General features: G+C 44.0%; 4 protein-coding genes, 1 long non-coding RNA gene, 1 other non-coding gene and 1 pseudogene across 8 annotated transcripts; 5 read left to right on the top strand and 2 right to left on the bottom strand.

Moving 5' to 3' along the window:
* Nucleotides 1–5825: 5825 nt before the first annotated feature.
* Nucleotides 5826–57081, top strand: B4GALT1 (beta-1,4-galactosyltransferase 1). 2 transcript variants are annotated; one of them, XM_016222980.2, is made up of 6 exons: nt 5826–6333; nt 33752–33987; nt 48099–48286; nt 51320–51442; nt 53670–53774; nt 53974–57081. In XM_016222980.2, exons 1-6 carry the CDS (start codon nt 5937–5939, stop codon nt 54104–54106), a joined length of 1182 nt encoding a protein of 393 aa, XP_016078466.1. In that variant the 5' UTR covers nt 5826–5936; the 3' UTR covers nt 54107–57081. The 2 variants fall into 2 exon arrangements, with proteins under 2 accessions (XP_016078466.1, XP_016078467.1); XM_016222981.2 differs by lacking the exon at nt 51320–51442.
* A 17109-nt stretch (nt 57082–74190) lies between these two features.
* Nucleotides 74191–93922, top strand: SMU1 (SMU1 DNA replication regulator and spliceosomal factor). Its single transcript, XM_016223009.2, has 12 exons — nt 74191–74285; nt 77773–77983; nt 79304–79456; nt 80754–80864; nt 82846–82974; nt 84653–84772; nt 86843–86959; nt 87583–87710; nt 88207–88333; nt 89975–90142; nt 91786–91938; nt 93408–93922. Exons 1-12 carry the CDS (start codon nt 74260–74262, stop codon nt 93504–93506), a joined length of 1542 nt encoding a protein of 513 aa, XP_016078495.1. The 5' UTR covers nt 74191–74259; the 3' UTR covers nt 93507–93922.
* On the top strand, nt 86466–86568 carry LOC148091836 (U6 spliceosomal RNA). The gene has a single exon (XR_015715473.1). It is a non-coding gene; the product is annotated as a U6 spliceosomal RNA (small nuclear RNA).
* A 4875-nt stretch (nt 93923–98797) lies between the features above and the next one.
* On the bottom strand, nt 98798–110357 carry DNAJA1 (DnaJ heat shock protein family (Hsp40) member A1). The gene is made up of 9 exons (XM_016223026.2): nt 110263–110357; nt 109047–109188; nt 108716–108893; nt 106613–106717; nt 105833–106060; nt 102630–102744; nt 101251–101366; nt 100838–100938; nt 98798–100000 (listed from the first exon to the last, which is right to left on the bottom strand). Exons 2-9 carry the CDS (start codon nt 109176–109178, stop codon nt 99782–99784), a joined length of 1194 nt encoding a protein of 397 aa, XP_016078512.1. The 5' UTR covers nt 109179–109188; nt 110263–110357; the 3' UTR covers nt 98798–99781.
* A 190-nt stretch (nt 110358–110547) lies between these two features.
* On the top strand, nt 110548–122665 carry LOC148091835 (uncharacterized). Of its 2 annotated transcripts, none has more exons than XR_015715408.1 (3): nt 110548–111164; nt 120582–120659; nt 122597–122665. It is a non-coding gene; the product is annotated as an uncharacterized LOC148091835 (long non-coding RNA). The 2 variants fall into 2 exon arrangements; XR_015715409.1 differs by lacking the exon at nt 110548–111164 and adding an exon at nt 116435–116561.
* Nucleotides 122666–122832: 167 nt separating this feature from the next.
* On the bottom strand, nt 122833–125887 carry LOC107544999 (solute carrier family 35 member E1 pseudogene; annotated as a pseudogene).
* Nucleotides 125888–131635: 5748 nt separating this feature from the next.
* On the top strand, nt 131636–140912 carry APTX (aprataxin). Its single transcript, XM_087822742.1, has 7 exons — nt 131636–132972; nt 134311–134357; nt 134592–134894; nt 135510–135569; nt 136603–136829; nt 139782–139885; nt 140646–140912. Exons 1-7 carry the CDS (start codon nt 132759–132761, stop codon nt 140798–140800), a joined length of 1110 nt encoding a protein of 369 aa, XP_087678868.1. The 5' UTR covers nt 131636–132758; the 3' UTR covers nt 140801–140912.
* The last annotated feature ends 1428 nt before the right edge of the window (nt 140913–142340 follow it).

The following is a 142340-nucleotide window of genomic DNA, read 5'->3' as shown; positions in this document are numbered from 1 at the left end:
GGTGAGTACGAGAGGCAACCAATCAATGTTTCTCTCTCACATTAATGTTTCTCTCTCTCCCCTCACTCTCAAATCAATCAATAAAAATTTTTTTAAAAAGACTCCCTTAATAAGACAGAAGGGCAGAAATTAGAAGAAAAATCGAAGTCCACTCAGATCCCTTTCTATTTACCTTCAGATATTTGCAGATATTGTAAAAAATCAGGCCATCATAATTTTAGCATCCTGGAATCCAATCCCCCCACCTTCATATAGTCTTTCTTACATTCCTTCCTTAATTTCAAATATATAAGAGAAGCTGCAAAAATATCCTGGCTGGGTAGCTCAGTTGGTTAGATCATTGTGCCGATGCACCAGAGCGGTGGGTTCCATCTCCTGTTGGTGCACGTGCAGGGATCAACCAATGAATGAATACAGGGATGGGTGAAACAGCAAGTCAGTGTTCCCCCCCCCTCCTCCTCTCTCTCTAAAATCAATCAATCAATCAATTAAAAAAAAAAAGAAGTTGTAAAACTGTTCATCTCAGGAGCATTTGAAATCTTCCCCCCCCCCCCCCCCCCCCCCAGGCATATGTTGTGAGTTTGACTCAAATAAATTCTTATAAAAATTCTCTACAGTTTGGACATTTCTTATGTCGACACAGTAAGTATTTTAGGTTTTGCAGGCAAGATGATCTGTTGCACCACTCAACACTGCTGTTGTAGCATGAAAGTAAACATAAACAATAGGTAAACCTATATGCATGGCTGAGTTCTAATAAAATTTTCTTTTCTTTTTTAATATATCTTTATTGATTTCAGAGAGAGGAAGGGAGAGGAAGAGAGAGAGACAGAAACATCAATGATGAGAGTCATCATTGATCGGCTGCCTCCTACACATCCCCAACCAGGGATTGAGCCCACATCCTAGGCATGTGCCCTGCCCAGGAATCGAACCATGATCTCCTAGATCCTAGGTCGATGTTCAACCGCTGAGCCACACCTGGCCAGGCTAATGAAATTTTCTTCACAAAAACAGGTGGTGGGCTGGTTTTTATTATGGAAGCAACCCACTGCCAGGTGTCAATTTCTGTTTCAATTACCTATTTCTGTGGGTTGCTTCCATAATAAAAACCTAAAACACAGAGTTTTGACTTTGGAACCAGAAAGTTTACAGAGTCCTGAAGATTAGCAAGGAGATTGCAAGTCAATAAGAAAATTGCTACTGGAGGTTGTTAGAGGCCTAAATCACATACTGGCAACATACAGTTAACAAGGATGATACAAAATGTATCCAATAAACTTACAGTTTCGCTCTGGTGATTTCCAGGCAAAATGTTCAAAGTTCCAAACTCTTGCCCTATGCTGGACTGCCATCCTCCCCACTCCTCACCCCACCCTTCCTCTTCATTGGGTTGGACTTTTACACAATCTGTGCTATCTAGACACCTACCAAGTAGCTTTTGGATTGAATTGCTCAGAGAGTGAGAGGAAGAAGGTAATTTGTTTCATGGTTCATAGTTCCCTGAACCTGAGGAACCACACTTAGGCTGATTCAGAACGATGAGACAGATTGTGGACCTGGAGCCTGAGCCAGAAGTCCTAATGGGGTGTGCCTGTGGGGAATCTTTGGCGGAGATTAATGTATTTTAAAAATTTTTTCATTTTTTATTTTTTTTTATTGATTTCAGAGAGAGGAAAGGAGAGTGAGAGAGACATAGAAACGTCAATGATCAGAGTCATTGATTGGCTGCCTCCTGCAGGCCCCCTACTGGGGATCGAGCCTGCGCCCTGGGCATGTGCCCTGACCAGGAATTGAACTGCGACCTCCTGGTTCATACGTCGACGCTCAACCACTGAGCCATGCCAGCTGGGCGAGATTAATGTATTTTACATGTGGAAGGAATATAGATCATTTGTGGCCACTGGGCAAACTACTGTGGATTACAAAAGATGGCTTCCAATTTTTTACCCCCTTTCCCCATGGAGAGGTGGAATCTATTTCTACTCTCCTTGAATCTGGATCACCCTATAACTTGTTTTAACTAAAATCCCCACATAAGTGATGCTTAAGGCTGGGTCTTAAGGAACTTATATCTTCTTGTTGAAGTGCCCCTTCTTGGGTACACCCTCTAGCATGTGATGCAACCCAAGCAAGCATGTGGAGGGGCCTTTGTGGAGAGGTCCATGTGAAGAAGACCAAGGCCCCTGACCTACAACCTGCTCTAACCCAGCCCCCAGCCAGCACCAGCAGCCAGCCATGTGAGTGAGGCCATTCTGGGATTTCCAACTGTGCTAGTGCCCCAGCTGACACCATGTGAAGCAGAATAGCCCAGGAAATGAATGCGAGACATTAAGTTTTGGGGTTGCGTGTTATTTAGCAATGTATAACTGAAATAACTGTCTACCATGAGCTAGGCACTATTCGATGCCCTTCTGATCTACTAGGGTGAAACAGAAATGTAAAGTGACAGGTGCAGATGAGGGTTCTGTGAAAGGGCAGAGGAAATGCTACTAACCAGTTGAAGGCAGCCTGCAGAGAGAAGCACAGAGCTGGGCGGGTCTGGGCAGATCAGCATGGGATGGGCAAACTACCAAATCCAGATCCCAATGTTTGGTCAGTCAGCACAGCAACTTCCTCCTCTAGGCATCTGATGGGATTGTTTCACCTGACAAAGGTGAGTGGAAAGAGCTAGAGAAGGTTACCTTGGGTCTGTCTGTCTCTCTACCACTAGTTTCATGTTGGACAGCTGTACAACGTTGTCCTGAAGGTTTCTGACCTTCTGGACCTTTCTGAAGCAATAAATGTACTGATTCTAGGTATCTCTGGACAGGGGCTGGTGAGGCTGGTGTCCATGCCTCAGTGGACTCTGTATGTTCCTGAGGGATAGAGTAAGTGCTGTTCCCTTTCCCTGCTTCCTGGCCACAGAAAGGGTTCCAGGACAGGTCTTTGACCCCTAACGTCCCCTCATTCTGTCTCCTGGCCATTACCTAGACATATGGAAGACACATCTCCATTTTCCCCTCCCCTCATTTTTCTGATGGGGGCCAATCTGACCCATCCTCATTCATTGGCCGTGCACTTCCCTCTAGGCATACATAGGCTGTCAGGGTCAGCTCCATCTTCACCAACTTCCTGGTGAACAACTCTTGACTTTTGTGTTCTAAAATATAACTTAGCAACAGTTCTTTCCTTCTCCCCTTCCCATGTTATTAAGACAATCATAAACATTAATTTAACGGGCATTTTAACAAATGTTTATTCATTGCCAACTATGTGCCTGGTTCAGTTCTAGGAACTGAGGATACAGTAATGGACAAAAAAGTTCCTGCACTCACGGAGCTGATCTTCTAATGAGAGAGAGACAACAGTAAGTAAATGTCTAACGTTGGGTAGTGATATTTGCTCTGAAAGAAAATCAAGCAGCTTCAGCAGATTTGGGTGGGGAACTATTCTATAAGGGTGGTCTAAGAAGACCTCTTTCATCAGGTGCCATCTGAGTGATCTGAATGAAATATGGGATAAGAGAATTTCGGGCTAAGTGACAAGCCAAGTACAAAGGCCCCGAGGCAAGAAGAAATAGGGCAAGTTTGAGGAACAGCAATTAGGCTAGTGTGGCTACAGCAAGGTAGAGAGTGATAAAAGTAGGGAAGAGAGGTTAAGAACCAGATCAGAGAGGGCTTCTTAGGATTTGAACTTTGTTCTGAATAAAATGGCATGATCTGATTTATACTGACAAAGATCTTCCTGGATGCTGTTTGGAGAACAGACTGGGGAGGGGACATGGCAGGGTGACCAATTAGGTGGTTACTATATAACCCAGGCCAGGCCAAGATGATGGTGGCTTGGTTTGGAATGGTTACAGTAGAGTTAGTGAGTGATGAATTCTGATGATTGGAAGGCTCCACTGACAAGACTTGCTAGGGGTCTGGAAATGGCATTTGAGTATAAGAGAGGCACACTGATAACACCTTTTACATTTGGGACTTGGGGAACTGGATGAACAATGGTGTCATTCTCTGAGGTAGGAAGGAGTGGGAGTGGAGTGCAGGTAGTAGGTTGTTGGGAGCAAGATGTGTTAGTGTGAGATGTCAGAATGATAGGCAGTTGAATATTAGTCTGGGGGTCTGGGCTAGAGACAGAAATTTTGTAGTCATCAGCATACAGATATTATAAATCAACCCTAAGGAGTGAGTATGGACAGAAAAGAGCATCATGGACTATGGCCTGGGGCCTTCAACAACTGGGAAAGAGGAGGAGAAGCCCATCAAAGAGACAGCAGTGGCCAGTGAAGTGAGGAAGATCAGGAAAGCCAGGTGTCAGAGTAGCCAAGTGAAGAAAATGGATTCTGTATGATCACAACTAAGGGTGCTCACAACTCCTCAGCCTCAGTTTTTTCATCTGCTAAATGGAGACAGTAACAACTGCCTACTTTACAGTGTAGCTGGAATTAAATGAGATAAAACATGTAAAGCAGTTAGGCTTGTGTCTGACTGGCATACAATAAACTTTCAATCTATGTTATCATTCCCCCTGCTGCAGAGTGGCTGCCAGAGTCCTCAGCTTCTCCATCCACATAAATGACAGCACCTCCACCAGAGCTTCTCAGGGGTGAGGTTTCCCCGCTCCCTCAGGCACTAGGAAGGCCTGAGGAGCGGCCTCTGCGTCAAATTTGAATCAAGCCTCTTGAGAGCCTAAGTCTTACTCCCACAAAGCCTCCAGCCCTTACTTGCAAGTCAACTAGGAGTAAACTTGTGTTAAATAAAAGTTTTGGAGCCAGAATTTTGCCTCTGCCTCTCAACAGCTGTGGGATCTTATGCAAGCGTAACCTTCCTGAGCCTTGAACATTCTATCTGTAAAATGGGGACAATTCCTACTTCATAGGATTGTGTCCAGGCTCGTGTAGATTGTAAATAAAGCCGGCTGCTTTCCTCCTGCATGCCGGCGTGGGAGTCACTGAGGCTCCTCCTCGCTTCCCTCCCAAAGCGTGTATCCTCGTGGGGTGGCATGAACTAGAAGAGGCGCCCATCCCCCCCCCCCCCCCCCCCCCCCGCACTCTCTGTTTAAACCGAGATGGGCAGGCCTCTGAGCTCCCGTAACCTGGGCTATTCAAGGGAAGCGGACTCGTCCACTTCCTTTTACGCTGGGCTCCCACATGAGTAGAGGGGCCTCGCCGGCCTAAGGCAGGGGACGTGCCAGAGAACCCCCCCGCAGCGGTCCCACCTCCCGCCCGGCGTCGAAGCCCGTCTCCTGGACAACCTCTGTGCACCCCTCTTCCAGACCCCGCAGGCCTACCGCGGCCCACGGGCTCGGAGGCGTCCCTGCTCTGACCCGGGTCTCGACACAAGGACCCGCTCGCTCTCTCCTCCGCCCTCTTCTTGGCCGCCGTGCCGCAGGCCCAGGCCCACATCCCAGCCCTGGAGCACCCCAGGAAGTGGCGGCGCCTCTCGAGGGCGGGTCGGAGGAGACGCGGCTGGCCACCCACCGACGCGCCACCGCGAAGGCTCAAGAGGACGGCGCGTCGCCGCTAGTCGTCGGAGACCGACTCCGAACCTGGGCGCGCACCTCGCCGGGGCGCTGCCCGTCCCCCCTCCAAACAACCCCACCCCTGCAGCCCAACTTCCCAAGTCCCCGCCCCCCAGCTCGGCCCCGCCCCCCCATCCCGCGGCCCAGAAACCCCGCCCCGCGCTCTCACCCTGAAAACTCCGCTCTCGGCCCCGCCCCCACCGGCGACCCCGCCCCACCTCCGCCCGCGCCCCGGGCGCCCTACTCTGCGCTCAGCGGCGGGGCCGGCGCGAGTCCCCGCGCTCCGCTGTGTGCTGGCGGGCGTCGCGCTCCTCGCCTCCCCTCCGGCCCCTCCCCCGATCCCCGTGGTCTGGCAGCGCCTGGCCGGCGGCCCGCGGGCGGGCCGCCCTACCCGTTGTAGCCCACCCGCCTCTTAAAGCGGCGGCGGGAAGATGAGGTTCCGGGAGCCGCTCCTGGGCGGCAGCGCCGCGATGCCGGGCGCGTCCCTGCAGCGGGCCTGCCGCCTGCTCGTGGCCGTCTGCGCGCTGCACCTTGGCGTCACCCTCGTCTACTATCTGACGGGCCGCGACCTGAGCCGCCTGCCCTACCTGGTCGGAGTCTCCACGCCGCTGCAAGCTGGCTCGAACGGCGCCGCTGCCATCGGGCAGCCCTCCAGGGAGCTCCGGCCGCCGCCGCCTTTGGACGCCTCCTCCGAGCCGCGTCGAGGTCGCGATTCCAGCCCGGACGCGGACCCTCGTCCCGGCCTCTCAGGCAACTTGACTTCGGCCCCCGTGTCCCCCACCACAGCACTGTCGCTGCCCGCCTGCCCTGAGGAGTCGCCGCTGCTCGGTAAGGACTCGGAGCCGGGACGCTCCCGGCTTTCCCCAGCAGGGCCCCCGGACGTTCGCCCATGCCCTCCTTCGGGACAGCCAGCCTGCCTATTCCGGATCAGAGTCCCTAATCCCAAACAGAGTTCCGGGCTGGAGGGGGGTGAGCGGCTGGGAGGGGGTCCCTCTGGGTTCATGCTGGACGCCGGGGCGAGGGCTGTCTGGGGAAGCCGCAGGCCCCTCGGACGCCAGAGCCGGAGGAGGCCTTGGAGGCTGCCCTGCTCTGACCCACGCCTCAAGAAGTTCTGGGTTTTGAGTGCTGAGGGCTTGGAGGAGCCTTCGCCTGCTAACTCTGGTGGGGACCGCAAGGCAGCCCAGAGTAACCCACTCCAGTTTGGGGGAGGGACGATGGGCCTCCAGTGGGAGAGTGAGCTGATCTCCCAGTTCAGGGTCTTCCACAGAACCACTCTCAACCTGAGTGTGCCTTAACCTCTTTTCCTGAGCATTCAGCCCACTGACTTTTCCCTTTACTCCTGGTTTATCACCTGCTAAATGGGGATGATAAATGGTATCTATTTCAGGAAGTTGATTTGGAGGGTTAGATAAAGCAATGCAAACAAAAGTTTACCTTAATGAGGGTAAACCCTCAGTAAACTGTCACCATTGTGTTCAGTTCCTTTTCCTGCCCTGAACCCTCCTCCCCTTCTTGCCTTTGTAGGTTCCCCAAACCTCAATGAGTCATGCCCTTCCAGGGGCAGTAGGTGTTCGGGGGGATATAAAGTGTGGACCCTGGAGACTGGAGGGCTGAAATATAACCAGTTAGCACCGAGTTGTCCCTTTCCGGGAGCAGCCTGGAGTCTCGATTATCTTGCCTAGAGGATGTGAACTGTAACCTCCAGCCTCTGTTTCAGCTGGGCTGGGAGCTGGGGCGGGTGGGATTGCATTCTCTACCTCAGGTCCTCCTGAACCTACTCCCGGACCTTTCCTTGACCTGTAATCCACAGGCAGTCAGGCCCAACACAGCCACAGGTTGCTCTCAAGATTACCAGACAGGTGGCTGCTCATTTCTCATGTCAGGGTTTAGGGACTGTTGTTCCGAGTAAGGGGCCCTGGCAAGCAGGCAGGCATCCTGCCAATAGGAACTCTTACACTTTTTCGGAGAACCCTGGCAGAGCAGGCCTCTTACATGCTCTTGCTCAATTTCTCCAATAATTACTTCAGTATTTTTATGTCCAGTTTGGGAGGAAGCTCTAGCAATTGGTCAGACATGAATTGTGGCAATAAGGGGGACTTTTCTTAAAGCAGAAAATTGAATTCTTTTGGACTTGATGATGGTCGGCTGGGAAGCAGACTAGTCCTACAGAATGAAGTCGAATCTTTGCCCTGCTGCTAAGTATATGATCTAGAGTTCCTCAGAGTCTCTCATGTGTAAAATGAAGTTGTCTGTGCTTAACTCACAAGGTTATTTTTAGGACTAAATGAGATTGTGAATGTTAAGTATGTGACACATAGGACTCGGGACTTGAAGTTTTATTTCTCAGACTGCCCTGGAGAGTTTGAGAAAAGAAGGAAGAGAGTGAGTTCCCTTACCCTAGAGAGGCCAGATTTGGCCCTTTTGTTTTTAACAGTTGCCTGGACTTTATGAAGAAAGAAAGAGAAAGTAATTAGTAAATTAAAGTACCCCAAAGTTCATTAGATTGATGTTTGAGGTGTAGGGTCTCCTAGATAAAGCAAGAGAGGCTGTGGTGACTCACCTCTGCTTTGTTTTGTAATAGTGTTGTTAGTAATCTGTGACCAGTTACTGGTGTCTCTGAGTTAACTCTGAATCGGTGGCTCAAAGGGACTTTCTGAGAGATAATATTTGGAGGGCAAGGAGAGAGGCAGGCCCCAAGTCTTCTCTAACTTGGCTGCCTTTGTGTGACAGTCCTGGGACCATGGTATTTAGGCAGTTTGTTGAGGCAGCCCCAGAAAGTGAAGGCAGAGGGGTTTTCTTCATTTTAATTGAGCCCTTAGGTTTAAATGGTTGGGTGCAGCTCTCAGAGGGGAAGTTCCTGGCTGGAAGGAGCCTTAAGAAAGCTGAAAGTCTTCCTGGGAGTGTGTGTGTGTGTTTGGGGGAGGGGTGGCCCATCTGTTTAGCTGGACAGGTGTCTACCACCCTTGTGGGGTGGTTTTGAGGTTGGTGGGAGAAAGCATCCGTGGGGTTTAGAGCTGTGGCCTTTTCACTACTTGCAGTTCCTTCCCACAACTTGGCTCTAGTTTCTGGTGTCCACGGGTCTGGACCAGATGCTTCAATCCCTCCCGGCCGGTAGGTGGTGGGTAACGGGCATGCCCTTCCATGGGGGAGCCATTAGGCTGAGCTTTTAACGGGTCACCATTTGATCTGTCTTGGGTTGTCAGAGCCTTGGGATTGACTTCAGATAGACTTGGTTTGAATCCGTCTCTGTCTACACTATCTGTGTAACACAGGGCAGGGTATACAGTATTTGGACCCATGGTAGGCCCTACCTCAGGCACCCCGATGAGCTAGTGTGGGGCTCCTGAGTTGCCTGGGAGAGGTGGGCCTTTCCTGAGGATTCCTTCCAGATCCCCAGGGAGTTCTCTCAGGGTGATCAGGCTTGTAGGTGGTGTCCTCTCAGCCCTGAGGAGCTCAGCAGCATACACTCCGCTGAACTGTGGTGGTGAGGTTCTCTCTTTTCCTGGCTGCCTGGGTGTTTGCCTTCAATGTAGTCAGCCTGGGAGGATCAGCGACCTTGCATTGTTATCTCTACTCAGATTAGGCGGCAGCTCAATGCGACTGCTGGCGCTGGCACTGGCAGCCCAGAGAGGGGCTGGGTAGGGAGTGGGCAGTACCTCAGGTTGGACTGGTTAGGGGAGGTAGGGCTTACCTGAGGATCCACTGAGGCCTGGGACTGTTGGTACAGTCCCCTCAAGGGTACAGGAGGGGCAGGGGTAGTGGTGAGTATGAGACTGCTTAAACCCCAGAGCTCCCTCTTGCCCAGCTGTGCTATGGGGAAAACTGATCTACAGGTAGGCACCAGAGAGTCATGGGCAACTGGGCCAGCATATAATAGCCGCAGGTAGCTAGGACCCTGGGAGCCACTTGTTTATGAACCAGTTTCCCTGGCTTTTGTGGGGGCTGCCAGCAGGGTCTCTGCCTCAGTTTGTGCCCCTGGGAAGACAAAGCATTTGCTGGGTCTCTGTAGAGCTCTTGGCTCTCAGGTGGTTCTCTATCAGCATGCTGTCTCCTTCCCCCTTTCCCTCATATGCACACATTGGACACAAGTCCGGGACAATGTGTACTTTGAGGACATCTGTCCTGGCCTCTGCTCAGGAAAGGGCTTTCTTACCCCCTTTGGGGTTGAGTCTTGGAACCTCATCACCTTCCAGCTTGGAGTGGAGCCTCATCCTAGGAGTTAGGGGAGGCACAAAGAGCCTCCCCTGTGACCACATCTTTGAGTTTTGGGAGGTAACTAGTTCTTTAAACCAGTTTTGTCCTGTTGCTTTTCTGGGGAAAATATTTATTCACATCCACACAGACATGCTTCTGGTCCAACAGGCTGAGATTGAGAAATACCCTCCATTGATATCTGGCTTTCTGATGGTGCAGGAGTGATTCCTGTCTGTTTTAATTCTTCCCAGACTCTGAGCAAGTGTGGGAGCCTTCAGCTGATGAACAAGGTGGAAGCTCCTTGGGGCACAGGGAGCAAGAGCCAAATGTGGGATTGAACTCAGACTGCAGCATCTTGGAACCATAGCATCTCTGGATGGGGCTATCCAGTCCCCTGGCCCCCATCCCTCATTGTGCTAAAGGGGTGGGGTCCTACCTCACTCAGTACACACACCCAGGGAGTGGCCTATTGGGCCTGGAACCCAATCGCCTGCTTCCCCATCCAGTGTTCTTTCTTTTCTTTTTTAAAAAAAATTATTATTTTTATTTGTTTATTTTGAGAGCATGTTTGTTAAAGCTGGGGACAGTGACACAAAGGAAGGGCAAAGGGCTTAGGGTAGAAGAAACAACAGGAGAGAGCCTAGGTGGTCCTCTTTTTTGGCTTGCTAGAAACACACTAAAGAAGTGAGCCATGCTGGGCTTCATGGACTGAAGGCAGGGCTGCTTTTGGCTCATTGAAAAGTCTTAAGATCAAAGATGCAACAAGAGAGGGCCTAGGCGGTGCTCTGCTTTGGCTCTCCAGAAATGTTATAGGAAAGAAGTGAGCCACAGTGGGGCGGGCTGCTGTCAGCTCACTGGAAAGTCAGAGAAAAAGGGGCTCTTAGAGACAGGTTCAGGCGGTAAGCTCAGGATGAGCTGCTGCTGTCTGATGCTCCCCTGGTTGCAAGTCTCGTGTAGACTCTCAGAGTTTAGGAGAGAAAAGTAAAGATGCACTCTTGAGAGGGAGGAAAGGTGTGGGGATGCTCCAGAGAGAGCCCGCCCAGTGCTCTTTCTTGAGGTTATTGCCCAGTGGGCACCTAGTGCAGAGCCTGATGTGGCCTAGAGTTTGGGAAGGTCCTGCTAGGTGCGTTTGTGGGTCCCTTTGTAAAATCTTATATGATGCCAACTTGCCTTGATGGCTAAAGCATCTGGTAGCTTCATTCAGTTCCAGCATTGTGCCTGTCCTGTGCTGGGCACTAGAGCTACAAAGAGAAAGATGACAAAATGCCTCCTCTTTAGGAGCTCAGTTTAGGCAGAGGAGGCATAATTAACCTGTGCTGATGACATTTAGGGAAACGCGTGTGTGTGTGTGGTCTCTCCCATGCCTTAGCCGTCCTCCTTTCCTTCTTTTCTTCCCTCTTCCTTTCTCTTATTCAGAAATCCAGAGTTGGTATCAAAGTTCTTCAGTCCTGGTTTTATTTGATTGTATAAAAATGTTCCTCTAATTTCTGAAGCTTCACATTAGCTCTGCTGGTGTTTTGGGTTTTTTTAAGACGTGTGTTTTTTTAAATATATCTTTATTGATTTCAGAGAGAGGGAAAGACAGAAACATCAATGATGAGAGAATCATTGACTGGCTGCCTCCTGCAGGCCCCCAACTGGGGATGGAGCCCACAAACCCGGGCATGTGCCCTGACTGGGAATCAAACCGCGATACCCTGGATCCTAGGTTGATGCTCAACCACTGAGCCATGCCTGGCTGGGCTCTGCTAGGTAATCTTTAACTTGTTGCTGTGTAATTACTCTGATGAGACAGTAGCAGCCATATGGCTGGGTGTTATGGTCTTTTGGGTAGCAGTAGGGTAGGGATTCCCAGGCCGGAAATTGGCTAATTAATGGGTTGGGGATGAAGGGACAGTTAATGCCAAGGTAGGTAGTCCCAGCCGTTCCACGGATTCTGCCCTAGGGGCTTTCCAGACTTTGGGGGCTCAGCTGGGTTCTGGGTGTGTGTGAGATGGACCCGGTCATCCTATGGTCAAGTCAAACGTGGTCCTTTCTCCAGCCGCTTACCCAGTGCCTCCTACCTGCTTCCCTACTCAGTGTTCCCTGCCTGTTCCTGACAAGAAGCAGAGACTGGAATTCTGCTTGAATCCACATCCACCTGGAAATTCCAGTTTTTCTTATCCTGTTAAGCACCAATCCAGTCTTAGGACAAATGGTCCACCCTTTCTGCTTAAATCCCTTGAGGGCCTGGCACTGTGACCATTTTACATTTGTCTCTGGCACTGTGCAGTTTGGTCTCTGGGCAGTGAGGTCACTGTGAAGCCTCACCAGCCAGACCCTGCCCCCTGCGGGAGTGAACAAGGCGCGGGGTTAGATTCAGGGACCACCACAGGGCCAGTCCTGTCCCTTGGTGAGGGGTCCTGGGGACCAGACTGTGGCTGTGGTTGTAAAGGCCTCAGCTGTGGAGGCCTCTGTGTTTGCCTGGGCCCACACAGGTCACCAGCTTGGGGAGAGATCTCAAGTCCTGTTCTAAAGGTCAAAGATCTTCAGGCTAAAAGGTTACGGTGGCCTGGGGGTAGGGGACAGGGTGGGGCAGGGAGCTGGTTATGGGTGAATGTGGCCTAAAGGGATTTGTCCTTAGAAGGCAGAAGGGCTGACTCACACCCTCAGTGTTTCAGGTTTTGCTTTCCAACCTGGCCTCAGCCTGCTCCTTTCCTACACAGATGAAGGCCAGTGGCTATATAATTGGCCGTTGCTGAATTATTTGGCAGTGATCTTAATCTCTGGTTTGGATGTGTTTTGTAGCTGCTTCTCTGTGTCCTGCTCCCTCTCCAAAGCCCCTGACAAAGCCCAGAGAGAGAAGAAGGATTTGCCTCACTGGGAGGCTAGGGAGTGGTCATTGGTCATTTGCTTTTTCCTCTTTTTTGTTTTTGGAGGAGCTGGTCATCTCTTCCTCCTTTGTGTAAAAAGTAATGCAGGCTCATTGAAAATAATTTGAAAAGTTAAGAGGTAAAAAAAGCACGCCTGTATTCCTGTCACCCAGACAAAATATGTCGGTCGGTATGTTTTCTGCTATTCTTTTCCCCTTGTACATGGTTAAGACTATAGATGATATTTTTGTAGAAGGACAGATATATTGGTAGAGATATAGATAGCTTGGTGTCTTAGTATTTTTCACTTAAGATCCTGTCACATGCTTGGTTCTTCTGTACCTTAAAAAGCCACAAAGGTTATATTGTTCTGTCAGCTGAATATGCCATAACTTTTATCATTCAACAGCTGTTGAACACACACATACACAGTTTTGGGGTGGGTTTTTTTGTTTGTTTGTTTGTTTGTGGTGGGATTGTGAGACTTGTGCATAAAACCTTATATACTTTTTGGATTGTTTCCATAGCAGAGTTTTCTAAAAAAGAAGATAAAGGAGTGAGTATTTTTTGAGAAGGGCTAGGTTTTTAAACCAGTTTTACTAAAGGATAGGCCCATCGAAAATTACAGGTGTGCTTATTGCAGGCGGAAGAGTATTGTCTATTGCTGAATGAAGGTTGTGTCTAGAGTTCTGATTAAAAGGGAAACTAGGTGCAGGAAATGCCTGGGCAGGGGCAGAGGGCCAGGTTGCAGGCCAGTCAGCAGAATCAGTGGGGGGTGATGCCCCCGAGTCAGCTTTCTCAGTAACTTCTCCATTTGTCTTCTTAGCAGCCAAGTCCCTGGGCTAGGCTTACGTGGACTGTGGGACTGTGGCACTGGGGCCATGGTGCTGGGTGAACAACCTGCTAGCTAACCCAGTGCTGTTGACATGACTGATGACTATTTCCACAGAAGGTGTGGGATCAAGCTAGCCAATTAGACTCTGAAACACATAGCACAGCTCTCCCACCTCCAGGAGGTCCTGAGATCTGGGGAGGGGTCATGAAGTGAGAAACCTGTAGGTTTCAGGAATTCCTTTTATGGTGGGAGAAGCCTCAGGGACCAGGAGAGTCTGGCACGAACTAGGCGCTTGTTCAGGTGGGTTAGAGCAATTCAGCTCAGGCCAGTGCGCCAGGCTCTTCCCAAAGGGTCTGTTTTGAGGTTATTCCACTTCAAGTGTCCTCACTGGAGCTAAATTCTCCTCTTCTGAGAGACACTTTGGGTTTGGGAATCTTCCAGGGGTCATTTGGCCCAGAGCCTGGGGGTCAGGGGGAGGCTGCAGTGAGGGAAGGGGCAGGGTTGTGTCATACCAGCGTGACCAGTACTGTAGGAGATCAGGCTCCTTCCTGCCCTGCTTCTTGGGTCATAGGGAGGGGCCCTGGCCGGGGGTTCAGTCTTTGCCTGGCTCTGTGACAGGGTGCATTCTAAAAATGCCTTAAAATTTTTCTTTAGAAGTTTCTTCCTGTTTTGCATAATATCCTTTTGCCTTTGACATCCTGAAACCATAGAGCTGTTGTTGGTGTTCTAGGAGACCGCCCACTTGAAAAAACAGGAAAGGATTTGGAGGTAAGGGTGCACCTAAGGGAACTTGTATTTGTATTGTAGGAGTTATTAGGTAGCTCCTGGCATTCAAATGAGCTTTTCAGAAAGCCTGAGTAGGGTCTTTGCCTGTCTGGTAGACTTGAGTCTTTACCCCAAAGTTAAGAGGGTCCCCAAGGAAGAGGAGGAATGCGGACTCCTTTGCTTATTCAGCAAACTTCTGGTAACTATACGTCCTATATGGAGTGTGGGCCAACCCCCGTTTTCAGGGACCCCCTCAGTGGACAGACTTGGCAATACCATGTGATTAGAGAGGAGAAGAAGCATGGGTGCTCCTGGGGCCAGAGTGAAAATGAAGGGCCTCTCTTCTAAATACTTTTTTAGCATCCCTGCCTCAGCCTGTTTGAACAGTCACTCGGGTTGGACGGGGCAGGGGTCTACTGCTGAACACAGCCTGTAATTTCCTGTAGTTGCTGCACATGAGAAGAACATCATAGCTGAGGCCCAGCTGTTGCATTAAGTCACCAGCAGGGCAGGAGAAGACAGGAAGTGGAGGCAGAATGAACAGAAGATGATAAAAGAGAGAGGTGGTATAGTCGGGACCATGCTGGGCAAAGGAAGGCTGAGAATAGCTTAGACTGAGGGACTGAAAGAAGAAGGCGAAGGGAGGGAGAGGTACAGAAAGAGGGATTTCATGGCCTGCAAGAGGGTAGGAGCAAGCCTTGAAGACCACTCGAGTGAGGATTCTGAGTTTTGGTTCTTCTAACTTAAGTCATTTTGGGTAAGTCCCAGCTCCACTGGTTCCTCTTCCCATCTCTGAAGTTTGAGCTGGCTGGACTTTTGGTCTTTAGTGCCCTCCTTCTCTTCCTCCTGGAGTCTAGGTTGGTGTGGGGGAGAAATCCTGGTGTATCTGCAACATGAAAGGCTTCTGGCACACACTACCCATTTTAAAGGCTCTTGCAGTGATGCTTCTGCTGAGGATTTTGTCATCTTTGACTAAGCAGACATAAAAATGTTAGTTGATGAATGACCTCTAAAATGGCATGGGGAATGTTTCTATCATTCTGGCTAGCCATGTGTAATAGGAAAGTGTTATACTCTCTGTTCTCACCTATAGATATGAAGTTTAAGTAACAGGCATAAAAGGGCCTAAAACAGTGCCTAACATAGAATACACTCTGAATATATGTTGTCTACTATTGGTAGTACTGATAGTTCTTATTGTGAAGATTTTGGCTTTTGCTTTGTAGGATTTCTTTCCTTTTTTTGTTGAAAATGTCATCACATTAAATGTTTAAAAACATAGTTCTTCTCTCTACCATTGTAACAAAACATGTGCCTAACACTGTAGCAAACTTGAATTTACCTATCATACTCTGTTGCAATTGTAGTGTGAAACTGTTCTGCATTCTGCTATTTTCATTCAATGTTATGTTGTAATGTTTGTAATTATCATAATTATCTTTTTGTAGCAGCCCTCTAAAATTCTTATGGATATTCCCTTAGCATTTAACATTCCAGATTTCACCATCATAGATAATCTTGAACATTTTTGCTGTGTGAGCTAGTTGCTTCATTTGAATTATTTCCTTGGGATAAAGAGCTAGAGAGGAATTTGTAGGCCAGAGGATATTGCTACTTTGTTTTTCAAGGAAGATTGAAATAATCCACAGGCCCTAAACTGTAAATTCCTGGGCCAGGGATATTGGTTTTTAAGGAGTATGGATTCCAAGGGAGGGTCAGGTCTGTTTGGAGTCTCACACTTATGCTCCCGGCCCTTGGGCCTTGTGTGTGTGTGTTAAGGTCCCTGTCTATGGCCTGCGTCCACTCTGGACTTGAAGCTTTTTCTTTAAGCCTTTGCCTCTGCTTCCTGCTGAGCCTTCTCAGTATCCAAAAAGCCTTACTGGTGGCTCTTTCAACATCTTTGCCAAATAGTTCACTTATACAAGACAAGAACTTTCCCTTTTTCCTTTATTTATGGAGCCAAACCTATAGAATGGGGGCAGAGCCTGGCTTAAACATGGTGTTATCTAAAACTTTGTGGGTTGGTTGCTGAAAATACTGCATGCAGCCATCCATAAAAACTGTGTTAGGTGCTGATGGCTAGCCAAGACGGCTGACCATTTAACCCAAGTGGATGAACTCTGATCTGATAGCCCTGGCTTATGGGATCCAGAAAGGGTTCCCAAACAAAGGAAGCCTTTTTTTTGGGGGGGGGGTAAAAATAAGTTGATCAGTACCCCATGGTCTGCAAATATGAATTGCCAGTTTTGTCCCTATAGCCACCCCCCATGCACGCACTCCTTTCATAGGTAAACAGGAGCTTGCTGACTTGCATAAATGGTAGAATGACTTTAGAGCTGGTGATTTTGTTACAGGTGAGGAAAGGGGCTCATCTCCCGTGGGTCGCTTTTGGGAGTGGGGTTCTTGGGGTACCACTGGAATAAGCATTTCTGGAGGCCCCCACAGGAGGATGTAATATGGTGGAAAGCATGTGTTATTTCTGTGGAATTATACCCCTGGGTTTCCAAAGTCCCATTTCCCTTAGCCCAGTCATAGAAGAAGTGTAGCTGGGGTTTCAGTAGAGTAAAATCAGAGCCAATGTCCAGAGTTTCCTTTCCATGTTGGAGCCTGGTCCAGTCCAGCATCAGGTTAGCTTAGCTTGTGCTGTCCATTAGTCCATTGCATGTGGGGTCCACATGGCCATGGGCCATATGAGTGAATGCAAGAGAACCAAGAGAGCACAGCCCCCCCCCCCCCCAACAATAAGAGTCCCAAGAGAGTGAACTTTGTTTAGGGGATTATGTATTCCCAAATGTTCATAAGTTTATAGTGGCCATGTATGATCGACAGGCAAGTACCTTCCCTATGTCATCCCAACTTTCCTGGGCATGTGTCTGGCTCCCCTTGGTTGGACTCCCTCTCCTCCCCCGGTGATCTGCAGGGCCTGGGCTGGTATTCCTTCCTGGTGAAGTCGCCCGAATGGCATGCCTATAATATCTGGCTTCCCTTTTTGCTCCTTTCCTGTTATTAATAACTAGCTAATTACAATGGTATCAATTTCATTGACCAAAGGCTTACAAATTCAGCAGCCTGGGTGGATTCAGCTCGGGACAGCTGCTCCCTCCATCTTGTCGCCACTCCCCAGGTCCTCTCCTCTGCTGCATTCCACGGCAGTCAGCTGTGACTTATTAACGGGGTATTTTCTCTGGGTCCATTTGGAATTAGGCCAGAGCTGCTGTCCAGCATATTGTTCCTGGGGGACCCAGGGCAAGACTTTCTTCCTGTGTAAAATGGGGAGATAATTCTTACCTCAGAGGGTTGGTAAGTGGACTGAACGAGGTGGGGTTTTTGGCAATATCAGTACTCTTTTGATCAATGCCTAACACGTCCCCTAGGGCACAGAAGACTCAGCACAGTAGACTGCGGAGTATAATTTCCTCCAAGTGCAGTTGTGTGTTTTTTCATCTGCCCTAGGGCAGAGTTCACAGGAGGAAGGAAAGGTGTGAGGCTGTAATCACAGTTTAGGGACAGGATTTAAAATGCAACCAGGGTTTAGTGGAGACTGTGGCCTGGATTATACAGGAACATAGTGCCCCAGGCCACAGGGAGAAGGCCTCCCATTTTGTTGAATCCAAAATACTGGGAACTTGGAGGGTGTATTGCCTTGTGTTGGACGGGCCAGGATTCTGTGGTGACCCATAGTCTTCCCTTCTCCGGGCGGACACTGTTTATCAGTGTCCTGGGGAGATACCGTCATAGATTACAGAGAGCTGAGTGGTCAGGAGGAGGAGCTGGAGGGAGCATTGGATATTTGGTGGAGTCTCAGGAAGTGAGAAGGGATGTTAAAAAATGAGGATGTGAATGGTCTTAACCTGGGGTGCCCAGTGGCCTATGCCTGGTGTGTTGTTAGAAAAACTTAGGCACAGGCCTGTAGACATCCTGTCTACTTAGGGGCTTGCTTGGTGTTGGAAGTCAGGATGGCAAGACATTCATTCCAATCTACAGAGTAGTCTGAGAGAAATCACATCTCCCTGGGCCTCAGTGTACCCATCTATAAAATGAGATGAGGGGTTGGCTGGGATGCTCTCTGGAGTCCATGCCTGCCTGGAAATTCTGATGTAGCCATGTACTCCTGCTCAGCAAGGCTAAATGGCTTTGCTGCAGGACAGAGTGCTGTCACCATGAGAGCCAGTCTTATAGAACTGGGGTGACTTTCAGTGGGCCTGGGAGCCAGGAGTGAGTCTTACTGGACAAATCCACACCCATCTGACCCTTCAGCGATTTCATTTTCTAGGCACAAAATCAGAATTTAGGATTAGTGAATAAGTTGGTCAGTTTGAAAACCCAGTCAGTGGGAGCCACTGTGAGTCTAGGTCCTTGGCTCAGCAACAACCAATCACTTTCACAGCAGGTGATGCTTATTCAGCACTTAGCACACCCAGAAAAAGCACTTCATATGCACTACTTTCATTAACTCACAGCAACTCTTTTTCTTGCCTAATTGTCCTTTTAGAACTTTTAATACAAGGATGAATAGTTGTAATAAGAAAAGACATCCTTTTCTTGTTCCCGATCTTAGGGGGAAAACATTGTCTTTTCACTATTAAGTATAATGTAGCAGTGGGATTGTCATAGTAATGTGGATACCAGTTTTCCTCTTTATCAGGCAAGGAAAGTTCCTAGTTTGTTGAGTGTTTTTGTTTCTTGTTTTTTGTTTTTAAATATATCTTTATTGATTTCTTCAGAGAGAGGAAGAGAGAGGGAGGGAGAGAGATAGAAACATCAATGATGAGGGAGTCATTGATCGGCTGCCTCCTGCACGTCCTTGACTGGGGATCGAGCCTGAAACCCGGGCATGTGCCCCAACTAGAATTGAACCTCGATCTCCTGGATCCTAGGTCCATGCTCAACCCCTGAGCCATGCTGGCTGGGTTTTGTTTTTAATCTTAACCTGAGGATAATTTTATTGATTTTAGAGAGAGAGGAAGGGGGGTGGAGAGAGAGAGAAACGTTGATTGGTTGCCTTCCATACACACCCCTAACTGGGAATTGAACCCACAACCTAGGTATGTGCACTGACTGGAAATCAAACCCACAAACTTTTTGGTGTATGGGATGACGCTCAACCAACTGAGCCACCCAGCCAGGAACCTGTCTTCTTAACTTTATCTCTGGTAGCTTTGACCATACAGAAATTTTGAATTTTTGTTTATTTAAATCTGTGTTGTCCTATATCACCTCAGGTTTGTTGTCCCCCCCCCCCCACTTAAGAAGTCTTTATCATCCCAAGATTATAAATTTTTTCTTTTGTATTCTTTTCTAAGCTGATTCTTTAACATTTTAGTACTTGTGTCTGACAGTAAAAGATGAGCAGAATCGCTGTTCAACCCTCATGTGTTGCAGGAAGACATGCCAGGCCCAAAAGACCCTTTGAGGTCCCAGGATCTTCTTCCAAATCTGTTGCTGTTGCTGGTGGATCAGAGTAGAGAAAAGGAATTTAAGCCACTTGCAATTGTAGAGCTGTAATAATCTGTAGCCTTTGAAGTTCTAGGGAGTCAGTGAGAAGGCAAAGTAATATTTATCATCTATTATGTCAAGCACTGTGATATATATATGTGTGTGTTATCTCATTTACCATCTGAAAAGGACACGTTATTATTCATCTACTCCTTAGAGAAGGAAATTGGATGGAGCTGGCTACGTTTAAATTGGTCCTGATACCCGAGAGGTATTACCAGGAGTGCCTGGCTGGCAGGCTGCCCAGATGGCCCACAAGGAAGCAGGCTCCCTACAGCCCAAAGTTTGGTTCTAGATGTAGAGAGAATGATGTACTTGTAACCAGCATTACTAGTCCAGAAATTCAGTCAGGGCTGTAGAACATATCAGAGGGGCAACTGACTCAGTAATAAAACTCCCAGGAGACTTATTACCTGCTGGAACACTAAACTTCTGATTTACTGGGATGATTAGAGCCCTTGTCAAGTGTCTTAGAGTTCCCTGGCTGCAGGCAGCACTACAAGGGGAGGCACAGTTTAGTCAGACAGCCAATGAGTCAGATGTCAGAGCAGGGAAGTGAGAACTCTGATGGCCGGTGGTGTCAGGCTCTCATGGCTGATGAATCTGTCCCCACAGGATTGCGGACCTGCTCAGGGACCTTGGTTTGTTCTAGAGGTCAGGGTTCCTTTCTCCCCTGTATAGTGGTGGGAGGATACATCCGGCTCCATCCCCCCCTCCCCCCCCACGTGTATTTCCTTCTGTACTTTGTTCCTTCTTTCCTTCCTTTCCATCCAGCCATAAAACTATATCCTGCCTGTTATCATGGACTCTCGTGCCTTATCCATTTGTTCTCTTTTATTGTCATTCGCCTTTCCATTTCTCCACCCCACCTCAGGCAACCATTCTGATGTGTTTAATGTGTCTATTTTTGCTCTGACCAAATGGGAGCTGCTGTTTTACATATATACATTTTTTAATTTTATTTTTTAGATGAGCATTCAGTGATTGTGGTGTGTGTGTGTGTGTGTGTAGGCCTGTGAATTTTACACAAGTATATATTTGTATAACCACCACCACAATCAGGGTACAGAACATTTCTGTCACTGCAAAAATCCCCCTTACAGTCCCATTCTCCTCCAACCCTTAATCCCTGGCAACCACTGAATCTGTTCTTCATTAGTGTTGTTTTGTCTTTTTGAGAATGTCATATAAACAGGTCATACAGTATATGTACATGTATTTTTAACTTTTGTAAATAAATAGTATTATTTTAGAGCTCATTCTGATTCTAATTTTTTTCACCCAGCTGTTAAAAAAATTTTTTTTTAAAGTTTGGCATAACTTCAAACTTATAGAAAAGTTGCTAGAATTATACAAAGAATTTCTGGATATCCTGTTTTCCCCTAAATTACTCACATTTTAACATTTTGCTATATTTCCTTTTTTTCTCTTTCTCTTCTTTTCCCATATATATGTGTGTGTGTGATATATTCTGAACCTGGCCCCTTTATCCCTAAATATTCAGTATGTATTTCCTAAAAGTAAGAATTTATGTTTATATAACCATAGCGCAGTGATTTTCACCCTTTTTCATCTCGTGGCACACATAAACTAATTACAAAAATTCTGTGGCACACCAAAAACATTTTTTTTGCTGACCTGACAAAAAAATAGGTATAATTTTGATTCATTCACACTGGACGGCTATTGCTGAGTTAGCTGTTGTCATTTTTTTCACTTGACAGTTTAAGGGAAAATAGGTCAATGCCCCTCATTAAATAGTCAGGTATTGCTTGTTTTAAAAATTCTTGCAGCACACTGGTTGAAAATCGCTGCGATAGTGTAATGCTCAAAATCAGGAAGTCAACATTGAAAATTTCCTATCTCACCTATGGACCTTAGGAAGATTTTGTTAGTTGTCCCAAGAATGCCATGTAAAAGACCATGCATTGTATTCGGTTGTCACGTCTTTCTAGTCTCTTAACCTGGAACAATGCCTGAGTCTGCCTTTGTATTACATGACAACACATTGTTGACTAGTACGGGCCATTTATTTTGTAGAAGCCCCCTCAATTTGGGCCCACCTGATGTTTCCTTGTGATGAGGTTTGGGTTATGCACTTTTGACAATAATATCACATGAATGACGCTGAGTTCTTGCTGAGTTCTCAGTACCTCATGTCTGGAGGCACATGCTGTTAATTTGGTCCTTACTGGCAGTGTGAACTTTGATCATTTCATTATGACAGCATCTGCCATTTCTCCATTATAAAGTTACTATTGTACCATTTTTAATTAAAAAGTATCTTATGGGCATTTACTTTGAGATTATGTAAATATCCTTTTATTCCCTGTTTTTTAGCATCTATTGATGATTCTTGCCTGAATCAGTTATTATTATGGTGGTTGGTGATCTAACGCCAGCATTCCTTCTGTCTTCATTAGTTGGCATTTTCCTGTAAGGAAGACCTTTCCCTTTCCCCCTGTTAATTCAGTGAAGATTTATGGATTCAACAGCTCATAATCCTTTACTAGGATTATATATTTTGATGCTCAGACTGTCCCAGATTTGGCCAATGAGATCCCTTTCAGGCTGGCTCCTGTGTCGTTTTGAAATACTTCATCATTCTTTGAGCACTTCCTTTAGCCACAGCAAGATGTTCCAGGTTCCTCCTGCTCAGTCCCTGACTGAACCCTGGAATCAGCCACTTCTCCTTTTAGAAGAGAATGGTATTTAGAAACCAAGAACTGGGATCCAGATGCTCACCTTTGTTTTTAAGGTCCATTCACATTTCTGTGTGTGTGCATCTAGTGTCCCTGGTGTTCATCCCAATTTTCTTTCTCCCTTCCTTAATGATAGACTCGCACACTGCCTTCACAAATACTGCTGTAAGGAACAGCCTTCTGCACGCCCTTTATGGACCTGTGTGTGTATGTTGATTTCGGGGGGCCAGATACCACCTCAGAATGCCCGCCCTTGTTTACATTTCCACCAGTGGAGCATGAGTGTCCCTGTATCTCCACTAATACTTGTCATTAACCAGCTTCCTAATTTTTGCCAAATGAATAAATGTGCTGGGAGAGCTCATCTTAACTTGCTTTTCTCTGATTACAAATAATCTCTTTATATGCTTGATGGCTTTTGGGATTCCTCTCTCGTAAATTGCTTATTCATAATAATCCCTTAGCTGTTTTTTTCACTGAGGTTCTTATATTTTTCTTGTTGATATGGAGGATTTAAAAAAATACATCCTGGATACTTCCCTTGCTGGTCTCAGACATTTCAGATATCTTCTCTGAATCTGTCGTCTATCTGTTCACGTTGCCCATACTATCTTTTGTTTGAAAGTGACCCTTTTTTCTTTGTTTTGTGCAGTGTCTCTGTAACTGTATTAATACCCTTAGTTCTACATTTTAGGTGTTCTGGTATAGCTAAAAGCAGCTGCTTCTCCTCAGCAAACAGTCTTTGTGATCCCTTAGCCTCTATTGAGTTCTATTGATAATGACTTTGCCTCTTAAAGTGTAAGGCCCACATGCAAGTGTTATTCATATATTCAGCAAAATATATTGTAGACCTACTGTGTGTTAAGCACTGTGCTATCACTGACAAGGTTCAGAGGTTATGAAACTTGCCTATGGCTTTTCAGAAGTGGCACAGGGATTTTATTTTTATTTATTTTTTAAATCCTCACCCGAGGATATGTTTTTATTGATTTAAGAGAGGGAGAGAGAGAAACATCAATCGGTTGCCTCTCATTCACTCCCTGATCAGGGATTGAACTTGCAACCTAGGTATGTGCCCTAACTGGGAATTGAACCCACAACCTTTCGGTGTATGGGACGACACTCCAACCGAGCCATCCAGCCAGGACAAGAAGTGGCACAGGGATTTGAACCCTGGCCTGTGACTTCTTCCTACCATGCTGCTTCCCATGGAAATTGCATTTGCTTCCTATAGAACTGTTTGCCAAATTTCTATATGTTTTCTAACAAATGACCTAAGAAGGTGCAGAATGAAGTGTTCTCCCCCAGCATCCTGAGGAGGGGAAAGTAATCAGAAAAGCAATGAAGGTAAATGTGGCTCCTGCCATCCTGGGCTTGGACTTCTCAAGTGGCGGGCCCTGGGCTTACCAGTTGGTGACTCTCTCTAGGCTGCCATTGGAGGCCTCAGAGGAGGCAGAGTTGGGGAACTGCCTCAGCCTGGAGGGGAAAGTCTTAAAATAAAAAATACCAGACTGTCATTCTAATCCTTTCTGAGAAGTTCAAATAATTCCTTGCAGAAGTGCTCTAGTTCTAAGAGGAGAGAGATATAGCAAGGTCTTCCTGGGCTGTCATAGGATTTCCAGGCAAGTCGGCCTCCTGAGCCTTTCCTGGTAGTGATAACTGATATCTGTGGGCAGGCGCAGTTTCCACAAGTTCCAGCAGAGGAAGAGAGGGAGGGAGGGAGGGAGGGAGGGAGGGAGGGAGGGAGGGAGGGAGGGAGGGAGGGAGGGAGGGAGGCTGGGTGAGGAGGAAATCTGTTTTTGGGCCGGGACCAAACAAAGCAGAAATCCCTCCTGGGACAATTTTCCCCAGTGGACAAACACTGGGAAGCCTGTTTACCAGGCTTCAAAAGACTGTGATCCCCAACAGTTTCTTGACCTCAGGGCCTTGCATCTCTGTGGTTACACTGCAGGTGAAAACCTTTTTGGAGGGGGGGGGGGGTGGATAAATGATGAGGGAAAAAGACTTGACTTTGGATGGTGAACACACAATACAATATACAGATGATGTATTATAGAATTGTACACTTGAAACCTATATAATTTTATTAACCAATGTCACTCCAATAAATTAAATAAAAAAACTTTTTTAATGGAAAAGAAAAGAAAATTTTTTTGGTTCACCCCAGGACAGAAGTGTACTGCATGCCTCCAGTTCTGGGACCTCCAGAGGTTTCTCAGTACTCTCTCCTTGATTCTCCTGCCTTAGAAGTCAGGAGCTGCGACCTTGTATGGTATAGAAATGTGCTTGAGGAGGGTTTAGGTCAGTGATGCCAAATAAGATTCACTTTTATGCTTCCTGGGGTCATTTGGTAGCTCCTGGAGCCCTAGATTGAGAAGGATTCTGAGAGAATCCCCATGGGCACAGATTAGGGAGAATAGAGGGGCATGTGTGCTACAATTTGCTGTCCACTGTAGATACATCCATGAACATGAGAGCCCTAAACGATTAATAAGGGGAAGATAAGGGTGGTTTGCAGGGGTGGGGGGTGGGGCAGCAATGCAAGAATGTCCTTGAGGAAGTGTGTCAGTCTCTCTGGACTTCAGTTTCAAACTTATGTGTGTAACTGTGGGGCTGAAACATAATTCTCAAGGTCCTTCCAGCCCTGGTCTGCCAGGATTCTTCCGTGTTCTGGTTCAAGGAGGATCCAGATCCTTGAAGCTGATGGAATCTGACCATGACTTTGCTTCCTTAGGTTTAGACCTTGATGCCCTTGGTAACAGGACCCTGGACGGAGTGACCACCTAAGGCTTTCCTGGTGATCTCACAACCCATACCAGACTTTGAGCTTTGGGGTTATTCTCTTAAGGAACAAGTGGTATTTGGTGAAGCATCTGTTTGATGTGTCAGTGTGAGGTTTAGGTGAGGAAGTGCAACATTTTCATTAGGCAGTCCACTGCCACAAAGTTTCGAATTGTAGGCCTAGAACCTGCAGGAAACTTAATTTAAAATTGAGGGTGGGGGGTGTGCCCGTTGATCACAAATCAGGAGCTATGCCTGGAAATGAAAGGTATCTTAAGAGCCCAGAAAGGGGAGTGTTTTTGCCCTTGGTTGCCTTGGTTGTAGGTGTGTAGTAGGGTAACAACCTAGATTTTCAAGCGTTAAGGGCAAGAAGCCGCCCTGCTCTGTTAGCTCCACTTCTTAACTTGTAGTTGAACACATGCTGTGTGGACCAATGAGTGTTTGGATGCTGCTCTGCCAGTAACTGTCTCAAGTACAAAAAGGAAGGGCATGGCATCCAACCCCTGCCGTCATGGAGATGAGGGAGCAAGCAGGGTGCCCTCATCCTGAAGAGCTCAATGTTGTATCAGAAGTGGTGGGTTGGGCATCTGGAGCAGGAACCAATTGGCCTGAGGAGCTTGAGCTTTGAAGAGAAGATGACATTTGCTTTGAACTTTGAAGGATTGTTGTGTTACCAATTGTTAGCTTTTGCAAAGGTTTTTGAGATAGCTTATAAGAAAGCACACCATAAAAAGGACCAATCAATATAAATAAAATCAGAAATAGAGAAAATGTAACTTAAAAAGTTAAGACCAGGGAAGAGTTAAAATGTAGATATTCAGACCATATGGCCTATTATAGTTAGGATGTTTGTCCCTTTATAAAAGCCACAAGTGAATCGTGTTCTCTTACATGACATAATTGTCAGAAAGGAGAAGTACACACTAGTTTCTGAGTGGAAATTGTTTTTCTTGGTACCTCACTCTTAGAGCTTCATGGGATGGGATAGAGCTGGTGGTTAATGAGTGAACCTATAAATCAGCGTTTCTCCAAATGTAATCTCTCTCTCTCTCTCTCCCCCTTCCATTCTCTGAAAAGCAATGGAAAAAATATTCTCGGGTGATGATAAAAAAAAATTACTTAGAATGCTTGTTAAAATGCAGAGTCCTGGCCCCCAGCCTGAGGCTTACCAAATCAGAAGCTCTGGTAAGTAGGACCCAGGAATCTGCAGTTTGAGAACCTCTGCTATAGATGGAAAGCTCACCAGTGTTTTGAAAGCAAATACAGTAGCAAGAGAGAGTGCTTGGCCTTTGTTTGAAGGTTGGGTGGGAATTTATAATGGGGGAGAGAGCAGGGCACAAGAAAGGCCGTTTTCACTGAGGTTGGTGATCCATTGCTGGTCAGGTTATTTTCAGGTCATGTTCTGGAAGCCCTACAAAGTGTGGCAGTTTGGGCACATGGCAGGGCTACTCCTGAGCAGAGATGGATGGAGGAGCAACTGGCCCCACTGTGCCCGATTTGTCCAGCTTCCCCTTGGCCACCTGGGCTCTACTCTGCAGACCTCCTCTGGCAGGCACCTTTTATCTTTTGAGCAAATACTCTGTTTTTCTCTGTGCCCCCAAATGCAGGGTTTTGAGACCACAGATGTGCTCTGCTTCCTGTTGAAAAAGCGTTTCTTTCCCTGGGGTCTAATAGTGGCTCGGAGAGTGAAATGGCAGAAAGAACTGGGGGTGTTGAAATTGCATTCTATGTGTGGTGCACCTGAAGCATATCAGGTCAGCATTAGAAATAGATTATTTCTGTTTTCTGGTCACTGAGTAGTATGTTTTGAAATCTTCATTTTGTAAGACACTTCCTTATTGGGAGAGGGATGAAGGAGGAGGTCACATTTCTTGTCCTTCAGTTATATTTTAAAATATTTATTGTTTAATTTTAAGGATATAACCAAAGGGATACAGAAAAATAGCATGAACATCTGGTTTAAGAAATAAATCTTTTCCAGTACTTTTGAAGCCTTCATGAGTTAGATTTTAAAACTCAATGAGAAATGGTTAACATGAGACTTGAGAAGTCCCCTCTGGTGGCTCTCTCTCTCCATGCTCTTCCATCAAGTTTTCTTGAGGTTTCTTGAAATCTGCTTTGTTGCTTGCACCAGTGGCAGGGGAGCAGGAAGCATAGCTGTGCGCCATCCATTCAGCTAAGATTTATTGGTGTAAAGATAGCAGCGGACTGAGTGGAAGCTACACCGACACTCTCCCAGGACCAAACTGGAATTACAACTAAAATATAGAAAAACCATCCTGAATAATCAACTCCAACTGAAGATGAGCTGGAGAGCACCCTCATAACCAAGGACCTAAAGTAAGGACCGCATAGAGACTGGTAGGAAGTGTGGAGGTATGAGAGAGCTGGCTGGGCTCCCACAGGCAGCAGCTGAAGGTCTGGAGGGATATCAAAGCTGTGCGGGATTCCCACTGAGGACTCTGGGGTTTAAACCCCAGGCTGGGCTTCCCAGCCAAGAGCACCAGAACTGAGAAAGGTGCCCACATAACATCTGTCTGTGAAAAGCAGCTGGGTTTCTGTCGGCCAGGGAGAGATGGCTGGAAATGCAGACACCCTCTTAAAGAGCAAACACGCAAAGTGTCATGTGCAGCCACTCACCTTGGGCTCCAGCAGAGGGACGGCAGAGTGGACTGGATCTGTGTGAGGAGAATCTAGGGTTGTGGGCTCTGGAAATAGAAATCAGACGGCACCGTCTAGATTCCTGTGTGGAGTCATTGCCCCATACTGCAGAAGATATGTTTCTCAGGCAGACATTTTACTGATTATGCCTGGGGGGAAGCAATCACCCCACCCTGTTGGAAAGCCTCTTGCCCGACCCTGTTGAGTTTCTCTAGCCTGAGGGTCATTAAGAGAATCAGATTAATCAGCCTGCAGGCAGAAGCAGGCCTCCAAGTGCTTTGAGTCTTTGCTCGATCTGCTTCTGGACCCAGGCCTTGGAAAAGCAGACTTTGGTGTGCATCTTGGTCCTGTCCAAACGCACCCAGTCCCAACAGAGGGGATCTCAAGCTGTGGGCTGTTGATAGCTCCAAACAGGGTATTCAAGGTGGGTTACAAACAGCATCTGACATTGGCCTGCACCAGAGACCTTCCAAAAAGACTGAGAGTCCTATGGGCCTACTTAATACATAGAAACAAACCCAAATAGGCGGCCAAAATGCGGAGACAAAAAAACAAGCCTCAAATGAAAGACAAGAGAAGTCTCCAGAAAAAGAGCTAAATGAAATGGAGATAAGCAATCAATCAGATATAGAGTTCAGAATACTGATTGTAAGGATGCTCAACAGCATGAAAAAAAAATATGGAAACTGGAGGAAATTAAGAATGACATAGAAATAAAGAATACATTGGAAGGAATAAACAGCAGATTAGAGGAAGCTGAGGATTGGATCAGTGAATTAGAAGACAGGGTAGAAAAAAATCACTCAATCAGAGATCCAAAAAAACCCCACAAAAAACAGGAGGACAGTCTAAGGGAGCTATGGGACAACATGAAATATAACAATATTTGCATTGTGGGAGTACCAGAAGGGAAGAGAATAAGCAAGGGATAGAGAATTTGTTTGAAGAAATAATAGCAGAAAACTTCCCTAACCTGGTGAAGGAAAAAGTCACACAAGTTCAGGAGGCACAGAGAGTCCCAAGCAAGAAGAATCCAAAGATTTATTGGTGTACTCTGGGTCCATGGCAGCCAAGTGGACACTCACAATTCTGTGTGATAAGCTCCTGGAGAGGAGCTAAGGGGCACAGTTCAGGCAGCTGCTTCTCTGCAAAGCTTTCCTTGACTTCCTTCGCCTGCCCCAGATTGACTCCCCTTCCTTTGTGCCATGTTAGCTGTTCTCACCACCGTCACCCTCACCATCTTTGTCTGCTTTACTGGCCCATCCCCCTCCACACCATGGGCAAAGACCTCCTCTTAACTCATCCTCGTTGCTGCATACCCGACACCAGCTGGCACATGGTATGAGCTGACCTGGTGCATGTTTGAATGGATGTGGTGCTGTGAGTACTTGCGGTGGAGAAAGAGTAAGAACCAACCTTGAGTGGTCCCAGAAGGCTTCCTAGGGGTGGTGATATTTGTTTTGTTTTGTTTTTTAAAGAATAGTTTATTGGTTTTAAGAGAGAGAAGAAGGGAGAAGAGAGAAACATCAATGTGAGAGCACAATATTGATCAGCTGTCTCCTGCATACCCTCTACCGGGGATCGAGCCCACAACCTGGGCATGTTCCCTGGCCAGGAGTTGAGCCAGCAACCTTTTGGTGCATGGGATGACACCTAGCCAACTGAGCCACACCTGCCAGGGTGGTGATGTTTGAGCCCAGGCCAGGCAGCTGTTGGGTTGGTGATAGGTCCTTGGATAACTCTAGAGAGCTTCTCTTCTCTGAAGGACCAGAGAGAAGGTTTGGGATGAGGCTTGTACAATAGATGGTGCTTCTCATTTCCAGTGGAAGGGGCCATAGGGGACACCATGAATTCATGCAACCAATGCAAACAGTTGTCATTCCCAAGCCTGGGTATTTGGTAGTGCCTGGCTCAAAGAGGGGCTATGCTGTGTACTGTCAGGACTGAGGCCTGGCCCAGGAAGATGTTCTAGCGTCCCAACCTGTAGAACCACAAAGCTCTGGGCATTGCCTAGTCCCAGAGATCCCAAATATTTGAAACAGGGGCTTGACCGATGGCTGCCAATCCAGCATCAAAATTAAAAAAAAAAAAAAAATCCATCATCAAAATCAAGCATGATCGTTTTATAAAAGAAAGGACATTTTAACATTTAAAGAGTAAAAAGCACTGAATCCTAGAGGAAAGGGCATTCTGACATTGGTTACATTTTGCTAATGAAGAACCACCTACATTCTCCTAACTATTGCCATTTGTCTGAGCTGGTGAAACATTGTCACAATCCAGCTTCTGAGCAAGGCTTGTGTCTTGAACTACTGGCTGATCAGTTGGGAACGAGTGAACTAGATGTTCCATCCTGTTTTGCTGAGACTAGAGGATTGAACTAGTGGTTTAGCTAACGTGAAAGTGAGGCCGGGTGTCTGTGCTGGGTTGGCTCTAGATTAGCAGGGCTTGCCGTGCTGAGCAAGGGAACAGTGGAATTTGTCTGAGTTGAGCTCACACATTGAAGTTATTGAGTGACTTACACGCAAGGCCATGACCTAGACTCCCAGCTGAGAGGCCCACGTGGCAGGGCTTTAGCTGGGGGAGCCAAGGACAGGCTCACATCTGCTCATCTGCTTACGTAACCCTCCTTCCCAGCTTCCAGAGCCAAGAAAACACACAAGCCAGCCCAGCAGGGCCGAGGGCCTGTGGTAGCACACACCATGCGCCTCACAGCAAGGGAGCCTTGGCTTAGCATGAGGATTGTCATGAAACCCTCAGCCCTTTGCTTCCTCTCTTCAGCTCTCCCTGAGGCCTCCAGCAGTGGCTCTGAAATCTGGCAACAGGTCTGCAAGGTTCTGGGCAGAGTTGGTCACTGCTGTCCTAGAGTCTGAGCTCTGAATTTTCTCACTGGGACACAGCCCGGCATGCAGCAGACAGGATGGTGTGCAGGACACTCATGAAGGCACTGGGTCCAAGAAGGCATTCAGCTCCAGGTCTGGAGCTGCCACTGCCTGCCACGTGCTATCCACTCTCAGGTGGGATCTGCAGGATTCTCAGAGCTGTGGAGGCTTCACAGAGAGAAGGTGGGGTAGGAATTCCCATATTAGTCAAGGAGGGCAGATCTGGGGTCAGTGTACTATCAATGTGTTGGAGACAAGATGGGGGCTGTGAGGGGGTTGCAAAGAGGAACAGGAGACTGAGAAGATTCTGTTCAGTGATAAAGCTCTAGGTGAGCCATTGGAGGAGCCTGGGGGGCGGGGGTTGGTAAGAGTTCTCCTGGGGCAGGTTGAGTTCCAGTCCCTGCAGTTTACAAATAGGGAACCAGTATCCTAAGAGCACATGGTACTTGCCTAAAGATAGATCATCCAGCAAGTCACTGTCAGAGCTAAACCAGCAGGGCCCAGGCATCCTCTCTCTTGTCCTAGAAACTTTGGGACCACCTTTCTGGAACTCCTGAAGGGGCAAAATTAAGACCAGCCTGCAGGTGTCTGCTTTAGGACCTAGGCAGACCAAGCGTGAATTCTTGTTTTCTGGGCTGGTTTCCGAAAGTATGAGTAAGTTGGTAGGGTGACAATCCAGACGCCTCCTGGGTTCCTGAAAATGGGGTTATGTTTAGCAGTATCTTGAGAAGCAAAGGTGCAACAGGGCTGGGGCTTTGCAGATGTTGTGGGGCCTTATGAAGTGAGAAGAGCCCAGCCACGGATCTTTTTTCATGTTTTTCACAAGTGCACTGTGCAGCAGGGCCTCCCAGAAGGCTTTGCTGGGGGCTGGGGAGTCAAGCAGTTCAGGCCTGCCAGGCCCTGTCTGGAAGGGCTGCCTCCAGGACCTGTGAGCTGAAGGAGAGCCTGAGGACTTCCTTGCCTGAAAGCCCCAAGACTTGTGAAGACGGGAGGTTCATCTCCCCTTTGCCCAACTTGGCCAAACAGAATCGCCTAGGCTCCTTGTTAATTATCCACCTAGGTCCTTCCCAAGTCAGGCTCTAGAGGGGCCTGAGATTCCATATTTTTACAGATTGCCTCAGGTGATTCTGATGGTAGGTTTGAGGAAAAAATGATCCAGGGTTACCCCTTACTTAGTCCTAGAGTATAAAGCCTATACTCACCTGAGGGCATCCTGGGAGATTGGAGCTGGGTCAGCTGGCAATCAGGTGAGGGAGGTACATGGCCAGAGGGGCCACAGGGCTTTGGAGCCCTGAGGGTTCCCTTCCTTCCCCAGGGGATCTGCAGTCTGACCTCTGTGGTGGTGAAGAAAGGAAAAGGGCAAGGCCAGATTGGGGCTTTGCTTTTAAGATTCTGGCCTGTCTCTCAATATAAAGTTTGCTGCTGGAAGAAAGAGGGAAGGGCTTTTCTGGCAAAGAGAAAAGTGTGGTCATAGGCCTGGTTCATAAGAATAGGGAGGGGGGCACAGGGTGGCACAGCCTTAGAGCCATTGGAGGTTTTTAGTGGGAAAGTAATGATCAGAGCTGTGTCTCAAGAAAATTAACGGGAACAGGTCCCGTGATGATGGAACTGGGTCAGCACTGGAGGGGACTGGGGAGGGGAGAGGAGGAGATGGTGAGTTTGCACCTGTGGACAGGCAGGAGGGGCAAGAGTCACAGCTTTTCTCAGTCGTTTTGGGTGAGTGATCTCTGAGGACAGGGGTGCTTGAAGAGCCACGTTATTGATAAATAGGGTGACAGAGGGCTGCACACTGGTTTTCACTGGCATGTTTTAGGTGAACCTGCTCTGAGTTTGTGGTCAGTGTTCTCACCTCTGCTCTATAGGTTCCTTCCTTTGTTCTTGTGACTGGTTTGCTTCACAAGGGAAGCTAGGTACATTGGAGTATCCGTTCTCAAACTGTGTCCCCTGATGAAATGGCTGTGTGGCCCAGTAAGTTTGGGAGATGGTGGGTTAAAGTGAAGATGATTTTTTGATTGCACAACTTCTCAGAGCCTTTGGTGTATGTCCCCGGACTTTCCAGAAGCAGGATTTAGTAGGCAGGGTTCCTACTCTCATTTGACCAGAGGGCATGTTCTTCCATTGAGCATCTTGCTGGGATTACTGTTTCCTGGAACCCATTTTGAGAAAGTCTGTCCTATAGGGACTACTGGGGGCCTGGGTTCAAGTCATGACTCTGTCCCCAATTCCCTGTGTGCCCCTGGGCCAGTCATCTTTCTTCTGCCCTCACCATCTGTGCTGCATGAGTCCCCAGCACCCCTCTGTTAGCTCCACCTGTTTCTTTTTAGAAGACAAGGTCTAAAAATCCACATTTTATCAGTTTTCCATCTAAGCCAAACAGCTCTCTTACAAACTTATTTTTCTCATCCTGAGCCATGTTCTTCCAGGCCAGAAACTTTGCATAATCATCCCTGACTTTTCCTCCCTTCTCCCCTCTCCTCTCAGTCTCCTCTTGGGTCTCATTTCCTTCAGTCCTGCCTGTCAAGTTTGTTTCATCTGTGCATCAACCCGTGAGAAATGGGTTGCTCATGACCCTCCTTGCTGCCTTCTGATTTTCTCAATACTGACCTTTCCAACACACACATACCCCTTTCTTTAACCAGGCTGAGTTCAGAGAGAACTTGTCCACAGCCACACTCGCTGGGAGGTAGCTGGCTGAGCTAGGTCTGAACCTCAGGATTTCTGAGAAAATGCTTTCTTCTCCATGCTCTCTGATCCTTACAGCAGCCTGTCAGGAAGTCAGAGCAGGAATTGCTCCGTTTCCATTTTACAGTTGAGAATCAAGGGGTCTGAAGGGACTGTGTCCGGCATAGGTGAGTGCTTCTTAGGGGAACCTGCCATCCAGGTGTGCCTGGTCTGAGGAGTTTCCTGGGATGGTTGGTCACTGTCGTGCTAGACATGGTACCTAGTGCTGGGCACAGGTGCCTTGTCCATGCCCACGCTGCCTCTCAGGAAGAGCTGTCTCCTGCGGCTTGGCCACCTGACATTCCAGTGAAGCAGTGAGTCGGGTGGCCTACTAACTCCTCCCCTCTACCCCTCTAGTTGGCCCCATGCAGATCGAGTTTAAAGTGCCTGTGGACCTGATACTTCTGGAGAAACAGAACCCTGAGGTGAAGATGGGTGGTCGCTACGCCCCCAAGGACTGCATCTCTCCTCACAAGGTGGCCATTATCATTCCGTTTCGCAACCGTCACGAGCACCTTAAGTATTGGCTGTATTACTTGCACCCAATCCTGCAACGTCAGCAGTTGGACTATGGCATCTATGTTATCAATCAGGTGAGTTCTGGGAAGATGGAGTGAAGGAGGAAATGGGTGTGTGTGTGCTGTAAATACGGGAATAGTGAGGTGGGGAAGGAAAGGAAGTAATTTCCTAGATATCTGACATTTTACAACTCAATCACTACCACCCTCCTTATCTTAATTAGTGTAAATAGGCTAAATGCCATACAGTGTGATTGCTTATTGCTTTTTGTGAGGGAAATTGCTGGAATGTTCTGTTTTGTTTTATTGGAAGTAGCCTTCCAACAAAGTTGAGAAAAAAAGCACTTTCCAAGTAAAGCACTGATTATTTCCTGTCTCAGGGTGGCTGTGTGTTTTCCTTTTAAAAAATACCCATTTCGCTGGTTGAATGTCGACCCATGAATCAGGAAGTCAGGGTTCAGTTCCCGGTCAGGGCACGTGCCTGGGTTGTGGACTCCATCCCCAGTGGGGGCCATGCAGGAAGCAGCCGATCAGTGATTCTCATGGTTGATGTTTCTATCTTTCTCTCCCTCTATCTTCCTCTCTCTGAAATCAATAAGAAAATATTATAAATAAATAAGTAAATAAATAAATAAATAAATATACCCATTTGGAGTCAGACTTTTACGCCACTTCAAATTTATCTGGTTTTACTGCTTCTGGGGTACTCACAGGAGACAATGCCCTTAGTTCAGGCCTGATTGCCAGGTCCCAGCAAAAGTTTGGGGAAGTCTTATTTGTGGGCCACTGAACATCATGTGGACAGAGCTGAGTCTGAGAAAAGAGAGCTTCTCTCTGTGTATCTGATCCATGTGGGTTTAAGGAAACTGTTGAAGACATGTCAGCCTTCAGCACCATGACCTGGAGAAATCAGATTGATCTGTGAGGCAGTATTGTTGTAATAACTGCTTATTTCCAGTCTGTTTGAGGAGCATTATTATTTTTCCAAAGTATAACTTTGATATGTCAAGTTTATTTTGAATACTTAAGTTCATATCTTTAGCCTATAACCTTCTAGGTGCAATATCGCATCTAACTTATCCGTATACCAAATTTCGTGAAATTGATCTGAAGAGACAGAGTATACCCATTTCTAAAAGGCTGAATGTCCATTTTATTTCAAGATAAATTCTGAATCTGCTTGAGGTAGTAAGGTTGTTGGTAGTTGACAGCTTCCATCAAAGTTGAGGGACTTTGTGTGCTTCCCCTTGGGCCAGAAGGGAAGCTGACAACAGCAGTGTGTCTATCAAGCATTTCCGAGGACTGCTGTGCATAGTGCTGTACCAAATACTGCACAGAGATTCTAAAGAAGTGTAAGGTTCCTGTTCTACCTGTCCCAAAGCTTCCATTCCCTCTTATGGCAAATGGACCTTTTCAGGAAACAATTTGTTAACAATCCCAAATAGCATATGATTGGATGGTGGCTCCCAAATGCTCTGGAAGCTCAGGAAGGAGAGAGCAATGGCCTGGAAGAACCAGAATAAAAACTGGATTCTAAAGGCTGGAGGGAGACATGGGCATCTCAGCTGGAGCCAGTTCATGGGAACTTTAAGGAAGAAAGCAGCCTTGCATGTTCTTGGAGAGAGAGATGACCATTGGGTAGGAAGGCAGCAGAAGTTGTAGGGTCAGATGTTGGAGCTGAGTCTGTCAGGCAAGAAAGAGCAGAACAGCCCCTTTTCAAGGGAACTGAAGTTCAAGGTCGGGACAGCAGATGGCGGGCAGACCCCTTAGGTGGGGTTGTTTGATTCCTTTGGACAAGTGAGGCACGGACCATTCCCCCGAGAAAATCTATAAGCAAGATAGCTGTGAGAAAATCTATAAGCAAGATAGCTGTGGTTCACTCACCTTAGAAGAACGTTGGAGAATGTAAGAGAGAGCAAGTAAATACCAGGCCACTGCAGTCCAACAAGTATTTGTTTAAGAACAACACTGTCATCAAGGAAACCTTGTCTGATGCCAATGAGCACATGTTGATCATGGCAAGATTCAGGAGCCCATTATTTAAGCAGTGGCAGTGAGTGCCTGGAAGAAGAAGCCACTATCACCAGGAGCCAGTAGGAATTACTAAAAACAAGCCATGCCAGCTGCCTCTTCTTCCTCTCTTTGATAATTAGTATACCAGTAGATGAGTGAAACACTAGATGCAATGTTGTCCTATCTTACTCATCAGGGCCTTTGATGGCCTCCCACAAATCTTCCTGAGCTGTAGGGAGACAACTGTGGTCTGGATTACATCTAAGTTACATTAAAATATATACTTGCATTACCAGCTGGTATGGCACAGTGGCTGAGCGTCATCAACTTGTGAACCAGGAGGTTATGGTTTGATTCCTGGTCAGGGCTGGATTCGGTCCCCAGGAGGGAGCGTGCAGGAGATCAATCAATGACTCATCATTGATGTTTCTATCTCTCTCTCCCTCTCCTTTCCTCTCAAATCAATAAAAAAAAGAATTAAAAAAAATAAATACATACACTAGCGTAAAAGAGAGTTAGCGATGATGCTGAGTTTCTGAATTTAGGTGACCAAGGTCAAGGAAGGCTAGAGGGGGAGATACCAATGTATAGATATGTCAAATTTTAGGTGAATATAAGACTTCCCTGTTCAATTATAAAGTCAAAACCAGTGAAATTTAGCCACTGTCTTAAATTCCTATGACATAATTTATATAGATAATCCTCATGTTTCAAACAACAGATTTCTGAATGTCCTATACCAGCTATATGCTCCTGGCTGCCCCAGTCCTGGCAGAAAAGCTAAGCAAGCCAGCATGGACCTGTGGCACTGTTGGGCTGGCTAACACTGGACGCTGCCTAAGTCGGGACTTTTCTCAGTGTGCTTTCCAACATGGAGACCTGAGGCCAGGTGCCTTGCAGGAGTGCTGGCTTGAACAGTGTAAAGCAGGGCTCAGTCCTGCAGAGCCTTCAGTATACTGTGTTCATTATAGCCTCCAGAAGTCTCAGCACGCCTTGTTTCCTGAACTTGTTTGACTGGAGAACGGTTTTCGAAGAACCATCTCAAGTAATGAATGTTCTGTGGGTCACATTTGGTAGAAAGGGGGAAGCCCCCCCACCTCTACTTTCTCTAGGATACTGAGAACCCCTATTCTCCCTCCCTTTCTTATATTTCCCACTTGTAACTCAGCGTCGGAAATACTTCATTTCTAGTTTTTCAAACATATTTTCATCCCCTCCCCAGCCTTGTCCTATATTCTTTCCCCCTCAGTTCATGTCTTTTTGCCTCTACATCATTTCCTTCTCTTCCAAGGGTTAACTTTCTTCTTTTTTTTTTTAATGCAGTATTTTTAATTTGTGTTTAATTAGTATTTATTTATTTTAATATGTTTTTATTGATTTTAGAGAAAGAGGAAGGGAGAGGGAGAGAGAGAGAAACATCAGTTGGTTGCCTCCTGTATGCACCCTGACGGGGAATCAAACCTGCTACCTTTCGGTGTTCAGGATGATGCTCCAACAAACTGAACCACGCTGGCCAGGGCAGAAACTTAAGCCTTTTGAAAGAAAGAGGCCAAGAGAGAAACATTGCATCATTTCCCCTTTTAATTTAGAAACTTCTTGTGTTCTCTCTTTTATAGTTATTTTAGAGGAAGAAAGGGAGTTTGTAGCATCTGGCTTCAACCTTTCTGTACTATCGAGAAAATAGGTGTCAATAGAGCCTCTCAGTGTCTCCCTGTCTCGGACACCTTGCTGTCATGTTGACCATTTATCCCCAGCCCCATTTAAGATTAGAGAGAAAGAATGCTTAAAATAGGAGGGGCCTCTGAGACATCTAGTCCAGCGGTTCTTAAACAGGTTTTAAAGAACAGAACCTCCAGCCCCTAACTTCCCCTTCAGTCTTTGCTGGGATTTGCCTGGACCCCTGATGCCAGATAATGTGAAAAGTCTGCGCTGTTTCACGGATGAAGAAACTGAGGCTCACGTAAGGGAAGTAGAAAGTCACATAGGTAACAGGGCTGCAGCTGAAGCCCCTGCCCCCAGTTCCTTAGTGCCCCCTCAATGCATGGGCAGTAACTCTCCAGGCCGTTCAGCCCCTCCCCTGAGGAGCGTCTCAGAGCTGCGGGTCCAGGCCTGGGAGTGAGCTCCAGCCCCGGCTGCCTGGGTTCTGGCTCTGCCCCTCCCAGCTAGTGACCTTAGCTGTGCTGTTCTTCAACTTGAGTTCCGTTGAGCTCCTCCGTCTCCTCGTTGGTAGGAGGGCAAGGCTTTAGTACCTTACGCATGGGGCTGTGAAGCACCGGGCACATGCCGCCCTCAGTAAACATTAGCTGTTACTGCTATGATTTGAGTTTCTTCTCGCCGCCCTTCTTCCTGCCTGTTTTCTCCACTCAGTTCTATGGTGATAAGCTCTTTACTGCTCTCCCTGCAACCCGCTTCACCTCCCACTCAGTCGCTCAGTGCCAGCGCTGGGACTCTCCCTCTCATTTGTGTGGCCCGCCTCCAGGGGGTCAGAGGATAGCAGATAATGACATAAAACAAAACCATCAGGTAACAGAACCTCAGGGGATGTAGGGACCGAGTCAAGCCTACCAGCTTTTTAGAATTGGGTTGTGTCTCGTCTGGCCGAGTGTGGCTCAGCGGTTGAGCCTTGACCTAGGATCCAGGCGATCGGGGTTCGATTCCCGGTCAGGGCACATGCCCGGGTTGCGGGCTCGATCCCCAGTCGGGGGCGTGCAGGAGGCAGCTGATCAATGACTCTCTCATCATTAATGTTTCTATCTCTCTCCCTCTCCGCTCTCTGAAATCAGTAAAGATATATTAAAAAAAAAAAAAAAAAGAATAGGGTTGTGCACAAGCTCCACACACAGGGGCCAGCTTTCATGGGCTTTTGTTGGCTCCTGTCCCTGTCCATATTAAGCTATTAACCACCCCATTTTGCCTGAGGCCCTTCCAATCACTATAGAACTTATATCTCACAATAAGGGGGGCTGGTGCTTACCAGGTGACATGGAGAACAAGCATTGCTGTTTGTCCTCAGGTCTTCTGCCCTCGCCCACCAGTGTCTGAGAATCCTGTTAGGGTTCTGGCACAGCCATCCTGTTGGAGCCACGGGTGCTGCTCTGAGGCACAGAAGTCCATACAGGCATGATGTCCATAGACGTGGACATCAAGGTGTCACAGCAAATGGGAGGCAGGGGTGCATATTGCACTTCCTCATACTTTAAGGAAACTATAAAACTACCCAAGGTGAAGGGAAGACAGGTTGCCACCTGGAAACACCAGCCCTAAATAAATAAAGGATGTTTGTGGAATTAACTGTCATAGCAGCAAGTTATCCAAAGGTGAGGAATGCAGTCCCACCTGGACAGGTGGATTTGTAATCACCATGGCAACCCTTTGCCCTGGAGCCAGCACCCAGGACTGGTCTCTCCACTTTCTTTGTATATCCTCTGGCACCTCTGATCTCACTCAGCTGCCCCAGATCTTTCTAGTTCTGTCACGTCATGCCCTTTCTTTAAACCCTTCAGTAGTCCCTACTGCCCACAGGCAAGGGTCTACAGGGTCTCAAGCCCTGAGTTCAGCATCCAGGACTCTCTGCAGTCCAGCCCTGACCTACCTCTGGTCACTTCCCTCTCAGGTGTCATTCACACCTTGATGTCACAGCCGAACTGGATCCTCCACCTTCACCTGGATTATCTGTGCCTGATGCCCTTGCTTCAGAGTTGGGGAACGTCTGACCCATGGGCCATATTCGTCTGGCCCTGCCAAGGCAACTGCAGGAGGAACTTGAAATTCAATAAATCCAGGAATTTTTTTCATAGCTAATTTTTAAGTTGATAATTTTGTATGGCCCATGAATGATGTTCCAAATATCCAAATGGCCCTTGGCAGAACAAAGGTTCCTCACCCCTGGCTTATGCTGTTCCCTCTGGCCTGCTTGCCTGCCTTCCCTTCCCTACCTGCTCTCTTTCCTGCCACCATTTAAGCGCGCCCCCCCCCCCCCCCCCCACTTATTAGCTCTGTGAGCCCTTTATTGGAAAGGTGGAGCTGTCTTCTCCCTCCCTGCTGCTCCCAGGCCACTTAGTGCATCCTAGTGAGGGGTGAGGGGTGGCGGGTGATTGCCTGTGTGCGTGTACACCCCAGCTGGCGGCTCCTGGATTCCCAGCCCCCAGGTCTGACTGCCTGTCTCCCTGACCACACGGCTCCATGTGCTCAATCAGGGTTTGGAGCGTGGAACAGCGCCCTGTGACTCCTGCCCCTGCGCTTACACCCACTCTCAGGGCCCTTGCTTCCCGTTCTCTGACGAGGGCTGTGCCTGGAAGTGAAGCCTCCTTTCTCAATCAGGCCAGGTCATGAACCTTGGGGATCTGCCCAGTCCCTCCCAGGCCTTTCCCCATAGCTTTCTGCTCCTTGCTGACCAGAGTGGGCTGCCTAGGACACAGCCGTTGGGGTGACCTCCCTTTTCAGGAAAAATGTAGAGAACCAACTTTAACCCTATAGTTGCTGATGGTCATAAAACTTTATGGTCCTTTGGACTGAACGTCTTTCATGGTCTCACTCTCAGTTTTGACTCACCACCCTCCAGTGAGGCAGATGGTTATTCTCATTGTTCCTGCTGAGGGAAGGCTCACAAGGGTAAGTAGCTTGCTTGGGTCCCTTGAATGCTGGGTGGTGGAGCTGGAATTGGACAGAGATCACATGAAGCCTAAAGAATGCCTCTCTTCTCCTCACTGGGAACCAGCTCCACTTCCACCTGGCGACGCTGTGAATCCTGTTGGGTCATGGGGGGTGGGTCATGCCTTTGGAGTAGCAGCCTCAGAACCCTCTGTGAGGCTTGCCCAATTATCCTGCTAACAGGTAAACCCTGGCCCGAAATGTTGCGGTGTGGTGGGAATAGAGGGGAACCTGGCTTTGTCTGGTTTTGGAAGTTTTTCCATCTGTGCACTGTTGTTAGATAGTTCCAGGCTGCTTGTCTGGGACCAAGTGTGGGCAGGTTTAGAGAGAACCCTTTGTGCCCTCAGTGAGTGAAAGTATCTGTCACCATTCCTCAGCAGCTTATCTCCGACCCTGGGCCAGGCAGTGGGTTCCTAGATGAGGCCCAGATGAATTGGGGTGAAGCAGACTCCTGAGGCTGCCCCGTTACTGAGGACAGCTGCCTGGGCCTGTGGCCCCCACTGGTTTGGTTTCTACCTTTTTTAAATTTATCTTTATTGTTGAGAGTATTGCAGATGTCTCCTGTTTTTCTCCATTGACTCCTTCTACCCTGCACCCCTCCCCCCAGGCCTTCACCACACTATTGTCTGTGTCCATGGGTTATGCATGTATGTATAGAAGTTCTTCCTTTAATCTCTTCTCCACCCCCCACCCCCCAGCCCTCCCCACCCCCACCTTCCCTCTGCTATTCAGTCTTGGTTTCTCTCTTGACCCTCTTTTTGCCATCTACCATCCCTGCCTTTCATTTCCTCCCCAGGCTGTCAGCCTCCAGACTGGCGTGTGCAGGAATGGGGCTCAGGAGGGGCGGGCTGGCCCTGTCCTGCAGCACCTCTCCTCTGAGTTCTCTGCACCTTGTGGATCCTGGGGCCCAGGAAAGTTGTGGGAGGACTGGAGGTGCCTGTGTCCCACCACTGCTTGTGCGCTGCCCCAGTGTACTTACAGGTACTCAACAACTGCTGGTGAATCGCCTCCCTGGACATTATTCTGGAAAATGCCATTTTCTCTGCTCATCCTTAACTTCGGGACCAGGAATGACTGCTTATTAGGAACTTGCCTTTGCCCTGGAACCAGGGTGGTCAGAATGGGCCCCTTTCCTTTGTAGCCGTGACATTTGCCTACTTCCTTACCTCTCTCCCTTGCACCCACCTTTTCTCTTCTTTTTCTTTTTTTCCTTCTAGTGGGGGCCTTGTTTCTTTACTTATTAATTCTGTTTGTAGCAAAGCCAGCTGAAGGAGGAGCTTCCCTCTGTGGCCTGCTTCTTACCCTCTACCTACCTCCTCTTCTGTTCCCTCCGCCTCCTAGAGAGAGGAGTGCCGACCTAACCTAACTACTGCTGTGACTGCTGCTGCTGCTGCCGCCGCTGCTGCCACCCTGGTAATGTCCACACCCCCCCAAGTCAAACCCAGAGCCCAGGCCCTACTGGTCAGGCGAAGCTGTGTGATCTGCCAGTGTGCCGTCTTTGGGCCCTGTGATCTCCCGGGCAAGGCCATGGGTTCTGTCGGCTTGCTCGGAAATGCCAGCCTGTTGGGCAGAGGCCTAAGAGACTTTGCCTTCTTAAAATTAAGCCATAGTCGAGCTCATACTGTGTGTATATGTATATATACCTTTGCATCCTGCTTATCGTTAATTCTGTGTCGTCAGCATCTTCCCATGTTATTTCATAGTCTTCATAATCATCACTTTCCCCGCCTTCATAGTAGTTGAGCATGCAGTTCTACCATAATTAACTTAGCCAGTCTTCTACCTTAGCAGGCATTTAGACCATTTCCACTTTCTTACTAGTGTGAATAATACTGTAATGAACATCTTTGAGTCTAAAGCTTATTCTGTGTTTGCTTCTACATTTAGGTTTCCTCAGGCTAGATTTTCAGATACAGGGTTATGGGTTTAGAAACAGTTTAAGCTTTTTTTATGGTTCTTAAGATAAATGGCCAAATTGTTTTCTGAGAGGAGCCTTTATTTTCTAAAGTGTTTTTCTGCAGAAAGTCAGTGCTCCAGGCCCAGGGGAAGAGACAGACATCCCACTATGGCTCCTGGGGAACTGGGGTTTAAAAATTCTTTGTGTTCACTTCACCCAGAATCATTGCCTTCAGTTGCGGGATGGATCACAAATCCCTCCTTGACATGCAAAATGTAACCCTCATTTAAAACCTTCAAAGGCTTCCTGTGGCCTAAATAAAAGATAAAGCCCCTGAGTATTTTAGCGGAGTACCCAGCTTCCCCCTCCATCTCATGATTTGGTCTGCATCCACCTTCATGTCTTATTCTGGCTTCTGCATCGCGTATTTCCTGTCGTTCCTTGACTGCTCTTTTCCCCACAGCCTTTACAAATGCTCTCTCTTCTCAGGCCTCCCCACTAAACTTGGCTACCTTGATCGAAGCCTTCTCCGGTCCCCTAGGACTAGGTTAGTGTCACCACCTCCACTTCTCCATCTGTGCTTGGCTCTGTAGCTCCCCTCCCCTCCCCTCCCCTCCCCTCCCCTCCCCTCCCCTCCCCTCCCCTCCCCTCCCCTCCCCTCCCCTCCCCTCCCCTCCCCTCCCCTCCCCTCCCCTCCCCTCCCCTCCCCTCCCCTCCCCTCCCCTCCCCTCCCCTCCCCTCCTCTCCCCTCCCTTCCCCTTCCTTGTAGCTGTACGCCATAAAGTGCTCGTTGCTCATCCCCATTGCAATTGCCTGTTTCACTTGAAACACCTCAAAAGTGGGGCCTGTTTTTTTTTCCTTTTTTGTATCCCTGCTGCTAAACATGAATCAGACACTCAGAGTGGTGAGAATGAATATATGAAAGAAGGAGAAACAGGACCCTCTGGTCCTCTTCTGTCTCTGGGGCTGGCTTGCTCTTCTTTTTGGTACCTCTTTACTGAGATATAATCACATACCACACCATTCACCTATTTAAAGTATATAACTCAGTGACTTTCAGTATATTTAGAATTGTGCATCCATCAGCATAAAATCAAGTTTAGAACATTTTCAAGTTTAGAACCAAAAAGAAACCCCACACCTCTTAGCAACAAATCCCTCCATTCCCTACAGCCCTAGGCAGCCACTAATCTTTTTGTGTCTGTGGATTTGCCTCTTCTGGACATTTTGTATAAATGAAATCATAATAAATGTGTGATCCTTTGTGACTGTCTTCTTTCACCTGGCATGTTTCTAAGGTTCATCCATGTTGTAGCATGTATCTCTACTTCATTCCTTTCTATTGTCGAATAACATTTCATTATATGGATAGACCGCATTTTGTTTATCCATTCATCTGTTGATGGACATTTGTGTTGTTTTCACTTTTTAACTATTGTGAATAATGCTGCTATGAACACTGTGTAAGGGTTTTGTGGGGACATACGTTTTCATTTCTTTTGGGTATATAACTAGGCGTGGACTTGCTGGATCGTATGGTAATTCTTAGCTTATCTATTTGAGCAACTGCCAGACTGCTTTCCAGGATGGCAACACCATTTTCCATTCCCACCAGCCAGGTAGGAGGATCCCATTTTCAGTGGACATACTGTTTGCTCTTTCCTATCTTTAGTGTAAATGAGGGTTCTAGAAAAAGGTTTTAATAGCCCTGGAGAACTATCTGATACTTCTTAAGGCACTCCTCCCTGCCACCCGGATCTGCCAGAGGGTACTGGGTTTGTTACATGACGCGTCTGAAAGTGGCTTCTTTTCTCTCCTCTGAGGAACGTGGCCGTTAGGCCTGTGCCAGGCCTCCCACCTCAGGCCTCCTCACTGTACCCCAGGTCAGCATGCCTGACCAAGCCCAGGCTCCTGTTCTTTCTGTACTGGCCATTGTTGGTTCTGCTTGATCGACTCTTAAACCCATTGTCAGGATTGCATGCCCAGTGATAAAAGGCATTTCTCTGAGCTTTGGTCAGTGGGACAGCTGCCCTGTGCAACTGTGGGAATGCCCTATAGTTTTTGGCCTGTCTTCTTTCTTCTTACCCTCTTCTGTTAAGAGGAGCTGGTTGCCCTAGAAGGAAAGGGGTATGTGTAACCCTTGTCTACCAACATAAAGAAGCCTGCGCTTTATAAAGCTCCGTCTTTCGGAGGGATACCTCCTCCCAGTGCACCAGCTCCTCTTCTAGTGGGGCTTCCCAGGCATTTCACAGGTCTCTAAAGGCCTCTCGTTCCTCGGCTGCTATAAACACTCTAATCCTGTTAGTCACAGGCTAACTCACTTGAAGCGTAATCCTTTTAAGACATTTCCTCTCCAGCAGAGAAGCAGGATTTGGGAGGAATCTTAAAGTTGATTGGGAAGGACACACACAAATATGAGAGAAGGAGTTGTCTCCAGGTTGGATCTCTGGGAGGCATTTTGAAAGATCTGACTATTCAAGATGGATGGGAAAACCTATGCTGATAGGTAATAATGGTAGTATCCAACATTTGTTGCCAGGCAATGTGCAGAAGGCCTTTAATGTATTGTCTCATTTAATACAACCTACCTGTTATCAACCTCATGCCCAAATGAGGAAACTGAGGCCCAGAGATGTGATTTGCCTGAAGTCCCATAGCTAATAAGTGAAGAAGATGGCATTCCTGGGGTAAAATGCATGTATCCGTCACAACATTTTGGCTTGGCCAGACAGTAGGTACTTGATAAATGTTTACTTGAGTGAATGAAGTAGCTGGTGCCCAGTGAAGAGGGGCAGGAATGAAGGCTAGGTGACTTCCTACCTCCTGCAAAGGAATAGGCACCTGCTGTTATGGTGGCGGTTGGTGGACTTGCTAGGGTCTGTCTTTCTTATCAAGAAAGTTACCCATGTTATTACAACATGCCACCCAAAGAAGCCTAGAACTGACGTTTCTGTAGTCCCATGGGAGAAAGAGGAAGATGCATTCTTTCCTTATCTGTCATTCTGCTGATCTGGTTTCCTAGGGCTAACACTTGCAAACAATACTCTGCTATTCCTCTCTCCCCGGATCACACAGGTGAGGCCAGGCTGGGAGAAGCGGTGTGTAGTTCAGGTTATTTTGGAAAACTGCCTGACTAGTTTCAAGTGTGGATCAAACACTGGTGCTCCTTATTGAGTCGAAGGAACTGTTGCATCACACATGGGCAAAGGGGCAGAACCAAGTCTTCTTAGCTTTCTCCTCCAGGCTGCCATTGTTCTGGGAGCTTGGCTCCAGAGGTGCCTGTTTATGGTCCCAAATTACCAGTCTGGGAGAGGAAAAATACCTAGTGTAGTCTCATTCAGGCATCTGCTTAGATCAAATAGAAGTGGCCAGGAGGCCAGATCCTGTGGTTAAGACATCGCCACCAGGCGCCCCCACCTCTGTTATTGGAGAGTGTAGCAAGAGAAGGGAGCATTGGGCAGTCACCCTGAGGGTCTGCTACACAGGTGTGAAAAGGCTTTGCTTAGACACTGCCCTTTCACTGGTTGGAAAAGTGTTCAGTGGGGATGAATTGAGTTTGAAAATGTTTAGCTCTTTTCGGGTCTTCATGGAGCTAAAGGAGCAGGATGGAAAGCACCAGGTGCAGGCCTCTCCCATCCCCGGAAGGTAGGAGGTGTGGGAGGGATGAAGTCGCTCTAGGTTGGAGTGAAGTTGGTTACAAGATTGCTGAGATGATTAAGTGACACAGCATGCGTGTAAAACACTTTTCCTTTGCCTGGTCTACCGTATCCCCCTCCCGCCCCATGAATACTAGGAATGTACTGTTATAATAATAATTACACCAACTTCATAGTTTGCATATGCAGTTTCTAAACTCAGAACTTCTTTTTGCCTCATGACTTACACAGAATTGACTGAAGGCAGAATTCTAAATGACTTAAGTGGTGGGACAGCGGAAGAAACAGTGTGTGCCCTTGGTTGGTCACGGCTTTCTCTTTTCACCGTGTGTGATTAGAAAGCTTTGTCATGGCTGAAAAAAGGAGCTCTTGTGTAAGATGTTTCCTTAATTTATTTAGTATTCTCTTTCACTGGTTGGAAAAGTGTTCAGTGGGTGCTTTGTCTGACTTCTCGGTGCTTGTTTTTCTTAAGTGGTTTGTTTCCCTGAGTCACCTGCCGGAGGCTGGGCAGCTGTGGTGCCGTCTGCCCACTCTGCACTCACACAGGTAGCCTTGTGGAGCACCAGTTTCCAAGTCCTCTCTTGGGGGCCCGGAGAGAGGTTCGGCCATCCTGCTTTTGAGACTGTATAACCTCTGAAGGCCCTTGTGGGACACATTTTTTTCCAAAGTAGAGGGCCCTGATCTTGTTTATCCCAAGAGATACTGGGAGAGAGCCTAAAGTGAGGATTCCAGAGTGTTGGGCTCTAGTCCCAGCTGTGTCACTTGTGTGGCCTTAGTTTCTTCGTGGTGTAGCTGGGAGGATTCCGATCAGGATGAGAGCATGTGTGCCGAAGGGCTTGTGAACTATTAAGTGTAAGGGTGGCAGTGTTGATACTGTTACTCTCCTTACTAACCTAGGGCCGTGAGAGTTGGTAAGAGGAGGGACCCATGCTGGTGACTCTGATGGGGACCCGTTGGTTGGAGTTTCCCAGAAAGGATTGCTCTCTGCCATTGTATGTTGAAACCCATCCATTGGTCTTCTCACCCATTCATCCACCCATCCATCTATCATCCATCCATCCATCCATCCATCCATCCATCCATCCATCCATCCATCCATCCAGTAGTTCTTTATTGAGCTCTTATTATATGCCAAGAAGTGTACAAGGCACTAGGTGAATAAATAGTAAAAACTTCCAGCCTTCGTTGAGCATACATTCTATTGGGGGAGGGAGGGAGTTGAAAATAAACAAGTAAATAAAATGTGAAGTACCTTTGCATGAACAGACTTGCAAAGGTTGGTATCCTGAAACAGGCGTTGCCCTCTCTCTCATATACCCTATTTCTATTGCGGTGTGTACCACACTGCTTCTCACCAGGCATTCTGAGCACCTTGAGGGCAGAAATTGAGTTTGCCCTATTTCTCTGGTGCTTAGTTTAGTGACAGACACCTGGTAGGCATGCAGTGTGGTTATCAGTCAACCATATAAAGAAGGTGGAAGTGAAAAGTCCCACAGGCACCAGTTTCCTGGTTATCTTTCCTGGAATTAGTCTACATCGAGTATATAAATAAATGACATGTTTAAATGCCTCTTCACCTAACAGTACTACTTTGAAGATCATTTCCTTTTAGAGCTTCCTTTTTTTTTTTTTTAAAGAACTCTATTCCATTTTATGGATGTACCATGATTTATTTAACCAGTCCCCTAGTGGTGCTTATGTCATTGTTTGCAGGCTTTGGCTGTGATGAACACTACATGGGGAATAGTGTTCATATGTCATTCGCACATTTGCAAGTCCTGCAAGATAATTCTGAGACGTGGGAATACTGACTCAGGACATACCAGTTGGTATTAATTTGTAAATGAGGGCAGAAAAAATGAGGCCCAGGAGTAGACTAATGATCACATGCAGTGGGCAAGTCACCAGTCCCTGTGTTCTGCTCAAAGTCCTTACAGCATCTGATATCACTTCTTTTATTTCTGCACTAGGCTGGAGACTCCACATTCAATCGCGCTAAGCTCCTCAATGTTGGTTTTCAAGAGGCCTTGAAGGACTATGACTACAACTGCTTCGTGTTTAGTGACGTGGACCTCATTCCAATGGATGACCGGAACGCCTACAGGTGTTTTCCCCAGCCACGGCACATTTCTGTGGCAATGGATAAGTTTGGATTTAGGTAAGAGCTGTTCACCGGAGTCTACCGAAAACCTGTTCCTCTCTGATACGACAACCAGGAGATGCAGTTCCTCCAGCCCAGGAGTGCCTTTGTGCTCCGGAGATGAATGCCTCCTGAGAGATAGGTGCTTTTTAAGCCCAAAGTCCGTTATTATTTGAGGAGGAAAGTGGAATCCGGAAAGGCCTCTAACCTCTGCACATCCAGACAAGAAGAGCTTTTAATGTTTGGGATGGCACCAAACTGATGCTGTGCTGCCTCTTTCTTCTCTCCCCTTCCCCACCCAGTTTGGGAAACAAATTGGAATCATTTCCCCCCAGTATGTTCTTGGGTTTGCATACCTCAGCGGGACTGCTTCTCAGCCGCAGCACACGGGGCCCAAGTGTTTCTGCCAAAATGCCCCTGATGAGGAGCCAGCTGATGCCTGTGCCCAGGGCCAGCGATGTAATCCAAAGCATATTGTCATAGGTGGAAAATTACCCCAGGGTCCATTGTTTTATCATAAAAAAATAAATGTGTATTTTGTTCCATAATTTACTCATATTTGTATTAACGTAAGATGGTTTTAAATCGCCTATCGGCTTTGAAACGTGACCTTTCCCTCTCTGTTCTAAGAAGCTGCCGCAGGTGCCCAGTGTACAGGCCCCTGCCTCAGACCGATGCCCACAGTGTGACTGGCCTCGACTGACCAGCAGTCCCTCGGTTTAGATCCAACTGCCTTTTTTCTGACTCATTTTATTCTCATAATTCTTTCTGTCCTTCCTTGCTGAGGGCATGCAGTCTGTGAGATAACTATAGGGTTGTTATGAAGTCCTTCCCCCAGAGCAAAGGTATTCAGGCCCTAAACTTGCTGTCTTCAAGGGGGCGAAATTTAGCTGTAAACGTCACTCTCTGACCCCCATCTTCCCTCCCTCTCTCCCTGTTTATGTATCTGCTTTCGAGATATACGGGTTCATACCTTGACCCCTCTTAATTCCCCCCTTGAAGCATGGTGGTGATCACCTAATTCTTTACCACAGCAGCATGTCTGCTTTCCCCAGAACCACTTAGGCGTGTCGGACGGGGCAGGAGGTAAGAGAAAGCAGCACAGATAGCAAAACTAGATCTTGTCGGCTCAGCTTGTACTTCCCCTAGAAGTGACTAAAAGCCCATTTCTGTTAAAACACTGATTATCAAAAAACTTTATTGGCCTGGCCACCTCTGGTTCAAACCCTCACATTTCAAGTTCCGTCTATACTGTGAAGGTAGATGACTTGGCACTTCCGTGATGATACCTTATTACAAAAAGATTACCTTAGATTCATTAAAGCAGGCCCCCAGGGATCTTTGCTTGTGGATACTTGCAGTCAGAATTCCTGAATGTATTTGAAAATGATAATTGCTTTTTTAGTTTAGTTTTGTTTTGCTTTTCATGGGTTCTATATGGTTTGGCTGACTTCTCTCTTGAAGTCTGAGTTAGAGTTTTTCTTAATTTGTGTGATAGGTTTTGGTCTCTGGATTCCAGTGAGAGCCTGAGTGTGGTTTGGAACTGCACACAGGGTTGAGAAAACCCCCCACAGCCTTTAAAGGACCCACAGAAGGCCTTTGCGTGGCCTCTGGGCATGTCCTGATTCTGATGCTTAACATTTCTCATAGGTGTTTCCTCTGTATCCCTTAGGAGGCCACGGTTCATAACCATTGAAACATTGAAATACAAAAAGGTTTGGACGGATGAGAGCCCAGATGCCCTGCTGCTTGAAAATGTGTCAAAATAGATTCACCATAATACATTTTGCTAAGTCAGGATATGGTAGAAATTTCCAAGAAAATTTTATTTTAGAAATTTTTCAGAAATGCTACCCTTTTTTTGAATCAGAACATTTACCCATTTTATTGATGCATCGCAATTGTTCTACATTTTACTATATTATGTAGAAAATACAGAAAATACAAGCTACTTACTTTGTAAAACCAAAGGCAAAAATCGAGTACAATGATAAACTATGTTTTACACAATGAACCTTTTCCTGTAGTTAGTATTAAATTTTAAATATCTATTTATTTTGTTAAAATGCTTATTTTACGTACTCCCTAAGTACATCGGCTTTACAAACATAGCTCAGTAATTCTCAGAAACTGTTTCTAGAGGCTTGTTGTAAAAGGAAGCGCACAACCAGAAAAGAGAGAAGGCAGAAAAAGTTTAAATAGTATATAATAATTAGCATGTCAAATATATTTAATAAAGTTGGAATTCCATTGCGATATCAAGGATTCAAAGCAGAAATACAGACATTACATATAATGTCGATATAAGGCACTGCTACATGTAATGAGATTATTTTTCAAGCTGAATCAAGACCACACATTATATAAAGTTTAGCAACAGACAACCGTGTGGACATGCTGCACCATTGTCAGTTAAAAACAAAATCAAAATAGGAAGCAGGCTTGGGCCATTCCTGTCACTGAGAAAAGTTTCATTTCCTAACTTAAAACAAACCATCTTAACCCGTGGACTTTTGCATATTAATGCTGCATAAAACCATTGCTGTGCTTGCCTGGCTAAGAGCAGTCCAGCTCAGCTCCTCCTCTCCTGGAGGAGGATGGATGGCAGAAATGCTATTTTGACTGTTGGAGTCAGTCAGTGTTCAGGTCATTGTACCTTTGGCAGAATGGAAGCTAGACTGGTAGATAGGATGAGTACATGACAGAGTGGGCACAGGGAGACTCTGGAACAATCTCAGATTCTAGGACCTCCTGGATAAGGATTTCCCATGCAGGAGCACAACATTTCTGAACGGTGCAGAGCTGGGCTTATGCTCTTGTGCCTAACTGATTTCCTAGATCACAGAAGCAACACAGTGTTCATGGAAAGAAGATTCTATTTTTTGTTATCTGTATCTTCTCTAAGGTAATCTGAGTCCGCCATAAAAACAAAACAAATAAAAATAACTTTAGAAGTGTTTATATTTTGAGCAAGCTTTATTTTGAGCAAGTCAAAATTTACTAACCACTGTACCTCTGTATGTGTGTGTGTGTGTGTTTTTTCCCCCCCAGCTTACCTTATGTTCAGTTTTTTGGAGGTGTGTCAGCTCTAAGTAAACAGCAGTTTCTCACCATCAATGGATTTCCTAATAATTATTGGGGCTGGGGAGGTGAAGATGACGACATTTTTAACAGGTAATGGTCACAACTTAGATCTCCTCTTTCCCTGCCTCTCTTCACTTCTAGTGTTTCAGTCAGTGCTCGGTTACTCTGCAAGGTCTTCAATCCCCAGGAGGGATGCAGTCCCCACTCAGCCCAGCTTCTTACATGTGCTCAGCTGTTAGACGCTATACGTACTGAAGATGTCTTTAAGAAAGTTAGTTTCTGTGATTAAAATTTTTTTAAATTTATTGATTTTTAGAGAGAGAAAGAGAAAGAAACATCAATTTATTGTTCCACTTAGTTGTGCATTCATTTGTCGATTCTTGTATGTGCCCTGACCTGGGATCAAACCCCCAACCTTAGTGTATCGGGACTACGCCCTAACCAACTGAGCTACTGGGCCAGGGCAGCTTCTGTGATTTTTGCATTAGCCTTGGAAAATGGAAAATGAGAGCCAAGTGACGGGGGAAGGGGGGGGCTTACTTTGATGTATACCATGTGCCATTTTATCCTGAAGGAGTAAACATGTCCTTTGTAAAAATTTAGCACCTCATTGTGGTCCTGTTGGAGTTCCAAGGTCTATTTTTTTATTTTGGACTATTTTTAACATACACAAAAGAAGACAGAGTAGTTTGATGAAACTCTGTGTACCGGATGGCCCCAGCAATCATAATTTCATGGCCAACCCTCCCCATCCACACCCTGGGACTCCTCGGTAGCTGATAAACCTTTATCATGTAGGTTATCATTGCAGATGGTAGAAAAACCCCTGTCAGTAGCAACTGAAACCACATTCTGCCCAGTTCTCCCCGGCAATTGAGGCTTCTACCCTGCCAGCTGCAGGTTAGAAGCACCTACTCCCTTTAGGAGCCAGTCTGGACTTGTCTCTGAGTTTGATGTCAGAATACAGCCTGGTCCCTTCCTGAATTGGAGAGCACTAATTTGCTCAGTTAACAGAAGGTGTCTGTCAGAGCCACATCCAAGTCATTCAAGGTTAACTTCACGTGAGAATGTGGCATAGACCCAAGTCTTTAATATTGGCCTTGGAGAAAGCTTGCGTTTTTGAGTATGCAGATTGGTTGTCAAGCATGCACATATTGAATGTCTGCTGCATGCAGAGCACTGCGCCAGGTAGGCCCAGTGGGGAGAACACTGAAGAAATGGACATGGAGTCCAGACAGAAACATACTTGCTCCCACAATACCACACCTGGGCGACACTGGGCCCATATGATGGAGTACAGGGCTGATGTGACACCACAGACCTAAGTGGTCAGAAAGGTTGGGGGCAGGGGCATCAAGCATAGACCCCTTAGGGTGGAGAGACTAGAAGGATGAATGGTTTGTGGAGCAGCTTTCTTGAAAAATGAAGGACCTGACTCTTACTCTACACCTATTCACTGTGTGCCAGGCACTCGATTGGGGGGGGGGGGGGGCATGGCCAGAATCCTGTAAGTCGTCCAGGAGCACTCAGTCCTGCCCCTTAACTTTCTATTCCTGCTTTGGGGTTGGTCCATACTCCTTTCCCCCGGACCTGCACAGAGCCTTCCACCTGTTCTGGCTGCCTCTGGTCGTATTCCCTGCTCTCCATTCTTACACTGCTTATCAGAGAGCTGTCTCCTCAGCCAAAGACCTTCGGTGAAACGCTGCGTATTAATCCCTTTCTGACACTGGCTCTGTTCCCTGGGATGCGCGAAGCTTTGAGAAGGCCTCCGTGATTTAGCCCTTGCCTATCTTTCCAGCCTCATCTCCAGCCACTTCCAACCCCAGACCCTTTCTCCAGTCCCCGGAAGCTTGTGTTGCTCCCCAAGGGCACTGTGCTTACTCTCCCTCCCTGCCTTTGCCTGGGCTTTCCTGGCTGCCCCAAATGCTCTGGCAGATTCATTTTCAAGACTTGGCTCTGCCTAGTATCGCTCAGGTAGGTAGTTAGTTGCTCCTCTCTCTGTGCCCCACAACCCCACCTGCCCTCTTCACCTCCATCCTGCCACTGACAGTCCTATGCTCTAAGCATCCACACTGAGTTCCATGAGGGCAGACACCCCAGAGCCTGGCACATAATAGTCACCAACACAAACCATGGATCCAGTGGTAAAAGCGCATGGGGAAGGGGGTGTGATTTTAACCAATGCCACGGTGGGCTGGGGTGTGGGCAAGAGAAGTCAGCGGGACGGTGGGTGGGGCAGCAGACTTACAGCTGGGGCTATCAGACCCAAGCCTTAGGGCAGCTCCATAATGATGATTTGTCCCTTTACTCCTTGCAGAATAGTTTTTAAAGGTATGTCTATATCTCGCCCAAATGCTGTGATTGGAAAGTGTCGGATGATTCGCCACTCAAGAGACAGAAAAAATGAACCCAACCCTCAGAGGTGTGTTCTATGGTTATACTCCTTCCCCCTTTAGGATGGGGCAGGCTGCAGAAATGAGGCTCTGGGGAGGGCTCCATGCCTAGAGGGGAAGGGACGGTTCAGTCCCAGTGGGGGAAGGCAACGAAGTACAAACATTTAGTGCTTTTTTTCTTAAGATTTTTGTTTTGACACCAACCTCTCGCCCTTTTATTTCTTATAGGTTTGACCGAATTGCACACACGAAAGAGACAATGTTGTCTGATGGTTTGAACACATTGACCTACAAGGTGTTGTACATGGAGAGATACCAGTTATATACCAAAATCACAGTGGACATCGGGACACCGAGCTAGCATTTTGCTACACTGATAAGAGACCTAAAAATGGCCAGGGACCTCTGCTGGGTCTCTGCCAACATGCTGGGCTGGTCCCTTTCATTCTTACCAATCAGAGTGATAGACCCCTTGGCTGTCATTCACATGCCTTTCCAGATGACCAGAACCAGTGGGAGATTTTGCCCCCACCTTGACTCAGCATGTGACTTCTTAGCTCTATGAGGTGTTTCTAAGTGTAGAAACTGTCAGCCTTTGGGGGTTCTCAGCATGTTCACAGTATCACCCCAAAGAATCAGAGCTGTATACAGCTCCAAATTTGGTGACTATGGGGCTCGTTCCCGGGGTAAACTAATTTGTTGTGAAATAGGTAAGAATTTTGCTTTAAATTGTGTATTCTTATTACTTTATGAAAAATTGGAGTGCTGCTGAAATTGGATTGGTGTGATATTTTTTGGTTGTCATTTGTAACAGAAAAGCAGTTTCAACCATTCTCATTTTGTCTCTCCCCCACCTTCTTGTAGTGCTATACAACTGTTCCAATCACTGTGTGTATGTCTTTTCTTAGCAAAAGAGTTTTAAAACTTGAGCCTCAAACCTTTTTGCCCTGCTAATGTGTGAATTCCAAGGCAACTTTAGCCATCAGAGCAAAAGCCTTGGGTGTTCTCACATTCAGTGGCCTTTCTCCAGATTGCCTGATTTCTGAATGTAAAACTTTTTAAAAATAGCAGATTGAGGTTTGTAGTATTTTAAAGACCAAATTGAATTCTGATTACTGATCTAGCTTGATTTTGTGTTGATCCAGATTTGCATAGCTGTTTAGTGTTAAAACATGGCAACTTATTTTTCTGACTATGCTCTGTAAACTTGAATTTCCTATATATTTTTATTGTGGTGTTTTAAATGTGAGGAGGGGACTGAGCTTTTTTTTAGGGGGAAAAATTTTCTGTATGCTGTAGTGGCCACGAGCAGGCCTCTGATTTAGCTGGCAGGCCAGGTTTTGTGAAGAACAAAATCGCCTTTGGGTTTTTTGATGAGGGCAAGGCCCCTCAGACCTCCACAGGAATGCAGAAGCCTTGGCCTCCCAGGCAGGGCTCCCCACCTCTTTACCCTCCCCAGGTGGGCAGGGTGGAGGGAACCTCCACCACCTCCTTAGACTAACCCCCCCCCCCCCCCCCAAGACCTCCCATCAGGGCCCTAGGCCGTGTAGTTGTAAATGACAGCAGTCGGGTCTGTTTACTGGCCCTTAGCCTGGGGAGGTAGAGGGAACCTCAGCTGACCCCGTGGAGTCTAGGGGCTGCCTCCCTTGGGGTTCTGCCCCACACTGCCTGTCCCACCTTGCAGGACCGGTTCTTCCTCTTCCTTCCCCTCCCCCCCCTTTTGTTCCTTTGCATCTTACCTGTTCCCTAAAACTTGCCTGTGGCACTCAGGGTCAAACAGACTATTCATTCTCCAGTGTGAATGTGCCTTTTAATTATAAGCCTAGAAAGAAATTCAGTTGAACCCACCCACACTCCCCCACGACCAATCTGGTGCCTAAAGCCTCCTTTCTCCCTCAGGTTTTTAGCAGGTACTCCCACTCCAGGGAGGCTGACCCATGGGGCTGTCTTCTCCAAACCTGCCTCTGCTGGGGGAGGCTTAGCCTGCCTGGGGTGAGATGCACGAGGCCACTTCTACCCCTGGGTACCCTTGCTGGGTCCAGCCTGGGCTAAGGACAGAGGCTCAGCTGTTTAATCCCAGGGTTGACCTTTCAGCTAGTGGCATCTTGGACCCCCACCACTGACCTCCTGGGAACCAGCCTTTAGTGTGGAGGCTGAGTTGGTGTCCAGCCCCCGTCTTACCTGTGCCTTTATTGCTTTGAGCATATCAGATGCTAACTTGGTTCTTTTTCCAGGAGCCTTTGTATTGATTAAAATTTATTTTCCACTGCAGAAGCATTTGGGCTATGCAAATTACTTCTGTCAGTCCCCTGCTCCTTAATAATGACGTTAATAGAACTCAGAACAACTGCACTAAGGAGTTTTGGGAAATGCAAAGAATGAAGGCCTTTCTTTCTGACCCCAGATCCTGACTTTTCCAAAGTGCCTTAAAAGAAAGGAGACAAATACCTTGGGAAGTAACTTCTTTGTTACTTTACTCTTAAAAAAAAATTAAGCCCAGCCGGTGTGGCTCAGTTGTTGAGCATTGACCCAGGAACCTGGAGGTCACAGTTCGATTCCCAGTCAGGGCACATGCCTGGATTTCAGGCTCAATCTCCAATAGGGAGCATGCATGAGGCAGCCAACAATTATTCTCTCTCATCATTGATGTTTCTATCTTTCCTCCCTTCTTGTCTTTGAAATCAATAAAAAATAAAAATAAGACCTTTTTTGTTATATTTTCCTTCATGTTACATTGGCACATTCAAGTATGTGGTTCATTCTCAGAATCAAGGGAAATCCTGTGTCAACTGTTCCTTATTTGCTGACCTCCTGGTGCTCTCATGCGGGCCACCTGGGCCCAAGGTCAGGCCTGGATGCTTGCCTGGTTCATGAGATGCTATAGGTCCTGTTTCCTCCCTGGGGAGTTCAGGGCAGAGGGTTCAGGGAACATTTCCTTTACTTGGAAGTTGTCATCATGAAATTGTCATGTACTGTGCCTTTGTTTCTGTCCTTCCCATTGCCGGTGACCCTTTAAAATGGTTTTTGGAAAAGATCAGAGGGCAGAGGTGGCCCAGGAGGGTAAAGAAAATGCTGGTGCTGGCTCTCAGCCTGGGCAGGGTCTCTGCTGACCTCAGGGCTGGTCATGGGGTGTCCCAGACAGCCAGGACAGCAGTTTTCCTGTCCTGGAGACCTGTTATGCTGTGTATTTTGATTTCCTGTGTGTGCAAATGTATGTATTTACCATTATAAGTGGAAGGGGGGGAATGTCTGACTTTGGTGTTCAAAACAGAATTGTATTTTTGCCTTTAAAATCCAGTAATATAACACAAATAAATGTCCCTATCTTTGTAACTACAGGTGGTTTCTCTTCTGATTTAAAAGGTTTGGGCTCTCCCAGAGCTGGTGGGTAGTAACTGGTGCTACCTCCTGGGAGGATCTGAGGAAAGCAGAGATCTCCCTTCTGTGCCCTCCTGGTTCAGGGTGTCGTGGCTGGGGTGTTGGGTAGCAGATGTCGGTATCCCCACACACTGCCCAGGAATCACACAGCTGGAGTACACACAGCTTCCTGGAATCAGCTGATAAGAAAAAAATTCCGAAATGTTCTAAATTAAGTTACAGCAGCCTGAGAGTGAGAGAAAGAAACAGAACTGCTAGTCTTTTAATGGCTGTGGGCCAGCTAACGCGAAAGACGTCTCACATTCCCGTTTTGCCTATTGGAATTTTGGATTAATTTCCAGGTGGCTATATCCTCAGATTATTTTAGCCAGGCACCTGGTGACTCCAGGAGCCCCCGCTTGTTCACATGTGGGCTTTCTGAAGTGCTGCCCACAGCCACCCACCGGGGCAGACATGGAAGTTAAAGATTTTTGTTTAACACAGCCATTTCCCCATCTGGGCCTCATTTTCTTATCTGTATAATGGAAATAACAACACATAGAGATTTTTGAAGCTTAAAAGAAATGAAGTATCTAAAACAATGACTGAACCCGGCTGATGTGGCTCAGTGGTTGAGCATGGACCATGGACCAAGAGGTCACCGGTTCGATCCCTGATAGAAGGCATGCAGGAGGCAGCCATTCAATGTGATATTTCTCTCTCTCTCCCTCTCCCTTCCTCTCTCTCTAAAAATCAATTTGAAAAAACACCACGATGACTGACACCTCACAGGTACTCACTACATAGTGGCTAATGCAACTTCAAAGTAGATTTTCCCCTAGCACTTCTCTGGCCACATTTCTGCTATTTTCAACAAATGCCCGAATAGTTCTGAGATAGTTGTCAGAGCTACTTATACAAGGTGTTTACAGTGTCATTTAATCACTATGACCCAAAATAGGGTTTGTTGTCAGCTCCAGGAAATTTAACTAAAGGGTCTTAGTTGTGACTCAAGGATGTGAGACAGTTAAGTACTCAGCAGCAGCCTCTTACATGCTGCTTGGATGGAGTTGGCACCTGGACGGAATGGGCCAGAGGAAAGCAGTGTGCAGGAGAGGTCACTCTTGCTGTCCAAGCTGAGGTAGCTCCAGGCCCTGCTAGGATGGAGCTGCAAAGGTGGGACCAGTTGGGAAACAGGAGCAGAATGGGCAGCCCCTTGTAGACCCCCTCCCTGGGCCATCTGGCTGTCTCCACCCATCCCTGTTACTGCTAGAAGAATCCCTTGTGGCTCCAGCCTTGAGCAAAGGTGGCCTGAGGCTCATATATGACCTTTGAACAGGAGACTCTGGTCCTTTGGACAGAGTGCTGCCTTATAGGGCTTTGTAAGCTATAAGGTCTGGGTTAAGTGCAGCACCCTCCCCTCCCCAAAGATGCACATGTCCACACAGAAGCATATACACAAACATGCATAGTACACCTGATGTGCTTAGGAGAGGCCAGAATGCTTCTTGCTAGTTCTATGACCTTGAGCAGATGACTTAGCCTCTCTGTGCCTCAGTTTGTTCATCTGTGTAACAGGGATAGCAATACCTATTTTGTAGAGTTGTTACAAAGAACAAGTGAGATAATATGTATGAAGCACTTAAAACATGCCTGGCTCATAGTACTCATATGTGTTACAAATGTTTGTGGATTTTTTTTAGATGAACATGGACACACCTGCTGACATGTACATACGGACTGCTGTGCCCACATTACCAACACACACACACACACACACATCAGATATAGTGGAGCTCTTTATTTTTCTCTTCTAGGACACATGTCTAGGGCTTAACTATGTGACTGGGTTGGGCAGGTGAACCTCAGGATAAAGTGACCATTCCTCTTCTGGAGACACAAGACCTTACCAGTGGTGTTTCCGCACCCCTTCCCCACCTCACCTAAGCAAAGATGTTTGGAATGACTGCCTTGGGGAAGGAGGGGTCTTGAACCCCACGCCCCTTGAGCTCAAAGGGGCCAGGAAGGGAAGATGGTAGAAGGAAGAAGGTCAAGGACAGGTTCCTGGGGTTGGCCATTTCCTTGGGAAGTGCTCTCTCTAGTCTCCCACTTCTTATGGGACCCAGACCAAGTAGGAGCCAGGCAGAGCCCATTAGTCAAGAGTATGAATTAGGGGGGCACCAGATCCCCCTTTCCCCCATATAGTAGCTCTTTTCCATGTGAGACTGTGACCTGGATGACAAGTCAATGACCAACAGATGTCCTTTGGAGGAAGGGCTGTGGTGCCCAGGTAGGTGAGTGACTATGGAGATATGTATGAAACCTCCCCAGGCAGGAGTGTTTGCTGCTGGTGACAGAAAGGCTGGGGAGGGTGGGGGAGAGGTCAAAGAAATGAGCAGATGACCAAGTTTACACCACACTCCCAGGCATCCATCCTCTTGTTTCTTCCAGGAGGTGGGAGTTAGGCATCCATCCTCTTGTTTCTTCCAGGAGGTGGGAGTTCAGACTTTCCTTGGAACCAGTTTCTTAGAACTGGAATTTCTTACCCCATCAGAGAGGAAATGAGGTTTGTCTGGCTGAGCCAGTCATGCCAGACAAGCCTCATTTCCTCCTGGCAGAGTCCCCAGGCAGGAAACGTGGCTGCTGCTTTTGTCTGGGCTCTGGGACCTGTACCCAGGCTGTGAGGCAGAAGACCCTGCAGGGCGTGGTTGCCACGGGAAGTGATAGGATCAATAGCCTGGAAACCAGAGGAACGTGGCACTCCAAGGACATCTACACTGGAACAAGATGTGTGCCAGGTCACCAGGCAGGGGGCTTGGGAAGACAGCCAGGAAGAGGCCATACAGCGATCATTACTTTGGCTCTCTGCCTTCCCGCTCGCCGTGTAACTCTGGGCAAGTCTGTTCCCCAGTCTGAGCCTCAGTTTGTTCTTCTGTTTTATAACTTGCTGTCAGAATCCATACCTGGTTTCCCCATAGTTTTTCCCAGGAGAAAGTGCCCTGGTCTTAGTAAAAATAGTAGGATCTCCCCTGCCTGCGCTCTCCCCTCCCAGAGCTGCTTGAGCGTCATGGGATTAACTGTTAAAGCTTTAGCTGGTGGGAGGGTGGGATGTAGTTTCTGATGCCATCTCCCTCTTCTGTCTGAGGCCCCTCCAGGCTCAGGGCAGACTCCTCTCTCCTGCTCTCCCTTTAGGTTTTCAAAACTCAGGCTTCCTGATCATCCCACAGGATCTGAGGGGGAAACACAGGAATGGGGGTGAGATGTCTGAGCCTCTGCTCAGCTCTAGGATTAAAGGTAGTGTAGGAGTCAGCCTCATACCCAGGTTCCTTCTTAGTGGACCATCTTCCCTGTAACAAAAGGACTTGGAATATCCTGACCTTAAGAAGGCTCCCTATGGAAATGCAATTCAAAACCACACTGAGATACCACTTCATACCCATTAGGATGGCTATTAGCAAAAATAAATAAATAACAAGTGTTGCTGAGGATGTGGAAAAATTAGAACCCCTGTACACTGCTGATGGGAATATATAATGGTGTGGCCCCTGTGAAAAATGGTGTGGTGATCCCTCAAAAAATTAAACATAGAACTACCATATGATCCAGCAATTCACTTCTGAGTATGCACCCGGAAGAAATGAAAGCAAGGACTTGAACAGATATTTGTACACCTGTGTTCACAGCAGCACGATTCACAGCAGCCAAAGGTGGAAATGACCCAAGTGTCTACAGACAAATAAATGAACACACAAAATATGGTATACACTTATGATGTAATATCATTCTGCCTTTAAAAGGAAAGAAATTCTGCCCAACCAGGCGTGGCTCAGCAGGTGAGCGTCGGCCTAGGATCCAGGAGATCTCGATTAGATTCCCAGTCAGGGCACATGCCCAGGTTGCGGGCTTGATCCCCAGTCGGGGGCATGCAGGAGGCAGCTGATCAATGACTCTCTCATCATTGATGTTTCTATCTCTCTCTCCCCCTTCCTCTCTCTGAAATCTATAAAGACATGTTTTGAAAAAAAGGAAAGGAATTCTGATACTGCAACATGGATGAAACCTGAAGACATTATATTAAGTGAAATAACCCAGTTACAAACAGACAAATATTGTATACTTCTACTTACATGAGGTATCTAAAGAAGTCAAACTCATGGAAACAGAAAGTAGAGTGATGGTTGCCAGGAGCTGTGGGGAGACTGGAGTAGAGGAAAGAATGGAGAGTTAGTGTTTGATGAGGGCAGAGTTTTAGTTGGAGAAGATGACAGAAGTTCTGAAGATGGATGGTGGTGATGGTTATTCAACAAAATGTACTAAATGTCAAAGAACTGTACACTTTAAAAATAGTTAAAATGATCAATTTTATGTTGCAGATATACTATAGACTGAATGTGTCCCCCCAAATTCATATGTTGAAATCTAATTCCCAATGTGGTGGTATTTAGAGGAGGGGCCTTTGGGAGTAGATTAGGTCATGAAGGCAGAGCCCTCACGAAGGAGTCCAGTGCCCTTACAAAAGTGACCCCAGCCCAGCTGGGGGTGGCTCAGCGGTTGAGCATTGACCTAGGATCCAGGAGACAGCAATTCAATTCCCGGTCAGGGTACATGCCCAAGTTGTGGGTTCAATCCCCAGTCTGGGGTGTGCAGGAGGCAGCCAATCAATGATGACTCTATCATTGATATTTCTATCTCTCTCTCTCCCTCTTCCTTCCTCTCTCTGAAGCCAATAAAGATATATATATAGCTATATAGATATATCGATATATAGATATATCGATATATATAGCTATATATAAATTGATTTTTAAAAAAGTGACCCCAGAGAGCTCCTTCATCCCTTCTGCCATGTAAAGTTATAGAGAGAAGGTGAAATTGATGAACCCGTTCACAAGATAACAAATATGCCGTCACCTTAATCTTGGACTTCCCAGCCTCCAGAACTGTGAGAAATAAATTTCGGTTGCTTATAAGCCATCCAGTCTATGGTACTTTTGTTACAGCAACCTGAAAAGGAGGCTCCCTGTGCCAAGCTTGACCTCGTCCTACCCTGGAAGTGGCTGAGTATGGTGGTGTGAGTCCAGCATCCACCTGGAGATTCTGAGAATGAAATGGGCTGGCCTTGTGGGGCATGCCACTTGAGCACCCCCAACTTGTGGACACTCAGCTTGGTTGCTGAATCCAGCTTGGCACTCTGCCCCAGATGGCTGGCTTTTCAGTTGCTACCTTTTCCTAAGACAAACATCCTTCCCTAAAGAAGCCTGATGTGGCAAAGCTAGACATAGGCACAATTATCCCTTAGCTGGAGGAGGAGGGTGGGATTGGGTGGAGAGAGTGAGGCCTGGACTCAGGCAGGGTCTCAGGATTGGAGGCAAGGAGGTGCTTATTTCCAGAGTGCCCGCTTGGGCATTTGCTGTTGGCAGAAACTAGGAGTTGAGTTGGAGGCTTTTTAAAGGAACCAGTGACAAGCTGGGGCCAGATGATACCTGGGGATGAAAACAGTCACTTAGACAGGTTATGTCTAGATGGGGAGGAAGCCCCTAGGTGTCAGCACAGAGAGCCTGAGTTTGGACTTGGAGGGCAAGAGGGACACTGAAGAGCTGGCCCTATGACTTGGTGTTGGTGACAGTGGGGGAACCTCCACCCCCTTGTTGCTACATTGATATTGTTAGAGGTGGTAGTTAGATAGATATGAGCAGGGCCGAGAAAGGACAAACTGACCAAAACCTATGCTTAAATAAACAAAGGAAAGGGAGAATAGAAAACTAAAACAGCCATCAAAGTTAGACAAAAACAGGGAAAAAGAAATGCAGTAAAAGTGACTCTCAGCACCAAAAGAACAAAATCTTACAAAACATCGGCAGGCACACAGAATTCTAAGAAGCCCGCTAGTTAAGCAGACACACAAAATTCTAGGGAACCCACCGGCTAAAGGACGAATGGTGCGGGGAGATTAGGACAAAGTGTGGGAGGGGCAAGAACAAGAAAAAAGCCAGAAACTAGAACCACTGGGGCACTCGAACCTCGTTCAAGTTGCCCATCTGAGAGTCCCTCAGAAGTATTTTCGCTTTGAATAAAGCTTTGCCCCTTGTTGCGATCCCCCGTCTCCAGCGTTGAAAGCTTTCCTCCGGGAGACAAGAACCTGGTCTTGCGGATCTCCAGCGCCGCTGACAGTGCAGCCTTTCTGGGAATGAACTGTAGAGAAATATATCTTTTTTAAAAATACATATCTTTATTGATTTCAGAGAGAGGAAAGGAGAGGGAGAGAGAGAGAGAGAGAGAAGCATCAATGATGAGAGAGCCATTGATCGGCTGCCTCCTGCACGCCCCCGACTGGGGATCGAGCCTGCAACCCAGGCATGTGCCCTGACCGGGAATCAAACCCCAATCCCCTGGATCCTAGGTCGAAGCTCAACTGCTGAGCCACATCCGGCCAGGCAGTAAATCTTAACAATAAATCTATCCTTTGACCTTACAATTCAGCTTCTAGTAATTTATCCAAAAACAACCACATCCATGCACCAAGATATGTAACAGTGTTTGCCCTACCACTGCTCGTTAACACTGAGAACTTAGAAGCCACCATCAATGGGCGACTGCGCTAAGTAAAATAAGGTGCATCCAAACAAGTAAGTACTCTGTGATCACCGAGAATGATGAAGTGAATCTATATTTACTGATTGGAACGAGGTCTAAGAGAAAAAAGCAAACTACAGAATGTTATTTCCATATACGGCGAGGAGCTGTATGAATAATTTAGTGCAGAAATGACTGTAATTGTTCGTGGGAACAGATGCACAGCAATAACAAGAGATGATTTCCCTTCTCTGCACCGACTGTGCAGCAAGGCTCATGTTGCTCTGAGGTAAAGTAACAACGTTTGGTGTTTCGGGGAGCTGCCTGAGGGCTTTAACTGTGCTGGCCCCACGGAGAGAACAGCTGGGTTGTCCCCTAGAGGGTTGCATTTTCTGAAAGGGCCCAGGCTGGAAAGGGAGATGGGACTTCCTCCCACAGGGGAAGTGGTGGAGGCCTGCGCCCTGTTCACACGTGGTGCCATGTGGCTTGCCGTGAGGATGTCTGCGGAGGCTGGACAGGAGCTCAGGCTAGGGAGCATCTAGGGATTCTCTCAGATTTAGAAAAATCCAATTAGGATATTTTGCCACTCTTTCCTGAGCAATTGAACACTCGTGACTGTGATAGATGGGTAATAAAAATGTCAGCGGCAGAAAGAATGGTGAAGGGGGGAGGGCACTGTGCCCTGGCTCTTTTAGGGACAAGATTGGCCTGAGGTACCTGATCAGGGCCCTCAGGCCAATCTCACATGTACCCAGTGGAAGTGACGGGCACCCCACTGCCCATGGATCTTTGGCCCTAGAATCCAGAAGCCCTGTTGCCAAGGAAGGCCCTGACATCTGGATTTTGACAAAAACCTGAGCCTGGAACTATCATAGACTCATTTCTGGGCCAGATGTAGATGCCAGACAATTGGCCTGAGCTTCTGGACCCAGTCCCTGCCTGAGAGGCATGCCAGGGCAGGGTGGCTACCAGGCCATGACCCATCCTGCTCAGTTCCCTGGGGCCTGGCCAGCTGGAACTTCCTATACTGAGAGCCCTGGACATGGTGAGCCCCTGGAGGTCATCCAGCCAGGAACTTGGGTCATTGGTGGGGACTTCAGAGTATTTCTTTTCTGTGAAAGTGTTCTGTTGCTCTGGCCACAGTGATTTTGGTCTCCCCTGATGACAGCAGCACAGCTCCAAGGTCTCAGCTCTGTAGTTGCCAACTTCGCCAAAGGCACAGTCTGTAGTGAGAGAGGGAGCGAGGGAGGGTGCAGGTGGACTTGGTGAACTGCTGTCCTCACATGGTGCTCACCTGCTGTGTTCCTCATTACGATTATTCCCATCATGGAAATTTAGGGTTAGTGAGGTCATACAAGGTCTCACAGAGAGTGTCTGACCCAGGTCTCCTGAGTCCCAGTCCATCATCCAGCCTTCCAATCTCAGCAGCAACACCCCCCCCCCCCCCCCCCCCCCGCACAAAACAGCATGGGAGCTGGAAGCTGGAAGCTGGAAGCTGAGTGGTGCCCTGCCCCAGCCAGGAAGACGTGGCCCTCACTTTGAGCCAGACCTCAGTAGAATTGCCAAGAGAAGTGCGGTGTAGACTGAGGGCTGGACCCAAGAGCATGATATTTGTTTTTTTGTGTTTTTCATTTTTTTTGTTTCCCCTTTATGGCTTTAGAGGACTTAAGAACCAGGCACAATTCATGGTAGCAGCTCCCTATACCAGGGACATTAGTGCAGCTTCCATCTGGGGGACACACAGGAGTGATTCACACAGAATTCACCCGTGGGGATGCCTGTGGCGTGGGGTACAGGGAAGAAGGGAAACCCCTGAGTGCTGCGGACAAATGTGGACCTGAAAAGGTCAGGCTGCTTTCTGCCTCTGGGAGCCAGGCTCTGGGCAACAACCAGCCCCCGACTCACAGTAGAGCTCCTCCTGCCCTCTGCTCAGCCCTGTCCCTGCCCTACGCTGACACCTGGCGTCCAGAAAGGCTCGGCACAGTCTTGTCCCAAGGCTGCGGGGACCCATGGGGGAGGGTGGAGAGACAGGCAGCTCTGCCGAGGCCCGAATTGCTCAGCTCTCTTTTCCTTCCTGGCACCTCTTCTCTCCTACAGTACACCCTCTCCCCAAAGGAGGGCAGCTGACGCACCACTCTAAATTCTCCTTAGCCAGTGGTATTTTTCTAAATGAAGCCAGGGACTGTGGTTTAGTCTGATGATTCATGGTTTTAAACTGGCTGAACCAAAAGCTCTAAAGAGCACGTGGTTGGGTTTAACTTCGTCAGACTCCAGGCCTTAGTGACATGTTTCGTGTGGTTTGCTCTGGATAGAAGCTGACCTAGCCAGAATGAGACCAGAGAACGAGGAGAGAAGAGCTGCTGCCGAGGACAGAGAAATCTCCACCACGACCAATTTGTTGGGCAATGCAGCTCAGACGCCGGCCTGGGCCCTGCCAGCCTGCGCTGAGTGTTCTGCCTCTGACTCAGGCGCTGGGGCTAAACTTTGTCTCTCACAGGCTGGGGGTTGGTGGCTAATGAACTTGGTGCTCTTTGTGCCCCAGGGCCTGTGAGCACTCTCCATTTTGGGCATGCCCTATCTCGCATGTTCACTGCCCACACCCTTCAGAAGACTGTTCTAGGGCTTTCCCATGGGAAACTCGGCCGCCAGGTCTTCTTCTGGCTCCCCCCAATCCTGAGGTGAAGACACATCCTAGCCTGGGGGATGCAGGCAGCGTAGGGAGCTGAGGAGCCCTGACCTGGGAGACCAGTGCTGACCCGCTGGGTGACCAAGGCCAGATCATCTCCTGTTCTCAACCAGAAGCTAGATGGGGCGGGCGGGAGGGCCCTTCAGGGATGCCAGCTTGTGGTTCTAGGAAGACTTTTTGGGGCTTTATTCCTCCAGACCCCTCTCCTTGTTTGAGTTTGCTACTGGGGCACTTAAAACAGGACTAAAGGCCAGAAACAAAGGTCTTCTTTGTCATTCCGGAAAACTCGGAAGAGGGAAGGAAAGACAGCCCTTGGCAGTCCCCAGGTACCCCCAAGTGCATGGTGTCGAGTCCAAGCCTTCCTGGAATGCCCTATTGCCTTTCCTTCTGCAGTCTGCCTTACCCCTTGGACAGAAGCTGCAAAAACACAAAATTCCGCTCACAAAATGAAATGTAAAACTTGTCCCCAGGGTCTCTGGTGGCCTAGCTCCTGCTTTCTCCCAAACACGGCTGGGGACAGACCCCAAGGGAACACCAGAGCATTGGGCTCTCACTGAGCATTTGTGCTGGAATATTAGACTCCTGCCCCAAAGAGGGCCATTCTTTTCAAGGGAACTTGGTGCTCATGTGTCAGTGGCAATTTACAAGAGAGGAGAGGGACTTAGTAGGGGCTTTGGGGCTATTAGACAAGGCCACCCTACTTACTTTTGCTTTTGATCCTATTGTATTTAATTTCCACTTCATTAATTTCTGATCTAATTTTTAAGATTTCCTTCCTTCTACTTTATTTGGTTTGAATTTGCTTTTCTTCTAATGCTTTGAGATGAAAGCTTAGCTCTTGATATATATTTCAATATATTCATTTAAAACTATAAATTTCCCTCTAAGCACATATTTAACGGCATTCTGCAATTTTATGTCATTTTTATTACTATCTAGTTTCTGGTTTTAATTTTTTTTCTAGTTTCAATTGTGATTTTGTTTTCTTTCACCCAATGGTAACATAGAAATATATTTGTTAAATGTCTTATTATATGTGGATTTTTAAATTATTGGGGTTTTTGTTGTTGTTGTTAGCTTTCCAGCTCAATTACATTTTAAGCAGAAAACATCCTCAGTATATCAATCCTTTTAAATTTGTTGAGACTAGCTTTGTGGTCCAGCATATGGCCAACTTTTGCAAGTGTTCTTGTATGTAGAAAAAGACACTACAGTCAGAATTTTGGGGCACAGCATTCTGTGTCTGCCCATTAGGTCAAAGTGGCTAACTGTATTGTTCAAATCTTTCATAATCTTAATGAATTTTTAAATCAAATATTTCATACCCTTTACTTATTAAAAATCTTTCACTATGGTTGTATATTTTTCTGGTTACTCTCATAGTTCTATTGGTTCTTACCTTTTCTGTTTTGAGGCTATGGTATTAGAAGTTTACAAAATTAAACTAGTTATATCTTCTCAGCTTAGAGCTTTTGCTTCAACTTTCTCTAGACATTAGAGAGTGAAGATGGTAGAGATGAAAGTCAGATTAGAATAAGTTAGGAGTGAAAGGAGTGAGGGGGTAGAAATAGCTTTTGAGAGGCAACTCTTTCTAGGAACTTGGCTATGAAGGAAAGCAGAGAAATGAGGGGAGAAAGAAAGAGGAGTGATATGGGTCAAAGAGGAATTTAAGGGTGAGAGACATCAAAGCATGTTTGCATGCTGATGGGGATGCTTATGGTGATGTATATATTTGCCATCCTCATGACAGGTATATTTCATACACATATGACAGGTAAATTAACAAGTTGCATTTCTATGTCCACTTCACAGAGGTGTTTTAGTTAGCCTGAGTCAAAGCCCAGGGGCCCTGCACTCCTGAGGTCCAGTATAGCCAGCCTTCCTTGTCCACAGTCACCCCCACTTCTCCCTCTTCTCACTCCCACATCATTCTTGGGCCTATTCTAAGGCCCATCTACTTTCACCTGATATGGTTCCTGACTGGGGTTCCTACCCAGCATCACCAGTTTCCAGCCCCTTCTATAGGAAGCCACCAAAGCCATTCATATTTATTATGTGCCAGGCACTATTCTGGGTATTGGGAGCTCTAAAGTAAACATTTAAATATGGACTCTCCCATTTAGTAGTACCTCTTGGCTCCCAGTTTTCCTCTGGCTGAGCCTTCATTCCTACCTGTCTCTCCAGCCTCGCCCCCTCACCTTTGTTCCCTTTCCCCAGCAAGCTGCAGTGTGGGGTAAGGCTGGTCTGTCTGGGAAAGGGATGCTTAAGTTGGGGAAGGTGGAGCCTCTGGGTGACAGAGCTTATCTGTCCTGCTTGGGCCAGCTGCCCCAGGGTTAGCCTGTGCCTGGGGAGGCTCTGTTTCCCTTGGCTGGGAGCCCCTGGGGCAGCATTTGATCTAGAACTCCAGTTCCAGGGAGACAAACGTAGACATCCTGGACTGGTGAGCCAGGGCCGGGCTGTGCCAGGGCCTTTGTTTCTAACTTGGGAGAGGCTTGAGGTTTCTGTCCTTCCTAAGAAAGGAATATGCACTACATGGGCACCACAGTGGCCAGAATCAATAAGAAAAACAATACCCAGGAAAACCTACTCCCTTAATTCACAAGATTGTGGTGTGTGTGTGTGTGTGTCTAAGTTTCCATGTCTGTCACATGATTATCTTTGTCTCTATATATGTATTTTATATCTGTGTATGTATGTGTCCCTGTGAGTGCACCTGTCTGTGTTGCATGCTGGGAGGGAGAATAGGTGAGGGTCTGTATTGTGTCCTATGTCTGTAAATTAGTTGTAGGCCTGTCTATGCTGTGTGCCTGTGTATACCTGCATGTATGTCTGTATCCTTGTCTGAGTGTATCTGATAAATGTTTGCATTTGTTTCTAAGCCTATATATTTATATGTATATAGTCCTTAAAGTCCATGACTTCTATTCCAACATCTCTCCTTCACTGTACTTCAGCCCATGTCCTGAATCTTGTCATCAGTGAGAGAAGTCTCAGAATCCAATGTTTCAGGCTCTGACATGCCCTCCTCTCTCCCTAGTTCTATCACATTTTGACTGTCACCGCGCTTGTCTTCCACCTCATTGGGGCCTGCAGCCTTTCATGGCTCCCCATCCCCTTCAGCCTTGATCTCCAGCTGTACCAGTTTAATAGCTCTCTCCTCAGCACCCTCCATGTCCTAACCTTCTAGCATATTTGTTTTATGTTTTATCCCACCCAGCTAATGCCCAACAGTGTAGCTGAGCTTTGCTCGAGCAAAATGATATACAGTTGGGTGAATGAGTCTACCTAAAACTCATCACCTGTAACCACAACTGAGGATTCCTCTACCTGACACAAATTGCCTTCCTCTCCTATTTATAGCATGTTTTCTTTTTTTCCAGCTGCATCCTTTACCCCATCCCAAGTGTTTTGTTTAATTGCAACACAAAGACCTTGCCTCCTACCACCTCACAGACCCCCCCCTCACCAGGTTAATGGGTGTGAAATTCCTCCATTTCCTGCCCCCTCTCACCTTCAAACTTGTCTGCAGTTGCCCCCATTCTCATCTTTTCCTGCATCGTGGTGTCCTTCCACACATCCAAAGCTAGATCCATCCAAAAGAATCTACCTCTGTTCTCTTTTGTCAGTACTCAAAAGAGACAGAATCCCAACCCAAATCAGCTTAAGGAGACAAAAAGGGATGGATCCTTTACCAACTCACACAACTAGGATGGCCAAAGTTGTATTCTTTTGAGGAACAGCAAGATCCAGAAGCTCGTGATACCACCTGGGCAATATTGTTATTCTGTGTCTCAGTTTCCTTATCTGTAAAATAAGATATTAATAGTTCCCACCACACAGAGTTTGTGTGAGGAAGAAAAGCCATCAGAAACCCAGATAGCACTCTTGGTTGCTCTTATCTCTCTTTTTCTCTATGCAGCTGGTTTCATTATTTCCTCTGCAGCCTGACTTTCTTTACTCCTTAGTCATGCAAGAGAAAGTGACTACCCACAACTGCTCAGCATATCAGGCCAGTTAGAACCAGAATATTGTGATCCTAATTCTTAATAGCTGGGAGGGAGAAACCTATAGACTTAGTTTGGGTCAGTGTCCACCACTGGGCCATTTAGGTAGGGTGGGAAGAGAAGTACCTGGTAAAATGTGGCTGTAGCTGGCCCATCTCTGAAGGTAGTTGGAACACCACAGGGAGAAAGGAGGATTGTGAATTGGCCAGATATGCCAAGAGGTATCCATTGTAATTGAAAGATGGGGAATCCCAGTCTGCTCTATGAGTAAATATAATATGGGGAATGAAGCTGGAACCTTCCCCTTGGTGTAGATAGCGAAAGGCCAAATATTCCAGGTGTATAAGTTTAGTCTTTATTCTATGTCTTAGAGTCCCTGGAGGTTGAAGGAAAGCAGCCTGGGAAAAAAGATCAGAGATGCTATTTAAGAAAGGACAACAGCGAGGGGTCCCTGTGGGGGATGTACAGGAAGCTGTACATCATCCTGGCCTCAAGCTGTGGATTCTGTTTGCTCAGATTCCAGATCAAAGATGTGCTAAGGGAAACCTCTGGAAACCACAACCCTAACAAGTCATGGTGTGGGTAACTGTGCTCTCCAACCTGGCCTCTCATCCGCGCCCCAGGTTTGTGGGAAGGACTCTTCTGTGTAAATAAAGGAGGTGCTGGCAACACAATACCCTGAGGATTTATGTCCTGGAGGCTGAATTGGACTGGGATTCCAGGGGTCAAGACAAAGTGAAAGATTGCAGGAAACTAGCCATCCACCACCTGGTTGCACATGAGCAGAGTACAAGCCCACCTGTGAGAGCAGCATTGCACCAAAGAGGAGAGGAGTCCCCCAAATAAACAGACTTTATTTTGACTTTCAGTATGAATTATCTTACTGTGTTAAGAAACATAGAGAAGGGCTTTTACTTCTTAATATATAATAATAATAACAACAATAACAGCAAAGAACTCTTATTCAGAGCTTACTATATGCCAGGCACTGACCTAAGTGTTTTATATGTACTAACTTATTTAATCCTCATAGCTTTTGAGGCAGGGGCTATCATTATCCTTGTTTTACAGATGAGAAGACAAAGCACAGAGAATTTAAGCAACTTGCCTAAAGTCACACAACTAATAAGTGACTGAGCTGGGACTCCAACCCAGAAAATTGGTGCTGTTAAGCACTCAATACTGCTGCTCTCACTCCCATGGCGTGTATTGGTTAGGTTCTTAAACTCTCTCCCCTACACCTCTCCTCCTTACTATCCAGTTGAACTCCTGGAGCCTGGGTTTACAACGGCAACTTTTCTGTGGTCAGCCTACCCTCTGCTGGTTAAAAAGCTGGATTGCAGAGATCTGCACTTCGGGGAAGGGCCAGCTTTCGGGAAAGAGGATATGTTCAGTAGACCGGATTTCCTTTGGGGTAACTCGAGGCCATTTGTTTACCAGAAATAAGGTCTAGGAGGCTGTGACCTAACCTTTAAATGGGGAGTGGGAAGCCTCCTGATGAATACAGCTGCCTGGTTTAGAGCTTAAAAAGTTGTCTGCCTGTTTGAGTTTCTTGATCCATACACAATGGAGAGATGTGAGACCTCATTTTTCTAGTGTTGAAAACAAAATTTCCTAGATAGATTGATCTTTAGTTATTGCCTCCTGAACATGCCCAACCGGGGCCAGAATCCAACCAGGGACCCTTCAGTCTGTGGGCTGACTTTCTAACCACTGAGCCAGACCAGCTAGGGCTGTTCTGTTTTTTTAATCCTCACCTGAGGATATTTTTATTTTATTGGAGAGAGAGGAAAAGAGAGGGAGAGGGGGGGGGAGAGAGAGAGCGAGAGCGAGCGAGAGAGAGAGAGAGAGAGAAACATTGACTGGTTGCCCCCCATACCCACCCCTACCAGGGATCTAACCCGAAACCTAGGGATGTGCCCTGACCGGAAATCGAACCCACAACCTTTTGGTGCATGAGAGGACACTCCAATCAACTGAGCCAGCTGGCCAGGGCACAAAAACATTATTTTCTAAAATATATTTCTAAGGTTAAAAAAGAGAATAAGAAGAAATAAGAGATTGGAGTCATTATGTTGGCATCATTTCTAATGAAGATCTTCCCAACATGTTCTCAAGTATTCATCAGTTCAAGGCCCTCCAGATATTTTATATTTCCTTTGGTGTCCTGAAATCCATGGATAATACAGTCTTCTTACACAGATATGAAAAAAAAAAATCAATATAAAGCCTAATATATAAAAATAAATAAAATTGTTATAAAATATAGTAATATGTATTTCAATATTTAAATCCTTGGGCATTACTACTAAAGACATAATGAAGCAATGAGATGCTTTCATCTACATATAATGAATAAGTTTGGATTTAATAGGAGTCATAAGAAGAGAAGCCATTCTATTCAAATGAAAGCAGAGGTGTGGTGGACACTGGTGTTAAATAATTATAGAGAAGAAATTTGCATAGGGAAATAGGGAAGTAACCTTAATTAAAGTAAGAATAACATGACAAGTACTAGGTAGAGAAAGTGAAGGTATATTTATTGTTGAAAATTAGCTGGCTCTTCTTTTCAAGGAAGATGTTATAATTTTCTATGTTGTGTTGTGGGGTGGGATAGTGAAAGAATATCTCAGAAATCATACATGCATCTAGTTTATCTCACCACATGTTGGAGCAAACATTTAGACTCCCAGTACTTTGAGATCTTGGAGATCATGTTTTTCAAGAGTTGATGGGAAATAGGAAAATATTTGAAAAAAATAAGCAGTGTTTAAGAGGCTGCAGGGAAGTTCTGTGGCCGACTTCTGGGGACAGTATCAGATAAGGCTGAAAGCCAACAGGAAATTTCCAAATAAATCATTTCACCAGGTAATTTTCACAGCACAGGTTTCTTATCATTGTGCTGCAAATATTTTTAAAATTTATATAAAATGGCAATAACATATTTTTAGAACTAGTCTTTATTTATAAAATTCATTGATATACCTGCATTTCATTTGTCTGTACTAATTTAATAATGTATGGTTTAAAGTGTATTAAAAGGAGTCTCAAATCTCCCTTTGCATTTGGTTTCAAATGAAGCGAAACCCTTTTCAACTAAATACGTAGTGGGTATGAAAATCTTAAATGGGTTCCAAACTTTTCATAATTAATCTGATTAAACTGTGTTATTTTTTTGTTAATCCTGACCCGAGGATATTTTTTCCATTGATTTTTAGAGAGTGGAAGGTGGGGGGATGGGGGAGAGAGAGAGGAGAGAGAAACATTGATGTGAGAGCGACCCACCGATTGGTTGCCTCTCACACTAGCCCCGATCAGGGCGGACTCGAACCTGCAACCCAAATATGTGCCCTTGACCGGAAATCGAACCCACGACCCTTTGGTGCGTAGGGCACGCTCTAACCACTTAGCACACTGGCCAAGGCTAATCTGTGTTTTGGATCCAAAGCCATTCATTCATTCATTCATTCATTCATTCATTCATTCATTCATTCATTCACTCACAATTAACTCTACCTGCAAATGTTGGCTAGTGTTCCATTAGTTCGACTATATAAACCTCCCGGTACTGTAAGTTCAATCCAATCTTTACATCTAATCACTAACTGCATCAAATGGAAGCAAAATGTCCTAACCAGTGCTTCTAAGCAAAGCTTTTCTCCAGGAAAGAGACTGGAGAATTCTCTGGAGCCGGAGCTTCGACTCCCGCTTTTGACAGTCCCTAGAGGCTCCACCCCTCACGTACGTACTCGAGCCCCGTTCCGCACGGTCCGCCTCCGGGGCCGGCGTCGGACGTCGGGCGGAAGTGACGTAGGACGGCCGCCGGAGGTGTCGTTGGTGTGCTGCGCGACAGCCTGAGAGAGGACTGGGGCCTGCGGCCGGGACTGGAGCGCAATGTCGATCGAAATCGAGTCCTCGGAGTGAGTCCCGCGCTAGCGGATGCTCGGGAAGTGGCGGGGCCCGGGAGAGGAAGGGTGTAGAGTGGAAGGTGCTCAGGGAGAGGCGTGTGAGAGGCAGGGGAGGGGAGGGGAGGGGAGGGGCCTTCCTTTCCCACAAAGAAGTTTCTTGGATCTGGCTACCTCGGAGGCGGGTCCACAAGGGAAGCCCAAAGGCCCGTGGGAGGCGGCCCGGGGTCGGGGGAATTCTCTTTGCAGACCCGAGCTCTAGCCGTCGCCGACTCCCGGCGCACTCTGTGACTGCCCAGATTACCCTTCCACTCCGGGCTCCATTCTGATTATTTGCACAAGGGGGTTGGGCTCTAAGCCTTTCTCCTCTTCCTGCCTCTGTTAAATACAACTGTGATTCCTTTCCTCTGTGCTTACATGGCTCCTTTGCTTTGCTCTGCACAGCCCTTAACCCAGTGTTGTCACTGTTTCTCTATCCACCCCACTAGCCTGTATGGGCGCCTAGAGGCCGTTTTCTTATAGTCCCAGTGCCTAGCGCACCGTAGAGGCTCCATCACTGCCTTTGCAGTGAATGAACGACTAGCTGTTTTAACAGGCTCTACCTGGCGCTGAATTTTGGTTAGTCTGTGAGCTCTGTGTAGCTACAAAAGAGAGACAGAATCTGGAGATTGGGCCAGAAGAATGATAGATTGGGAGTCGGGGGTACTAATGAGTGACAAAGGGGGTGTTAAGTGAACTTTTCCAGGACATCATCTTCCACCTTGCCCTTGGCAACACTTAATAATTAAATCACCAGAATAACATTTGTGTTCTGAGTGTGAGGGAGAGGACTTGTGCTGAAGACCTGCCATGTGATGAAAAGAGGTTTATTTATCTAACAAATACTGAAGTGTACTATGTAATGCTCTAGACCTCGACGGATACCGTAGTGAACAAAACAGACAAAAATCCTTCACCTTATAGAATGTATGTAGTGATTGGGGAAGGCAAACAACAGACAAAAACAGTAAGTAAAATATAAGGCTTAACAGATGGTGAGAAGTATTGTGGAGAAAAATAAAGCAAAGAAGAGTGATAAAGAGTGCTGGAGTTAAAACAACTAAATCAAGTACAGAAGTTGGAAAGGATTCCATGATTTAGGACCTGAATAATAGTGGACACTGACCATTCTCCCAGTCGTGGGTTGCTGTACATTTTTATTATCAGTAATGGCTACTGTTTACTAAGTATTTTCTGTGCTGGTCATGCAATAAGCAGTATAGTCATCCAAGCCTACAGGGTAGGTATTTTACTTAACAGATGTGGATACAAGCACAGAGGTAACTGACTTGCCCAAGTTCACAGTTAGTAAGTGACAGAACTTTGATTCAAACCCCAGCCGATTGATCTCCAAAGTTTTAAACTTTAATGTATTACATCGTGTTTGAAGGAAGTAAGTTTTATTTTAGGTATGCCAAATAAGAGGTCTTTACAGGGGAGTGTCTTATTTGGGGAGTGCAAATGGAAGTGTGTTAAGGAGTATAGTAGGTACTAGAATAGCAGTGATCTAAACCTGGGTATCTCTTAAAGGAGCCATGAGAAAAAAAAGACCACTGCAAATAGCAGTAATCAGTTTCCTGCTACAGGGGATTTTAAGAAGAAGGTGTTTTGTTTACTTTCTTGTCAGGGATGTATGCTCAAGAGCCTCACTGCCAGTTGAATCTTCTTTTTCCCACTTATCTGTTCCTTGGTGAGATCCTCATCTGTAAAATAGGCATAATATTAATAACCTATCTCATATGATTATTTTGAGGAGTAAATCATTATGTCTAAAATGCTTAGAATAGTATTTGGTATACTGTAAACACATACTAAAGATTGGTTATTATTCTCTGATTATCATCTCTCTCCAGAAAGAATTGACTAAATTCCCATCTGAAATTCCTTCCCCGTGACAATCTGACCCTCTATACTAGCGCTGTCCATTAGAAATGCACTGTGAGCCACATAAAAGGAAAGAGAAGGAAAACAGTGTATCACAGCATTATACAGTGAACTTTTACAGTATATGTGAACAGATTTTTCACTAAACTCATTAAGTCCAAGATCAAGAAGTTTTAACTATAAACATATATTTAACTATAAATAATTTATAAGTTTTCTGTCACATGTTGAAAATGGATGTTTATTCTCTCAATATTTGGCAATTACCTGACTCCTCTTTTCCTTGGGAAACTAAATTTGTAACATTTTTATTTCACTTATCCTGGAAATTTGGCAGTAGGTAGGTGTTATTTTTGCAAATGGGGCACATAGCTTTGCTTTACTTTTTTTTTTTTTTTAAATATATCTTTATTGATTACAGAGAGAGGAAAGGAGTGGGAGAGAGAGATAGAAACATCAATGATGAGAGTCATTGATCAGGCCCACAACTGGGCATGTTCCCTGACCGGGAATCGAACCCCGATTGCCTGGATCCTAGGTCGACGCTCAACTGCTAAGCCATGCCCAGCCGGGCTGCTTTACTTTTTAAAAATATATCTTTATTGATTTCAGAGAGAGGAAAGGAGAGGGAGAGAGAGAGTGAGAGAAACATCAATGATGAGAGAGTTGTCACCAACTGGCTGCCTCCTGCACGGCCCCAACTGAGGATCGAGCCCGCAATCCGGGCATGTGCCCTGACCAGGAATCCAACCCTGATTGCCTGGATCCTAGGTCAACGCTCAGTCGCTGAGCCACGTCCGGCTGGGCTGCTTTACTTTTTAAAAAAAATATACCTTTATTGATTTCAGAGAGAGGAAGGGAGAGGGAGAGAGATAGAAACATCAGTGATGAGAGAGTCATTGATCAGCTGCCTCCTGCACGCCCCAGCCTGGGGATGGAGCATGCAACCGGGACATATGCCCTGATTGGGAATTGAACTTTGATCGCCTGAATCCTAGGTTGATGCTCAATCGCTGAGCCACACCCAGCTGGGCTGCTTTACTTTTATATACAGTATAGCTCTACTTTTTTGTGTTCAACAAATCTTTATTAAGAAAAATATCAAATCACAGTTTTTGGTTGTCATTTAAAAAGTGAGCCAAATTATCCTAAAAGCATTTAGATTATTTATGTCAGTGACTAGACTAGGTTTAAATATTTCACTAAAGTGTGCAACAATTGTACAAATTAATAAGAAACTTGGCATAATAAAAAGATCTCTGGCTACGGAAGTAAGAGAATCACTTTGGTACCAGCTCCCTTTCTAGCTGACTGTGAGACATTGGGCAAATTATTTCTCCTCTCTGAACCCCAGTTCTCCTATTTTTGAGATGGAGGTAGGACTAGATGATCCTCAAAGCCCCCTGTAACTTAGATTCTGTGATTTTGGCAAGTTTTTTGTCATATGATAAAGAAATGGAAAGTACGTAGTGAAAGGAAGATGGTTGACTAGGAGAAATAAGTTGGGATGGGCTTTTATTTTGTGGCCTCTCTGGTGAGTGAGGATCCCTGAACTGGATGGCTTGCTTTCTTTTTTCAGTGTGATCCGTCTTATCATGCAGTACCTGAAAGAGAACAGTTTACACCGAGCATTAGCCACCTTACAGGAGGAGACTACTGTGTCTCTGAATACCGTGGACAGCATTGAGAGTTTTGTGGCTGACATTAATAGTGGCCACTGGGACACTGTTTTACAAGCTATACAGTCTCTGAAATTGCCAGACAAAACCCTCATTGACCTCTACGAACAGGTAAGAGTGGAGGTGATGCTGATTCCTGTGGGTTGGTTTACTGTGGGCCCCCTGACTGGGAAGCATTAGCATTCCTTCAAGCACTGTAGGGCTGTAATAGCCCTTAAAACTTACACTGTCAAGGTCTGAGTGCTACTTTGTATTTTTTTTCTCTCTTGGAAAAGCCAAGAGTTTCCCAAATTGAAAATATTTCTTAAGTGATCATTAAATGAACTGTCCTGATACCAACTGTTCTGACACCAACTAGTGTACTGCAAGTTCTGGCAGTGACCACCCAAAGTTAGCACAGACCCTACAAGTTAAGGGGCTCAGTTCTCCATAAAATTGCCTTTACTTCAGACATCAGTTGCACTTTAGGGTCTCTGGCCACTCACAGTTCTGACAAATGCTATAAATTTGGGAGTCTCCTGGACCCCCCCAGAGTGGATAATTCTCTAAAAATGACTCATATAACTCAGGAAAGCACTATATTTATGATAGCAGTTTTATTATTAAGGATAGAAATTGCAACTATCCGTAAGGAGGCACACATAGGGTGAGGTCTGGGAGGGTCCTGAACACAGAGATTCCAATGCCCTCTCCTCATGGACTCAGTGTGTTTCTCAGCTGGCATATTAATGTGTCTACCAACCAGGAGGCTCCATTGGGGTTTTTATTGGGGTTTCATTCAATCTTCAGCTCCCTGGAGATTGGGCTAGCACAAAGCTTCAACCCTACACTCACATGGTTGATCTTTCCGGTAACCAGCTCCTCTATGGAGTTATCTTATTAGCACAAACTCAGGTGTGATGCAGGGAGCTCATTAATAGCAAAGATACTCCTATCACTGGCAAAATTTGAGGGTTTTTAGAAGCTCCATGCCAGGGAACCAGGACAAAGGTCATACAAATTATGTTTTATGCAAAAGAACAGAGGAGTTTCGGGACATAAGAATGTAGTGTTGTTGGTAAAAATAGGGTAGTTGGTTTGTTTCTTTACAATCCGCATGAATTCATTAATTTCCCCAAAAAAGTGTTGATACCTGAAGAAAGATTTCTCTGAAGCCCATGTAGATATTCCCATTTTAGTTTTCTTCAGCATCTATATTCTGAATGAATGGCCTGAGAGGAGAGGAGATTGGTAGATAAAAATGGAGAGTGGAAGTTGAAGGATTGAAGTTATTACTTACAATTACTTCAGTTGTCTACCTGAAAAAGAGAAAGGGTATTTCCCAGTATAGAAAATCACTTTGATAGGCCATTTCTGCACAAGAAATTGTACTGAAAAACAAGTATTACTAAGAGAATGCATTGACACAGCCATTTTCTTTCACTTCTCCAGGTTGTTCTGGAATTGATAGAGCTCCGTGAATTGGGGGCAGCCAGGTCTCTTCTAAGACAGACTGACCCTATGATCATGTTAAAACAAACGCAGCCAGAGCGGTATATTCATCTGGAGAACCTATTGGCCAGGTCTTATTTTGATCCTCGTGAGGTATGACTGTGGTAACAAAAAATACTTGTTAATTTTGCAAACATGCAATAATGTAATCTTTTTAACCATTTCACTGGATACTTTTTGTGATTTTGGTTTAATTGTTTTGTTTTGTTTTGTTTTTTATTAATCCTCACCTGAGGATATTTTTCCCACTGATTTTTAGAGAGAATCAAGGGAGGGAGGGAGGGAAACGGAGAGAGAGAAACATAAGTGTGAGAGAGAGACATCAATTGGTTGCCTCCTGCACAAGGCCCCGGTCGGGGCCAGGGATTGAACCTGCAACCCAGGTACGTGCCCTTGACCAGAAATTGGACCCATGACTCTTCGGTATGTGGGCCGATGCTCTAACCACTGAGCCACACTGGCCAGGGCTGATTTAATTTTTGATAATACTTTTCTATGTTGGTTGAAATTTGCATATAATAAAGAGATTAATCTTGATCAGTTTTCTGAGTGTTGGAGAGTCTTCCCTCCCCCACATTACCACATTTTAGAGGCTTGTATATCAGTAAAGAAGTAGGAAGTTTATTCTGATATCATTTCCTCATTAGCTTAAGTACTTGTGCTTCTGACCCTGAAGTGCTTCCTGACTGCTGGTATATATATTCACTGTGCATTTATGTCCATTGCCCCTGACAATTGCAGTTTCCTTCCAGCCCTTTCTTTCAGTTCTTAAAAGCTCATGCTCTTACTTCTCAGCTGATTATGCTTACTGGTAGAGCATGGTGACTGACACTCTTATTTTTCCAAAACCTTTTCTTGTGTACACTTTCATTCTTTCTAACCCAGCCTTTTACTAGTCTACATGTGAGGAAGAGGAGTTTAATAGACACTGAATAATGGAAAGTTAGAGTAAGCTCACAGAAACCATGAGGATAAAGGATTACTAAGACAAGATTAATGTTAAAAGTGGCGAAGAACTTCTGGGCTGGGGTCATTTGACTGAAAGAAATTACTGAAGAACATAAAAGAATCCTTGGCTCTGCAGATTTTTCAAAAACTGGTAAAACAACCCTGGCTTTGATGTTGTTTGCTTAGACTCCTTTCAGAAGTAACAATGTGGATTGGCTGACCTCAGTTGTGTCCCAGCTCATTCTTTTGAAATGCAAGTGGGTAGAATTAGGAGGTCATTTTTAAAGAACTAATTCAATTAATCTTGTGTTTAACTGGGTAGTTTCCTTTCATGTTTTCCATTTTGAGTGTATCTGCTTGATGATTGTTGTTTTTTTAAAATAAGTACACTCATGTCTTGTAACCATTTCTTGGAAATGATGCTACCCCTCTCCATTTTCAGGCATACCCAGATGGAAGTAGCAAAGAGAAGAGAAGAGCAGCAATTGCCCAGGCCTTAGCTGGGGAAGTCAGTGTGGTGCCTCCATCTCGTCTCATGGCATTGCTGGGGCAGGTAATTAAAGTCTGTGAAACTGAAATTACCCTTTGCATAAACTATGTGTACAAGCCAAAGAAATCAGACATCCTATGTATTGATAACTATCTGTGGAGCTACACGTACTAGCAGCTGTGTCATGCCACCCTCTTCTTTCCTGGGAGAGGCAGTATAGATGAGTGGTTAAGAGCATAAGCTCTCGAGCAGAATCAGGGTGACCGTAGAATTTATCATTTCATCTAGGATAACTTAAGGACACTGTTGATCATTGAATCATTTTGGTACTTGGCAGAAGAACATGTTGCAGCCAGTGCAACAAGAGTGCAAGAGATTGGTCCTGTTATTTATAAGAGATAATGGGAATGTCATAAAACCTAGGAATAAGAAAGAATTATTCACCTTATGGTTTTGGGGCACTTACTTTAGAATGGGGGAAAGGTCAGCACAGAGCTTCCACTCAAATTTTATACAACATATTTTCAGATAGATTGAAAGTTACATATTTTAAGAAAATAGAAAAACTAGTAGATAACATAATATATCAAACCTGATAGGGAAGGACTTCCTGTGATTAGGGAGTAAACACCCAGGTAAAGGTCAACAGATTTAATCACTTAAGAGTTTAATTTAAGATAAAAAAAACTATAAGGTTATAATAAAAAACAACTTGTTCACATTAAAAGCTCACAAATTGATAAGAAAAATGACAATGGATCAGTGAACAAAGAACACAAATGAATGGAAAGCAGAAGAGGAACTGTATCTAGTCAGTAAACGTGCGGGAAAGTTCAAATTAACCAGAGAACTGACGAAAGCAGGCTATACATTCCCACTTGTTAAGTTAGCAAAGTTTCAAAATGATATCTAGAACTGTTGAGTTGTCTTATATAACAAAGGGGAAAAGGAATAAACATTGAGCTATGTGCCTATCGTATAGACTTGATATATATTATTTTGCGTATCCTTTCAGCAGTTCTAGGAATTTGGCTTTTGCTTTTTTTAGTTCATGAAATTGGGAGTCAGAATAACATTTGGCAGATGATCTCACCTGTCTCCAATGTCCATGATTTTTTCACTCAATATAGTTGTGAGTGCTGTTGAAGTTGCGACTTTTGGAAAAACAGTTTGTCAGTGTATATCAAGAGCCTTAACCATTCCTGTTCTTTTTTGGATTTAATAATTCCTATTCTTGCCCGGCCGGGCGTGGCTCAGTGGTTGAGCGTCGACCTGGGATCCAGGCAATCGGGGTTCGATTCCCCGGTCAGGGCACATGCCCAGGTTGCGGGCTTTATCAATGACTCTCTCATCATTGATGTTTCTATCTCTCTCTCCCTCTCCTTTACTCTCTCTGAAGTCAATAAAGATATATTGAAAAAAATAATTATAATTCCTATTCTTGGAATCTATTCTAAGGTGAGACTACCCCAAAATAGAAAAAGCCTTATGTCCAAAGAAGTTCATTGCAGCAGCATTTAGATGAGTGAAAAATTAGAAGTTTATAAATGTCCATTAATAAGTTAATTAAATAAACTGTTAAATATCCATTAGATAGGATATATTTTACAGCCACTGAAATGATAATTATGGCATAGCATGATCTGATGTTAAGTGAAAACAGGAGAATATAGAACCTTACACATAGTATAATTACAGCTACATTAATTAAACACGTGTATAAGGGAGAAAATACTAGAAGGTAATATCTAAAATGCTGGCAGTGGCTGTGTTTGGATGTTGGAATTATGGGAGGTTTTTGTTTCCCAAATTCTATTTATAATAAAAGAGTCACACCTATAAGAAAGTAGGTGTGGAAAGATGGACCTGTCAGCTCTCAGAGCCTCCTTTCACCCAGAGATCAGCCTGTGTTCTTAGGACACACATCTAAACTAGATGGCTCACAGTTTCCTGTGAACCTCATTCTTTCTGGCTTGATTTTGAGCAATCAGGATCCAATCTTAAAAGCACCCAAGCAGATTATTGTACATTTCTTTTCTCCTAGGCACTGAAGTGGCAGCAGCACCAGGGGTTACTTCCTCCTGGCATGACCATAGATTTGTTCCGAGGCAAAGCAGCTGTCAAAGATGTGGAAGAAGAAAAATTTCCTACACAACTGAGCAGGCATATTAAGGTAGGATTCTTAGACACTCAGCCAGGTGGTAAATCAGTTTTTGAGGACTCAACATTTGCTTGCTCAGTCAGGCTCTGTGCTAGGAACCTGGGTTAGGAAGCAAAGCTCATTCTCCAGCTCTGACAACATTCAGGGTTGCTGTTGGTGACCACTGGGGTCCTGTGGCCTGGCAGTGGCACAGCTCAGTTGTATAACCAAGTGGCATACATTTGACGTTTGGCCCATCGTATGCCCTTGCACTTTCTCCCAGGAAGCCTGCATTTGGAAGAATGGTTAACTCTTTGGTTAAGCCTGGGACTAACTATGAACTTTTAATATATTTGTCTTGTTCAATATTTGTGTTTTTGCCTGCTGCATGTCAGGCAAAACACCAGGCATGGATTGTAAAGTGGGCTTATGTGGTATTTGAGGAAAATAATTTTACCATCTTAGGGCCAGTTCTTGTTTGTGTTTTTTTTAAATCTGAGACTTTTCTGGGAAAAAACACAATCAAGTAATTGCAGCAGTTTCCAGAATTACAAGTAGATTTGCTACTTCAGCATCTTTTTTTATATTATAGTTTTTGGATTTATGCTGTCATTGAATTTATGGATTTTAAAATAATTCATATTCCTCAAAACTTTTGACTTTGGCTTAGTGTGTTGAATGTGTCTTCTCTGGGTTATATGTTCTGACTTGCATTCAAAGATGTTTTTGAGCAGTACTTTTATCCTGGCTGCAGCCTTGAGATAAATAGAAATCTATTATAATTATGCTGCTGGGCTAAGATTTTGGTTACACACACTTTCCTTTTTTGGTATTTAAATGGAAATTCATAGCAGAGCTTTTCTTCGTCCTCATCTGTCTAGTGTTCTGCAGTTTTCACCTGTTATTGCGTGATTGCTGGTCAGTGCTCAGATACATTTCCCAGGTGAACAGCCTGTGTCAGCTTTAATTAGTTCTCTTAGAGTTAGTCACCTCCATGTTATCACTTGATTAATGAAGGTCATGAAACAATGATTAGTAGAAAGTTTGTTTACAGAATAGTGTATGAAAACACATTTATGTTGAAAAAGTGACTATTTTTCCTCACATGTACAACAGGAATATATGCCACATTAAGTCAAGTGTGAAAGCCGTGCTAATAGTGGCTGATTCTGGTAAAAGCTTACTGTTTGGGTTAACAGAATTACCTGTTCTAAGTCCCATGTTAAGTTAGTTTTTTTTCCCTTTGGAAATGCCAACTTCACATTAAAAAACTAATTTTAGCTGAGATCCTAGATATAAAACTGGTCAGAGAAAATATATCCACAACCTTCCTGTGCCTGGGTATAGAAATGTCCTTCCAGTGCTCCAGAAGAGTAAGCTAGCTATGACTTTACTAGGGCAGGGTTTCTTAGAAGGTTAAAATGGGAATAATTTTTTCTTAATTTTAACAAATGGCCCCAGGGGTAGGGAACCAGGGGAGCAGGGAGAAGGGGAATCAAGGCCCAAACCCCACAATCCCTTCCCCCCACCCTTTCCCCCCTTATATATTTATAATCTATATACACGGCCTGGGAGGGTAAGGGCAAGGGCAAGGGGACCTCCCTCAGGGGGGTGGAGGCCACCTAGGCTCCTTTTCCCCTCAGGATAAATGGGAACCATTTTAAGGCCACTGGATAAAAATGTATCTGTTTCATTGTTTCATTTGAAACAGTTTGGTCAGAAATCACATGTGGAGTGTGCTCGATTTTCTCCAGATGGTCAGTATCTGGTCACTGGGTCTGTTGATGGCTTCATTGAAGTATGGAACTTTACAACTGGAAAAATCAGGAAGGTAAAGTATTTAAAATGTATTAATTTTTCTAGTGAAATAATTATTATTTTTAATTATCTGTTATTTTTACACTTTGAATTTATTTTTTGAATGGGTGATATGTACAGCTGATACAGTATTTTATAAAATAGCAAAGTTGTTCAGTAAAGGGTAGTGGGTCCCACCTTTGTCCCTCAACTAGTCAGTCCCTTTCCTTGGTCCAACCAGGTTACCACTTTCTTATGTAACCTTCCTGGAATATTCTAGGTATGTATGTGTGAGCAATTACTTTTTATTCCCAATCTAACCTTATTGTAGTACTAATTGTGTTTCTCTTATTATGAGTGAGAGAATATCTTTTAATATGTGAAACACCACCAGTATTTCCTATTCTGTGAAGTCTGTTCATATCCTTTGCCCATTTTCCTTTTTTTTTTTAAATTTATTTTTTTAAAAATATTTTTTATTGAGTTTTAGAGAGAGAGGAAGTTTAGAGGGAGAGCAATAGAGAGGAACATCAATGTGAGAGCGAAACATCCATTGGCTGCCTCCTGCACTCCCCCTACTGGGGATTGAGCCCACAACCTGGGATGTGCCCTGACTATGAATTGAACTGGCAACCTTTTGGTGCACGGATGACACCCAACCAACTGATCCGCACTGGCCAGGGCTGCCTGTTTTTCTTTTGGATTGTATCTTGTTGATTTGTTGGAGCTTTTTACAATTTGAGGGAGTAAACCTTTGTGATATGTATCGCAAATATTTTTCAGTTTTCACTTTTGTCTTTTAATTTTGCTTACGGTTTTGCTTTATAGACCTAAAATCGTTTGTATCATCTTATTTAATCGTCTTTTCTTCCACAATTTCTTCTAGTCTTTTTATGTTTCATTTTATGTTCAGTTTTTGATCCATGTGGAATTTGTTTAGGGAGATAAAGTTAGTGTAGCTCAGATTTAATCTTTTCCCCAAATAGTTGACTATCCACTGACTTAAATTGTAATCTTTATCAGAGAGTACTAAATTCTACTCAGGTAGTGAATTTGTGAGTGATTTTCACTTTCTACTTTATACATATTTTATAGTTTGTCTTTTTTTTATTTTTTAAACCATGAAGCAATCTCAGTTTATAATTAGAAAAATAGAGATACTTCTATTTGAACAATAATGGATAAAATAAGCATCACAAGCCCAGCTGGACGTTGCTCAGTGGTTGAGCAGCCGATTGGGGTTCGATTCCCTGTCAGGGCACATGCCTGGGTTGTGGACTTGATCCCCAGTCGGGAGCATGCAGGAGGCAACCAATCAATGACTCTCTCATCATTGATGTTTCTATCTCTCTCCCTCCCTCTCCTTTCCTCTCTCTGAAATCAGTAAAGATATATTTAAAAAATAAAAATAAAAAAAAATCATTACAAATAAATATAGTAGTTAATACATGGTTTGAGGAACTGTAGATGACAATTTGGAAAAAAACATTAGTTTCTCACATTATTTTCCTAAGATAAATAAATTCAGATTTATTAAAGATGTACAATATGAAACTGTAGGTGTAGCCCATGGACATAGGCAGTAGTGTGGTGAAGGTTGGGGGGGGGGGTGGCAGGTGCTGGGTGGAGATGGGCAAAGTGGAGGGAAATAGGGGACGTCTGTAATAGTGCCAACAATTTTAAAAAAAAGAAACTAGGGAAATTTTGCTTAGAAAAGATTAGTAAGCGTGCTTGCTTCGATAGCACATATACTAAAATTGGATACAGAGAAGATTAGTATGGCCCCTGTGTAAGGATGATACACAAATTCATATGGTGTTCCATATTTTTTTATGTAACAAACGTAACGTGTTTATTCTAAAAAAAAAAAAAAAAGATTAATAAGCAAAAGATGTAGGCTGTTATGTTGGCATTTTTTACAGTGTTTGAATTGTGTAAAATTATTTATTCCTAGCATTCTCTGTTGTTCATTAGGAATGTGTGTGCATGCCACTACTATTTGCTTTGGAGATTTAGAGTAGGTACAAGCCATTATCCTGCTTTCAGTGAGTTTGTAGAGATCTGGGTTATCTGTTTGATAACTGTTTACCATTGTTTCCTTTAGGATCTTAAGTACCAGGCCCAGGATAACTTTATGATGATGGATGATGCTGTCCTCTGCATGTGTTTCAGCAGAGATACAGAAATGTTAGCAACTGGGGCTCAAGATGGAAAAATCAAGGTATGGATTAATGGCACAAACTTGTATGTAGACATTTAGAGAGTTTTGTAATGAGGTAGTGTCCTACGTATGGTATGCAGCTTAATAATAGCTACTGTTTTTTGAGCATCAACTTTGTGCTAGTCACTTTACTTTTTCTTATTTAATCCTAATAAGAACTCTGCCTAGGGAGGTCCAATAATTTGTTTAAGGTCATGCAGTTAGTAAGTAATAGATCTGGGGCTTATGCCCTTCCTGCTGTACCACTCTTGCTCACTTTGTATGATGTATTGTACTTTGTTTTTAGCTGATGGGATTTTTTTAGGGAATGGGATAGTCTGCAGCTGATTAGCTGTGGCTTGTATTTAACTGCTGGTAAAATGTCCTGGGCTAGGTAAAATACAGAAGTGGTCTCTGCTAAGTGAACTTAGAGTCTAAATTTTTGTTTTAATAATTTATAAGGAAAGAGGTTTAACTTTCAAAGGATTCAGTTATCATTGTACTGAGTGAACCAGACATATCATATTAAGCTATTAGCATGCATTTTTAATGCTGTCTTAGTACATTAGTGAGCATTGCATCTTGCTTGGCTCTGTGGACACTATTTACAAGTGTTTACAATTACTATTTTTTTTTTTATAAAGGTATGGAAAATTCAGAGTGGACAGTGTTTAAGGAGATTTGAAAGGGCACACAGTAAAGGTGTCACCTGTCTAAGCTTTTCTAAGGATAGCAGTCAGATCCTTAGTGCCTCTTTTGACCAGACAATTAGGTAAGTAAGAATCCCCAAACTGCCTTCACTTGGTCTTGATGTTATGAAGCCCTGAAAGGAAGTAGTAGTGATTCCTTACACTTTTACCAGGGTGGTATTATATGGAGAGGAATGTGAGATCTCATTTCCCCAGTTAGAGTACAGCTGACACCGTTCTATTATTTTGTCTACTTGAGTCTTTACCCACCTTGCATCAGAATCATGTTAGAGGGCATATTACAAATACAGATTCCTAGGATCCAGCCAAGACCTGGAAGTCTGTTCCTGAACAGAAACCTGTGGTATTATTGGCATATTTTCTTCCAGTCTCTGTGCCAACCTTTTGTTTGATAGTTTGACATGAAAATTATACTGCATACATAAGTGCAAAGCCGTTTCTTCACTTAATGTTATAATAAGAGCTTCTATAATTCATCTAAAATGCATTCAACACTTGTTCTCAACCATAATATATAGAATATTAATTGTTCTTTTCATTTCCTTTTATGTGTGATAGAATTCATGGCTTAAAATCTGGGAAAACCCTGAAGGAATTTCGTGGTCATTCTTCGTTTGTTAACGAAGCAACATTTACACAAGATGGACATTATATTATTAGTGCATCCTCTGATGGCACTGTAAAGGTTAAGTATTTGCTACTGGTTTATTTTGAGTTATCCTGTTTTTGCCCTTTGAGGAGTTTTCTGTAGTAGTAATGGTGATAATAATGGTGATAATTTTGGTGGGGTAAAACCTCTTTACTAGCTATTTTAGCTATAATTGAGGTGAGTCTGAGACAATAGTAGTATTCTGTGGGTAATTCCTGTTAGCCTAGGAACCTCAAATCTCAAACCTACAAAATCAGACCTCAGCATGTGTAGGAAAAGAGGAAAGGTGTGGAGTCCTAAATTTAAGTCATCCCCATTTACAGTGGTTAAATTTGATTTTGCCATAGGTATGATCCACCTGCAGCAAATTCACAAAGGGCTCAGTGACCGAATAAGTAACTGTCTTTTTTCTTGCACAGCCTCATCCCACCCCTGGCCCCCACATTAGGACCTTCCTAATAGCATTTATGGAGGAACAGAAAAGGTATAGAGTGGAACCCCTAGAGAATGTCTGGCCCTTGAAATCATTTAGTCTGGCCCTGCCAAGGCAACCATAGGTGGGACTCAAAATTCAATAAATCTAGTAGCTTTTTTCATAGCTAATTTTTAAGTTGATAATTTTGTATGGCCCTCGAATGATATTATAAATATCCAAATGGCCCTTGGCAGAAAAAAGGTTCCCCACCCCTGCCCTAGAGGAACAGAAAATATCAGAGTAAAACCAAGCCCTCTCTCAGACACTTAATGCCCTCAACTCTCAGCTGAAAGTAATGGATCTTCAGTACCTTAAGAGATTTATTTTAAGAGAGAGCCTTATTTCCTAGAAAAGGTGAAAAATCCAAATAGTAAATTGCTAAGGATCTTTGAGACATTGCATTTACATTCTGAGTCTGCTTTTAAATTGGATTATGCAAGTGAGTGCTTTGCAGCAAAAGACCTCAACATTTTAAAACAAACACCTAAAAGACCATGCTGTAAGGTTTGTTCTGGCTTGGGGATTGAACCAGAAACCTGAGGGTGGGAGATACACTTTTCCTCAGGATGAATGGGGAAATACACAAAGCTCTTGGTACTTCAGTCATGGGATTTGCCCTCTTTGTGCTATGTATAGGATCTCAGAAGATGTAAAATGCCATTGGGAAGTGGTTTATATAGGCCTCTTTGTTTTGAGGTCTTTTCCTTTAGTTCTGCAGTGTGTGGGGTAAAGATCTCACTGACTTTTTAGACAGAAAACACTAAAAGCTTTAGAACTCTTGATACCTGAAATGTTCATTTCTCTTCTAGGCAGCTGGGCTTTAGAGAGGAGATAGGGACAGATAAGTACAGTGTTTATTAGGAAAATAAACAGTAGGGTAACTAACTAGTGGGCAACTATTTCCTCCGTCTGTGGGTATTCAACATCTGTTTTGTGCCAAGCTCTGTTGAAGGCAGAGAAGACACAACATAGTCCATGCCTTTGAGGCTTTTATGCCTCAGTAAGTGAGTGGTGTCCAGGTAATGCTTATGGCCATCAATATTTGATCCATCCCTTCTCTAAGCACATCTCATGTCAATAACTATTTCTTTTCTGAGTCAATTTATTCTTTTTTAGTCATCTAATTTCATTGTTTAAAACTTCAAAACTAGAAATTCTTATGCTTTAAATTTATTTATGCTTTAAATTTTTTTTGGTTATAGATCTGGAATATGAAGACCACAGAATGTTCAAATACCTTTAAATCCCTAGGCAGCACTGCAGGGACAGACATCACTGTCAACAGTGTGATCCTGCTTCCTAAAAACCCAGAGCACTTTGTGGTGTGCAACAGATCAAACACAGTGGTCATCATGAATATGCAGGGGCAGGTGAGTGCTCAGGAAGTGCCTTTGCATGGATCCTGTGGACCATTCCCAAATCAGCATGTCTTGGTCCTCGCCCTTCTAGTAGCCAAATATGGGTTCACCACTCCAAAAACCATATACACTGTATTTGTTAATCAAATGCTTATTTAAACTATATTCTTGGCTTTTCAGAAGTTACCTCCTCTCCCCAGGGATTTTGTACATTATGCTCTTTCCTTTGCATCATTTGGATAAATGAGGTTCTTATTTGTCTTTAAGCCTCTGCAGAATCTCATTGAAGATTTTTAGAAAACAATTCCTGTCCTAGTGGGGGAGATCGAGTATGTCACTTACGAACTTGGGACATCTAGCTACCACATGATCTAAGGTAGAACTCTAATAGGAGAAGGGCAACCATGTCTTCATGATGTATATTTGTAATTAGCACATTTGCATGGTTCCCAAGGAACTTCACGTTTGTAGCCCCAGAGACATTTGAAGCTTCAAGGTTGAGGTCTCAAGTCCTGGGAATACGTGGTGCTATTGAAATGTTGGCTTAGGCATTTGGGGATTCTGCTGAGCATGGAGAAGACCCAGAGGCTGGTGTATAGAACTCTGTTCCTTTAATCCCTGATAGAAATTAGTAGTTTAGAACCCTTGGTTGAGATGGTGGTCTGTGGCATCTCCTGGGCCTTGCATAATAGCTATAGCTGCCCACTTCCTAGTTTTCTGCTTGACTTTTTAAAGACATTTTATCGAACAAAAATAATTTTAGATTCATAAAGAAGTTGCAGAAAAAGTAACATGTTCCTGTGTACCCTTTCCCTGATGATAATATCTTATGTAACCATAGTACAATTATCAAAACCTGGAAATTGACATTAGTACAATTCTGTTAACTCAAGTACAACCTTATTTGGATTTCACCAGTTTTTACATTCATTTATTTTGAGGCAGGAAGTTAATAGTTCTATGAAATTTCATTGCATGTGTAGATTTATGTAACTACCGCCACAGTTAGGTTACAGAACTGTTTCACACCCCCAAAGAAACTTCCTCATACTACACATTTATAGTCAAACCTTCCCCATCAACTTTAACTACTGGTCTGTTTTCCATTATTATAATTTTGTCATTTTGAGACTGGTGGATAAATGGAATCATATGGTATATAACCTTTTATAACCTTTGCAATTTGTTTCTCTCAGTTTGAGTTGTGAGGATTTTAAATGGTATATAAAATAGAGCAAACAAGGTCTTGGAGACAAGAGTTCCAGCCTGCATGGGGAGAACATCTTACTCTGTTAGAGAGTGGAAACTGGGGAGCACGATTCCACAGAGCATTGAGAACCAGTGTGGTATATTGACTTAGAAATTGTTGTATGTGTAGTAATGAATTCGCTTCAGGGTAAAACTAGCTCAGTAGACTAAAGAGCAGGATTGGTGACTTGGGACATATGAAGTCTAAATTTCTGTGTGCCACTGACTTTAGAGAGCCCATCTGTTGAATATTTCTCAGGCAAGAGGATTTAGCATATGATGAATGGAATTGGTGATCTAATTGTAAATGTCAGAAAACCGAAATACAAAATAACAATGTAAAGATACCCATTTATGCTGCTAATCCAGATGTTTTATTTTTTGCCTTGGGCTGTGATATGATCTAGATTGTCAGAAGCTTCAGCTCTGGTAAGAGAGAAGGTGGTGACTTTGTTTGCTGCGCCCTCTCTCCCCGTGGTGAATGGATCTACTGTGTTGGGGAGGACTTTGTGCTCTACTGTTTTAGCACAGTCACTGGCAAACTGGAGAGAACTTTGACAGTGAGTATTACTGATTTAAGGCCATCTAAAGAAATTTTGTTAATGCTTTTGTCTTCTGAACTTTGAAGTAAACCTTTTCCTGACTGCTATCAGTGTGAATCTTGGTATAAAAAATATAAAAATGTATCACTAAATAAAATAAAGGACCCATAAGCAATTGTATGGAATTACCACCTCTCTCAAGAAAAGTCATCCTTCATTGAGCCCTCAGCTTCAAGTAGATAGGGTGAGTGTACATAAAGCAGAGTAAAAAGGGAATATGCCTGGCTAGCCAGCTAAATTAGCCATGTCTTTCTCAGGGGGATTGGGTGACAGATATAGCTACTTCTGTCCACGTCCTTACAAAGGCAAATTACTTTTACATTATCCTATCGATTTGATTATGATGTTTTTAAACAGCTCATGTTGTGAGTCAGTATAAGGAGTAATTAATGCCAGCTGTTGTAATACCCAGTCCCCAAATTTCAGTGACTTAACACAATCAAAGCTTATTTCCTTTGTGATACGAGTTGGATAGCCCTCCCCCATCTTTTAGCTGTGTCATTTGGAATACAGTGGTACCTCGGTTTTCGAATGTACTCTGTTCCGGAAGACTATTCGAGTTCTGAAACGTTCGAAAACCAAGGGATCCACAGCCGACAGCTGGGCCTCAGGATCTTGCCCTCAGCAGAAGCCGTGTGGCATGTTCCACTTCTGAGGCATGTTCGAAAACCGAAGCATTTACTTTCAGGTTTACGTTAATCCTAAACTGAAATGTTTGTCAGCAGAGATGTTCGAAAACTGAGGTACCACTATATATGGTCTCTAAGATCTCAGTAGGAAAAAAGATAGCTGAAGGGCTATATTGGATGTTTTTAAGACCCACATCTGGAAGTAGCTTAGATTACTTTGTTCCTCATTTGTTTTTGGTTAGAATTTAGTCTCATGGTGACACCTAAATGCAAGTGGGACAGGGAAAATGTAATCTCTGTGGTCCAGGAAGAAATGGTATGGTGAACATACAAAAAATTCTATACAAAACCTATTTTAGAGAATAATCTCTTGCCTTGTAGCATTTTTGAGTGAACTTTTGGTGCGCCTGCCCTGGGAAGCCTCCAGTATAGATCTAAGATGTGAGCAAAACAGGGTGAGGTGGAGAATGTCCTCTGGCTGAGGGGCCTGGACAATCCAAGTTCATTGAGTTGAAGGAATCATTTGGTCTCAGCTACTGTTTTGGGACGAAGTTCCAAGTTCACACAGTATGAAAAACTGTACAAAAAAATATGAACAGCAATGTAATAGCCTTGTTTGTGTTTCTGGTTTGTGTGCTTGTTTAGCCCTCTTTGAGGCTGTCTTAGGATTGATTCCTTTGGTGGAAAGTGGAAGCTTCGCTCTTATTCTCTCCCACTCAGCTCTGGACGCCTCTTCAGAGTGATTTATTTTTTTTTTATAGACCTATGTACTCTAACCCTGTGCTTTACCCCTTCCAGGTTCATGAGAAGGATGTGATTGGTATTGCACATCATCCTCATCAGAACCTGATTGCTACCTACAGTGAAGATGGACTCCTAAAACTCTGGAAACCCTAACTTGACTTTTTTTCTTTAAACTCGCTTGAGAGCATGTACTTAAATGAAGACATATTCATGTGTTGCTTTTTTTTTGGCCAGCTTTTCTGAGTAAATTGTCTGAATTAGGCACAAGAATAATTTTGTGAAAGTTCATGTTTAAGTAGCAGTTGCCCTTTTTTACATATTTTTAAGGTATTCATTTGTCTGTTTCTAATTGGGGTGGTCACTTAATGTTTTAATGTTTTCAATGATCTTTTACCTGGAGAGTGAAATAATTGATATTTCTAGAAAAATTGTAATCCTTGATTATTGAAATGCTGATTAAAATGTGCCTCCTTGCAGTAAACTTGTAAATAAGGAACTGTCCCACGTTCAGTAGTTAATTCCTTTTTTTTTTTTTTTTAAGATGGTAATAAACTTTACACCTTTCTGGAGGCTTTGTCTTTAAATATAAAAAAGTGCTCATCTAGTTAACACATTTACTTAGAATCTAATGAAATGGGTGAGACGTGGACATTATTGTGCCTGAATCTTAAATACAGTAGGAAGTCAACTTCTGGGTAGAAGAGACTGGATATGAAAAGGTTGGATGTTCCCTAGGATCTCATTTCACTGATGATCCTTCCATTCATTCTTATTAGCTGTGCAGTCTCAAATGTTCTGGCCAACTCCAGGGAATACTATTGAATCTTCTGGATAGACCTAGTTGCAGAATCCATTATAAGAATTCGGTTTTGGTACTTCCCTTTGTTGAAGGAGGGTTTGGCACTGCAAATGTGTTATTGTTCTGAAGAAAAATTAGAAAAGGACCTGAGATTTAGAAAAGTCTTTTTTGCTATGTGCATCATTACCAGTTAGCTAAAGAAAAAATGTTAAAAGCCAACAAAATCCTTGAAAATACTTTACATGTGGGTGTCTCTTTTATGTTTCAACCAAGGGTGTTGGAAGATGGAGCATCTGTGCTGATGTATGAAGGTACTGTGCCAGGAACCATTTCAAGAAAGTGAAACCTTATTAGTTTGTGTAGTCTTTATGTCCCTGTGTAATTTTAGCATTTATTAGGTACAAACTAGTGGAGAGAGTTTTTTAAAAGTTTTGCAGTCTTATTTACCTTTGATTGTAATATGAAATATAGCCTAATTCTGTGCCTAGCAAATAGTAATGCTCCATGTTGGCTGAATTAATTCTTAACAGCAGTAAGAAATCCTTCTTTTCAATCATATTCCCCAAATTAAAAATTTTTTCCGGTAGTTTTTTTACAGAATGTGTGTCATATGCTGCCATTTTGAGATTTGAACACAGCCATGAATTCATGTGACTATAGCCTGCCATACCAGTAAAAGGAAGCCTTTGCTTAAGCAAAAGAAGTTTAAAGTGGAAAAGAAACAGCTTGTGCTAAAATTCCTTAGAAAAACCTTGAAGAAACTGGATTTTTGATTTAGCCCTAGGCCTCATGAACTGACAGTTGTAAAATGCCTGCTTTGTGCCCAGGCTCCTGAAGGGCAAGAATCCAGGCAGCACGTGTTGCTTATTCCTTCTAGGCACTGTTACCCAACACCTGTTCTGTTCCTGCACCTAGTGCTGAGGGTGGTTAAAAAAGGCCAGTTTGTGGCCTAGGATAGGGAAGAAAAGCAAGTTAAAGGAGTAATGAAAGTAGTGGAATAAGAGAAAATCTTGAGGGGTTTTTTTAATAATGGGAGGAAGGGCATCTAATCCAGCCTGCTGAATTAGGACAGGCTTCCTGGAGTTGAGCATAAAAGGACCATCAGGAGCTGGAGGTAAAGGGGTTTGGCAATCTAAGCAGGAGTCTATCTAGGCACTACAGTGTGGCACAGGCGTAGCGGCAAGGCATGTGCTGGACAAGTGCTGGACAAATGGTAGTGTCGGGGGAGACCAGGCATAGAGGAGAGGCCTAGATTGGGAGCCATTAAGTATGTATTTTTTCTTTTTAGTAAACTAATGCATTGGTGTAACAAATGCAAAGCTGGGGAAAAATGAATCTACTTTCCCAGTAATCCTTAGGCATCTGTCTACTTCATTTTGTCCACACCTAAAAACGGTTACTTTTATTCGAAAGTGGAAAAGCGCACTTCCCCTTACTCTGCACTTAAATTTTCTTAAGGCTCGTGTGACTATGTCTCTGGTACAGAAGGCAGGGGGCACCCCAGGGACAGGCCCAAGTGGGAGAGGGCAGGCCACGTGACAGCCTCGCCGCAGAACTGCCTGTCTCAGGGAGGGAGGGGGGCGGGCTGGCTGCGGAGGGCCGGCTGCGCGTGCGCAAGGTGCCTGGGCGCGTCCCTGCGGCGGTCCCTGGTCTGAACCGGGCTGAGCAGCGCCAGCGGAGGCCTCACCAGCTGCCGGAGCGCCCCGCGCCTGCGCCATCGTTGGAACCAGCCACCAGCGTCTGGAGGCGTCCGACTGCGCCAGTGGGCTGCTTCCACGTTACATGTTGGCAGTCGGAGATCATGTTATTGGCTTGTCATCACAGTGCCAGTCGTAGACTAAACGAATGGAGCCTGGATGCAGATATCCAGTGGCTATTCCCTTGTGAAACTAAGCGTGTCGTGTCAGGTTCCTACGGAGGCACCCTGCTGCATGCACCTCGCCCATTTAACTGATGATCTCCTCCTTAGATCTGAAAACTTAAAATACCTGGCATTAAAGTTAACTCTGCGAGAGAGAGTACATTTGTCCTATCTCCCACTCGGTTGTTGAATTAATGATTCTGGAAAACACCCAATTTTTGTTTTCCTAATAGTCTGATACAATGCTGTATCTTCAGACAGTTTTTAAATTTGTCAACTTGCATTGCTAGCACTAGTAAACCATACTTATTGAGGCCTTCCTATGTAGCAGTCTTAATTCTTAGAACCATTTTATGAAATACAGCTTATTTCCATAATGCACAGCAAGAAACATGTTTCTGCACCTTGCTCATGGAGCGCACACTGAAAACCAGGTGACTCCAAAGCTCAATTTCTTTACTCTCTGCATCAAACTGTCAGTTTCTTCTCAAGTTTGTGAAAGAATCCATTGATTTTCTCCACATTCTGTTAAAATTTATCTAAATTGGCCACAGGCGGTGAGATGAATAGGAAGAACTAAATTACAAGAATCTAGATTCCAGTCTCTGCTGTCATTTACCTGGGCCAGAACAACTCTTACCTGGTAACTTGTTTGAAAAAGCAAAATCTCAGGCCCTACCCTAGACGTACAGGATCAGAAACTCTGACAGTTTGAGAACCAGTAGACTAGAGGGCAGCTTCCTCACCTATAGAGTACAGGTCCCTCGTTATCTGCAGAGGATTGGTTCCCAGACACCCTGCAGACACCAAAATCAAGAAGATGCTCAAGACCGTTATATAAAGTGACATTTGCATATAGGCTACAGCAGGGTATACCTACACATCACTTTTTCCCCCATTGTTTTTTCAGAGAGAAACATCGATGTGATTGGTTGTCTCCTGCACATGCCCCAACAGGGGCGAGCCTGCAACTGAGGTATGTGCCCTTGGCTGGAATTGAACCCCGGACCCTTTGGTCTGACACTCAATAACCGCTTAGCAAAACTTGCTAGGACCGCTTGATTCTTGTGGCAAATTTAAGTTTTGCTTTTTGGAACCTTCTGGGATTTTTTTCCTAAATATTTTCAATCTAGTTTGTTGGATCCATGGATGCAGAACCAAAGAATACAGAGGGCTGACTGTATGTACTGATTCTTGTCCTGTCAGGCTCACAAGATTGCTGTAACCAAATTAAGTGATACAAGGTACAAAACTTCAGAACCCTTGAGTTAATTTGTATTATTGTAGCTTACTAGCATTTTCATTCCCTGCTTTTAGAGCCTGTTTCATTTTCCCACACTATTTCGAAAGAAAAATTGTGAAGTCTAAGCTGGGATGCTCCCTTGGTCTGAGCCTCAAACTCTTATTTGCAGTAGCAAGGGCTGCCACTGTTTGAACTTCCACATTCATTCTAAGTGGCATTTCTGTCCTAGTTGATTAATATAAATATAGGGCATCCCCCAAAATATACACACACTTTAACAGTTAATAGCTGTTAAAGGAAATGTATTTTAATAAACACTGCCTTTATAATTATTCAAAGTACATACATTTTTTGGGGGACACCCTGTATAGCCCCATATTGGTAGTGTTGAAACTTGGTTGTACCTGATCATCCAGATGCTTAGGCTACATCCAGCTCAGTTACATTAAAATCCCTGGAGGGTAGAACTAAAATAAATTTTAAAGCTTCTGAGGTATCCACTTGTAGCCAAGGTTGAAAACCAGTGCCGTATGCAGAAAAGATCTGATGCTAATTTCACATATAGGAAGGTTGGTTACCACGTTCCACAGCACCCTCATGGGACATAATTGGCCTCTATTCTTACTCCCTCAAAGTGTGAATGGATGGGGGTAAGCATCCCAGAGAAAGCAACAGTGCTGGGGTTAGGAACTGCACTTGTGTGGATGCACTTTATTTCTGTGTTGGTCAGTGTTCTAAGGCACTTTTTAAAGACTACAGCCTTGTCAGTTTCTGCCTCTCTAGGCTATAACTATTCTTTTAGTGATTTCTATTTTCTCTTAAAGGTTTTTATTGTGGTAAGACATATAAAATTTACTTTTAACCACTTTTAAGTGTACAATTCAGTAGCATTATACAATCATCACTATTTCCAAAACTTTTCATTACTCCAGACAGAAATAATTAAGCACTAACCCTCCATTCCTCTCCTCCCCCTTCCCCCCAGCCCTTGGTAATCTCTCCCTGAATTTGCCTAGATATTTCACATAGCTGGAACTATATAGTATCTGTCCTTTTGTGTCACATGTAGGGTGGGCAAAAGTAGATTTACAGTTGTTTATGTAATACAAGTAACACAAGAATAAACACTGCTACAGCAAGTATCTGAATCAAGGAGTGTACTTACTGGGTCATATGGCAATTCCATGTTTGGCTTTTTAAGGAGCTGCTCAACTTTTCCATATCAAGTGTACCATTTAACATTCCCACCAGCAATGTACAGGGTTCCAACTTCTCCATTCTCATCTGCTTTCATTTTGAGTTAGATTTTGTATTACTTGATGTGAAGCAGTAGCTCACTCTGGTTTTGATTTGCATTTCCCTCATGACTGATACTTTTCACTCTCCACCCACTTAATAGAAAATACTTAACTACAGTTAATGATATTTTTTGGTATTACTCATTTTAACTAGTTAAGTGAAAAGTTACCTATCTTAATTAGTGAAAAGCTAATGCTTTCTTCTGGGGGGAGAAAAAAAAGCCTGTAGTGACACGCTGGAAATGCTTTGTAATCAGTATATTAAGGAGACATTCATACATTTCAAGAATTGCTTAAGTTCTGATATCCAGATTTAAGCTTGTGAACATGACTTTTAAACATACAATTAAAGCTATTCATAATTTGCTATACTACCAACATTAAATTACAGTTACTTTGGAGCATAAGTTAAATGGTTTAAAGTAAGCCTGTAACATACCTAAAAAACACCTTCCTATCTCATACATGCAAATTACTTCTCCATGTAAACCTCTCATCATTCAACCTAAGTTAGCCTGCTCCCGAAGTCACTACTCTAAGGCTTATGGTCCAAAGAGAAGGGGGAAAAACGTAACCAAGGACTGATATAGTTATATATATTAAAAAAAAGATGGCACCAAAGGGAATGCAATTCTACATGTGCAAGCCCTCAAGAAGCAGATGATAAACCCCTTCTTTAGAAAGGTATCATTTCTACCACTGATACCACAGGTCAAATTATATGGCATGCCACCTTCAAGTAACAGCTGAGGCAATAGAATAAATGCAGAGGCATCACAATGAATCCCACTTAATACAACTATACAAACTAACACTTCTCTACAAATCAAGTTCTTTGTCTGACTGCCAGTTAAATACAAAATTTTAACTTCATAGCTTAACAATAAAGGGTCATACACCAAAGTCAACACATATACCTAGCATTTCAGTCTAAGCTATTCCATGTACATAGCTGAAATTAATTACAAAGTATGGCCTAACAAATGCTAGGGGAAGTAGTTTTTTACAGGTATTAAACTTATCTTGCACACTTAAGTCACCATACATACAGGGCAAAGTCAGAGCTTTTATATTGAGTTTATTCTTCATTTAACTTTTAAAACACTACTATAGTTGAATATTAAAACAAAAACAATAGCAAGTAGTGAGCATATTATGATTACAGTCCTTCCCTCATTCACTACTGTGTATAAAACGCCAGCAGTGAGTGTTATTCACTGGCCCCATTTAAGAGGTCTGACACTGAACACCACCCCTAGGATGATGTTCATCATCCTCATATGCTTCTCCATTGTAATGGCGCCGTCTTTCTTGATTTGGATCAAAGTCCACCAGTTCTACCTGGTCCATTTCATCAGTTTCTTCTACTTCCTTCCTTTCAGGTAGGAGTTTTTCCAGCAAAGAGAGTTTATCAGGAGAGAGAAAGCCATTCTCAGGAAAGTTTACCTATAAAAAGAAATTTCTACTGTAAGTTCTATTTGATTTACTTCATCATTAGCTCCTTAAATTACTGTCGACCCATTTTTCCCCCAGAAAAACACATATAACCACACTATCTTTTATTTTTTTAAATCCTCACCCGAGGATATTTTTTTCATTACTTTTTTTTTTGGGGGGGGGGGAGCGGGGGGCAGGACACACATCAATGTGAGACACACACACAGATTGGTTGCCATTGGTCGCCTCCCACACTCGCCTGGGATCGAGCCTGCAACCGAGGTATGTGCCCCTGGCCGAAACCAAACCCAGGACTCTTTAGTTCGCAGGCTGATGCACTAACCACTGAGCCAAACCGTCTAGGGCCACATTATTTTTCAGTGAATTTGTCACTAGTGTTTAAGGCATATGGTACAAGTAAGGTCTTTTTAAAAAATGATGCTAATAAAACTAACAATCATTATTTTATTCAGCAAATACAGTATATAAGAGAACCCTTCCTAAAACACATTTTCTGAACCACCCTATTATCAAAGCAACCACTGTAGTATTTTGCCAAAAATCCACAATAGTTATTTTAAGTCCTTCTGCTAAACTTTAAGATCCCAGTTATAGCCTTGCAACCCCTCCCTCACCAATCTTTAAGTAGCCAAATAATGAAGTAAACAAGCCCAACCCCAACTTGTTAACAATGATCAACATGACAGTGGTAGCATTAGATCAATGTATTTTTCTTCCTGGATAAGGAAGAATATAAATTTGATGTTTCTTGACATTCAGAAAATGCAACTTATCAGATTTTAGTAAGTAATCACTCAAATATTCCTAGAGTACTTTATAGCTTACCTTAAATTCGATGATTAGGCGACCCTTTTCATATGGTCTACGATAAATTGGCATGCCTTCATTTAGCACACACTTGATATCTCCATGTTTGACAATCTGACCTAAAAACATTAAAGCCAAGTTCTTCCTTAAATACAGCCACGTTTTCATAAAGTAGAGAAATAAAGAACAGAGGAATGTCCTAGCTCCCTGACAGAAGGTAAAGTTATGTGAAGCAACCCTTTACTTTTCATTTACGGATTTTCTAGGGGCTTCCAAAAAAGAGCCAAGACCATACAATTTCAGCTCAGCTCCTAAGGATATATAACCAAGCAGGTAAAATACCCATTTCCTCAGTGCCTATAAAAGCTATCTGCAGACAATGAAAATAAATTACTAGGATAGAAAGAGCAGCTCATCTATCGTTACCTTACCTGGATGAGAGGTGATGACTATGGTTCGGTTGTCAAGAGTAGCTATTGGCTTTTGGAAGCCACACAATGCCTCAACCAGCTGTATGTCCATACACATGAAAAGGTCTTCTCCTCGCCTGTATTAACATAAATATAGCACATACTTAGATCTTTCAAATCACCAATGATTACCAATCCCAGAGCAGGCAACTGTTTTCTTAACAGCAAGGTATCTTTCATAAAGGTGCCTTTCTTCCCCATTCTAAAGACAGAGCCGAGAAGTAGGAACAGCAAATATATGGAATATGTCAGCCCCATTTCTGGACAAGGCTTCAGAATCCTTCCCCGCTCTCTAGGTAGTCTCTACCATTTACCATCCCTGAATCGTCTCATCACCTAATTTTAAATCTAGTCTCTCACATAGAGAAGAAAAAATTCTCGCAGTGAGGCTAAAAGCAAGCAAATATACACTGGAGAGAGTACATTATAGTTCAATAGACCTCAGCTGGGCCCCTGCATTATGGGCCCAATAAAATTTACTGATGTTCATAAATTAAGCAATATAGTACATGGCACATTATAAACACAATTTTTTATATTTAATAACAGCCCATTTCCTCCCTTTGTGCTTAGGCTGTCTTCCTCTTCCAATCCATATTAGTAACAGAATGCTCTCCAGAAAAACTCCTGAGGATTTACCTCAAACGATAGCATTAAAATCCTGAGCTTGATAGCATTTCCACTGTTGGAACACTTGAGGAATGTTCCATCACAATTACTTTAAAACCAGTTCCTTCAGATGTCATTCCCAGTGAGATTTACTGGAACCCTAAACGAGTCCCATGTTTTGAAGTCAGCCATGGGTACACATCTGACATACTCACTGTTCGCCATCAGTTTTTCTTGCGCTTCCCTGTAAGTTCATTGTAAACACTATGAGATATTTCACAGCAATAGACCCGAATTTATGGTTTTTAATAGAGATGTTCTAGACACTTATTTACAATTAAAAGCAACCAAACATATCATAAACTCAGAATTAAAAGAGGGCAAACTTTTGTCTAGGGAGGTTTCCCCCAATCCACCTGTTTATTATACTAATATAAAACATCACCTAATTGAAGTATATCCTTCAAATTCCAGATTAGGTAACATTTTACCTAAATTTAGACAAAAAGCTAAAATCGGATCCTTTTTGTTTTTAGCCTCTTTCCAGGTGGAAACATTAATGATTAACAACATTTTAGAAAATATATTACATATAACCTAACTATCCCACTATATTTTTCCAGGGTATTTCTAGGAAATATATTCTAAGGGTAATGAAAAGCTCATTTAATTTTTAAGAAACACCCCAAGTATGCAAGATGTCAGTTTGAGTAGTTGATTAAAACTTTTACCGAGTGAAAACAGTATGGTCCTTTTGATCTAAGACAATGATAATATCTCCTGGCTCCAGTCCTGGCTCTTGGTCTCCTTCGCCATGGAATGTTATCTTCTGGCCATCTTTCATGCCTAAAAACAAAAGGTTAATTTTATACTTATTTAACATCCAACTAAGGTAAGATTCTCAGTCTATTAAGAGACACGTTTGTGTGTGCATGAAAAAGAAAGTTCAAGTTTTTGTGGATGCTCAAGTTTACAGAAAGACTAAAAATGCTCACAGGATTAGACCAATCCAATTTCTTACAGATGAAAACACAACCTCTAAAGGCAAACAGATCAGGCCTCAAGTCTCAGAGCTGCTATTTACTACCAGCTGCATTTTCCCAGGGAAGCAAGTTGCATAACTTTCCTAAGCATCAACTGTCCCACAGAGACCTACCTTATCAGGGCTCTTGTGAGGATTAAATAAAAAGGCCCATGTTGGCAACAAATCAGTGACTCGCAAACACTATAGCCATAAATGTTAGCTATTTCAATTTCATTACTTACTTAAAAAGAACCTCTATCAAATATTTCTATTAAGCCTAATAGTAACATAAGTCAAGACTTTCTTCTCTGTTGTATTAGCAATGTTTACATACAGAAAACATATAGGGAGTCTCCCAAAAATGTATACACACTTCACAGCTCACAGCTCAATTGATCTTTCTTTTCAGATTTAACTCATTGGAATCAATGATTACTTAAAGTGTATATACATTTTTTTTAGGATACCCTGTATATATAAAACCTAGATAACTGAAAAATCCATATCTTTTTGTTGAAGACTGATTCAGTTTAGCATCCTGAAAAAAGGATAAATATGCGACACTCCCTTCAGCCCATGTAGTGTCAAAGGTATTTTCCAAAAGGGCAAAAATTTCTTAAAGGCCAACATATTTTGAGATTCCCTCCCTCCTACCTCTGGCAGTTAGACAACATCTCTTTAATGATAATTTCCTGAACCAATCAGTGAGGTTGCCCCAAAAGAGCAATTTGTTATGGAAAAAAATTAAACCTATATAAACATAGCCAGTACAATGAATCCCTACATATCCATTCATGTAGATCCAGCAGTTAACTCATGACTAGTATTTCATGTATACCTCCATCCTTGTCCACTCCCCCCAATACCTGAAGCAAAATTCAGAAATACGAATTAACCCACAGATACTTCAGTACCTCTAGAAAAATAAAAACTTAAACCATGATACCAGTATTGTATCTGACAAAACTAAACATACTCTGGCTTTAATCATTACAAGGGAATGTGACTATCTCCTTATACTAGTGTAACAAACTCAGCTCTATTTTGCTGGTTGTTTCATTATTGTAAAGAGCATGGTTAATCCCCGCCCCGAAATATGTTAGGCTATTGCATGCTTCAATGTCTCTGGATCCTTTTTGTTCGTCATTTTATTTTGTTCATTAGATTCCACATATATGCATAGCCCATGGACACAGACAATAGTGCAGAGAAGACCTGGGGAGGGGGCAGGAGTGGGGAGAAAGGTGTCAATGGGGGGGAAAAGGGGGACACCTGTAATACTTTCAACAATAAAGATGGGGGGGAAAAAAGCATGGGTAAGGGCAAAATAAGTGGTTTCACTTGCAATTAATGCCTTCCTAACTTAATGGAGGAAAAAAAAAATCTAAACCCTACTAAACATGGGCCAATTAAGCAGGAGGATAAATGGAGGGAGGGCACTATCATGACTCACATGGGAAAGCACTACTGCACGGCTTATGTAATATAGATATATGTATTAATGAGACGTTCATAATACTAACAGTTCCAAATCAGTACAGACAGGGTAACACTAGCTACCAAGTCTGAAGATTACCATGTTTATTATTTCAGAATAGCAAAATTAGAAACTTTAATTTACTCTGTAGTTATACACATTTCTAAAATTCCTACAACAAATACGTATTTCTCGCATGGCTGGGCATGGCTCAGCAGTTGAGCATCAACCTAGGATCCAGGAGATCGTGGTTCAATTCCCAGTCAGGGCATATGCAGGAGGCAGCCGATCAATGAGGACTCTCTCATCATTGATGTTTCTACCTGTCTCTCTCCCTGCCTCTCTCTGAAATCAATAAAGATATATTAAAAAACAAATTTTTTAAAAATAAATTACCAAATTAAAGAATTGGCAAAATAAGAAATCTTAACAAAAAAACAAAAAACAAAAGTTATGACTTAAAGCCCTAGATAGTCAGAAACTGACAGGTAGGTTTACAGTCTATTAAAAAAGAAATTTTTTTAAAGCAATATTCTTTTTTTTAAAGATTTTTTATTGAGAGAGGAAGAGGGAGAGAGAGGAACATCGATGTGAGAGAACATCTACCGGCCACCTCCTGCAAGTTCTCCACCAGGGACTGAACTCACAACCTGGGCACATGTCCTGATCAGGAATTTAACTGGCAACCCTTTGGTGCCCAGGACAATGCCCTACCAAGCCACACTGGCCAGGGCTAAGAAAGCAATATTCTTAATCTAAGCTCTTACAAATCACCTGAAAGATAAAACATTTCATTAGTTTAGAAAAATTTCAAGGAAATATATTTTTAAAAAATGTTTTTATTGACTTCAGAAAGAGGGAAAGGGAGAGAGAGATAGAAACAATAATGATCGGCTGCTTCTTGCAAGCCCCCATACTGGGGATAGAGCCTACAACCCAGGCATGTGCCCTGACCAGGAATTGAACTGTGAACTCCTGGTTCAAAGGTGGCTGCTCAGTCACTGAGCCACGCCAGCCAGGCAAGGAAACATTCACTTCAATGAGACACCCTCTCCCTTCACCTAAATCCCCTTCCCCCAAGTCCTCGAAAAGTACAAATCCCTTAACCTAGCAGTCCCTACAGAACTTAACATGTGCAAAAGTTAATTAGAATTTAAAGAGGTAGAACTAGTAATTTAATGGAAGAGAATTAAGTTTGGAACACTATCCAGTCATTTACTGATGTCAGCATTATATTTAGTGAGGAGATTCCTAATGTATTCCCTACAAATGTGCAAAAATATCTGAACAAAAAAACATTTTTTACTATGTAGTTAAGATTATCTCTGGGTGATAACCCCATATATATAACCCTATTGAGAATCATTTTTAACTATAAAATGTAAATATTCTCGCCATAGCACTCAAGAATTCAGAAGTGGCTGAGAACTCACCTTTATCAATATGAACTTCTAGAATCTTCTTCTCTCGAACTATCTTCCTTCCATTGCAGCTTTTACATCTATCTTTAGGACTGATCCGTTCCCCATGGCCCTGGCACTCCATGCACACAGACTGAATTTGCTGAACCATTCCAGGTCCTATCTGATGAATTCTTATTTGCATTCCAGTACCTCGGCAATTGGGACAGCACTCGACTGCTCCTTTCTTACCACCTCGGCCTAAATAGTTTAAAAAAAAAATTAAAAAATTATGTTTGAACTTTGTGTCAGACACAGTAACACGTTTTAATAAAAGTTCCTAAACACTACACTTAACATTTGCAAGCTGTGATGGAATGCTGCCCTAAGAACTACAATTCAGCCTTTTTATTTGATAAAAGAGGGCTGCAGTCAGCTTCAGTTATCTATAAACATTGACTGCTGTTTTCCCAAGAAACCACTTTAGAATTGTGAATTTTAAACGTGCTCCCAAATCACAATTCATAGGACATACTTTATCTGTGAGATGAGAACATTAAGAAGTTTTATTTCCAACAAATAACTTGTACTTGAAAAAGGACACTAACTTAGATTGATCCCAATTGCATTTAAAATATACACACTAAAAAGTGCTGACATTTTGCTAATATTTCTCTAGATGGTAGGTTTAGGTAGTTTTCTTTATATTTGCATTCTCTAATACTTAGGTTGTGTATTATCTGTCAGTTTTCTTATCTCCAGAAAGGCTGTAGTTCCATTTTCAGTTATATTTAAGATGTTAAAAGAACATACCTTCACATTTGTCACAAATGACATTCTTTTGCAGAGCTAGTTTTCTTGTTGCACCATTATATAAATCTTCTAAGGTTACTGAGAGCTGATGCACAACATTTTTACCTAGAACAAAATATTGCTCATTAAAAATCTAAGATGTACTTTATTTGTGATGCACCATAAAAACAGTAAATAATAATAAAGATGAGGCTCCAGGGTGCATCTGTTGAGTACCTATTATATACACAGAATGTTGGCTGCATCATCCACACATGACCTTCAAACTATAATGCAATTTCAAATGAGGAAAATTGGGTGAGACTAAGTAATTTGCCTGAGAACGTAGTTGTGGCCATCTTACAAATATGGCAATCAAAAACATTAACTGCAAAATCACTTGAGAGAACCAACGCCATTTATAGAGGTACATTTCACAATAGTAACTCCAAACTGCATTTCTGACCCAATGTATTGACTCTTTCACTTACTTACTATATTGAGCAACATGGCCCATTACTTCATCCAAAAATTCTTCAGCACACTAAGTTCTAACCAATCAAGATTGGCCAGGGAAGCTGATACATTTATTCAGTCTCCATAGAATATCAAGTCCCACTTCTACCTGAGACAGGAACAGCACATTTACTGCTTGGCCAGCACTAGTTTATAGACTAGATTTCTCATTTTCTTTATCATAGTGCTGTCCAGAAGAACTTTCTGCAATGATAGGAATGTTTTATATTCGTGCTATCCAATACAGTAGCCACTAGTCACATGTGGCTTTTGAGCACATGTGCCTATTACAGACGAAGAACTGAATTTTTGTCTTTGTTTTGAATGAATCTAAATTTATTATGGCTAGTGGCTACAAAGGAGTGCCATATCTCATTTCAGAATGGGAAGTGGAAGGTGGAGATCATATGAGGACAATGAGGCTACAGAAACAAAGGAACCTGTCAATGGTTAATAAGTTCCTAGCTAGTGACTCTTCCACAAGGACTTTATCCACCACAAGAGTATTGCCTTATGCCTAAGTGAAAAAAATTCTCAAACTCTTATCTGCACAATATGCCTGTTGTGAACATTTTGTTTCCAATGAAGTGTGAAGTACCATTAGTATCCTTCTGCTCCTAGCTCCATCTTTGGGTTCTATATCACAAACATAGCCCCATGCAGTTGGTTCCAACATGCTGAAAGCTGCTTTATGGATTTGAGAGTACAAAGGGAAAAAAGCATCTATGGTTTGATTAAGCAAGTATTTTCTGGTATCACACACACAGACGTTTCATTGATCTAGATCACACAGAAGAGTTTGCTAGTCAATTTATTACTTAAAAGATAATTAAAAAACAAAACACAAAAAAAACAAAACCCACAACACTATTACTTTTCTTTGGGACAAACCCTCCTAAGCAACTGATTTTGATTGCAAATTGTCTTAAGGTAAATTCTTTAACTAAAAACATACCCCTTTCCTTTTAGGAAAAACTGAGTTAACAATTTCCAGTCTTTCTGAATTTTAAAAAGCTAAGTGAAATTTAATGGCTTCCCTATTCCTTCTAAAACGGACTCTACCCATTGGCCCTTACTTGTGTAAACTATACTGGGAACAAGTAAGATTGACTCTGACTGGAACACTGTTTTCCAATGAATATTTCTACAGCCAGGAAATGACATTTTTGATAAATGTTAAGGCCATATGTTTTGATATAATAAAGCTAAAGCAAAATTAAATGGCAGGCTATTTAGAAGTAATGATACTTTCAACTAAGGACCTCCCACTGGGTTGGGGGTGTCAAACAAAGATCTGTAAAAAGGGCTTTGAAAATTATGCTCCTATACTTTGTTCCTTTAATTAATGCTTGACAACCTTACTGAAGTTTGTGGCCCACTATGTAAGAGGTTTAGAAGCACTCACTTGTGTTAACACTTGGTTTAGATAATTTTATTTGCATCATATCTCATTAAAAAAAAAACTATACCACAAATCAAAATGGCAGTTTACAGTTTGCAAAATTATACCAACATGTAACACAACATTTAAAATAGGTGAATTCTCAACAATTTGCTTTGACCAAGGGGCAACTTTGAATTGCTGCATGCGGACTAGATTATTCTTACCTCTCCTTTCTCTCTGCATCCTTCCTCCTCCTCCAAAAAACATATCAAAGATGTCCATGGGGGAGCCAAAACCGCCACCTGCCCCACCTTCTTTAATTGCTTGTTCTCCTCCTTTGTCATATAATTCCCTTTTCTTTGCATCAGAGAGCACTTCATAAGCTTGGGAAATCTGTTTAAACTGTTTGAGGAAAGAATAAATCTCACTTTTAAAAAGGTATTACAAAGTATAGCCACAATATTAGACATACTCAATTTCAGGTTGCAATGGAACTACCAAACACCTGGCAAAAAAACCATTCAAGCTGTGTCTGAGTATGAATATACAACTTGCCTTCTCTCCTTCATTTGGATTCTTATCAGGGTGGTACTTCAAGGCCAGCTTCCTGTAAGCCTTTTTCAATTCTTCCTGGGTGGCATTGGGTTTCACCCCCAAAACATCATAGTAAGTGGTTTCTTTCACCATTTTTGACAGCCTGAAATTAAAAAAAAATAAAAAATGCAATTTTAACTGACTTTCAACTGGTAGTTATTGTAATTAGCTAAATCAGAGTTAAGGCAGAGAAATCTGTTCTTTGCCAAATCTGATTATAAGAACTCAGCCATCCCTAAACTTCACAGAGAAGGTAACAATTCCTTTGACAATTCAGCCATAAATCCTAGCAGGTTAAATATAAGCTAATAATTATGAGAGTAATTCAAAAGCTTCCTATAGCAGCTGGTTCCTATTCTCCCACACGAAAGCCTCCATATCATCTGGACTCTTCCAGTTCACTTCCTCAGCAGCGACAGAAGTAATCAAAAGGAGCACTAACAGGTTCAGTCCACTGGTTTATTACATTATCATTGTCTTTGGTAAATACGTTCACACACACGCTGCCTAGAAAAAATACATTTGGCTATAAGGGGACAGGGAGTGGTTTATTAAACTGATTTACGACAATCCTAAGGATGTTTGTCAATTACAGGACCCATAGCGCCTCCACGTAGCCCGCCGAACCCCTCGCCCCCAAAACCAGCGTAGCTTACACGTCGTTAGGTTTCCCCCTGTACTTGGAGCTGATCGTTAAGGTTTCCTCCCCCCCCCCCCCCCCGGTGGTTGAGAAAGGGTGGGAGAAGCCCAGCCCGCAACAAAGAGGGGGGGAGACCAGAGAAGCGAAACCGTAGCCGCCGCCCCACTCCTCCAGCAGCCCCTCACCCTAAGCTCCTCTGCGCTTGCGCGCAGGGTCGCCCACCCTCCAGGGAACGCGGGGGAAGGGGACGCACACAGAGGAAAAGCCTTAGGCGACAGGTCTTTGGAGACCTCAGGCTGGCCGGGGAGGGAAGAGAAGCTTAGTGAAAGGTCTCGGGGCCACTCCGAGCCGGCGATGACTTGCCAGGGCACCACACCAGCTTCCCCCCCCCCCCCAAGGGAATCGTGGATCCTAGAACCGATAACCCTTCCGCCCACGCGGAGCCAACCGCCTCCCGACCGCGGCTCCATCCAGCTTCTCGGCGCCACCAATGGCGCCGGCCCTGGGTCGAGGGGACGCGCGAGGGCTGAAACTCACCGGTGAGCGGACCCAGGCGGGTGTGGAGGAGCTGGAAAGAGCGCGTTGCTGCGCGCAGCTCGGAAAGCAGCCGCTCCTCCACCTCTCACCGAGTGTTCTGGAAAGTTCCGGCCGGCGCGCCGCAGCCGTCGTCTTTTGTAGCTGAGTCGAGACGCGTCACCCGCAGGAAGTCCCGCCCTTCCCGCCGCTGCCACCGCCCCGCGGTTACCCGGGCAACGGCGCGGGGGAGCGGGGGCGGGAGTGGGTTGTGCTGAAGGGCCCTGTGGGGGTGGGTCTAAGCCTGGGTTCCTGGAACTTTCTGGAGCCCTTTCTTCCACCCGGTCAGTCCGAGAGGACGCGAGTGTCTGGCGGGAGCGGGGACTGCCCGGGAGCGGAGCAATTCCGAGCCAACCCGGAGTTCCCGAGTCAGTGGGGCGGCCGCCGCCGCCCGCGAGGACTGGGCGGGCGCCCGGTGCGGAACGCGCACCTCGCAGAACAAAGCCCTGCGGCGCCTGCACCCCGCCGGCGCCTCGTTCGCCTCTTTCGGCGTCTCCTCCCGGCTTAGCTCTTTAGCGCTGAGGTTCTGGGAACTACCGAGCAAGAAGTGCTGAGCAAGATGGGCCCGGGCCCAGAGCGATCTCACAGGCCTTGGATCTTGCTCCCTGTCACACGCGGCCCCTGACCTCGCAATTCAAACTGCCTCGGGCTCTGCTTCCTCCTTCCTGTAGAGCATGGGGCAGCTCTAAACAGGAAAACGTTTGCAATGCCTTCGGGCAAAATGAGGCCCTGACCTCTTCTCTGGCCGATGTTCACCGGGGTTGGCTGGCTGGGGACACAGAGTAGCACCCAGAGTGACGAACAGATTGTTGTATTTGATTTTGTAAGTCCCACCAGTCTGTGAACCTGGAGCTGCAGTCTGCAAAGTGAGTCTCTGGTCTTTCAAATGTTGGGAGAGGGGCATATTGGGAGAAAAGGGTTTTTTCCCTATCAACACAGCAAACTTAGGAGAACTATCTAGCTCCAAGGAAGCCAAAATTGGAAAAGTTGGAAAAATACGGTTGCTATCAATTAGACTTTAGTAGGGAGCCAAACACGTCAACAAACTATAAGTGAACCACGACACAGAGGTCAGCGGGGGAGAGGCGCCTATGTATTAATCTGATGGAACAGGGAAAGCTTCCATGGAAAAGTGGCAATTGACCTGAGTTTTGGAGAAGGGAGAAGAGCCTTAGCAGCAAAGGACAAGGTACAAGGGAAGGCTAAGGTGTGGAAGAATATGATGTTTTTAGGAAATTACAAGTAACTGAGTGCAGCCAGACCTAAGGGAGCTGGAGTGGCAGGAGGTGAGGCTTCAGAGCTAGTTGGCATACACTTACTGGGATATCTTGCTAAACTAAGGATTCTGAACTTTACCCTGGAGGCACCCCCATATATATCTCTTCAGCCTTATCTCTTTTGTTTAAATTGTGCACACCAGTTGCACCAAACTATTTGCAGCTTCTCAAATGCGCTTTTTCACCTTTCTGTGCTTTACTCTGGCTGACAAACACCTAATTTTCCCGATCTTAGATGTTACCTTCTCAAATATTACCTCTGGTATAAAGTTTTTTTCTTCTGATCAGCAGTTTCTGAAAATCTAATACTGCCTAGAAGGGCGCTAGGACTTGGTAATGTAAAAATGAGGTAAGTCAAGGTCCCTGTCCTCAAGGGGTTCACTAAAGAGCAGTTGCGTGGCTCAGCGGTTTAGAATCGACCTGGGATCCAGGAGACCCGTGGTAGATTCCCGGTCAGGGCACGTGCCTGGGTTGTGGGCTCGATCCCCAGGCCTGGGCGTGCAGGAGGCAGCTGATCAGTGACTCTAATCGTTGATGTTTCTATCTCTCTCCCTTCCTCTCTCTGAAATAAATGAAGATATATTAAAAAAAAAAAAAAAGGAGTTGTGTGATAAATGCCAATAATGAAAGAGTATATTTGGGTGTTCAGTAGGGAAACCTTGCACCATCTGAATAAATATCACAGGCTGAGAGACCAGCAGTTGTGAAAGCATGAACAATTAAGAGAAAAGTAAACAAACAATAAATAACTAGATACCATTCATGTATTACACAGGCATTGCAGTTCTAAAGTCTACTTTGCTATAACATAAACTGGGTTTATGAATCTAACACTGGTTAAACGTATGACATAAGCATCACTATAGCAAAACACTTAAAGAGTTTCCACAATAAATATTACCATGTGTAGTGTTTCTCAAATATAACCATGTTTAGTGTTTCTTTTTGCCTAAGGACCCAATTGAAATTCCACAACTTTTACAAAGATGGAAGTGTGGTACAAACATGAAGATACCTTTGTCAGACCACCAACATATTGCTATGAAATATATTGAGAATACTTTTAAAATTTGCAAGCTCACTAAGTGAGCTTAAGTCTTTACTAAGAATAAAGATAAGGGGCATGCAAGTTGATTTTTTAAAAAAATGAAAACTGTATACTTATTTGTTGTACGTGCATATACTATTTCAGAAGGATACCCCAAAACTTGTAGTATGGTTGCCTGTGGGGAGAGCTGGGTATCGGGGAGAGGCAGATGGGAGGGAGACATTTTAACAAATAACCTTTTGTGACTTTGGAATATTTAACCCATTTGAATGTTGTACTTATTTAAAAATTAAAAACATCATTACATATGCTCTGTTTGACATTATGTCCTTCATAGAAATTTGTCAATGATGCTGAAAACATGTCCTGATGAGTATTCTGGCTTTTCCTTAATAGAAGTTAACACTTTTTTAAAAAATATATCTTTATTGATGTCAGAGAGAGGAAGTGAGAGAAAGAGATAGAAACATCAATGATGAGAGAGTAATTGATTGGTTGCCTCCTGCACGCCCCCAACTGGGGACTGAGCCAGCAACCCAGGCATGTTCCCTGACCGGAAATCAAACCCTGAGCTCCTGGATCCTAGGTCGATGCTTAACCGCTAAGCTGTGCCCAGCATTTTAAGAAGCATTCTTATTTACATAAAATAGAAAAAAAGAAGAAGAGTTAAGTATGTGATCTTTTTGGTAAAGAAATGGGATCATATACATGCTGTTTTGCCCCTTGCCCTTTTAAAACTTAATTTATTGTCATCTTACCATGTTTGGATAAATAAATATGTATTTTTAATGACTTCATAGTATGTAGGATGCAGGCACTATAATTTAACCATTGTCCTATTGAACATTGTGGCAATTGCCAATGTTTTACAAACTGCTAAATAATAAATATCATTTATTGTTGAGAAATTCTCAAATCCAGCTTTGGGCATTCATGCAAGTATTTCTGTAAGATGGGCATCTAGAATTGAAATTGTTGGGCCAACGTAAATGCAGATTTAAAATTTTAATAAATAATTTTCCATATCAGTTTGTACTGCTGCCAATAGTGTGTGAGTGGGCCTTGCCAATATGGGGAATTCTGTCTTTTTTTATTTTTTAAATCCTCACCCGAGGATATTTTTTTTCCATTGTTTTTTTTTAGAGAGGGTGAAGGGGAGGGAGGAGTGGGAGTGGGAGTGGGGGAGAGAGAGAGAGAGAGAGAGAGAGGGAGGGAGAAACAGACGTGAGAAAGACATCCACTGGCTGCTGACTGGCTGCCTCCTGCACGCGCCCACCAGGGCAGGGCTTGAGCCTGCAACCACCTGCTCCCTCCCTCGCGCCCTTGGCCGGGAATTGAACCTGAGCCCCATCAGTCCTCGGGCTGATGCTATAACGGGCAGATTCTGTCCTTTTAAATTTTTTTTTTGCCTTTGCTAACCATAGGGATTAAAAAGTGATATCTATTGTTTTAATTTAAATTTATTTAATAATGTGATTAAGCATCTTCTAAATAGTATTTATCAATTATTCTTCTATCAATGGTCCTTCTTGTTATTTGACCATTTTTCTGTGATGTAACTCCACTGTTTTAATGTGATATAGTATCACCTTTATATTAGGGATAGTGTGTACGTATATGTGTGCATGTGTGTGTATATATATACACACACATATACAAATGCCATAAGAATGTTTTAATTTTTATGTAGATAAGTGTTTTATTTTATTTTTTAATGTATTGATTTTTAGAGAGAGGAAGGGGGCTAGAGAGAGAGAAAGAGAAACATCGATTTGTTGTTCCACTTAGTTATGATTTATTGGGCCATGCTTGTATGTGCCCTAACTGGGGATTGAACCTGCAACCTTGGTGTTATCAGGAAATGCTCTAACCAACTGAGCTACCTGGCGAGGGCTAGATGAGTTGTGACACTTTATTTTTGGCTTTTGCATTTCTTCTCCTCCCTTCTTTTCCTCTCCCCCTTCTCCTTTATTTGTTATACATAGAAAGCCTTCACCAATCCATTATAAATATATTCTCCCAGGGTTTTTTCTGGTACATTTATGGTTCCTTTTTTTTTTTTTAATATATCTTTATTGATTTCATAGAGAGGAAGGGAGAGGGAGGGGGGGAGAGAGAGAGAGAGAGAGAACGAGAGAGAAACATCAGTGATGAGAGAGTCGTCATTGATTGGCTGCCTCCTGCACTCCCCCGACTGGGGATCGAGCCCACAACGGGGTATGTGCCCTGACAGTGATCACCTGGATCCTAGGTCAAGACGGTCAATGCTGAGCCACGCCTGGCGGGGCTGTGGTTCCATTTTTAACATTAAAAATTTTAATCCACTTGAAATTTATTTTGGTGTAAGGGCTGAGGATTTTTTTAAATTAACAGCTTTGTTTTTGTTCAAATGGGAGAGCTAGTTTGTATAACACTATTTTAGTACTTTACTTTTTTTCTGACTAATGTGAAATGCCACTTTATTGTATACTAAGTTTTCATTAAAATAGATTTTAATTTCTGGGAGTTCCCCTCATTGCTCCCCCTCTTTACAATTTTCCTGGCATTTTCTAGTTTGTTTATTCTTCCAGATGAATGTAAGAATATTTCTGGCCGGTTTCCCCCAATCCCACTGTCATTTTGATTTGATTACAGTGCTTTTATATGTCAGTCAGTTTGAGGAGAATTAAAATGTTTATGATGTTGAATCTCCCTACCCATGAACAAGGTACATAGTGCATAGAACTGTATATTCATTTTCTTTATTTTGTTTATACTTGTTTTTTTTTTTAAAAAAAACTAGGTTCTGCCCGGCCAGGCGTGGCTCAGTGGTTGAGCATTGACCTAGGATCCAGGAGATCGGGGTTCAATTCCCAGTCAGGGCACATGCCCAGGTTGCAGGCTAGGCAGCCGATCAATGACTCTCTCATCATTGCTGTTTCTCTCTCTCTCTCTCTCTCCCCCTCCTTTCTAATCTCTGAAATCAATAAAGATATGTTTTAAAAAATAAAATAAAATAAACTAGGTCCTGATTATTTCTTCTTTAAGATTGTCTTGTTGCTTTCATGAATGGCCTCTTTTCTAACCATTGTATTTTATTTCAATGCTGTGCTTGGTTCACTCTCAGTAACCATGTGGCCAGATCACAAATGTCCATGCAGGTAGCTGAAGATGGTTGGAGGCATGGCAGGAGCCGAGTCGTAAGGGCTTGAGCATCACGTCATTAGTTTGAATTTTATCTTGAAAGCTCTTAAGAGATACTGGGAGATTTTAGGGATGGGGTGATACAACCTCTAACAGCTGACTTCTTTTTTTTTTGAGCACCAGTCAGGCACTGTGCTAAATTCTACAAATGTCGTCATATTTTAATCCTCATGGCAACTCTCTTTTATAGGTGATTTGATCGTATTTACGTTTTAGAATAATCATTTGGGTGCTAATGTGAAGGATGGATTCTTAGAAATCTTTTATGATGAGAGATGAGATTAGTAAGTGATATACATGGCCTCAACAGTAGAAATGGAAAGGGCGGGAAGTATAAATACAAAGGTAAAATCAGCAGATCTTGTGACTGGATGTAGAGGTGGGGGAGATGGAGTCGTAGCCGACGTCCCGCTTTCTGGCCTGAGCAGTAGGATGGTTGGGATGCCCTTCCAGAGGTGGAGAGCCTAGAAAGAGGAGGCAGAGGAGGCTGTGGTGGGGGTAGAATTGGGAGGGGGGACAAGATGAATCCAGTTTTGGGTATATAGATTTACCGTTATCCTTTTTTCTTTAATTAAAAAAATATATTTTATTGGAAAATACAAAATGGAAAGTAAATTATAGCCAAACTTATCTTTGTGCTTATATAATTTAAATTTCTTGTTGCAGCATTTAGATTTTAATTGACTGTGAGGCGTACTAGGGCTGGAAATTTTTTTCAAGTGTCGCCGGTTTGTTCTGGCTCTTCTCTTATCACTGTGAGTATGCAGTTTCAGTCTTCTTTATGAGCTGTCCTCCCTCCCAACCCCCAGCCTCCAAGTGTTATTTTTTTTTTAAACTTTTAATTTTAGAGTAGTTTTAGATTTCTGGAAATGTTGCAAGGATAGTACAGAGAGTTCCTGTATATCTGACACCCAGTTTTCCGTATTATCGACATCTTACGTTAAAATGGTACAGTTGTCACAACTAATGAACCAATGTTGATACATTATTATTAACTAAAGCTCATTCTTTATTTGAATTTCCTTAGTTTTTACTTACTGTTCCCTTTCTGCCCCGGAACCCTATTCAGGATATATCACATTACTTTTATCTTTTTTGTTGTTGTTAATCTTCATTCAAGGAGGCTATGATTAGAGAGAGGGAGGGAGGGAGAGAGAGAGAGAGAGGGAGAGAAACATCGATGTAAGGCAGAAACATCGATTGGTTGCCTCCTTCCCGTATGTGCCCCAACCAGGAATGAAGCCTTCAGCCTTCTCCTGTGGGGTGATGCTCCAACCAGCTGAGCCCCCCAGCCAGGGCAGGATATCACATTACTTTTAGTCGTCACATTTCCTTAGGCTCCTATTGACTGTGACAGTTTCTCAGATTTGCCTTATTTTTGATATGACCTTGACAGTTTTAAAGGAGTATTGGCCAGGTATTTTGTAGACTGTCCTTCAATTTGGGTTGTCTAATATGTTTCTCTCGAGATTTGAGTGGGCTTACGGGTTTGGGGGAGGAAGACCACAGATGTAAATTGCTAGTTTCATCATGCCATATTCCGGGGACATGCTATGAACATGACTTACCACTACTGATGCTGACCTTGATCACCTGCCTGGCTTAGGTAGTGTTTGTCAAGTTTCTCCATTGTGAGGTGACTCCTCTCCTGTCCCCCTTTTCCATACTGTACCCTGTAGAAGGAAGTCTTATTCATCTTGTTGGCATTGGCTGGAAGTCATGGTCTGGCGCAGAGTAGTATTTGCTGAACTGAACTGGGTCCCTATTATTTTGTGAGTCTCATAAAAATTCTGCCAGATAACTTTCCCTATTTTATCAGTAGAAAAATAAAAATTAGAGCATTTGAGTAACTTGCCCAAAGTAACACAGTAAGCAGTCAAGTTGGAATTTCAACCTAGTCTTTCGGAATACAAAGCCTATGGTTTTTGCCAACACCATCTGGCTTTACAAAGGTTTATATTTACTTTGGCCGTCTTTCCTAAATACTTGTAAAGCAAAATTGCCCATAGATAATGTGGTTACATCTTTCGTTATATGGAAATTTAGTTCTTCTTTCAATTTAAAGTTACACCTTAGAACTCTCAGCCTCAAATTGGGCAGATTTCTGTGCTCAGTATTGCTCCATCCAACTTTAATTTAATATCTTCTTTTTAATTCCCCACAGAATTGTGATGGGTGGCTTACAGCAGAGCCGTACTGGGAAAATGGGTACCAGTTAAGATGTTATTACAGTAGTGTAGGACTGGTTATATAATTTGCGAGACAGTGCAAAATGAAAACATGGTGCCCCTTGTTCAGAAATCATTAAGAATTCCAAGACACTAGCAGCAGAGCGTCAAACCAAACACGGGGCCCTTCTAAGCGTGAGACTGTGTGTGACTGTGCAGGGCACATGCCCATGAAGTGGGCCCTGCAGGAGTAGACGCGGCAGGTAAAGAGGGCCATGTTAAAGCAGTGGAAGTGGGAATGGAGAATAGAGTGGCTGCCCGACACGTTGGAGAGGTAAATCGATAGGAATTGGTTGATGATTAGCTGTGATGGGAGCGGGAGGGTAAAATATGGAGTGTGAGGTTTCTAACTGGGCGATGCCGTCCACTGGCGGGAAATCGCAGAGGGCCAGATTGGCCGCGGGCAGAGGAGGGTGAGCTCGGTTTCAAACCTTCTCACCCGCATGTGGATATTCAGGAAGCACTGCGTATGCAGCCTAAGTGCCCGCAGAAAAAGGGCTGCGGTACACATGCCCAAATGATGGTGCTTTCTGTGGTTGAGGACCAGGATGAGGGGACGATTGGCTGGGGACTTTAATCTTTTAAAGAAAGTATGTATCTCGTATAATTGAGAAATAATATTTTTGATAATGAAAATCAAGTCACACAGAGTATTATTTGTAAGAGATATAGAGTCAATCCGAAAGAGTTTCAAAAGTTTATAGTACAAAGAAAGTCATTTATGATAGAAATAAAATTGCAACCACATCTTTTCTGTTTCCTGTACCACAGTTACATGTTTCAAACTAGGCTTTTGGTTTACTATTTTTTAACTTTTTTTGAGCATCCACAGTCAGTTGGTCACTCTACAGGGTGTATAACTTTAAAAACTTACCTTGTATCTCTATTTTTTTGATAACTGACATGTGAGCATTTTCATATTTTAGTGGTATATCTTTAATTCTCCTTTCTTTATATTACCTGTGTGTTTTTTCTTGGGGGAGGTGATAGGGAAAGCCTGAAAGTAGAAGTCAGAAGCTCACATTTAAGTTCTGCCTCTGCCTCTTGTTGGCTGTGTGATCTTGGGAAAATTACCCAGCATCTCTGAGCATGGTTTCCTTATTGGTAAAATGGAGATGAAGTTAGCCTTATTAGAGATGTGAAAATTAAATGAGACTATAAGTGAAAGTTCTTTGTAAACACTAAATTTTATAAATTCACATCCTTTTTTAGTTCTGTATCCAGGGCCTTTCTTAGTGAGCCTCCCACCTCTTTCCCAGAATCATCTTCAAGAGCCTACCTTCTCCAAGTCATTTTCTCACCATCCCCGAAACATGCCTTACATTTGTCTGCCTCCTTAATATTGCTTCAGTTCACTTACTTAATCAGCAAATGTTTATTGAGCATCTCATCTGCCTCTGTTTAAATGTCACTTTCTCAGTGAGGTCTGCAATGTCTGCCTTATTCCGAGTTACAATCTGCTGCTCCTCAGCATTCCTAATTCCCCTTAAACTGCTCTACTTTTTTTTTCCTTTTCATTACACTTATGACATAACACAATGTTTACCTATTGTCTCTTCTCTCCACACCCCCTTCCCACTGGAATTTAAATGTCATTTGGTCAGGAATCTTGGTTTTGTTTTATGATGTATCCCAGGCATCTAGAACACTGCCTGTTACAGAGGAGAAACTGAACCAGAGGTAGTTATGGAACAAGTGAATGAATACGCATTGTGCCAGACTTAGGCTCTGGGTATATAGTTGTGAAAAAGAAGAGCTGGTTTCTGCCCTCATGGAACATCCAGCCTGGCATTATTGTCTGGTGGTTTTTTGCCCACCTGGGATGCCCTCCTCTGGGAAACATCAGAGTGACTAATGCCTGAGTTCAGAGTAGATTTTCCTCTTAGCAGTGAGCAATTTTCAGATAATTTTGCTTTTAAGTTAAAAAAAAAAAATCTAATAGAAAGGCAGGGGGAGAGTAATGCATTCAATTTAGTTGTTCTAAGTTAAAAGTAAACAATTTTTCCTAATGCAAAGACAGAATAAAAGTATTTCTTTTAAAGTGCCAGGCTTTGCAGATAGCTGAAAGAGGTCATGGGGGATATCTGGCTTAATTTCCTCCTTCCCTCCCTCCCTCCCTCCCTCCCTCCCTCCCTCCCTCCCTCCCTCCCTCCCTCATTTTCCTTCCTCCCTCATTTTCCTTCCTCCCTTCCCCTTCCCTTCCCCTCCCCCTTCTTCCCTCCCTCCTTCTCTTCCCCTCTTCTTTCATCTAAAGGAAGATGGTTGTAATTTTTCATATTATTGAAGAATGAGAGGACATGCAGTAAACATGTTCATTGCTGTCTTTTTGAAAAATTTCAGAATGCTTCATCCATGAGATCCTGACCTATTTCTTGAGGTCCTCTCAATGCAGTTTGTTGATAAGGGTTTTTATATTGCTAGAACTCTTTCTTAAAAGAGAAAACAACAGGAGCTTAAATTGAGTGTATTTAAAAATAATCTGCTGATCCAGCACACTTAAAACAGCATGTCAGCAACTATTCTTTCTCTCACCCTGTTCTCACACAGGCAACCACACAGACCAGGGAAACTCTGCATAGACCAGTGAGAGGGGGTGACGGATTAAGGAGGAACACTGCTACACAGGTACGCAGCTGAACTAATGACTTTTAATACCCCTTCCAAATTTGAGACTTTTGAATAATTTAAATTCCTAAATCCTGTTTGTCCTCATTTATCTGAATAATCCAGTTGTTAACGTTTTGGGTAGATACATTTTCTAAATAATTCCTTTAATTCTACCTCACTTTGCTATCAAATATCTTCTAACTTAAGTTTGATATTCCATCTGAGTTTTCTTCTCTGCACACAAATTCTGATGCAGATATGAATTGTTTTGCCCCATCATCTTTTTGTCAGAAAAAATATTGATAAAGGAAACACTTGTGGCAGTAGCTTCAATTTGTTGTAAACAGTTTCTGTGGTTTCCCATAAACCCATGATATGGTGTAAAAATCTACTCTGCAAGATTATTTTTAGTATCTTCTTGCACTTGGTAACAACTTAATTTTGTTTAACGGTTGTTGCATTGTGAATAAGCTAAAACAGCCTCAATAAAACAAAGAACAAAGTAAAAACTCAAGCAATGAGCTCTATGCAAGGCCTCCTCTAATGCTCTTGAGTGATTTATGAACCCGCTAGTGTGCTCACATTGCCCTGTGGACACATCTCTGTCATAGTATTTATGTAAATGTGTATATACATTATAAACATTGATGGTGATATCTTTTTCCAAAAAGGGTTCAAACCATTTCCAAACATACAAGAAGAACCCCAAAACCAAATCTCTCTCTCTCTCACACACACACACACACATACACTCCAAGATTCCATAAATTAAAAGTGCAGAGAATGAAGAAATAAAAACATGAGTAGACACAAAATGGAGCCAGGGCCAAAGCTAAAAATGAATGTAGGAGTGGCCTTCACATTTGCTACAGCAGGACCATGAATTTGTCTCTAAGCTGACAGTCTCATTGGTCCCACAATTCATGATGTCTGTGGATGAAAAACAAACCCTTTGCTCTGGAGAAGTAAAACTATTTTCGAAACTGAGATCAGATTGGACTGTCTCCCAGGGACGCTCATAAAGAGAACATTGTGTTAAATGAGCAGCAGCGTCCTTGACAGCATCCCTGACAAGATGACCAGTTCACAAAGATGCCTCTTACAGCATGATAGCAACACACCAAAAAGTGATTCCATGGGTTAAAGCAATACTTCTGAGGCAGAGGACCGTCTCAATGATCATGGCTTCACAATGTTTTATCTCCTGCACCTACCACAGTTATTGGCATATAGCAGGTGCCAAGAAGTATTTTTTGAGTGACTGTCAAGTGGCGAAGACCCAGTTCAAAGACTCTCCCTAGAAAGGTCCCCTGATTACCAACACCTAAAATCCTGCTCCCCAACTCTGCACTCCTTTTGTAGCTATCAAACAATACAGTTATGAAATATTCCTTATACTGTTGGGTTAAAGTGCCATTTCAATATTTTAATATTAAATTTCTTATGTCTTCCCCAAATATGGGAGTGAGGCCAGGGACATTTGAATGTGTGTGTACACACGTGGTGGAGGTGGTGGAGGTGTTAGGTCAAGAAAGTACTGTACTCATCCACCTGGGAGGCCAGTTTGCAGGTGACCTTGAGAGTACTATTGGCTTAGATTCAGATTCCAACATCCATGCTGTCTTTCAGAGCAGAGGCAGTGTTGGTCATGGTGCCACAGTCAGCCTTTTGCCATGGGCCTCTGTGCTAAGCAACAGAAAGACCCCGTCAAAGGTGATAGTATCACCAGCAGTAAAAGAGACTCAGCGCTGAGCTAGCAGCTACTGACCCAGGGCTCTTTCCAGTCCTGTAGGGGAGCTGGGGTTGAGTTGAGCTTACAGGTTAGGGTTAGTCATTTTAGCTGGCAGAGTTAGAAGCTTGGAGATAGAGCTTGGTATGAGGGTCTTTCTTCTCAGCGGATGTCACCACCGCTCAGTCCTGACTTTTATCTTCTTGTTGTCATTCACGTTGTAAAGGTGTTTCAGAGCAGGAACTGGTCCCTGTGTGCAGCTTGCTACCTGCAGTCACAGGGATGTCTGCATCATGATGAAGACGCTCACCTTCTGGTGTGTAACCTTATCTTGTTTTTGCTTCATCAGCAATGGCACTGCCAGACCTGGGACGGGAAACTGGGAGAGGGAGCGCAGTGGTTAAGAATATGGGTTTTGAGGGAGGCCTGTGTAGGTCCCATCCTGTCCAGGCCTTGGGGTTGCTATCTGCTTTCAAAGCAGAGGGTTTGTCTTTTGGGAAGACAAAATTGTCTTGTCTGAAAAGGCCTCCCGCATGGTTGGCTTTGGCATCTTCCAGGAATAGTAGGGTCCCCTGTCGTGATGGGGAGGAGTTGCTTTCATGCTTGCTGATTCACATTGTACTTGGTCTTATTGTACAGGAAGACCCTCAGGATGGCCGTCATCATGCCCAGGATGTTGGTGCTGGTGACTGGGTTCCACAGCATGATCAGGGACACTGTGATGACCATGATTCTCTTGGTGGTATTGGCGACCGAGTAGCTTAGAGGGCTGATGAGGTTGAGGATGCTGAAGGTGATGATCTGGGTAAAGTTACAGAAGCCACTGATAGCCAGCAGCAGAAGCATCCAGAGCCACTGGGACACAGGTCGGGTCACTGCAGACCAGGAAAGCTGAGAGGTCCACCAAGACCCATGTGGTGATCATAAGGAAGACAGCGTGGCAGCCCAAGATGGTCAGAGATGGTGGATCTGTGAGTCTCTCAATACCTCTGTGATCTGCTTCACCTTCATGATGATCTGGGACAGGAGGACCACCCAGGTCCACCATGGATCAAGGCATGGTGGCCTTGACTGTGTGTGTGAAGGACACTGGCACCTTCCAGATGCTGATGTGAGCAGACAGGAATGTGAAGTTCTTGCCAAAGGTAAGCAGTAGCATGTGGCGCAGGTAGAAGCAGGGTGGCAACAGCGGGCCAGGCAATGGGTGCAGGTAGTGCCTGGAGCCCTAGATGGGCAGCACAGGGGCAGTGCAGGAGGAGGGAGGACACATGCCAAGCATGCAGCATCAGTGGGAGCTCTGTGCACAGCACCAGGATGTGGCACAGTGACAGGGTCACAGGGAATGGGAAGGTGCTCAGGATCACTTTGTTGACTACATTGCTGCTGGCGCTCAGCACAGCAGGCAGAGTGCCTCCAACCAGCTGCGCCCCCCACCATCCTGCCCTAGCGGCTACCCCTTCCCACCCATCTGATGGCCAACACAGGCTCCTCATCACTTTCTGTCCTGCTTTTTCTTAATCAACCTATATATTTCTTTGTTTACAGTCTGCCTCTCCCCACTAGATTGTAAGTGCCTTGAAAGTAGGAACTTTGTTTTGTTCATTGTGGTAGCCCTGGCACCTAAAACAATGCCTGACATGTTGAAGGAGCTCAGAAACATTGTTGAATGAATGAATAAGTGAAACAGCCAATGGAGAGCTAGAGCTTCTCTGAGTTCATCTGGCTAGAGGCCAAGACACTGGAGAATGCAGGTGTGCACATGAACTCCTTAGCCATGTGCCTCCTGCTAGACTAATCTGAGGAGCTGACAATGCCAAGAACCCAGGCCATCCTGTTCTGGGAGTTATTGTTAATTATCTGCAATCGTGAGGTTGAGGGCCTGGATAGTGCAGTATTCATATGGTTTGGGAATGGTGCAAAGGGCATCAATCTTAAAGTTAGCTAGAGTAGTTTTCTAGCTTCCAACCCAAGAACCTTGACTGACTAGGTTCAAGAAAGCCCATGTTTGGGTATATGGATAGGCATGGAGAGAGTAGTATATAGGATTAGATAGATAAGACCTCTAAAAGTAAGACTAAACAATGAGTTTAGTATTAATTGGATGAGGAGTGGAAATCCATGAAAGAACTTAAGCAGGGAATGACGTGGTCAGATTTGTGTTTTGAAATATTTTTTTTCTAGCTGAAGTGTGAGAGAATTGGAGGGGGTGAGAGTGAATTTCGGAAACAATGAAAAACATTCCAGAGGAAGTAGCATGAACATCAAGGAATGCTGTAGAGTATTACAGTTGGGCCATGGCTCAGCAGGGATCATTCATTTATCTCTCTAAAGTATTGGAGATGCCCAGCTGGGCGTGGCTCAGCGGTTGAGTATCGACCTAGGATCCAGGAGATTAAGGTTCAATTCCCTGTCAGGGCACATGCCCTGTTGCGATCAATCCCCGGTGGGGGACGTGCAGGAGGCAGTTGATCAATGACTCTCATCATTGATGTTTCTATCTCTCCCTCTCCCTTCCTCTCTCTGAAATCAATAAAGATATATTTTTTAAAAAAGTATTGGGGAGGAGGGGTTTGAAGGATAAGTTCAACATTGCTGGTACAAGGCTGGGAATGAAGAGATGGTGGGAGGTAGGGCAGGATAAGTTAGAAGGGCCTCCTGTGACTTTCTTTTTAATGTGTCTATAAGAACTTTCAGGAGAGACCACCACAAATCCGCAATTTACACAAGTAAGTAGTGAATTGAAATAAAAGGCTTACCTTGAACCATCAATGGTATGAATGTTGGTACTTGGGATTACAGTGACTATCTTCTAAACTCTTAAAAATTTAGAACCTTGAGCGAGTTAAGCTATGAAGTCAACACATAGTGGGAGAAATTAGCCAGCCCTAAAAGTAGGAGTTGAAAACAATAAAGTGTAAATTATGGGTGGGAGATTTTAAATTGTAGGGTATAGTTAAAGGATGCATTAACATGTTTACACTATGATGTATAAAGAGAACTCTACTGGTGTGCCAATTATAGGTATGACTACCAAGAATTTGAAAATATCATTTAAAAAATTTTAAGCAGAAGTTATATATCTATTTCACGAAACCTAATGTCAAAAAGGTAGTATTCACAGAAACATGCTCAAGTTTCTCGTGAAAAATTTAAACATTATATGTGATTATTTAGCCTTAATAAAGATAGTGAGTTTCTCCTTATGAAAGGAGCGTCAAGAGGAGCAGGTTGCCTAGAAACGGCCGCAAGGGAAAGCTGCCCGAAGTCTCCGCCAACTCAGCGACAGAGGCGATGACGCGGCAGCGGCCCCGGGGAGAGATGGGGGAGAGATGCTGAGATAACTCCCAGGACCGCCCTTGGACCCGGCTGACCGCCGGGAATCACGCTTGGACCACGCCCCCCCGAGGGACCAATTGGGGGCGGGCGCTTACGACCCGGGCATTGGGCGAGACGCTCAGCCAATCTAATGAAAGGCGCTGGTGACGCGCCCGTTTGCGCTCCAGTCCGGCGACGTCATCCCGCAGCGCCGGAAGTGGCGCGGCGGAGGAGTACTGCAGCCTCGCCGGCCCGCCGTTTTGAGGTAAGGCAGTTTGGGCCTGCCTCTTGCGCTCGCCGCGTCCAGAGCCGTGGGCTTGGGCCTTAGGCCGGGTCCGCTCCTGCCTTTGAGCGATGTGCCTTGAATAACGCTCTCGCGGCTGCTTTCTCGGCAGGCGTTGCTCCATCCTCGGGCTCCAGGGCTCTCCGCTACCCACTTCCCGTGTTTTGGCTGCGCTCACGTTGGTGTCCGTCCCACCTCGCGTTCTTGCACCTGTGCCCCTCTGGCAGCAGTGAATTGTAGTGAATTGGTCGCAACACAAGCAGAGAAAATATTAGAGAGTGAGTACTGTCCAACCCATGGAGGCGGCCCAGCTTGTCAGGAAGGACATTGTTTCTTTCGAGAAATGCTCCCTGAAAGGAACTTGAGGGTGTTGCCCAGCGTCCTCAGCAGGCGGAACGGGAAGGCCTGAAGAAGCAAGCCTGCTCTCATGCAGACCGGTGCTAGCCGTTCAACAGAGCAGGGATATAATTTCCATGTGGAATCAGTGTGGCCCAGGTTTGGAGCCTGTGGGGGATTTGATTTATGTTGGGGATCGTTAGAACATTTGAGACAGGACTGTTCATTTGGGGAGACAATACAGATTTGTGCCTTTTCACCTTAGTTGCACAGTCTGCTGTCTGATGGTCTTTAGCTCCTACTTTCATCCTACCTTTATAATAGTTTTGAATGCTTACTTTTTGCCAGGCACTGATTTTTACATACTAACTCATTTAGCCCTTGTAGTGTAGAGCAGTTTTTAATATTGTTTTACAGCTGAAGAAGTAAAGACTTAGGTTAAATAACTCAGGTCATACAGCAAGTAGGTTGTGGGGCCACGATTTGAACTCAAGCAGTTGGACCTCAGCGGCCTGGATGTTATCCACTATTATATATTGATCTTATTCAGCCGTTCAGTAAGCTCCCATACACCTCACTCTGTTGTTATCTGCTATTTTATGGAGAAAATTGAGGTAACCAGATGTGCTTTTCCTCCAATTTCTGCCTCTGTTTTCATGTTTACAAAGTCACCTAGATTTACACCCATCTTTACCTTTCCTTAAGTCTCAGAGCATGAGCTATATTCTCTGATCAAAGCAAACCCCTTTATCTGTGTTTCTGACCCTTCTTTTTACTCTCATCTATGAGACCTTGTTTTCATTTGTCTTTTCTGCCTCTGTCCCATTCATGTATAAACAAGGTCAAGTTTCTGAGATCCCTGGTCATCCCTCACCCCCACTCCCACCCTGCAAGCCAGAAAATAAAAAGTTCTTGGTGATCATCTTCCTTTAGCTGTCACCCAGTAACTCTTTCCCCTTTCTTATCCATACTGTGTTTAAAGAGTATTCTAAATTCTTTCTCCATTTTCTCATCTCCCATTCCCTTCTGCAGTCTAACTTTCAGACCTATTATTCCCCAGAAATTTTACCCTAAGATCATCAGTGATTGATTCTCAAACCACATAGCCACTTAAAAATCATCACTGGATCCTTTTGCTGCCTTTGAAACTTGATACCTCTCACTCCCTATTTTGCTTTCCAGGATAATACACTCAGCTGATTTATTCAGTGAACATTTATTGTGAGACAGAGATGAATAAGACAGTGCGTTTCCTTCAGGAGCTTATATTCTACCTGTTTCTCCATGTTCCACTCTCACCAGTCATTTCTCCTGTGGATAGTCTATTTCCCTCCTCTCCTAAAATGTTGGGTGTTTCCAATGCTTGTGACTTTGGGCCATTGTTCTTTTCATTCTGTACACACTAAGTGAGCACATCAGCTGGCTTGGTTTTAACTCCCTATATGCTCTCAAATAGAAGTTGTCATCTTAGACCTGTTTTCTGACTTTCACCCTCATTTCTGACTACCCAGCTGGACAGCTCTGCCTTTAAGTCCCACAGGCAGTTCAAATTCAGAGGCCCAGAACTGAACTCAGCATCTTCCCTAAATTTACTTTATCACACCCGTCGCTAAATCCCTATATTTTACCCCCTAAATGTTTCTCAAATCTGTGCTCTCTACTTTGTCTCTACTATTGTCCTACTTCAGGCCTCATCATCTCTCACCTGAAATACGATGGGCTTCTAACTGGTTTCCCCGCCTCTAGTTCTATTCCCCACATATCTGTTCTCCATGCTACCTATCTCCTCCAAATGATCTTTGAAAACAAATCTGTGTCAAAGTCCTGCTTAAAAAGGGCTCTCTGTTCTTTCATCTGATCTTTTCTCTCATTCATTCAGCAAATATTTATTGTTTACTCAATGCATAATCCATTGGAACTTGTAAAATTTGAGCTTCTCAGTCAGACACCAGGGCTCTGCTTCATTTGGACCTGATTGCATCCCCAGCCTCTTTTCTGCCTTATACTTTAGATTGCAGTAACACTGAGCTGCTTCTTCATATGCACAGTGTACTTGCCCTTGCTGTTCCTTTTGACTGGAATCTTCTCCCTGATTTTTCTCTCCACTTCTTGCTCCTCACCTAATTAGGTGGCTCCCTTTCACCTAATTAATCTGACATATATAGGACTCATTTTAGGCCCACCTTCTATAGGAAACCTTTCTTGATACCTCCTTTCTCTAACTCTGGGTTGGGTACTCCACCTTTGTGCTCCCATAATACCCTTTTGACAGCAGGCATGATGTATTATACTGCATCATAAGATGCAAGTGAAATGTATTATGTCTTTACTCCCAGCACTAGAAGGCACAGGTTGCATAGTGGGCATGTAGTAATTTTGAATGATCAAATGAGTGAAGACTAAAGGTATATAGTACAGTGATTAAGAACCTGTTCTTTGGAATTAATTCAAACACTAGCTCTGGCAAACATTGGTTGTGTGACTTGAACACATTACTTATCTTCTGTAAACCTTAAATTTTCTTTTTCTTAGAATGAGAGTTGTTGTGAAGGTTAAGTGAGACGATATAAATAAGACATATAGCGAGTGCCTAGTGCATAGTATGCACTTGTAAAGGTGTGCGGAACACCAGGGGATATTGAAGTACAGTGGTGGTACCACAGTTTTCGAATGTAATCTGTTCCGGAAGATGGAGGTCTGAAACGTTTGAAAACCAAGGAATCAGTAGCTGACAGCTGGGCCTCAGGATCTTGCACTCAGCGGAAGCCATGTGGCATGTTTTACTTCCGAGGCATGTTCGAAAACCAAAGGGTTTACGCCCGGGTTTACGGTGTTCGTAAACCGAAATGTTTGTTAGTGGAGACCTTCGAAAACCGAGGTACCACTGTATCAGACCAGGCCTAACCCAGGGCAGTGATGTCCAGAGAGCCTTCCTCCGAGCTTCCTGAGGGGACGGGCAGTGATGCGGTCTGTGTACAAGGAGATTGCATCCTCATCTGGAGAGTAGAATTACACCCACATTTAACTTTTAGAGAATTGTGGAGGTAAATGGGCCACACCCAGTAACAAGTTGTAGAGAAGGGAAAACAGCTCACTGAAGGCCTCAGGGAGGAGGAGGGACTTGAAAGTTGTGAAGGATTTAGGTTTTAGGAGGAAGGAAAGAGTATAAACCAATACCAGGAGGTCATATGAAGAATTATTTATTTGGGAGACATGATTCAGTACATTGTACCTGAGTGATATATGTGTGTGCAAGGATGCACATATGTGAGTCTGGGGGAAAGGGAGGAGAGAAAGGGTGGGTAAGTGGCACTAGTTCCAAGAAAAGAAGTGGGAGGGAAAATTAGTAACCTCTGTGGGGTTAGACTATGAGGATCTTAACTTCAAGCCTGAGGGACTAAGGGTTGATCAGGGCTGGGCAAGTTTCCAGGGCTGTGCTGAACATTATGGTAGCCATCAGCCACATTTAACTAGCTATTTAAGTTTAAAAAAAAAAATCTAAGCCTGGCCTAGCATGGCTCAGTGGTTGAGCATTGACCTGGGATCCAGTAGATTGAGGTTCGATTTCCGGTCAGGGTACATGCCTCAGTTTCAGGCTCCATCCCCAGTCGGGGGCTTGCAGGAGGCAGCCAATCGATGACCACTCTCTCATCATTGATGTTTCTATCTATCTATCTCTCTCCCTCTCCCTTTCTCTTTCAGAAATCAATAAAGATATATTAAAAACAAAACTAAGATACTCAGTTCCTCTGTTGTATTAGCTACATTTCAGGTGCTTTATTGTCACCTGGTGGCTACATTATTAGTGCAGGTTTAGAATACATCCATCATTGCAGAAAACTACTGGACAGCACTGTTCAAGGTTGTCAGATTGCTGGCCTTGTCTGGCCTATCAGATTACTTGGGCTCCTTAAGAAATAATCAGAATTTCTTTTGGACCAATTCCCACAACTCTGGAAGGGAAAGTATAGAGCTGATCCAGAGACATAGAAGCATGGAACAGACTGTCTAATCTCAGGGAAGGCAAGAACAAACAGATGCCCCTCTGAACACACAGCATTTATTTATTTATTTATTTTAAAATATATCTTTATTGATTTCAGAGAGAGGAAAGGAGAAGGAGAGAGAGGAACATCAATGATGAGAGAGTCATTGATCGGCTGCCTCCTGCATGCCCCCAACTGTGGATCAGGCCTGCAACCTGGGCATGTGCCCTGACCGGGAATTGAACCCTGGATCCTAGGTCGATGCTCAACCGCTGAGCCACGCCCGGCTGGGCTGAACACATAGCATTTAAAAGTGGGACCCACCTGTAGCACCATCATCATTTGAAGCTCCAAATTAAGATTTTAGATTTATAACAGACTCTTCATGCTTTGGCATCAGCTTCTTCACAAAGACCTTCTGAGTTGCCTTTTGGAACTCACTCTGGCCCACGTTATATTAAAAGCCTCCTAATTTTTGATTCTAGATTTCTGTATTGCAGCCTGCCTACACATAGCTGTTGTATCACCTTACTGTGTAGCTCAGAACCTGTCAATTCTCTTGATTGTCAGATCTCAGCTTTTCAGCTTAGTGTTCTTTCAAGACCTCTACCTTTTTATGTCACTCTTTGGGGCAGCTCCTCTGGGTCAGCCAGCTAAAGTCTGCTTTCCACCCCTCACCAATGGGTTGTCATTGCTAAAATTGGTGCTGTCAGTTGTGCTTTTTCAAATGGAATGTCCCCTCCCACTCCTTTTCTTCCTTATCAGTCCCATTGACTCTTGGCATTTTCAGTTGGGAGGTCTCAAAAGCCATTCCTGACTGATCCAATTTCTATGACTTTGTACCCACTGAGCACTCATATGCTCACTCGGCCTTGCATTATCCTGTCCTTGGAGATGGTAATGAAACTCTGATTTTAAAAATATGGTTTCTTGCCCAGCTGGGCGTAGCTCAGCAGTTGAGCATCAACCTATGGTCCAGGTAATCGAGGTTCAATTCCCAGTCAGGGCACATGCCTGAGTTGCTGGCTCGATCCCCAGTAGGGGGCGTGCAGGAGGCAGCCAATCAATGACTTTCATCGTTGATGTTTCTATCTCTCTCCCTCTCCTTCTCTCTGAAATCAATAAAGATATATTAAAGAATATATATATGTATATGGTTTCATTTCTCTCCCCTTCAGACACAAAGCTTGTGCAGAGGGCCTGATAGGTGTTGCCTTGCCTGCAGGAGACATTTCTTAAAGAGAGGATATTAGAGGTTTGAGCATTGATAAGTTTATGGAGTCTAGGGAGGCATCCTGAAGATCTAGTCCTGTCCCTGAGTATAATTCCCTGCTCTACCTCCCTGGGTGATCTCATCCTCTCTTTGCCTCAGTTTCCATGACATGTTGATGCCTCTCAAATATATACATTTGGTCCATTCCCTTCTTTAAGCTTCATACCCATTCATCCCAGCTTGACCCTTGGATCTTTCAAAGGCAACTTAATCTAATTATATTTTAACCTGAAATCATCCCTTTTTCACCTACCGCTTACCCCCAAATTATGTCTCTCTGTATTCTTCCTTTTAGTTAAGGGGTTTTTCCAAATTAGAAATCCTGGTTATCTTCCTTTACTCCTTTGTTATTCCCCAAATGCAGTCGGTAATTAAATCTACCTTCATGATTTCTTCTGGCTCTTCTTCCTCTTCATCCCCTTTGTTTTGCCTTTGCTCAAGCAGAATTTCTTGTCTCTTTCTCTTCTGCTGGTACTCTACATGGGCTTAAGGGTTGTTTTTCAAAAGAACACCAGTATGGCCACTATTGTGCAGGTTGTGTATTGCACAGAGGTGCTGCATTCATACTTTGGAAATTGCATGTTTGTATATTTATTATGACAGCCTTCTGGCAGATGGCAGCAAAATGTATCATTCTAACATCAGCATGTTAGGACAGCTAAGGAAGGGAAACCTTCAAACACACATAAAGTGCCTAAGGACTGAAGAATATCTTCTGTTCTTATGTCTTTAGTATTCTGCCAGGCAAACTTTTTGTCCTTTAAAACCCAACATAAATATCCCTTACTCATAAAGCCTTTTTTGATAACTCTGCAAGAGTCACTTGTTCCTTTTCCTGGGCTAATGCCCTATTTGATTACTTCCTTTTTACAATGCTTATCATATTATATTTTAATAATTGGTATATGAGTCTCTGTCTCATTGTACTCCAGGACCCACAAGGATAGGGACAATGTTTAATCATTCTTTGATCCTCAGCATGTAAAGTAATGTCCAACACATAAAGTATATCAATAAACATAAATATTTGATTGCTTGGCATGATTCAAGCATAGAGTTGAATACTTTACCCACATTATCTTGCTTAATCCTCACAGCAACCTTCTGAGTCCTGTCATTACCACATTTTACAGGTGAGGAAATTGAGATTAGGGAGGTGAGTCATTCGCCTCTAGATGAACAGCTGGTAGATGGCATGTGTGGTATGCTGGGGTGTGGCCCTGGAGGACTTGTGCTAGTTTCTCAGCGATTCTCTTCTGTTTTGTCTCTCAGAGTAATGATGCGGGTGTGCTGGTTGGTGAGACAGGACAACCGGCACCAGCGAATCAAACTTCCACATTTGGAACCAGTCGTGGTCGGGCGCAGCCCAGAGACCGAGATCACTGACAAGAAATGTTCTCGACAGCAAGGTAACTGGTGAGAGTTACCATGCTTGGTTCCTTAGAGTAGTGGTAACCAAAGGTGCACATTTTCTGGGTGCTAATGATGGAAAACCTCTTCTCTACCATAAACAAAACTCAGGAACTGAGCTCTTTTAGCCAACACCAGGGCCCTGTTCACTCCTAATTCCACCCTCTGAAAGCAGGTGCTATTCAGTGATGGGAACAAGTGGGTCCTTCTTGTTACTATGGGTGGTGGAACCGAGTCTTGTACCCTGCTTTGCCCAGGGACGGTCTGCATTGGGCAGTGAGACAGTTGAGTTCTGGGATCTCCAGGCTGAAACCATGTCTGAGAAGCAATGGGATGGTTCCACCCTTTACATATTGCCTCATATAGAGGGTAGTATCTTTATAAGATGATGATATCTAGCTCTTGAAATGTTGTCCCTGGGATTTAATGAAATGAAAATCCTTAGGAAAAAGCCTTACCATGCACTTCATTTTTTCCTATAAACTTCTGTACATACTCACTGCTTCCAGGCCTCCCACCTGCAGTGTGTTCCCCATAGCAGGGTTTCGCAAGGCTTGGAGTCTGCAGCGTTATTAGTTTTGCCACACGAGTTAATCTAAATGGGAAAAGAAAGTCATGCTTGAGCTGGCTAGGCCCAAGATACAGAAGCAGACACTGCTTCTCACTCTCTGTCCCCCTGGTCACAATAGCAGTGTGTGTGTCAGCCTGTCCTCTGCCTGTCCTCCCTGCAGAGCAGCTATGGTATCTCTCTTTTGTGCTCCCCATCTCACCCCAGAAACTTTGTTCACTTATCTGAACATGAGTGTTAAATGTTACTTCTTCTCACACATGCTCAGACTGTTCTGTCTGAACGCTCCTCTTTCTAGAATATTCTCTCCACTCCTCCTACCCAAGGCCCGCTGAATTTCTCTTTCCCAGAAATGTATCATTTGCTCCTTTCTCTGTTATAGGTATCTGATAATTTTATATAATAGTGGAAGCTTGATTTAATCCTGAGCCAAGAGGTTATGAGAGAAGTGGGTCCCCTTCCCTGACTGCAGAGTCTTTGATCCCAAGTGGTCCAAGGGCTCTGAAATAGAGAGACTTGTGGGGACTCAGTGAAGCTGCCTCATAGGGATATTAGCAGTAGCTAAGGGAATACGTACACTGTTGGACATTTTATGAAAGGATTTGGAGCCCTGGCCACCTGCATAACAGGCAGTTTTGCTCATAGGCCTTTGAGGAAACCCCTGTCAAGTTGCCTCCTAGAGTGAGGCTTCGTTGTCCTGTAGAGAGAGTAGGAGCAAGTGCCTGGTTCTTCATGGCATTTGGGTTTAACTTTTTTCAATCTCTTTCAGTGCAGTTGAAAGCAGAGTGTAACAAAGGATATGTCAAGGTAAAACAGGTATGTCTATTTGTAACTTGGATTTCCATTTTATAGTTGACGATTTTCTTATGCTGTTGACTTTAGAGTGTCTGCCAGCCAGTAAGTCTTCTCTATCATGTGTGGAGGTGATAGAGTAATATAAGTGAGCATTAAGCATGGTGCCTGGCACATAGTAAGTGGTTAACATAGCAGTGGTTATATTAGTAATGGTGTTACTGCTATTTTTATAATTATTTTCTGATTATTTCATAGGTAGGGGTCAATCCCACCAGCATTGACTCAGTCATAATTGGGAAGGACCAAGAGGTGAAGCTGCAGCCTGGCCAGGTTCTCCACATGGTGAATGAACTCTATCCATATATTGTAGAGTTTGAGGAAGAGGCAAAGAGCCCTGGCCTGGAAACACACAGAAAGAGAAAGAGGTCAGGCAACAGCGATTCTGTAGAAAGGGATGCTGCCCAGGAAGCTGAACCTAGTACAGGACCGGAACCTGGGAGTGACCCTAGCAAATGCTTTGTGTCCCCAAACAAGGGGACAGAAGAATCTCCCAAAAAGGTAAGGATAGTGTGCTTGATAGATGATGTGGAGATTAATTGAGTCATTATAATGACTGCTTAATTGTTTTGTAAAGCCCAAGCACACATGAGGGGTTATTTATTAACCATGGTAGGGGTTATTAACCATGATGAAAGAGTCACTCATTTGTGTCACAAGTCACTTTGGTAAATGTTCCTTTATATGCTTTTCTCTTGAATTCCTGAGGTCAGCCACTTGAAGGTAGGGCAGTAATGGCAGTGTACTTAACAGTGAGCCACTAAAACTGGTCAGTCATTTGTATTTGTAGAAGGTTAGCATTGGAACACTTTTATAGGTCATGTGATTCGCATCGTGATGTCAAAGTGGAAACCTAGTGAGGCTTAGATGGAACAGGAGAGGAAGAAGAAGATGCGATTCACACTCTGGATTTCCAGCCTTCGTCTAGACATGCAGCTCTGCATATATAGGGAGAAAATGGGGATGGCTTATGGCTATCAAGGTGGAAGATTGAGATAAAAGGGATACAGTTTAATTCTTAAAAATTAACCTTATTTCCAAGTTCGATTGGAATGTTAACGAATGCCAAATTGAACTACTGGCACCTGCGATTTACATGACCTTTTTTTGTTTTAGGAATCATTGGGCCACTGGAGTCAAGGCTTAAAGATTTCTATGCAGGACCCCAAAATGCAGGTCAGAATAAAATTTTTGCATTGAAACACATTTCATGTTTTAAATGACCACTCCACAGAGGTCATAACTACAAATGAAATCAGAGGAGATCAGTCCTTCTGAAAGATTTGTTTTATTTGCTATTTTGTGAGAACAAGTAGCTTTTCCCATTGTCAGTGAGTGAGCACCTGGAATTCTTTGGAGAGAAACCAAGTTCTTCAAGTGAATATCCCCTCTGCTTTGTTCCTCCTAAACTTCTGGATACTATTAAGGGAAGTTGAATTAACCTTACTGTGGTCCCTTTCAAGGGAGCAAACAGTTAATGTATTGTGACTGTAGTTACTGGGCTGCCCTGGGATTAATAGTCAGGTGTCACCGTGGGAGGGGTCTTTGAGTTCTTAAATTACATCCTGGGGTGACAGGGGCCAGACCTGATAGGGCTTCTGGGAACACAACGTGCAGGTGTCATGTGGTCTGCTGTGGTAGTGTGGAGAAGGGAGTATTTGAATTGATGCCTGTAGGCATTTCACATCAGATCATTAGGAACTACTTCATACTGTGCATCTTCTGTGTATTCTGTGCAGGGTGGTGATTAAAACACAGCCTTGAGTCAACTAGATTTGGGTTGCAATCCTAAATTTCCTTCTTAGTAACTGTGACTGCACAGGACACTCAACTTACCTGAATCTCTGATCTTTCATCTGTCAAAATTGGGATACTAGCCTGGCCAGCGTGGCTCAGTGGTTGAGCATCTACCTATGATCCAGGAGACCAAGGTTTGATTCCAGGTCAGAGCACATGCCCAGGTTGTGGGCTTGATCCCCAGTAAGGGTGTGCAGGAGGCAGCTGATCAATGACTCTCTCATCATTGATGTTTCTGTCTTGTTCTCTCTCCCTTCCTCTCTCTGAAATCAGTAAAGACATATTTAAAAAAAAATTGGGATACTAAAAACTTTTGCAGAAGATTGTGGTGGGGATTAAGTGAGTTAATGAATATGACAGCACCTGGCACAGAAGAAGCATGGAAGATGTCCATTTCCTTCTCCTCTGCTAGGTTTACAAAGATGAGCAAGTGGTGGTGATTAAGGATAAATACCCCAAGGCTCGTCACCACTGGCTGGTCTTACCATGGGCCTCCATTTCCAGTCTGAAGGCTGTGACCATGGAACACCTTGAGCTCCTCAAACACATGCATGCTGTCGGGGAAAAGGTGATTGCAGATGTTGCTGGGCCCAGCAAACTCCGCTTTCGATTGGGCTACCATGCCATTCCCAGCATGAGGTAAGCCCTGTGGGGAGTACTGGTGCATCCTGATTATGTCTAGGTGGACAGATGGATTTGGCCTGAGTCTGCTGAGTGTGCTGATAGCTGTGAAGCCCAGGTGGATAGGGTGGGATGTTTCTGGGGTAGGTGGGCTGAAACTTCCACTCTTCTGCCTGACTTGCCTATAAGCCTTGAGTTCTTACTTCTGTGTGTAATTCAGTCACATACTTTTTTTTTTGTTCCTCTCAAAGTGTAAACCTCTGAGGACATAATCTATGAACTGGATAAAGCAGCTTTATTACTTTCAGATGAAGAATTGTGGTCAGTGACTTTTCAGAAACCTCTATAACCCCTAAGTGATTAAGGACCATTGCTCTGAAGGACACAAACATCACTGACTTTTGTCATGACAGCTTAGTATAGTAGATCTAAGATTTAAAATGAGAGAAAAGTGCAGAGCCTATTTTCTTTTGGCTCATACCCAGAAGGATTCAGAAAGGAATGACTGATTGTTTTCAAAGAATGCAAGCAAGGCAGATCTCAGTTTTTTACAGCTAAACAACAAGATAAACAGACTAATTGGATTTCAGAGTTTTTAATGTTGGTGGTTTTTTTGGGTGATAAAATACATATAATATAAAAATTACCATTTTAACCATTTTCTAGTGTCAAGTTCAATGGCATTAAGTACATTTACATTGTGTAATCATCACAACTATTTCTAGAACTTTCTTCATCTTCCCATACTACTTACCATTCCCTCCTCCCCCTATCCGCTTGAAACCACCATTCTGCTTTCTGTCTCTGTGAATTTAATAGTATCTGTCTATTTTAGCAGATAGCATCTGGAATTATGTAGTATCTGTCTTTTTGTGATTAGCTTATTTCACTTAAGATAATTTTAAAAAAAAATATGTTTTTATTGATTTCAGAGAGAGGAAGAGATAGATAGAAACATCAATGATGAGAGAGAGTCATTGATTGGCTGCCTCCTGCATGCCCTGCACTGGGGATTGAGCCCGCAACTTGGACATTGAGCCCGCAGCCAGGGCATGTGCCCTGACTGGGAATCGAACCACGATCTCCTAGATCATAGGATGATGCTCAGCCTCTGAGCCATGCCGGCTGGGCACTTAAGATTCTTCAAGGTTCATCCATGTTGTACCATGTATCAGAATAATTTTTGGTTATTTTTTTAAGCACCAACATTATTCACATTTTATTTAAATGGGTAATTATGACTTAGCTACTTTAACCTAATGAAATTTTTGTGCCACATTTCCCCCCACCATTACTCTTCCTTTTAAATGGAGACATAAGGTACATAGAGTAGAATACATAAGATTTATAGTTTGATCAGTTTTGACAAATGTATATACCATGTCACTATCACTCTGATCAAGATACAGAACATTTCTATCATCTCATCCCAGAAAGTTCCTTTGTGCTCTTCCCAGTTACTCCTTCTCCAAGCATTGTTATGATTTCTTTCAGCATAGATTGTTTTTGTCTGTTCTCATATAAATGGAATCATTTAAAGTGTACTCTTTTTCATTCTGGCTTTCTTTGGTCAGGGAGAGAGAGAGAGGGAAGAGAGAGAGAAGCATCGATTTTTTTGTTCTACTTATTTATGCATTGATTGATTGATTCTTGTATGTGTTCTTACCAGGTATCAAACCCACAACCTTGGTGTATCAGGATGATGCTTTAACCAACTGAGCTACCCGGCCAGGGTTGTATATAGTGCTTTTTATTTTTAGTGTCCAGTGAAAATACTGCTTTCCAAAGTTAATTAGGTTAGTTATTTTCTTCCTGACCCCCTTAAGTATGGTTCTTTTATTTATGTAATACAGGTTTGTTACTGCTTATGTTCCATTTTGGATTCCTGCACATACTGGTTGGTTTTGATTATTTATTGGGGGAATGTGAAGTATTATTGATTCTAAGAGTCAAAGCTATAAAAAAAGGCATCCTACCTGGCTTAACAAATTGAAAAGAGCTCTTGATTTTCTTCTTCAAATCTGCTTTTCCCTTAAGCTTCTCCATCGCAGTAGGTGGCACCTCCCCAAACCTACCTCCAATCTATTAGTAAGACCTGTTGGTTCTATTCCAAAGTATAGTAAAAATTGGATTGCTTCTTGTCATCTCAACTACTATAGCTGTAGTCTAAGATGTGATTATTTCTGGCTTGGACTGCTAGGTCTCTCTGTATCCATCCTTACCCACTCTATAGTCCTTTTTCCACATAGCAGCAGAGTCATCTTTTAAGAGTATTACTCAGTTAGTAGCACTCCTCTGCTTAAAATCCTTAATGGCTCCCCAGTGTAATCAGAATATAGTGTAAACTTCTTGCTGACTTATAAGACCCTTATGATCTGGCTCCTATGTAACCTCTGCTCCATGGCTCCAGGCATTCCGGCCATATTACTTTTCTGTTCCTTGGTTGTACTAAGCTCTTTCTCATCTCAGGGCCTTTGCACTTGACCTCCCCGCTCCCTGAAATACTCTTTCCCCAGATCTTTGCTTGCCTGACTGCTTTCTTAGCTCAAATCACTGCCTGTGAGAGGCCTTCCCTGAACACTCTAACCTAGTTAAATAGGCATCCTATGTCCTCTGGGCACTCTCTATTACATTTCCCTGTTTTATTATTTTCTTAGCAATGTTAATGATTTGAATTTTCCTTGTTTATTGGTTTGCTTATGTTTTGTTTGTCTCCCCTCATGAGAATATAATTCCTGTAAGGACAGAGGCCTTTCCCATTTTGTTCACTACAAAATTCCCAGTGCTAGAACAGTGCTTGGCCCTAGTAGGTACTTAATGAGTATTTAATATTCTTAAGTGAATGAATGAATTTAATTAAATGGAAACACTGTCACTGTTTTACATACCTATACTTGTACTGTTTGTCCTTTTAATTTAACCATAGTCTTTAATGAATTTAATTATAATTTTTTCCCCCCTCTCAACTAGCCATGTACACCTTCATGTGATCAGCCAGGATTTTGATTCTCCTTGCCTTAAAAACAAAAAACATTGGAATTCTTTCAATACAGAATACTTCTTAGAATCTCAAGGTAAATAGTATTCTTTGGTTTTTACATTTGTTTTATTTTCTTAGCTATACTTGATTCATTTGTTTCCCTAAATAGTAGCCTGGTCTCAAAAACAGATGTATATCTCTGTGTTCCCTATAAAGAGAGCCCCAGTAGAAGAAACTAGATTATTTGAATTGTAGTGGGATTGGCACTTTGCTGTGAGCAGCCTTCTTGGGGGACGTAGAAAGCTGTTATGTCAAGGTAAGAAAGGTGTTTTATTATAACATCAGGGGACTTAAAAATTGTTCTGAGAATTGTTGGAGTTCATGGATGTGGAAGCTCTGAACAGTTTTATGTCTCTTCTGCCATCAGCTGGGCAGGAGCTTGCAGGTGCCTCGTGTCAGGAGTGGTTAATTAATAGGGGAAAGCTGTGTATGCAGAGGGAAGCATTTCCCAGTGTGTATTCTGTGGAACTTCAGTATGCTGGGAGGTTAACAATGACAGCTGCCATTGACCAAGGGCCAACCATGGGAAAGCACTGTGATAAGCCTTTGATATAGTAACATGGTATAGTAACAAGCTTAGAGGGTGCCTCGAAGGAATGTAATCATCTCCAAAATAGGTTGCTCAGATTTAGAATCTGATCATCCCCCCTTTCCCAGCAGTGAGTCTAACCTCATATTTACTAGCTTTAGGATACCTGGCATATATTTATTTGGGGTTAGGTTGTGGTTTTTTTTTTTAAATCTCATATTGGCTTTTCAGTAGCTGGGCTGTGAACTTTATTCCTTGCTTGCAGCTGTGATCAAGATGGTACAAGATGCTGGCAGAGTGACTGTCCAAGGTGGTATGCCTGAACTCTTGAAGCTGCCCCTGCGTTGTCATGAGTGCCAGCAGCTGCTGCCTTCCATTCCTCAGCTGAAAGAGCATCTCAGGAAGCACTGGCCAAAGTGATTCTGTGGAGCCTGAACTGCAGCAAGTATGGCTGACTGTTCTGCCACCTGTTCTGGATTGCTTGTGAACTCTTACTTATTTCTTGAATTAAAAAATGCAGTTGTTTTTTTTTTGGTTTGTTTGTTTGTTTTTTAGAAACAAAGCTTGTTCTATTCCTGAGTGGCTACAATGTGGGGTGACTCGAAATAGTTCAGGAGTTAGGAATTTGGGTTTGTCATAGATGTGTTCCCTGGTTGGTGAGGGTGGCTGGGATAGGCCTGACCACCATCCTCAGGACTCACGTTAGTTCTGACTAATGGGAGCAAAGCCATTTGAAACTGACCTAACCCAGGCACACCATATATTTCTGTTCCTTACATTTATCTCCCTCTCTGGAGGCACGCAGTGCCCTTTCTTCAGAGCCGCTGGACGGGTCTCTTGTTTATCCCGAAGGCACTGTTTGGTCTTGTTCTCTGATCTTTTTTAATTTAAAAATTATTTTTAAAATTACAGTTGACATTCAATATTATTTGTATTAGTTTCAGGGGTGCAGCATAGCGGTTAGACAATCATATCTTTTACAAAGTGTTTCCCCTGATATTTCCAGTACCCACCTGGCACCATACCCAGGTATTACTGTATTATTGATTATATTTCCTATGCTCTACTTCTCTAATCTTAATCTGTTCTGTAATATTCTTTCTCTTTCCTTGCTTCATGGGGAGACTTAGTTTCTTCTGTCCCTTTCATATTTTTTTTATCCAAAACCATCCACATACTCCTTTCTTAAGAAGTCTGTCTCATAAGTTCTCCTTTACTCTGAGCAAAGAGGCTCGGTAGGGGGTGGAGGGATGGGGCTTCCTTTTAATATCAGAGGTTCCTAGATGGTGAGAAAATATTCAGCCATATGTTTACCATAGTTCAGCAGTCAAGTCTTCTTGCTGGCCTGCTTGGATCTGTTGTCTGGAAATAAAGTTCATTTGTTTGGGGCATCTCTCCTAGGTAGTTGAAACTATTGGGAGTTTAGCTAACAGTCACAAAGTCATTTCTGATACATGAAAAGGTAGTTGTTTGATGAAAAAGTTGCACAGAACTCTGTAGCTTCATTTTCCCCTCAGAACGAATTTGGATAGAACAGTTAAATCAGTTTTTGGATAACATCAGAACTAAAGGTAAAGGGAAGTCTAAAGTGTTTCTTGATTAAATTGTTGATCTATTTAGGGTTATGACTGTTTTTGTTCTTGAGTTTATTAAAAACCCCCAAAAACAACAACAAAAAAACCCACCCTAACAGTAACTTCTCTCTGGAGAGAGAAAACCTCAATCCATAGAGACCACATTTGATCTCACTGTCTTTCACAAATAAACAAGGTGCTACAGTGGTTTCTTGGTGAGCGTGGGTATAGTCATAATTAGTAGTAATTAATGATTATAGCAGCTAACCCTTGTTCAGTCCTGTGTGTCTGACATTATAAGCACTTTATTCAAATGATCTCACTTCTTTTCACTGTATGTACTCTGTGGGATAGGTAATATTGTTATACCCCTTTAGAGGATGATG

This window comes from Miniopterus natalensis, chromosome 12 (assembly GCF_054644295.1).
Source record: "Miniopterus natalensis isolate mMinNat1 chromosome 12, mMinNat1.hap1, whole genome shotgun sequence".
NCBI lineage: Eukaryota > Metazoa > Chordata > Mammalia > Chiroptera > Miniopteridae > Miniopterus > Miniopterus natalensis.
Note: the sequence above shows the minus strand (reverse complement) of the source record. Positions and strands in the feature narration are given on the sequence as shown.

Excerpts from the sequence above, each read along its gene's own strand:
- B4GALT1 (XM_016222980.2), top strand. The coding sequence starts at position 5,937 with ATGAGGTTCCGGGAGCCGCTCCTGGGCGGCAGCGCCGCGATGCCGGGC. Across the intron at positions 33,988-48,098 it reads GCATCTATGTTATCAATCAG|GCTGGAGACTCCACATTCAA; the intron begins GTGAGTTCTGGG and ends TTTCTGCACTAG. Across the intron at positions 53,775-53,973 it reads AATGAACCCAACCCTCAGAG|GTTTGACCGAATTGCACACA; the intron begins GTGTGTTCTATG and ends TATTTCTTATAG.
- SMU1 (XM_016223009.2), top strand. The coding sequence starts at position 74,260 with ATGTCGATCGAAATCGAGTCCTCGGA. Across the intron at positions 74,286-77,772 it reads ATCGAAATCGAGTCCTCGGA|TGTGATCCGTCTTATCATGC; the intron begins GTGAGTCCCGCG and ends TTCTTTTTTCAG. Across the intron at positions 88,334-89,974 it reads CCTCTGATGGCACTGTAAAG|ATCTGGAATATGAAGACCAC; the intron begins GTTAAGTATTTG and ends TTTTGGTTATAG.
- DNAJA1 (XM_016223026.2), bottom strand. The coding sequence starts at position 109,178 with ATGGTGAAAGAAACCACTTACTATGATGTTTTGGGGGTGAAACCCAAT. Across the intron at positions 106,061-106,612 it reads CATTTGTGACAAATGTGAAG|GCCGAGGTGGTAAGAAAGGA; the intron begins GTATGTTCTTTT and ends TAAACTATTTAG. Across the intron at positions 102,745-105,832 it reads AGAAGTTCATATTGATAAAG|GCATGAAAGATGGCCAGAAG; the intron begins GTGAGTTCTCAG and ends TTTTGTTTTTAG.
- APTX (XM_087822742.1), top strand. The coding sequence starts at position 132,759 with ATGTGTGGTATGCTGGGGTGTGGCCCTGGAGGACTTGTGCTAGTTTCT. Across the intron at positions 134,358-134,591 it reads GATATGTCAAGGTAAAACAG|GTAGGGGTCAATCCCACCAG; the intron begins GTATGTCTATTT and ends ATTATTTCATAG. Across the intron at positions 134,895-135,509 it reads CAGAAGAATCTCCCAAAAAG|GAATCATTGGGCCACTGGAG; the intron begins GTAAGGATAGTG and ends TTTTTGTTTTAG.